Here is a 121,820-nt window from a genome sequence, read left to right as displayed (position 1 = left end):
CACCGTCATCCGGGGGAAGGGAGCCGGCGGCCGGGCGGGAGCACGGCTCAGGTGCCGGCTACGTGGTGAAGGTGGAGGCGACCAGAATCACTGGCGGACTGGACCTGTTTCCAGGCACCCAGGGTTTCTGATGGCGTGAAATACTCACCTCTAATGCTCACGGCTCCATGGGACGGGGCTTGGGGGACTGCGTCCTTCTCTCCCCACCGTCCAGGGCCTCAGATAGAAAGACCAAAGGGATGGAGGTGACTCCACCGTCCTGGGGCTGAGCCCTCAGGAGGGGGCTGGGGCTGCTGCATGGACCCCCCCGGGAGGTGGGGCCTCCTCCCAGGTGGCGCTGGGAGCAGGTGTGGTGAGAGCCAAGGGGAAGCTGCAGGGCTGGTGTCACCACCTTCTCTTGGTTACACGAGTCACTAAGGCCCAGATTCAGGGGGCGGGGAATTCAGTTCTCCTCGATGCAGTGGCAGGGTCACGCTGCACAAAGCCAGGGAGGACAGAGACGTTGTCGACCACCTTTTGAAATTCAATTTGCCGTAACCATGGGACGAGAGAGAAGAGAGGAGTCAAGGATGATTCCAAGGCTGATGGCGGTCCTTTTGAGAAACACCCCAGGCTGCCCTCCTGGGCGGGGTCTTCCAAATGGCTTCAGGCTGGTGACGCTGCAGCTTATGCTCAGCTCGCAGGAATGTGGCATGTCCTTGCTGGACCAAAGATGCAGCTGCTTCTACCGTGCTTTTTTCCATGTCCGTCCTTTTGCTTCCTGCTGTTTTGGGGGCAAGTCAACCCTCACCCCTTGGTTTCCCCGTCGGGTGACGGTCTCCCTCCCTCTTTAGCTCTCTCTGTGTGAATCCCCTCTGGTCGATGTCCAGCTCAGAGCCAGGAACTTTCCTTTGCGAGGTCAGCGTGCACGACTGTGGGGGCCACCCTCCTACGGCCTCAGTGATCCCTCCGTCTTGGTGTCCATGTCCTCGTGTGTCTCCTCCCCAACGACGCAGAGCTCGTCCAGGTGATAAGTAAAGTGTAGCAGAGATCACAGTTTGTGACTTTCGAGGTTAGATCACAAAAGGCGTTGTGTCCTCCACCTCGGCCTCTGCCGTGTTGTGAGGACACTCGATTGTCCCTTTGAGAGGAGAACAGGGCGGGGAACCAAGGCCTCTCACCAGTAGCCAAGTGAGTGCGCCATCTTGGGAGCAGAGCCTGCAGCTGCAGGCCAGCCTTTGGAGGACTGCTGCCCACCGACACCTCGACGGCATCCATACTCGAGTCCCCAGCAGGAGCACCCAGCTAAGCTGCTCTCGAATTCCTGGACCACAGAAACTGAGATAATAAGTGCTTATTGTTTTAAATCACTAAATTTTGGGATAATTTGTTATGCAGCCATAGATAACCGAGCCAATGTGCTAGCACTTCACTGTGGAATGTGGGAGTACTTAGCACCTATCACTTTAACATCTTGTTACAGGGGTCACCACCCCCAGGAAGTCTTCTCTGATCACCTCTCTACATTAGCCCACATCCTATCCCACTACCATGTTTTATTTATTTTTTTTAAATAATAGTCACTATAGGAAATAAAATAAAAAAACAAACTATAGTGTTTATTTCTGTATTCCGTTACTGGTTTATTGTCTCTCCTCTCTCCATGGAAAGTCCTGCCAAGGAAGGGGCTTGTCCATCTTCCCACCCAGGGCCTGGCGCTGTAGGGGCTCAGGGAAGGGGCTGCTGTCATTCTTGCCTCTACGCATGAATCTAACCTGGGGAGAAAGTGTGTGTGGGGGGCCCTGGGGGTTCCCCTCAAGATGGATTTGCATATTCTTGACTTTTAAAGAAACAGGGAACTGAGAGAGGCCCCAGACGCGTGAGGAGGAGGGACACGGAGCAGACCACCAGGCTCTGGCCGCCCTCCTCGGCCTCCTGCGTGGGCCGCAGCCATGCCCACCCTGTACAGGAACTCTCTGGGCAGGAATGTGCCAGGTACAGCGCTGGCCAGGCACGGCCGGGGGCGGGGGGCGGTCAGGACCCAGTTACAGCACACCCCTGGGGCTAGAGCCCAGGGCGTGAGGGACCCAGTGGGGAGCGGGCTGGGCCCTCACTGCCTTTCCTCTGGAAGGGAACAGAGACGAGGAGGAGGAGGAGGAGGATTATGAGAACATGGCGCCACCCTACAAGGACCTTCCTCCTAAGCCGGGTGAGAGGACTTCCCAGAGGCCAGTGAAGAGATGTGTGGGCTGGGGGTGGCGGGGGGGACGGCCCCCGGGGCACGGTAGAGCCATGGCCAGCTTCTGTGTGCCCGGCTCATGCCAGGCGCCGTGATGGCGGGAGTACCGGTGCCTCTGCCTGCCCTTGAGGACCTGTTAGTCTGATGGGGGAGGCAGTTCTGGGCGCTGGCTCAGGGGAGCAGGTCTGAGGGCAAGGGCCCAGGAGACTGAGGAATCCTGAGGGGAGTTGAGGGCTCTGCTGCGGTGTGGGGGCTGGGCGTCAGAGGACGGGACACTGGGGTGAGCCTTGAGGATGAGAAGGAGTTTGTTAGGAAGAGAAGCCCAGAAAGGAAGTGGTGGATACAAAGGCCCAAGACATGGAAGCCGGTGTTTCAGAAACCGCGAGTGGACCGCGGACTCCCCAGCCTCCAGGCGTCACACCCACGGCCCAGATTTGCCTTCAGGCTGGTGTGGCCCATGCCTGGCTGGGGACTCAACGAGAGTGTGATAAGTGGGGATAAAAGTGGAGGTTTTGGAGGTTTCCCTGAGTCAACCCCCACCAGGCCCCTGAGAGCTGACCAAGCTGCCCTGGTGTCCTTGGGCAGGGGCCGTTCCTTGAGGGGTAGGGCTCCACATCCCCCACTTCTGGGTCCAGACAGGGTCAACCTGGGAGGTCGCAGGGCACCCTGGGGCTCAGCATGAGGTGGGAGGTGAACCGGGCTCTGCTGTTTGGTTGCCCGTCTGCAGCTCCAACCTGGTCCCAGCCTGATCGTCAGCCCAGCCCCAAGACCAGCCCCATCCCCACTTCAGGATGGGCCGCGCCTGCCCCCAAATTAGCACCCCCATCTCCAAATGCAGCCACGTCTCCATTCCCATCTCCATTTCCCGATCCAGCGTCACCACCACGCCCCAACCCAACGACAACCCAACCTCACCTTCTTCCGCATCCCCCACGGCAGCGACAGCCCCACTCGTCATTCCCGCCACCTCTGGCATCACACCCCTGCTCCATGTTCATCACGCTCCCCAACCCGATTTCAACCCCATCCTCACCATGGTCCCATCCCCACCCCCAAACTCAACTGCGCTTTAACCTAGGGTGACCAACTGTTCCAGTTTGCCCAGGGGTGAAAGATTTCCCAGGACGCGGGACTTTCAGTTTTAAAACTGGGAAAGTCCCGGGTGATCCAGGATAGTTGGTTCCTCTGTCTTGGCCCTGTCCCGTCCCTAACCCTCCACTGCAGTCTCCATCCTGCCCCCGTCACTGCTGTCCCTCCCCTTCCCATCCTCGGACCGGCTCTAACTCTGAGCTTCTCTTCCTCAGCTTCGATGGGTCCACCACGACCTCCAAGGGCAGGTGAGCTGGGGCCGGGGGGACAGGAGACCCAGTGCCAGCTTCGCCCTGCTCTGGGCCTGAGCAACCAACCATTCCTCCCTCTTCAGGAAAGAAAACGGAGAAGCCCCCAATTCCTTGCAAACCCCCAAAGATCACAGGTGAGCACCAGGGCCGGTACCTTGCTGTGCACCTGGCTGAAGCCCTGCTCTGCGTGACTGTAGTCCTTCTGACCCCTTCCTTGCCTGGACCTTACCCCTGTCACCTTCACATCTCCTCACCTGGGTGAGCAGTGGGAGGACCCTTTAAAAATCCTGAGAGGGGCCGGCCCGGTGGCGCAGTGGTTAAGCTCGCACGTTCCGCTTCTCGCCAGCCTGGGGTTCGCGGGTTTGGATCCCGGGTGCAGACATGGTACCACTTGGCAAAAGCCATGCTGTGGTAGGCGTCCCACATATAAAGTGGAGGAAGATGGGCACGATGTTAGCTCAGGGCCAGGCTTCCTCAGCAAAAAGAGGAGGATTGGCAGTAGTCAGCTCAGGGCTAATCTTTTGCAAAAAAAAAAAAAAAAAAAAAAAAAAAGAAAGAATCCTGAGAGGCGACACTTGGAAGTCCTCCTTCTAGTCCCCTGATTCTGAGCAGAGAACAAATCAGAGGGAATGCAGGGGTTGGTCTTGGAAGACAGAGTCTTCCAGCACCTTCCGAATAACCCTCTCTCCCTCTTTCTCCCAGGCGTCGATCCGGAGCGCCCTCCGTTCCGGCCGTCCCTAGGCAGTAAGTCCTCCAGGGGGGCCCCTGTCGACCCTCCCATGTGGCCAGTGTGTCTGAGGCAGACCTTTAGCACCAGAGCGAGATCCTGGGCCAGAGAAACTTCTCCTTTGAGAAGCAACTCCTCCCTGAGTCTAGACCAGACTCCCAGGGACCCAGGTGTCTGCCCGGCTCCCTTCAGGCCCCACCACCTGCTCGCGGCAGGTGCAGGAAATGTTCTCGGTCCCGATGGAAGGTCCACACGCTTCCTTGGATGGGAAGCAGCTTGGGCAGGGGCTGCTGGAGAGTACACGGTAATACATCATCGATGTGAAGAGCAGCGCTCAGTCCCAGTCATGCATTACCTCTCTGAGCCCTCAGTTTACCTGCTTGCAAAGTGGGAATATTATTTACATCTGCATCATAGAGGTGAGGCTCCGACAAGACAGTCAGGACGTAGTGGGATGCTTGGCACAGTGGGAGCTCTGTCACCGCTCTGGGCTCACTTCCCGCGACGCCCTCTTGCTGGCCCCGTCTGGTGATATAGTCATGATCACAGAACTCTGTCCCCTGCTGTTGGAGAAAGGCTCAGGGGGCCCTTCCTCACTCTGGAGCGCCTGTGTCAGTCTCTGTCCCCATCCCGCCCCCAGCCACTCCAGTGCCCTGGCTCGGTCAGAAGCCCGGGGCCCTTGGCTGCCACCAGGAGGAGAGGCTGATGGTGTACCTGTGTCTGCTGGTGGTGGTGTCACTGCTCCTGGGCTGCACCGGTCTGGCCGTGACCCTGATCAAGTGTGAGTAGGGTGAGGGTAGGGCATGGAGGGAGCTTGGGCACGTGGCCCTGGGGGACCTGGGCTGAAGCTGGCTGGACTCCTCTTACAGACCAGGAGGTGGTGGAGGAGCTGAGGGTGCTCACCTTTCAGCAGATGGCGTGGCAAGTGAATGGTGAGCGCTTCCAATCTTCTCTTCTCTTGACCCTCAAACCAAGCTCCAAGGCCAGCCCAACCCCGTCTCTGCCGGACCCTGTGCCCGGTGCCGGGGATGGGCAGGATGGGGAGCACAGCAGATGCAGGCCGTCTCTGCGGCCCGTGCGCGCGGGCGCTGGGCCTCCACTGCCCCACCCGGGGGCGGTGGCGCGCTGCAGCTGTGGAGCCCCCGCACTGTGTGCATTCTGCACTGAGATGCGCGTAGGTGTAAAACACACCGATCCCAGAGACTCGCTGCAAAAAATGTAAAGTATCTCAGTAATAATCTTTAGTATCGATTACACCTTGAAAAGATAATATTTTGGATGTATTGGCAGAAATAAAAAAGAGCATTCAAGTTAATTTTACCTGTTTCTTTTGACTTCTAAAAACTGTGGCTACTAAAAAATTTAAAATTACCTACGTGGTTCACAATTTGTTGCTGTCGGACAGCACAGACAGACGTTTACCAAATTATCACCCAAATGAGTATAAAATGCCAAATTTTGATGAATAGCCCAAAGTAAGAGGAAGGCAATTCTATGAAAAAGTCTAATAAGGGACCTGGACCTTATCTTTGGGAGGGTCATACAGGGCTTCCCCAGGGACATGGTGCTGCAGCTGAGTGAAGAAAGAGAAGGAGTTAACCAGGTGAGGGGTTGAGGGTCTCAGGTCTGTGCAAAGGCCCTGTGGTCGGAGGCAACATCATAGGTACAAGGGAGGAGGATGGTACAGTTGGACAAATGAGAGGTAATGGTGGCTTGGATGAGGGTTGTGACCCTGGGAATGGAGAGAAGTAGTTGGAATAGAAAGTTTTAGGAGGTAAAATTGACCAGACCCCTGGGGAGGGATTGGGAATGGTGGTGAGTGGGAGGGAAGGGTGTCAAGGATAACGTATATGTGTTATCTATGTATCCATCTTATATTTCTGTCTTGTCCCACTGCAGGGCTGTCCCCTGAGGCCCCCAGGGAGTGTTGGAAGGGGGCGTGTTGGTGTGGGAGTAGTGGGAATATGCACATTAGTTGTGGAAGAGTCTTCTGGGCTGGGCTGGCCCTCACCGTGATTGCTGACGCCTGAACAGTGCTCCATTCCACCCTCCCTCACCTCAGACCCCAGACCAAGCCACTCCTCTGCTCAAAACCCATCAGTGGCTTCTCCCTGTCCAGAGTCCAAGGCCAAACCCTTGCCTTGGCATTCAAGGACTCAGACGTGGAGCCTCACCCTACTTGGAGCTCAGCTCCTCTGAGCTTCCTCTCCAGCTCTGCTGCCTTCCCCAACATGCCTGCCCCCACCATTGCTTCCAAGGCGGCCCCTGCCTAGTGTGCTTCTCCCTCCCCCTCACAGTTACAGAATCACCGTCTTCCTTTAAAACCCACCTCCTCAGGGAAGCCCACCATCCCCACTCTTCCCCAAGCCCCAGGGATCAATCGCTCCTCTGAGCCGCTCTAGGACTCCCGCTGGGTGCTGAGCCTGTCGTTCTAGAGCTCTTTGCTTCTCTCTGGTGTGTCTGCTGTCAGTGCTGGGTGGGTGGGCGGACGGGGGTCTGGGTCTCTAACGCTTCAGCCCCTCCCTGCTGACAGTGACTGGCCTGGCGGGGCTGGCTGGCCTGAAGAGGGACATTGACCGCATACGAGCCGACACCAACCAGTCCCTGGTGGAGCTTCGGGGCTTATTAGGTGAGTGGGGCCTGGGCAACTGCCCTGGGATGGGGGGCACGTGGCACAAGTCCGGGGGAGTGAGTCTCAGTGCAGTCTGTGCGAATGGTGGCCCTTGCAGCCTGAACAACTGTACATGGCACACCACGTACACAATCCTGGCTCTGGAGCCACTCTGACAGCATCCTGTCCTGTCCCCAGACTGTCCCAGGGTCACCTGCCCTGAGGGCTGGCTCCCCTTTGAGGGCAAGTGCTACTACTTCTCTCCGAGCACCAAAGCGTGGGAGGAAGCCCGGAAGTTCTGCCAGGAGAATTACTCCCACTTGCTCATCATCAGCAACTCTGCTGAGCAGGTGAGTGCTCCCTCCGAGCCCTGAGCACCAGCAGGCCACCGCCTCTCTTCCAGGATCCCTGCTCCCCTCCCTGGCCTGGGGGAGAGAAATGGGATGGCTCCTGAGGCCTGGACACTTTCAGTAGCGAGCTCTCACTGAGACAACGTCGTGAGGGCTTGTGTCCATGCAGCCTCTGCGCACCCCCACTTCCTCCCCAACGTGGAGACGGAGAGATGAATGTGTCTCAGGGAGCACGTTCTACTCTCCAGGCTGTGTTGCAAACGTCTTACGTCTTGTGTGTGTTAACACAATCCTCACAGCAACCCTATCAACTAGCATGTGAGTCAGGAGAGGCCACCGTGTGCTGGAGGAACAGACAGTCCACAGCTCAGAGGCGAAAGCACGTCACGCGGACTGTGGAAGCTTTTGTAGCTACAGAGCAAGTCTCGCGGGCTCTCCTGTGCTGTCAGGTGGCAGGGAAACGGTTCCACCTCTGCACATCTGCAGGGAGCATTGGGATGTGTAAGCAACGTTAATGATTTGGTCCCACAGTTAGGTGGTAACACCGCTTGGACACAGTACAATCATTGATTCTTCACAGATGAGGAAACTGAGGCACATTTCACCTAAGCAACTGGCCTGCGGTCGCTCACGACTAGTCAGCGGCAGCACTGGCATTTAAGCCTGGGTGACTGGTTTCAAAGTCCGTGCTCCTGACATGAGCCCCCAGCACCACTGAGCAGCGTCTGCAGGATTCAGCTTTCCCGTCCCCTCACTTTTATCCCAGTTACGGCATTTTCTTTCTTTCTTTGTTTATACTGCACATATAACATTATGCTACTTTCAGGCATGCAACATAATGATTCCATATTGTACGTATTGCTAACTGATCACCACAATAAGTCTAGTTAACGTCCACCACCCCACATAGTTACAATTTTTTTTCTTGTGCTGGGAAATTTTAAGATTTACTCTCTCAGTGACTTTCAAATATACAACACAGGATTATTAACTATAACCACCAGACTGCACATTACAGCCCCAGGACTGACTTATGTTACAGCTGGAACTTTGTCCCTTTGACCACCTTCACTCATTTTTCCCACCCTCCAACCCCCCCCACGCCTGGCGACCACCAGTCTGTTCTCTATATCTATACGGGTCATTTGTTTTTGGTTCCACATATAAGTGAGGTTATATAGTCTTGGGCTTTGTCTCTCTGACTTATTTCACTTAGCACAATGCCCTCAAAGTCTACCCATGTTGTCATGAATGGCAAGATTTCCTTCCTTTTTCATGGCTGAATAATATTCCAGTGTATAATACACCACATCTGCTTCATACAATCATCCATCGACAGGCACCGAGGTGGCTCCCAGGTCTTGGCTGTTGTAAGTAATGCTGCTGTGAACGTGGGGTGCAGATACCTTTTTGAGTTTCTATGCCATTATTTTTAAGTGAGTTTCTTGTAGACAGCATATAGTTGGGTCCTGTTTTTATTTTTTTAAAATTTAATTTGACAGCCTCTGGCTTTTAATTGGTGTTTTTAGATCATTTACACTTAATGTACTCGTTATTTGGCTGGTTTAGGTATACCTTATTATTATTTTTTCCTGTATGTCCCCTCTCTTTTTTTTATCTTTCTGTTTCATAGCACCATTTGTATGAGTAGCTAATATAGAGGAGTTTTGGGGGATTAAATTGCATAATGTAAGAGGGGCAGGTATCAATCATAGAAACACAACTTTGCTTTAAATAACTCACCGAGCTCCTCTTTTGAGCTCTCATTATTCCTGGATGGTGGACGTTTGATTTCAGTCAGTTGAGGTCACCCATTTTTCTTCTGAATGGGGACAGTTATGTGGGAGCAAGGTGGAGGCGAGTGGATGTCTAGTCCTTGATGTCTTTACTCCAAGCTGGTATCTGCTGGGACGTCCCCTGGCTGAATGGTCCTGAACAAGTTATTTAACCTTTCTGTGCCTCAGTTTTCCCACCTATAAAATGGGGATAATAATAATGCTTGATTTAGTGGGTCACAATGAGGATTAAATGAGATAATCTATGGAAACTGCATAGCTCACTTAGTAATTCGCTAATTCAGCCAACGTTTCCTGAGCGCCTACTATGTGCTAGCACTATTCTAATTTGATGGGCAAGGCAGCCTTTTTCTCTTTCTGGTTTCCTGACACCTCTCTGGTGCTTTACCCAGGAAGCAAGGCCCAGGTCTTCTCTACTTTTTGGAGGCTCCAAACCCATCTGGGGGTTTGGCCATCACGTGGGGATCATCGGGGTGAATGCAGAGCCCTGTCTGTGGCACCCACTGTGTCTACATCTTTAGAACTTCTTTCCCATTGCAGCCTCTTCTCTCCACCCTCCTGGGAAGCCTGGTCTCATATGAGGTTGGCTGAGTGAGGTATGATGAGCACGCAGTAAAACGCACAGATCCTGAGCATCCGTTCCGTGAATTTTGACATCTCTGTGCAGTGCACCCCATACCTGCCAGCCCAGTGAAGACTCAGGACATTTCCACCACCCCAGGGAGTTCCCTCCTCGCTGTCAGTTGCCTCCCACCCCACCCCAGGCTGCTGCTGACCTGGGTCCCCTCACTGTGGGCCAGTGTGCCTGGGGAGGAGTTGCTTTTAATCATGATATTTTCTTCCTAATCTTCTGTCTTTGGCCCGAAGTGTTTCTTCCAAAGGCCTGGACTTTTGAAATACAAAAGCCAGGAAGCCCCCTTTCTCTCCTTTCTTTTCCTCTTTATGTTCTTTTTCTGAAGCAATGAGTTCCTCTTCTGCCTGGTGTGGATTAGCATGCAGATGGGGAGAAGCACCAGGGCCCGCACGTCAGTTGCTGTCGTTGGCTGTTCTCCACATGTCGTGGCCCTGAGTGATAGACCGCCACGGCACTTGCTGTGCGCCGGCACGGTTTTGAGCGCTTTATGTGTTAACTCATTAAATCCTCACAATATCCCGGCGAGGAGGAAGCTTCTATTGTCCTCTCTTGTTGCAAATGAGGAAACTGAGGCACAGAGTGGTTCACAGGTCGTGTGAGAAAGTAGTGTGATCCTTCGCACCGCAGCGGAAGGAAGGTGTTGCTCCTGAAGCGCGCGCCCTCGGGACGGGGAGGGGCGTGCGGGACAGAGGAGAGCCCAGAGCCTTGCCCTGAGGGTGGTGTGGAAGAATTGATGGCTGAATGGAGTTTGTCTTTGCAGAACTTTGTGACCAAGGCTCACGGCTCTCCTCGGGTGTATTGGCTGGGGCTGAGTGACAGGGACCGCGAAGGGGACTGGAGGTGGCTGGATGGGTCGCCTGTCACTTTGAGGCAAGTATCCAGGGCTCCTGGGGTCTCTGCTCACTTTGGTCGTTGTGCAGTTCAAGCCCGGAGATTCTCTGGAGCCTCAGGCTGGGCTGGACCGGGGAGCCACAAGGCTGCTTTGTTCTAATAGGGCTTCTGGCCCCTGTACCTTTAAGGTTTCTCCTATTGCAACATCTCCACCTTTTAGCACAACTGCTCTGATGTATCAAGTCCCCAGGCCAATGTTTGGGAAAAAAGAAAGCGGGGGAGTTGCCTACAGGGCGTGAGGAAGAGGAAGATTTGATTTGCAAAAAGGATGAGCAGGATCTCCTTTTTTTCCACTCTCTCTATCTTATCCCATTTACTCAGCTTCTTAATACTCCTATAAAAAGGTACTATTATTACCTCCGTTTTAAAGATGAGGAAACTGAGGCACAGAGAAGTTAAGCAACCTACCCAAGGTCAGACAGCAAGCAGGTGGCCATGCAGCCAACCTGGCTCCACTCTCAGCCATTACATTTACTTTCTCAAGGAGTGCATGTATTCATGTTTTATTTAATTTTTTAATTTTTTTGAGGAAGGTCAGCCCTAAGCTAACTTCTGCCGCCAATCCTCCTATTTTTGCTGAGGAAGACTGGCACTGAGCTAACATCCGTGCCCGTCTTCCTCCACTTTGTATGTGGGACACCTGCCACAGCATGGCTTGATGAGTGGTGCGTAGGTGCACACCCAGGATCCGAACAGGTGAACCCCGGCCCCTGAAGTGGAACAGGCTAAGTGGGACTTAACCGCTGCACCACCAACCGCCCCTATGTATTCATATTTTAAATAAATATCAGCAAATCGTCCCTCATACTGATTGTACCAATTTATTCTCTCACCAGCCCTACTACACTGTTTTTGCCCACATGTTCATAAAACTTTGGGAATTTTGTTGGTTTAATTATAGGTGAAAAGTGGAGTCCCAGTGTAGTACTAATTTGTATTTTTATTATAAAGACTGAGACTGGATATGTTTTCATATGTCTGGTAGCTATATGTATTAACCTTTCTGAGAATTATCTATTCGTATTGTTTGTGTCTTTATTTTGGGATTCTGGTTTTTTTCTTATTGATTTCTAGGAGCTTTTTTTTTTTTTCGCTTTTTCTCCCCAAATCCCCCCTATACATAGCTGTGTATTTTACTTGTGGGTCCTTCTAGCTGTGGCATGTGGGACCCGCCTCAGCGTGGCCTGATGAGCGGTGCCATGTCCGCGCTCAGGATCCGAACCGGGGAAACCCTGGGCCGCGAAAGCGGAGCGCGCCAACTTAGCCACGGGCCACGGGGCCGGCCCTCTAGGTGCTTTTTCTATATTAGAGACGTTAGTGTGTTGTCCGAGGGTCTCATTTTTATTGACGGTTCCTGGAAGGAGGCGCAGTTCCGTCAGTGGGGATGGCGTGGCGGGGCAGGGGCGCCGCGAGGACCCCTCCCGGGCCGGTGCAGCCGTCTCCGAGCTGGGCGCGCCGGCTGCCAGCGGGTCTCAGTGACGCTTCCCGCATTCAGTGTCCTCAGCGAAACGCAGGCCCGCCCGTCTGGGTCACCCCGTCCCGCTGGGGTCAGCCCGCGGCCGGTGGCTGGCGAACAGAAGCCTGGACCCCCGTCTCAGGCCGGGGTAACCGTGCTGCTGCTCACGCTCCAGAGCTCCCGGGGGTTCGGGCTGAGGCCGGACCCCGAGCCCGCATCCTTGCTCAGCTCCGTGCTCTGCTCCGTGCTGTGTCTCACTGCCTCTCTCCTGAGAGCACCCCTGAGTGCCCTGCGCCCGAACTGCTGAGCCAGGCTCCGCTTCGGGGGAACGGGACCTAAGACGGCACAACGCCTGGGAGCCTGGGAGGACCCGGGTGTGGCCGAAGGACTCCTCGGAGGAGGAGGCAGGACCTGACCAGACGCAGGAAGCCGATCCAGGAGTCAGTAGACTGTCAGGAAGCGGGGCTCAGGGGCGAGCGGGGCTGAGGGGGTGGCGCAGCGTCCTCAGGCGGTTCTGAAAGCCTGGAGAAGCGGTTCAGACGGGAGAGAGCCGTGCTGCTGCTGTCCTGCATGCGCGTGCTGCTGTCCTCCGTGCGTGTGGTGCTGCTGTCCTGCATGCGCATGCTGCTGTCCTGCATGTGTGTGGTGCTGCTGTCCTGCGTGTGTGTGGTGCTGCTGTCCTGCATGCGTGTGGTGCTGCTGTCCTGCATGCGTGTCGTGCACTTGTTCCAGTCGGTGAACCAGTGTGGACACATTATTGGGAAGTGAGGCTCACCCTAGGGTTCGCCTTTTCTGTTGTACATTCTCTGGGTTTTGGCAAATGCACAATAGTAGTTTCCCTGCCCTGAAAATCCCCTCTGCTCCACCCACACCTCCTGTTTCCTCCATGCAGCTTCTGGGGCCCGGAGGAGCCCAACAACCTCCACGACGAGGACTGTGCCAGCATGAACCAAGGGGGCACCTGGAATGACCTCTCTTGCGACATAACTACGTACTGGATTTGTGAGCGGAAATGTTCCTGTTGAACCCCAGGGCTGAGGGTCCACACCTGAGTGCCCCTCGGCTCTTGGAGACAAGAACCACCTGCCCTCTGTGACTCATCATAGACGCGCCCTGGATGTCGTGGGTCCCCTGGGTGCAAGTGAGCCCATTTCTAGGGCGAGGGCTCGCAGGCCTGCTCAGCTGGATGGTGTCTCAGTCAGTTTGGGCTGCTAGAACAGGACACCACAGAGTGCTGGCTGCTCAATGACACATTTATTGCTGGAAGTTCTGGAAGTTAGGAGTTCAAGATCAAGGTGCGGGAGATTCTGTGTCTGGTGAGGACCTGCTTCCTGGTTCGAAGATGCTGTCTTCTCGCCGTGTCCTCACCCGCTGGAAGCGCTGAGAGCTCTCTGGGATCTCTTTATCAGGGCGCTAATCCCGTTCAAGGGGGCTCCACCCTGACAGCCTCATCACCTCCTGAAGGCTCCGCCTCCTCACCCCATCACTCTGCGGGTTAGATTTGATGTAAGACCAATTTAAAATACTAAGGTGCATGAGGGAGCTGTCCTGGTGTAAACCTGCTCTGGCCTGGATTTTGTTTTAAGCAGAGCAGCCTGACTTGCGGCCTGACAAGCACACGTTGCACATCTGCTTTAACTCGCTGTCCCAAAGCAAAGGACGCCCTCTGAGCTCCTCCCTTCCTCTGAAGTCTTCCTCTTTTGAAGAAAAGTTTCTCTTCTCAGAAACCGAGGTCGGGTCGACCTGCCCTGTACGTGCTAAACTGCAGCAGATATCTCCTGGTGACTTTGGAAAGAGCGTGTCCCTGTGGTGCCTGTTGCACGTTCTCTGTTCTGAGACGGCAGCTGATCCTGCCGCAGATGGCGGGAGCGCATTCTTCCTGTGGAGCCGGCCCACCCATCTCCAGGAAGGCTCGCCTTCTCCCTCCAGTGGTTTTTGGTTATTTGCGTTGACGTTTCTTGGCATTTTCAGCAGAATTTCAGGGAAACCCACCTGAGACCACCTGGAACCTACTTTGAGCCAGCGCTTGGCACCGGCGTGGGCCCCTGAGCCCCCCAGCTTCACGGCACTCGCCGGTGCCTCAGTGAGTTCTGAAGCCAGACCTCCTTGTTCAAGTTGTAGGTCCTTTTCCTTGAGCTGTTTTGAGTCTTAAGACTAGGTGTCTTGGGGTACACATCCTAGGTCAGAGGAACCCAGGGGGAATTTCCTAGGCTGCGGGAGCCTAAGGGCAACTTTGTAGTCAATAGGGCTGGCTAACCTCTTAATTTAGCTTCAAATTGGAAAGAATTGTGTCTATAAAGTCGGAACAAATTGTTTGCAGACTTTATAGTAAAATGAAACTAAAAAAAAAAAATGGGGAACCCATGCTTCTACAGCCGATGGGCTCCTGGCAGGCAGCCCCCGGGCCTCGAGGCTTCCTGTGCGGTGCTTGCAAACGCTTAGCAAGTGGGGACCGTGGCTGGGTCTTTAGATCAAGATCCCCTGGGATAATTTAAGGTTACAGAGGCCACTCTGGGGCCCCTTTGAACTTCTAAACTTGTCTTTCTGTGTGCTGGGTTTGAGAGCCACAGAACAGACGGAATAAATGCAATTTCTCAAGTGCCAAGCTCCCACTGTCTGGCACAACCGCTCAAAAGCTGAAGGTTCCAGAGGGTAAATGTTTACACAGAACTGCAAAATCCTACTGAGCTTGTCTCGTGTCCTGACAGCTTGACTTGGTGACCTTCAGGTTGGGGCCCAAAGATACGGATGAAGAGAGGTGCGGGTTGCACCCCATTTGCAGTCAGATGTGGTCGAACAGAAGTGCGGGTCGCTCTCTGTTCGTGGCCATGGTCCTGCCAGTCTCAGGGGTCACACTGGCCTTAGAAGGGACGTTGCAAGCAGGTAAGATCATTTGAAAAGTGCACTTAAAGGCAAAGGCTTCAAAAATTACAAAATAGTCTCACTGAAAGCAATAAAAATTGTTATAAGAGGTACCTTATAATAGAAAAATCTACTAAGTTCGGACTTCACAGACATCCATGTGATCTATTTTCGAAGGAGCGCCCAGTGTGAGACCTCCCAGAGCTAACGAGACTCAGAGATTTTCTGGGAAACTGCTGTTATTCCCTTAAGTGGTTAAGGGGAAACTAAAATTAAAAATTAATGGAATTGTTTAATACTGCCCGAAACACACTTTGTATCCAACTATTCTTTTATAAATCACTGAGTTTTGTATTGTACCTGATTCATAACAAAAATTCAAGGAAAATTATTTAAGGTCTCTGCTTGCATCTGTGTATCTAGGTGTGTCTCTATGTATCTCTATGTATCTATATATATGATGTATATGATATGATCTATATCTATATATATGATGTTTTTCTACCTTTGGATGGTGTAATTTCTAAAGGAGCTCTATTTAATTGGCTTAAAGTAAGCGCTTATTTAAATTATTTCTAAATATAATAGAAATGAACTCAAATGTCTTTCAAGTCAACATGATATAAAATAATCTTTGGTAAATGAAAGCTTATTTAAATTTGTTGGTTTGATTGAAATAAACATGTTTTCAGAGTTATCAGCATTGGATATGATACGGATGTGTTACCTCTGTTACAAAATTTGTCAGCAAGAAATAACTCATCTTATTTGTATAATGTCTCATGAAGTTTTTGTAGGCATAATCTAAATATAATTATTGGAAACAAATAAAGTAAATAGATGTGAAAAAGATAAAAGTTTTTTTTGAGAAATTTTTAACAATAATTATGTGTTATGGTGTAGATACTTAACTTCAAAACATTTTGATAAGTTGAAACCTTAGAGTTTGGCTAAATTAAGTTAAATGATAAACATTTATTGAATATCTAGGTCATTTCCACATAATATAAAATATTAGAATTAATGACTAAACATAGATTTATCTACCTTTGGCTTCTTATTTCAGAGAAACTGGACAAATACTTGGGTTTATTAGTAAACGTGCTTTGTGCCATGCTGAGAAATTTTCTATGAGAAACATGTTTCCAGACAGTCTTTGTAGGTCTGCCAATCTACAGGATGTTAGTAGAAAAAAATAAGGAGAACATCTCTGTGTGCAAGGAAAGCAAGATGCATGTTTTCAGTAAAGAAGCCACAAGGAATGGAGATATTTTTGTTTGTTTTGTTAAGAAAGATAAATTTGGCCTAAAGCACTAAGAAGGAAAGAAGGCATGGGACAAATTCTGAATGTAAAAAGACAGCGATAGAAGGTTTGTAGAAGAAAAACCCTGAGGAAAGAGTTTTGTGCGTGGTCAAGTTGGCGAAGATTGAAATGAATTAATAAGTGAACATTTTAATATCAAAAGTAAGCTGGTACAAAAATGAGATTTAGTTTTCTTTCTCTTAAGAGGATAATGTTTTTTGACTTTTAGTCTTCTCTTGATAAAGAGATTATGAAAGATTTTTCTTGACCTTAGAGTAAGTCTACCTAAAAGGCAAGGATTCTATGCTTTGCCAAAATAATTTTTTTATGTTCAGAAAGAGTATGGGTTATAAAAAAATTATGTAAAATTCCCCCAAACTGATATGTCCTTGTATAATTCTAGTCATTATCTTTTTTTCCCCTAAACCACAAGTTAAGAGTACTAGAATGGCTTTATCACGGATTTAGGGCTGTAGCAACATCAATGGTGTGTGAAATCAAATGATTCCTCTAGTCGTTATTTTAAAATGTTATAACCCAATTTCCTTGTCAGTTGCATTATAACATTAAGGCTTCTGTCATCTACAGATAGTTGTTTTACTCTGGCACTTTTGCAAACATGTTTCATCTTCAGAGAGATTCATGACAAGGATTCTGACGTTCACTCTGGAATGCAGGTTTCTGATGAGCTTTCAGATCCTAAAAATGAACTGGGTAAGAAATCACAGAACTCTAACGGAGAAACCGATGGTTTCACAGAAGTGCTAACAAACGGACGACTGAGGGGGTTTCTGGGGCTGCCTGGGTGTCTAACTTTTCACTCATTGCTCAACCTTTATATAAATTACTTAGGTTTGACCAGTCTGATTTGATTGAATGCACCTTGCTTCCAGCACCACACGAGGAAAACAACCAGGACCGCATTTTATTCACAGATTACCCTCTTACTCCTAGGAACAACGTACAAGAGACGCCCACGGATAATGCTGGTCTGATTTGGTTTACAGATGGGTCCTATTTAAAGGATGAGCAAGGACATTACTGGGCTGGATATATAGCCTGTCCAGCCTCGAGAATGCCCACTGCTCTCTGTTGACCCTGCTAACCCAGTGAGAGATTTCCTTCTACAGGCTCAAGAAATCACCACAGAAGAAAAGAAAGAAATTTGGCAACAAAAAGGGGGAACTTTTGAGCCTGCCGTGTAAATGTGATTTGGACTTGATAAAGCCTATGGTACTTGATATAAATGGATTGCACACTTGCCATTACTCTATGTACACCATTCAACTCATTGGGCACCTGAAAAGATGATTTCATAGGGAAAACAATATTTTTGGAAACTCTCTCTCACAGTGGCTCATAAAGAATATTTTTCTTTTACTCTTTGTCCTAAATATAATTCCAGGAAACCACTTTATGGGTCACAAGGCCACTTTCCCCTTCCTAAGGGACCCATTGAGCTATGACAATTGGATTTTGTTCAAATGCCACCATCTCAAGGATACAAGGATGCTTAGTAATGGTTTGTATGTTTGCACGTTGGGTTGAGGCCTTTCCTTGTAGAAGAGCAGCAGCTTAACTGTAGGTAAATTGTGTTGAAAAGGATAATTCCTGTTTGGGGAATTCCTATCAAATTACACAGTGAGCAGGGAACTCACTTCACTGGACACATAACTAAATCCATTTGTGGCATTTGCCCTGTAATACAGCACCTTGACTGTGCTCATCATCCCCAGTCCACGGGATTCGTGGAAGGAACTAACAGCACAATCAAACTCAACTGGCAAACTTGCAGAAGCATTTAGTCTCTCAGGGCCAAGAGCTCTCCCGCTGTCGCTCCTCAGTCTTAGATCTACACTCTTTGGTAAACATCCGCTGTCTGCTTTTGAAATAATAGCAGTACAGCCTGTGCAATTAGATGAGGGGATGTATGAACCAACTTAGCTCAAGGGAGATATATCGCATTGTTGTTAGGGTCTCACTGAGACGTTAAAAAGAAATAAGAAATTGGTAGCAGATTCTTTTCACAGTGGGCTCCCAGGAGATGAAGACCTTCAGAATCATAGGCTACAACCTGAATATTTTGTTTATTGGAAGAGGCATCAAACAAAATACTCTTTTTAGCGCCATTGGAAAGGCCCATACAAGGTACTCTTTTTTTTTTTTTTGAGGAAGATTAGCCCGGAGCTAACATCTGCTGCCAGTCCTCCTCTTTTTGCTGAGGAAGGCTGGCCCTGAGCTAACATCTGTGCCCATCTTCCTCTACTTTATGTGTGAGACACCTACCACAGCATGGCTTGCCAAGCCGTGCCATGTCCACACCCGGGATCCGAACCGGTGAGCCCTGGGCCGCCGAAGCAGAACGTGCAAACTTAACTGCTGCACCACTCTGCCAGCCCCACACACAAGGTACTCTTAACCGATCCATGCACTGCAAAATTAAAAGACATAGACTCATGGATTCACATTTCTCATTTAAAAAAGGCCCCTCCCCTTGAGTGGATTTCGACTCCTGTTTCTGACACACGGCTTTGACAGACCAAGACAAATACCTCCAAACCAGGATGAGAAGAAGATGGCATCTGTTGTAGACAGCTGTCCCAAGACTCTAGACCAGGCCTGTATTCCCAACCTCGTATCTCCTCATTTGAATCCTTGTAATGCTTAAACTACATGCCTACTTTATAATTGTGATTCTTTGCTCAGTGTCGTAAGACTGGCTTGCAGGCTGGAATGATGGAAACTCATTCTTCTAAACTGATCGCTTCAAGTATTAAATTTATTACCATTGTTACTATATCTGTTCTATAATGTTATGAACGGTGTAATCATAAGAAGTCATGAAAAGCACATGTACAGTGTCTGTGCAATAATTTAAAAATAATTGACGTTACATAACCTATGAAATGCTTCCCTTGTTGACATACACCTCCATGCTTGTGTGCTAAGTTTGGCTGTTTCCCCACATTGTGGATAACTGGGAAAATTAAAATAAAGCCCAGCTCTGAGGGAGATGATGGGACCAGGACAGGAAGGAACCACTCAGGCATTGAGGGACAGTATTTTGATCATCAATACGTTCTATTAAAAAATTATTGATCAAAAGGGGAACATGATGTAAGAAAAATTTAAAATACTAAGGTGCATGAGGGAGCTGTCCTGGTGTAAACCTGCTCTGGCCTGGATTTTGTTTTAAGCAGAGCAGCCTGACTTGCGGCCTGACAAGCACACGTTGCACATCTGCTTTAACTCGCTGTCCCAAAACGAAGGACGCCCTCTGAGCTCCTCCCTTCCTCTGAAGTCTTCCTCTTTTGAAGAAAAGTTTCTCTTCTCAGAAACCGAGGTCAGGTCGACCTGCTGTGTACGTGCTAAACTGCAGCAGATATCTCCTGGTGACTTTGGAAAGAGCGTGTCCCTGTGGTGCCTGTTGCATGTTCTCTGTTCTGAGACGGCAGCTGATCCTGCCACAGATGGCGGGAGCATGCTCTGCCTCATGGAGAATGCTTCTCGGTTATTTGCGTAGACAGACTTGACATATGCACTTTGGGGCACACACATGCAGTCCATAGCAGATGGTGAGCTGGAGGGTCTCCCATTTCTGGGGTCTGGAGGAAACTCAGTAAGTCCTGGATTATGGTTCTCAGGAAGGGATGATGGCCCTGGGGCCTCCAGGTCTGACACTGAGTTGGAGCTGAAAATACCATGCTCCTCTGAACCATGATGAGCTGAGGGTGGGCTCCTTTACTACCTACCGGATGTGGACCAGCCTCTGGGAAGTGGCTGGGGCAAAATGATTCTTGACAAGCAACTTTCTCGATGTCCCAGGTGAGGTTTACCCAAACTAGGTGGCAGAATCAGACATCTGCCAAGACTTGGCCCGTTGGACTTCCAGAAAGGCAGACTGGCTGACCCAGGGTGGCCAGGCCAGGCCAACACTTGGTCAGATCCTCAGGACAACAATGGAGATATATACCTGCATGTGCCTTTGAGCCGTCTGTGGTTGTAAAGACCTTAGATGAAGTAATTCACTTTACTTGTGAGTGGATCTTCTTGGCTATGGGCTCTTGCAATGTTAGAACGTCTCAAGATGCCAGTTCACCCTGTGGTCCTTGTCCACTGGGTTGGTTTGCTGGGGCTGCCGTAATAAACTCAGACTGGCTTAAACAACAAAGATTGATTGTTTCAGTTCTGGAGGCTAGAGATCAAGGTCTTGGCGTGGCTGATTTCCGGTGAGACCTCTCTCCTTGGCTTGTGGATGGCCATCTTCTCTCTGTGTCTTCACATGGTCATCCGTTTGTAACTGTGGTAACCTCCTCTTCTTGTAAGGACATTGGTCATATTGGCTTAGGTCCCACCATAATGACTTCATTTTCACTTAATTGCCTCTGTAAAGACCCTATCTGCAAGTGCAGTCTCATTCTGAGGTGCTGGGGGTTAGAACTCCAACGTATGAATTTTGAGGGACACAATTCAGCCTGTAACACCCGCTAAATGCCAGAAGTGCCCCCTGCCAGTCATTATGACAGTCAAGAACACCCCCTCAAAGGCAGGAACTACCCCTAGCTGAGTACAACTCAATGTGGCAATCCCTTTGGACAGCACCTGAATTATATGCAAGGGTGGGTGGACATTCTGCAAATCAATCAATTTATTGATCAAGTGCCCATGTCTAATAGCAGGACTGCTCCTGTTTTAACTGAGATAGAGCGATTACAGCAGGCGGCTCTGAGCAGGGGAGCAGTGCGGAGGTTGGTGTTCACTTGGCTTCCTCTTCCCTCTATTGTCTCCTCCCACCTCCACACCTGCCCCCAACTCACCAGCTCCCACGCAGCCCACACACTGCAGAGCCGGTGGACATCCTGTTCTAAGCCCTCCACCCAGGGGACTGTCGCTTCAAGCGACTGTTTTTCTAGGGTCAGGGGAAGTTCCTGTATCTCAGTAGAGGAAACTTCAGTTTCCTACAGTGTGTGTGCTGAGAAATGAGGAAGCAGGGGGCTGCAGTCATGCCTCAGAGTTGTGATGGAGGGGTCCCGGGTGGAGCCGGCCCAAACCTATCTTCCTTCCACATCTCTCGCCATCGTCTGATTTCAGGTAGAGAGATAAACATGACAGAGGCCCCTTTACCGCTTTGAGTTCAGGGGAGCAAAATTTGAGCATTCTTGGGGGGATGAAAGTAACAACAGCCACGGTTTATCAAGCACGGATTGTGTGCTAGATAGACACAGTAGCTCTCATTTAATCTTCACCACAGCTCTGTGAGGTTGGAATCATTCCCAGCCCCATGTCACAGCTGGCAAAATCGAGGCTCGGAGCGTTTTCGTGGCTCTTTCGTGGTCGTTGAGTGGATCAGCAGCAGAGCTCATATCTGGGCTCCGTCTGTACCTCTGGCGATCGACCTCTTTCTGTAGCACCCGCCACCTTCTGAGAGACTGCAAACTTGAATTACCCTCAGGACCCCGACCTTGTAGCTCTTGTTTCGGCCAATTATGGGAAAGGAACAGTGTGGTCTGGCGGGACAGACACCCTGGGCTGAGATAAAAGGCCAGGAGTTGAATTCTGGGTCTGTTGATGATAATCTGTGTGGCTGTCACAATAATGCAGGCGAGAGGTGATGGGCCCCAGCGAGCTAACTCTGAAGGTAGGAATAAGTCTGCATCTATTTTGAAAACACAGCTAATGGGATTTGCTGATGGATTGCATGTGGATTGTGAGAGGAAGAGAAGAGTGAAGAACGACCTCAGGGTTTTCAGCTGAAGCAACAGCAAAGGGGGAGCTATCATTGTTAGAGGTGGGGAAGAAAAAAGTGCTTGTAAACACAACACATTTAAATTTGGGTGGTTCCTGAACTGTCACTGAAGTTCTTAGAACTTCTCTTGGTTCAAGAATGGAATGTCATGTGTAGCAGAGTGGTCATGCCCTGCTTACATCCTCACATTTTCAGTGACTTCTAATGGCCAGCAGCTGCTACCAGAAACCAGCTGGTCTGGCACACGGCAGGTGAGAAGAGCCAGGGGGAAGATGCTTCCTGGAACAACCCTTAACGAAGCCCAGCTCTCTTGCCCCTCAGGTGAGGGGACTCTGAGATACGCGTCCATGTGATCGCCTGGAGGTCCCTGCTGGAATTAAGATCCCGTTGCCCACAGCACTGCCTGCCTTGTAGCACATCTTTGAACACATATTATACTGGCTGCCTGGGAAACTGGTGTTTCCTGGGGTCACCTCCAAAATAGACTATTTGCATTGGAATTCTTTTTCTTTTTTTTGAGGAAGATTAGCTCCAAGCTAACTGCTGCCAATCCTCCTCTTTTCGCTGAGGAAGACTGGCCCTGAGCTAACATCCATACCCATCTTCCTCTACTTTATACGTGGGACGCCTACCACTGCATGGCTTTTGCCAAGCGGTGCCATGTCCGCACCCAGGATCTGAACCGGCGAACCCCGGGCCGCAAGAAGCAGAACATGTGAGCTTAACCACTGCACCACCAGGCCGGCCCCTGCACTGGAATTCTTATCTCAGAGTTTGCTTTTGGGGGAACCCAAACAAAGACACTCTGGGCCAAGAGACGATGAGCTTGCAACATGGTTCTGGTTTGCTTGTGACCAAGAGGTCCCTGGGAGGCAGGACTGTCAGTGCCAAAGCTGGGAAAGTCCTGAGCAAATTGGGATGAACTGACCACCCTTGTAGGAGGATAGCGTGGTGTCAGGGAAGCCAAGAGGAGAGAATGCTTCAAGGAGAAAAGGGGATAATGGATGGGTAGTTCAAATCATCACGTTGCACACCTTAAATATATACGACTTTTATTTGTTAGTTTTACCTCAGTAAAACTGGAAAAAACCAAAAACACGTGATCATAAAAAAGAAGAAAAGGGGATCAACAGAGTCAAATGTGACCCGAGAGGCAAGTTAGAAAAGACTGAGGAGCAAGCAGTGGGCTCCCCGCTGAGGACCCGCTCAGCGTGGGCCGTCCTCCATGTGTTGGGGGCGCAGTCAGACTGCAGCGAGGCAAGCGGTGAGAGTGGGAGGAAGTGGGGTGGCAGGGCGTGAGCAGCTTGACTCGAAATCTCAGCTGCGAAGAGAAAGAGAGCGACAGAGTGGATGCCGCAGCCGGGAGAATTTGAGCTGCGCCAGACTGGACTGTGCTTCCTCCTGGCTCTCCCAAGCCCGTTGTTCCCATCCTAGATCTCCTTCAAGGGGCCTCAAGACTGATTTTGTTTCCCTCATGATTTTTGTTCTTGGGGCATTTTGCTTTGTGCTTTGAGATATTTCCTCCATGTGGTCTTTTTCTAAGCCCTCTTGACACCGATCATCCTCTTTAATTCATCCAGCAGAATTCCCCTTTTTTATTTATTCCCTTTTTATTTAGTTCCGTAGATCTTTATGGTGCTGTCCTTGAATCTCCTTACATTCTTATTTTTCTTTATTCTTGTTTACAGTTGTTGTCTGTCTGCTCCAGGAGAAGCCCTGTTTCTCTTGGTGTCGATCATGTCGGCATCAGTATCTTCTTTTCAGCTGCTGGGCCTCTCACAGGTTGTCGCTTTTCTTTGGGGCTCAGATCTGGGGGTTGAGAACTCTCAGCAAGGGCAGTTTCCCAAGTGATGGGAGGAGACGAATCCTTCACCCCAGGGGGTCCATGGGTGCACCAGGCAGGCATGCAGAGCTGCCTCCTTGCTCCCCAATCTCCTCATGTCCTTCTAGATTCAGGAGCGGGACTCCTCGTGGAGTTTTTAGGGGCCAGAGGGATCAGACACACACACAGGGATGATGCTCACTTTATCACAAGAGGTCCATGGCCTCCTGTGGGCCAGAATCTTCCCAGGATATATCGTGTCTGATCTTTGCCCCAGAGCATTTTCAGCTTATCTTGGGACCCTCCACCTGGTGCACAGGGGAGACGTTTCAACTTCAGATTTCCTTTTGGGGATTTCCCGAGATACCATCCTCACTCCCACCCAGCTGCCATGGGTCCTAGCAGATTTTTGGTTTAAAGAGGCAGACATATTAGGGAAGGGAGTAGAAGAGAATGGAGACAGGTACAGTGGCCATTTTTCTACAATGTGCCGTTTCTCTTCTTTAACGCTGGGGCCAGCAAACTACAGCCTGAGGGTCAAATCCTGCCTGCAGCCTGTTTTGTATGCCCACTGAGCTAGGAATGGTTTTTACTTTTATAAGACACACACATATCCCTTTACACATACATCACATATATTGTGTGTGTGTACCTCTATTTATCTTTCTCTCATCTATCTGTATCCATCACTATATATGGCCTGAAAAGTCTAAAATGTCTAAAATATTTATTATCTGACCTTTTACAGAAAAAGTTTGCTGACCCATCTTTACCATATTTAAATGCCACTGGGGAAGATCCAGGAGACAGGATGTGAGAGATGAAAGACTCAGGAGAGAGAGAAGATAATCAATGGAGAAAGTTCTGCCAAAGAGGCAGGAAGGGGTGAGATCCAAAGCACAGAGGGAGGGGTTAGCTTTAAACAGGAGGGGGGACCCCTCTGCTGCTGTGGAAGCACGGAGGAGGGGACGATGGGCATCGGTGAGGGAAGGAAGCAACAACAGGTAGGGGTGTGGGTGTACCTGTAAGGGATGTCAGAAAGTTGAGGGGGTTTCCATCAGCTGGTGTTTATTGTCTCTGTAAACTTGGAGACACAGCCTTCTCCCTCATGTAAAGGGAGATGATGAGGATTGAGGAAGGGAGTGAAAAACGGGAACTCCCCACATGGGCAAGTTGACTAGGGCAAGGAAGAGTAAGTTGTAAGTAGCATGAAGAGTCTCGTTTGGGTCAGAGAGCGCACATTTCTAATGGCTCCAGGCTGAGTGATGCTGGGATCTCGTTGCTTCGGTGGACGAGTGGAGAAGAGACATGGTTGGCTCATAAGGAAGGATGCTTTAGCTGCAAGCCACAGATTACCTGACCCAAAGTGGCCTCACAGAGGGAATTTGTGTGTCTTAATAGGAAAAAGTCCAAGGGTTGATTCAATAACTCAACAATGTCATAAAAGCCCAGATTATTTTCATCTTTCCACTCTTCCATCCTTAATATTTCCATGACATCTTCTCTCCAAGCATCATATTGTTATATGATAACAGCCAAAAATAAGAAGTCGTGTGCAGGTTCTCCTTAAATTTGTGCTTGTTTTTATCAAAGAGAAAAAGTATTCTCCAGTCTGTGTGTCTTCTATCTCATTGGCTAGACCTGGTCCAAATGCCCATCCTGAACCATTCGCTAGCATATAGGAATGAGAGCACTGTTTAGTGAGTTAATTTAGGTTGGTGTAGACAAGGGTTTCCCATCCTCAGCACTACTGATATTTGGGGATGGATGATTCTTTGTTGTGTATCTAGGGGCTGTCTTGTGCATTGTAGGATGTTTAGTGGCTTCCTGGACTCTACCAGTTAGATTCTGGTAGCATTCCCCTCGCCCCAGTCATGACAACCAGTTGAGACATTGCTAAATGTCCCTGAGGGGAGGGAGAAATCACCCCCAGCTGAGAATCATGGGATTTAGACCAGTCTCAACTCAGTCCCCTGGGTTCAGGCACGTTGCTGACTCAAATCTGAAAACAATCAAGGTTCTGTTAATAAGGCGCATGTGATGGTGGTGATGGCTGCTGAGTAGACCATCCACAGTGCCCGCCATTGTTGGATCAGTCCCGGATTGAGGTTTTCCCAGGTAGGTACGGAATCAGAAGGAGGAAGAGAATGAGAGAGTAGGGGAGACAATCATTTGACCCGGTTGATCATGAGATTTAGCCCGGATAAGAAAGGAGGTAAAGCTGATGCTTTGGGAGAGGCTGATGGCTGGAGGGACTGGATGAGTTTATAAAGCAAATTGACAATGAGTAAGGGTAAGAACTTGAGCAAAGGCCTTGAAAGAGGCCTCCTCATTAACAAAAAGTCAAGGGAGTGTTTGCAATGGTCATGATTTGGGTATCCAGAGATAAGCTTGGGTTGAACACATCATAGCAAGGAGAAATCCAATTCAACACACATTTATTGAGAACTCATTTTGCAGAACTAACACTTCAGGAAGCAAAGGTTAAACGTTTCCTCTCCAAAGATGACATGTATAATGATTTCCCTCGTCCCCAGCTTCATTCTTTGTGATGCCAACCAGACCATGGATATGACTTTGCACGTGGAGTTGAATGTTCTAGTTTTAATATTTTCTCTTCACTGGTCCTAGAAAAACATTCCCCCCAAATAGGTGTTTAGATTAAAGGTAGATGTAAGAATAAAGCAAAACAAAATAAAACAAACAAACAAACAGCAACAAAATAGAGAGAAAGAGCAGGCGTGGGTTAAAGCCAGACAGCTCCACCCAGCAGGCAAGGATGGCATGATCACCGAGCATCTTGGAATCCTAGGACAGGTGTGGCCTTCTTTAGCTTATTGTGGGAGGACTTCTCAAAAATCCAGCATGAAGAATTTTTTTGGGAAAATTTTTGGATGTAGTATCTCACTCTAGAATGTCAGTGCTCCGGATGTTGGTTTTTGTCTATGAAGAAAGGCTAGACTCTGAGTTCCATGAAGTTAAGGACTGTGTTGGTCTTGTCATTTTTTATATGTCCATTGCCTACCTTAGTGTCTGACACTTCATAAAACTCAACAAATATTCTCTTTGCCCCGTACAAGTTACAGCTTGGTTTATAAGCCCCAAGTTCCACAGGGGAACCAGTATCTTGTGAGCAGCACACGAAGCTAGGAGTTCCTGGCCGATATACATGTAAAGGTTATTGTCTGCAGGAAGGCCAAAGCTGTGCCTTCCCTCCTGGCATTTATGGTTCGTTCACAGAACTCCCTGTCCAGTCAAGTGTGGCTTTTCCTGTAAACAGTATTGCCTGGTTGCATAACTCACCTTCCAACAGTGGGAGAATCTTTTCATGGATTATGAGCTCTGGAGCCCATCCTGCTCATCTAGTGACATACTTTCTTACAGATATGTTCTCGCATTTCTCTAAGAGCAAATAAGGGACAGCTGTGGAGAGAAATCTCGGATAGTGCTGGAGGCTCACTTCTTGGTGCATTGAGCCTGAGTTAGTTCAATGGAAGAACAGACGAATACCAGCAACCGAGCTCTGGAAAGGTTCCCTTTCCACTAGGACCATTTCCTCCCCCAGGAGGGTCCCATTATTCCATGCACTCCTCCCCTGTGATTATGTAGAGCAGCCGGGGGGTCCTTCTCCTGGAGCCCCTTCCATGCTGTCCACCAGCTCCACTGGGCTCACGTCCGTGTCTATGGGACAGTGGGATTTCAGGGAATGATGACCACTCCATGTCCATGAGTCTCCCCTTGAAGGACTCTACTTTAGATGCTGGTGTTTTACTCACACTTCTTTGAGAGACAAGAATATACACAGAAGCCAGCTTAAGTACCGTCAGTGAGCAGGCAAGAGTCACCGAGGAACAATATGGTGAGAAGGAGGAATGCGAACCAGGTCATCAGGGAAAGAGCCCTTCTCCACAGCTTCCAGAAAAGGAAGCTTGTACTCGGATGTACAAGGAAGCCTGTACTAAGACGTGGAGAGGGAGCTCAGGGGGTCAAGAATGAAGCGTTAGAATAAGTCACAAGCCGTCTTACCTCACTGGGTCTTGAGTCAGGGCCAAACCTGCTGGAAAGTGTGTAAGTCTCAGACTTAGTTTTAAATTTCATGATCTCTCCAAACCACTTTCGGACCTGAAACACCAAAGGAAATATCAGGATGGTTTTTGTTAACATCAGAGAAGAGAAAAGCCACTGAGTCAGGAAGAAGATGGAGACTTTATGAAAAAAACTTCCTACAAAGTGTAGCATATACATATGATGCAATGTTATTCAACCTTAAAAAGGAATGAAATTCTGATACATGTTGCAACATTGGTGAACCTTGAAGACATGCTAAGTGAAATATGCCACATACAAAAGGACAAATATTGTATGATTCCATATATGAGATCCTTATAATAAGTAATCAAATTAATCGAGACACAGAGTAGAATCGTGGTGACCAGGGTCTTGGCAGGGGAGGACGGGGTGTTGTTCCCTAATGGGAACAGAGTTCAATTTGGGACGATGAGAAAGTTCTGGAGACGGGTGGTGGTGATGGTTGCACAATGCAAATGCACTTAAAGCCGCTGACCTGTACACTTAAACATGGCTAAAATGGTAAATTTTATCTTACATGTATTTTACCACAATATTTTTTCCCACACTACAGAATACATCTTTGTCATAGAAAATTTATGACATATGCAAATTCAAAGGAAGAAAATAGACATCACACATAATTCCTCAATCTAGGGAAAATCACGGATGATGTCTTGGTGGTATCCTTCCATATGTCTTGGTTTGTGGCCCCCAGAAGCAGACCTGAGCCGCAGGTTCAAGTGTAACGAGTTTATTTAAGGGGTGCTGCCAGGAAACACTAGTAGGTCAATGGGGAAGTGAGACAAGGAAGGGAAGGCAGCCGGTAAAGGGTGCATAATCCTTTCCACTGTGGGCAACTGAGGCTCAGTCCCATTGGGGGAGTTCTTGGACAGCACTGGACACCCCGCGGAGTCATCCCACCTCAGGGACAGAGGAGCTGGGACACTTATCCACCAGCCCTCAGCAGTCATTGGTTGATTGCTGCTCTCAAGGCCAGTACTGTCTGTAGCCACCAGCTTGCTCCATGCATGGGCCAGCCATGTCCCGTGGGCAGAAAGAAGCTCAGAGGCACGGAGTCACAGGTGTCTGCAATGAGCAACCCTGAGCAGGAAGAGATGAATGCCAAAGGGACACGAGAGGGCCATTGACAGCATCTGCTACACCAAGATTTCCCAGCCTTGGCGTTACTGACATCTTGGGTTGGGTCACGCTTTTTGCTGGGGGCCGTCCTGTGCACTGCAGGACACTGAGCAGCATCCCTGGCCTTGGCCCACGAGACGCCAGTAGTGCTCCTCTTCAAGGTGTGTCCCCAGACATTGCTGAATGTTCCCCCCGCAGGAGGGGGCAAAATGACTTGAGAACCATTGTGCTTTGCCATATACACCCATACCCACACATAAATAAATACATAACAATAACATAAACAATAACTGTTTATATACGTTATATAAACAAATAGAACGTTTCTGGAGTAATGTTTTGAAACTTGCTTTCTCACGAATATATTTTGAATGTCCTTCCAGTCATAAAATATTCTTGTGCCTGGACAAAAATCAACATCCGAACGTTCAAGGTTTTTGGTTGTCCATTGCTCTCTAGAGTGTCTGCTCTGTCAGCTCAGTTGCTTCCTTTCCCGAATCCTTGAGGAGCTCTTTTTCCTTTTCTAGTTAGGTCCTTTGGGCACATGGATGCAGAGTGAGGAAAAGACAGAAGGAAGGAGGAAGGGAGGGAAGGGGAGGGAGAAAGGGGGAGGAAGAAAGAAAGGGAAAGAAGGGGAGGAAGAGGAGGAGGAGAGGGAAGAAGAAGAAGGAGAAGGAGGAGGGGGCGGAGGACCAGGAAAGAAGGAGTGTCAGTCAGGACAGGTTTGCTGCAGGAGCAAACAAGCTCAAAGTCTTAGTGGCTGAACTCAACAAAGGTATACCCGGACTATGTGTCATCTTCAAGGCCTTTGAGAAGAACAAATAAAGAACGTGAGTAATTTTGTATTTCTTCTGGTTGCTGAATTGTGTTGTTTGGCCATTGTACCTCTTGACACGGACCATGTGGATCCCAGCTTCACTGGGGATCCAGCCTTTCACAACATTTTATTTAATGGCTGCATAGGATCCTGTTCTATAGATGTGATACGATTTAACTAAATCTAGGTAGAGGTATGTTCACGTTGTTCAGTAGTATACAGTGGGGTTGCATCTTGCCAGGGCTTCAGTTCCAGAGTCAGCAAGCAGTGCAAATGGTCCCTGAGCACCCTCAGTGAGGCGCCCTCTCAGAGGCTCACCTCAACAAGCCCAAAGCAGCCTGTGTTTCCCTGGTTTAGACCCACAACGCTCTTTCTTCTGCAGCCTGCAACACTGTTTCTTTTGTTTCAGCTGGAGACACCGTGAATTGGCTTGTATTTGCTAGCCATATTGAATGCAAAATATATATCTTGAAAAAGTGGAAGCTTGCACTATGAGATCCCTCAGGAACTGAAATGGACTGAGGGAAGAGCACACCTAAGTCTGTTTCATTGTGCTCACTCAGGTGCCACCCAGGAGAGTTGCCTACAGTTTTATTTGGCTGTACTATAAGCTACAGCTGCTATAACGAGACGGATGAACCGATGGACGTGTGGACGGGCATGTGATCCAGCACACTCAGCACAATGCTAATTACAGCATCTAGGTGATTGGTATACATGTGTTCACTGTACAATTCTTTCAACTTTTCTGTATGTTTGAAAATGTTTGTAACAAAACATTGGAAAAATTAGCTTATTATGTAACGTAATTAACACATATTAGTATGAAGACTATTCCATCACGTGGAAATGTGTTTAAGAATTCATGTTAAGTGGTGTGGTAGATGGAATTATTGATCTCCATTATTCACTATTCTGCTGTAGTTATGCCTTATGGTGGGTGGTGCATTCTTCTCCCATTGACTTTGGGCTTGACATGTGACTTTTTTTGGCTAACATGCTATTGTACTGGAGGTGGTACAAACAGAAATCACAAGACCTGAAATGGCTGTGCCCAGTAGGACTTGCTTTTTTGTGGTTTTGCCATTGTCATGAGAAGAGCTTATGTTGGGGAGCTGCTCCCCTTTCTTCCAAGCTTCAGGATGAGTCCCAAAGAGCAGGCCTAAACATCATCTGAATCCCGGAGCCAAGCCATGCGAGCCCAGCCAGGATCAGCTGAGGCCCAATCAACCTGCAGCCTCAAGAAGGAGAAAAGTAAATATGCGTGTTTAAGCCACTGAGATTTTTGAGGTTGTTTGTTACACAGCAAAAGCTCACTATTACAAATGGGAAAGCTGAAGAAAAACACATTTCCTTCATGTAACAATTATTTAATTTCTGCAAGCCTTTAATAAATTGATGTATCTTACAATCGATAGCATATTAAAGTAGAGAAAATACAAGCAGTGTTTACACACTGCTCACAAGCTCATATGAAAATTTGGAGAACATGGATTTAAATGTTCATTAACCAACATACCTCCAAATCTTTCTTAACTGTAAAACAGTTAAAAAAAGAAAGAGGTCAACATTTACCTGCTGGCTGAGGAGGCAGTACACCAGGAAGATGAAGACGCCCTGCAGGCTGTTGATGATGGTGAAGAGGTAGGCCATGACACGGGCAGCTGGACCCACCTGCAGGATTCCCAGACACCAGGTGCATCCCAAGATGAAGAGCTGAGCTGTGGCTTTAAATGTCAGCATCCTGGGGAGAGTCATAAACAAGGATATAGAAAAGCTAATGGTGGACGTGGACACCCCCGTAGCATAGTCGTTAATGGTGAGGACGCCGGAGCTAGATTGCCTGGTTTTAAACCCAAGGCAGCACTAACCAACTGTGTGACCTTGAGCCAGTACTTTATCTTCCTGTAACTCACCTACCTCATCTTGATAATACCCTATTTCACAGAGTTGCTGAGAAGACTACTTAAGACTTTAACATATGTAAAGTATTTAGGACAGCATATAGGACAAAATCAGTATCATACATAAAGCATTCTCAAACTGAGTGCTTTTTGTCTCTATCTCTACATGTCATTTATAGACGGAGGTGTCATATAATTTGTTACTCACACAGGGAGGCGCTTGAGATTAAAAGGGGTGCTAATTAATAATTACGAACGGTCAATAGGCATAAACTGGGACTGTCCCAGGCAAGCCGAGATGTAAGACCACCTTACTTATTGATCTATATATCCCTAATTTTAAAATATAATATGATATAAGTGAGAAAAGCTAGTTGAGGAACCATTTGCACAGTGTGATGCTGTTGTGGGCATGCCTGTTTGTTCTACAGAAAGTGCACAGGAAAAGGTCTGGGGAAAATATCACACATATCAGATCACACAGTTTGTTACCCCTGGCTTCCGGGGGACGTGGAAATCTCAGCAAGGGGGGAAGTTAGCCACTGACACTTTTTACTTTATATATTTAGAAAATACTAACAGATTTTTAACAAATGTGTTATTTTTATGATTAAAATAAAAGCAACAACAAATTACAACAAATTGAAAAGAATGCTGCAAAATCCAAAAGTACTCATAGCCCCAAATTCTTTGAAATAGTATTGTGCAAAATATATTTGAATCTAAATCCTTCCTATTGCATCTCATGTTGAGTGGCAGAAACTGCTGGCTTTTTCTGTCTCCTCTTCTTCCTTCTAGTGTTAGAGCCCTTCCCTTTTTGAGTTTTACCAAGGACACATAGCTACCCAGCTAGAGACTACATTTCCCAGCCTCCCTTGCAGTAGGTGTCACCATGTGACTGAGGTCTTGCCAATAGGATATGAGCAAATACGAAACGTGCAACTCCTTTTTGAGGAAGATTTGCCCTCAGCTAACATCTGTTGCCAATCTTCCTCTTTTTGTATTTGAGCCACCGCCACTGCATGGCCACTGACAGATGAGTGGTATAGGTCTGTGGCCGGGAATCGAACCCTGGCCGCCAAGGCAGAGTGCACCGATCTTAACTTCTAGGCTACCAAGGCGGCCCTGAAATGCACAACTTCTATGTCAATGCCTTCCTGTGGATGGGATGCTGGCAAAGACAACATCCTAGGGGATGGTGGAGAAAGCTGGAGCCCCTGGATCGCTGTGGGGAGAGCCTCCCCAGAACCCTGGCTGCTCACCTCTGGGCTGTGACAGGAGAGTGAAGTAAACCTCTATTTCATTCTTTTTTTGGGTCTTTTTGTTACAGCAGCAGAGCCTATACACTAGTAATACAGCTGCTCATTAACTGTGAGAATGGGAGATGGCAGTGGCCTTGCTGGTCCCTGGAGCCTGGTTGTGGAGTTTATACGTGTACGGACGCATAAGAGGTGAGCAGAGGACAAGTGGGTCAGAAGATACCATTTGCCCCATTTTACCTTATATTCTGGATGGTTGACACTTCACTGTTGAGAGAGGAAAATTTCTTTTTCAAAATCCAGAGGACCAAGAGAAAAAATACGAAATTCACCTGCAGGAATGATACAGACCATGCAGAATGCAAGTTAAAACACTGTCCCGCGTGCTCTGTGATCGCACATGACACCCGCCTCCCTGCACACGGGGCCGAACTGGCAGAAGGTGGAAAAATAAAATCACATGACTGAGAAAACGCACGCCCCCTGTACTGTCTGGTGCCCAGAGCGTCTGGCCCTGCCTCTTCGGTCAGAACACGGGAGCCAGCTTCTCACTCACACAGACAATGGCACAGACGGGGCCAAGGAAACTCCAGATCAATCCCTGGTCCAGGTGGAGCCAGCAGCTGGGAAGACGCAAAAGGAGACAGGAAGAGGGATAAGAGGAGGAACGTGATTGAACACCAAGCAACATCTTTGCCTAACAGAATGTCCAACGTCTCCTGACACTGTCAGCTGGTGACAGGGAAGCCTTTGACGTTCGCTCCATGTGTTAACACTACGTTAAACACTTTTAAGCACAGTCCTGTGGAATTTTCACACCAGCATTGTGAGGGTGGGGTCATGGGGACAACTTATCCCCATTTCACTATGGAGGGGACTGAGACTTGAGGACTTGGGGTCTCAAATTATGGGAGGGATGAAGCTGGTATCTAACTGCAAAACTGCCTCCTTCTAGAATCTTCCATGCTCTTACTGTCATCTTTCCCTGCCTCACTGGGAAAGAGGTTAGAGCTGTCACACTCCAGGGGAAAGCAGAGTGCATTTATGTGGGTATCCCAATCGTCATCATTAACACTGCCCTCAACACTGTCCACGGCACAGTGAGAGTCAAGCTCACCGATCATGTGTTCCATAAAGGTGAGGCCGGGATGCTGCAGAAATGGCCACGATCACGGCGGGGACTCCATAGCCTACCGGGAACATGAGCCACTTCATGAATCTGTTCATGTTTGAGTAGTTGACCACCGTCAGGTTGCGCGCAGTGAGGAAGAGGTTCAGGCCCTCCAGCAGCATCCAGGTGAAGGAGGCCAGGTAGAGATAGTGTAAGGCGCCCGCGATGACGGCGCACAGCACCTGGGGGAGGAGTGAGGCGTCACCAGGAGGGACTGTCGGGGTGGAGTGTGGCCCCAGGACCTCTCCCGTGCCTTGCCATTGGGGAGAAGTCTGATGCGTATGAAGGAGCGGTCAGAGAGGGTTTGTCATCTAGTTGCATCAGTCAATGTGACATTAGTCACTCACCCCCTAACCTTCCCCAGGACCCAAGATCATTTCATTAAGGCATCCAGGGCAGTGTGGCTCCATGGACCAGCACCCCCTGGGGCAGGCTGGAGGGTCCACTGGGACAGGATCAGTACCGTGATCTCTGTTCGGTCCATGGCCGTGAGGAAGAGGAGGTGGGCCAGGAAGAGGCAGAGCGAGAGCTGCAGGTGGAGCGAGGTGCTGGTGTTCTGGATGGCTCTGCACAGCAGGAAGGTGAGGGCCGCCAGGAGGAGGCACAGCAGAGAGAGGCTCAGTCCCACGTAGGTGATCACATCTAGCACGGGATCCTCCTCCTGGGACCCAGCAAAGAGGAGACCAGAGTCACCCCTTCCTGCTCCGTGGTTATGATTTCCCGCCTTGGATCAGGCCATCCCAGACACAGGCACAAAGCCAGATGACAGAGGGTGAGAAGTGTCTCTCAGACTAAGTCTTTTTTTCAGCTTTATTGAAGCGTATTTAATAGACAAAATATCGCCCATGTTGAAGGCACACACGTGATGAGTTTGGACGTGGGCATCCGTGATACCACCCCCACAATCAAGGTAGTAAACATATCCATCACCTCCAAAAGCCTTCCTGTCTCTCTCTTTCTTTTTCTTTTTGTGGTGAGAACACAACATGAGAGCCACCCTCTCACCCAGTTTTTCAGTGCACAGCACCATGCTGTGAACTGTAGGCTCTACGTCGCACGGCAGGTTCAAGCTGAAAGGCGGAGATATGCCAGACTCAGTCTTGCACCCGAGGAGCCGTACGAAGCCTGTGGAGCAGAGGCTGTTAACCCTTCTCAGGCACCTGCACCTGCCCTTTAGCTCTGCCCGTGGCTCCAGGGACCCTGCTGAGGGTGCTCCTCCTGCCACGTGAGTGAGCCCCGATATGCCCCAGCACTTCGTCACAAGTGCCAGGACGGAAATGCACCTGGAAGCTGCCCTCAGACGTTGACAGTTGGCGCCTGGTGGGCACATGTCCCAGCTGCCTCGCGCTTGTGTGGACGCCTCTGCGGCGCACGTCCTCCCGTCTCTCCCCAAAATACACAAAGGGATTAAGCCCCGGTTGCCCGTCCACGGGCTAACTTTGTCTTCAACGCATTGTTTACTGGAGGCCTTCTCTTCCCTGTGTCACTCCCCTGCTGCCCTGCTGGTGTGTCCTGGGCTCACCTCCCAGAGAAACTAGTTGCCCTCACATCCCCGCCTCGGGATTGCTTGCGGGAGACCCCAAACTGACACCCTGTGTAATCCAGCTCCTCAGAACTCATCTCATCAAAGACGGGGACCAGGGATCTGAGGAGCCACACGGACTCAGCGAGACTCACCAATGGGAAATGACAGCGCCATCCCTTATAATTATTTGGGGATTTTTGCTTATTTCACTGCCACTTTATAGAACTTTTAAATTCTTTGTTTTTTTTAACCTTAAAAAGTTGTGAAATATAAGACACACATAGAAAAGAGCATAAATGTCAATGTATGATATGATTAATAATTATTACAGAAACTCTCTGACCATGAACTAGTCTCTGGACTCTATTCCAGGAGCTCCTCCCAATTGCAAGTCACCTTCTCCCCCAGAGGAAGCCAGGATCCTCTTACGGTAACAATTCTTGCTCTTCTTTATAGCTTTACCACGTATGTATGCAACCCCTGAGAATATAGGTTAGTTGTCTTTTTCAGCTTTATATAGACGGAACAATATTCTGTTCCATACAGTCACTTAGGAACCCATAATGGCAGAGGCTTCACCAGCTTGTAGCTGAGCCCGCTGGAGGATGTTCCCTCACCATCGTGGTGGAGGATCCCACCAGGGATTTCTATGCTTCATCCCAGAAAAGTAGCATTGCATTTAATAGCACCCAACAGGAAGCAACCTGGATATCCATTAATTGTAGAATGGATAAGTAAATTATAGTACAGCCAAGCAAGGGAATATTATACATCAATGAAAATGAATTCACTAAATCAATTTCATAATTGTAATGCTGAATGAAAGAAGTGTTTTATGTTTTCAAACTTATTTTTCCTTTCCCACTGCCCTGTGCAATAGGAGAGGAAGAGATTTGCACCAAGGCTGTTCTGAGGGTACCACTTCCAACCCTGCAAGAAGGAGAGGGATGTGGGACTCCCCGTGTGCCGCCACCCAGCTCGTATCATCAGTGCATCCTCCGACCCCCACCTGGGATATGCGTCCAGGCTGCCTTCTCCCACCACCTCAACCGCTGCCACCGAATCTCTCTGCGAGTCCACTCTTGCTGCACTACCGTCTGTTCTCGACCCAGGAGCCAAGGACATAAATATGCAGCACCCCAGAGGCAGATCCTCCATTGCCTTCCCGTCGCAATTCACAGGAAATCGAAATTCCCGACCACGGTGTTTGAGGTCCGACACGTTTCCCTGCTCCCCTCTCTCCACCTGTCTCCTTCCACCTCCCCCATCTCACTCTGCTCCGGCCACGCTGCTTTCTGGAACACACCAGGCTTGCTCCTTCTTCGGGACCTTTACGTGTACATGTTTCTCTTCTTGGGATGCTTTTCCCTAAGACTTTTCCTACTGACTTTTTTAGGGGTTAAAAGGTTCAGGGACCCAATTCCAATGTTTGCATTTGTGGGTTTTTCCCGCAAGCCAACGAACATTTCTTGGACACCAGCTGGGAGTCCTACAATTCAACTCAATTCTGACCCTATTTACCTGGAGATGGTGTCAAATCCTGTGGGCTGAAGGCTCAGCTCCACAAGATTGTCCTCCGCCCCCGCCCCCTTCAGAAGCCGGCTGCAAACCCAGGTCGTCGCCTGTGCTTCTGACGGCCACAGACCGGAGGTTCCCACGACCTTCTCTCCTTGGGTTTGATTAAGTTGCTAGAGCAGCTCATAGAACTCAGTGAAATATTCCACTTACTAGATCACTGGTTTGTTAGAAAAGGACATAACCCAAGCACAGCCAGTGCAGAAGATGCACATGGAGCTACATGCCTTCTCCCAGCGTGTCACTTCCCCAGGTCTCCACACACTCCAACCTGGAAGCTCTCTGAAGGGTTTCTGTGGGGCCTTCACCACACAGGCAGGATGGACCCACTGAACGCCAGCCCCTCTCCCCTCCCCGGAGGCTGGGAGTGGGATGGAGGGTTCCAACCCTCTAATCACTGGGTCGGTTGCCCTGGCAACTTGGCCCCCACCCTTAGGGGCTTTCCCAAAGGAAATGCCAGGGTTTTAGGAGCTCTGTGCCAGAAAAGGGGAGAGGAGCAAATATATATTTCTTACTATTAATCACAGTACTGCAGACATAAAATCCAAATAATATAAAATCAATGATTTTACAGCGAACAATTCGGCGGCATTTAGTACATTCACCGTGTCGTGCAACCACCACCTCTATCTAGTTCCAAACATTTTCTTCCCCACAAAGTAAGACCCCAGGCCCGTTACGCAGGGTCTGCAGCCCCCAACTCCCCCCATTCCTTCCTCTCCCCAGCACCTGAGAATCACTGATCTGCACCTGTCTCCATGGATTTTCCCATTCTGGACGCTCCATATCAACGGAGTCACACGCTGTGTGATCTCTTGTGTCTGCTCCTCTCACTCAGCATGAGGCTTTGGGGTTCATCTGCATGGTAGCGCTACTGGCTCTTAATGTCCAGATTTCCGCTCAGTCACTTAATTCTGACGGACGCCCCCGGACCACCTTTCAGAGCAGCACGCCTTCTGCAGGCGCTCCAGCCACTCCCTCTCCTGCATTTTCTTCACAGCACTTACCGTCACCCACTAGGGGCTCAAATAGGATCAGGTGAGGTGGGTTAAACGTTACATCGTACCTGGCTGCTGACAGCCATGAGAACAGCGAAGCTGGACAGGTGGGTGGAATTGCATATGGTGTGACTTTCGTTCACTTTGTTCAGGAAACAGCCATCCGTGGACCAGCGACCCTTTGTGGTTTCCCAGTAGACACAGAAGACCTTGTTTCTGTGGTGCCTCATCTGAAAACAGAATGGGCTGGTCACGTTCTTGCTGAGGAGGGACCACTCCCGGAGTGTCGGTCCACGTGGGTGGGGGGCGAACGAGGAGACACCTGGGTTAGGAGTGACTCGGGCGATTTCTGTTTTAAGTGAAGAGGATGGCAGCCAGGACACCTGCCCCCTAGTCCCAGCTCTATTGGGATTCCACGTGACGTAGGACAAGATCATCTCCCTCTCTGGGAGGCAGAATTTTATAAGATATCCTTGGTTTCAGGACTTTCTCCTCCACTATGGGAGTCAGACAGAAAAAGAGTGTAAGGCCCACATAAATTTTTCTTCCACCTACTCTCTAAGCCAAATAACCCTTCACGTCAGTTCTGCCTCTGACCTCTTACAGCACAATAATTGCTCAGGTGATGAGAGGAGTAACCTAGGAGAGAAACGTCATCAGGAAGGACAATAAAATCAGCTTTCAACCTCTTTGTCTTTGTCCCAAGGGCTTCCAGAGCATTACTTTCTGGGGCCAAGGAGGCGAGTTGAATCTCTCCTGTTTGGGGGCTGTGTCTCCTTTCATAACTCACTGGACCATCCCCAGATTTCTTGCTCCACTCCCACTGCCCCATGCCATACATCAAAAATTCTATTTCTAGATTTTATGTATCAGGTAGAGAAAACCTACATTTACCAACCTCCCTCCACTTAACCCTTATTTAAAAAAAAAATTTAATTTAATTTATTTTTCCAAGTTTTATTGAGATAGAATTGACATAACGTTGTGTGAGTTTAAGGCACACACGCAGTGATTTGATAAATGTACATATGCAGAATAATCATCACAATAAGCCTAGTTGACATCTGTCACCTCACAGAGGTACAATGTTTGTCTTGTGGTTGGAACTGTTAAAAGCTACTGTCTTAGCAACTGTGGGATATGTTGTCAAATACCACAATACGGTGTTAATTAGAGGCACCGCGCTGTAGGTTGGTGCATCCCCAGACCTTATTCGTCTTGTCACTGGACGTTTGCACCTTCTGATCATCTTCCCCTATTTCCCACACCTCCTGTTCTTGGCGACCACCAATCGGTTCTCTGTTTCTATGTTTTGGTGTTTTAAGATTCCACATATAAACGAGATCACATAGTATTTATCTTTCTCTGTTTGACTTATTTCACTGAGCATAAGGCCCTCAAATCTCATCCATGTTGTTGCAAGTGGCAGAGTTTCCCCCAACTCTTATTTTCTTAACAGAGTGAAAGAGAGGAGAGTAAATGAATTTTATTGTGTCTATGTCTGGCTACTGACCCTCCTGCCTTCAAGAATTAAGGCAGAGAATGGGAAAAGGTAATGGGTTAAATAAAAGTCTCTTTTTTGATCAAGTTATGTAGTCTTAATAACTAATACCAGTCTTCTGTGCGAGGATGGACATTATCTCCCTGTTCAAGTTTCACAGATGTAGGAGGTGCCTGCAGCTAAAATAATTCTGTGCGCTGGAATAACTCTTCCCAAGAGAAATATCACGCGAGCTGCTTATGTGATCTGAAATTTCCTACCAGCCATGTTAAAAAAGGTAAACAGGTCGAATTAATTTTAATAATATATTTTATTTAAAATAGTTTATATTTCATATTCAAAATAGTATCTTTTAATATGTCAATATAAATCAATACATATAATTAGTATAAAAATTATGAAGGAGATATTTTACACTCCTTTTTTTCTTACTAAGTATTCAAAATCTGGAAATGTTACATCTAAATCCAGAAACACTAAGTCTTCAAGATCTCAGTTCACTTGACAAAGGAGCTGAGGGCCTACAATGGAGAAAAGAAAGTCTTTTCAACAAATGGTGCTGGGAAAACTGGACAGCAACATGTAAAAGAATGAAAATTGACCATTCTTTTTCACCATTCACCAAAATAAACTCAAAATGATTCAAAGACCTAAAGCTGAGACCTGAAACCATAAGGCTTCTAGAAGAAAACGTAGGCAGTACAATCTTTGACATCAGTGTTAAAAGGATCTTTTCAGACACCATGTCTTCTCAGACAAGGGAAACAACAGAAAGAATAAACAAATGGGACTTCATCAGACTAAAGAGCTTCTTCAAGGCAAATGAAAACAGGATTGAAACAAAAAAAACAACCCACTAACTGGGAAAAAATATTTGCAAGTCATAGATCCAACAAAGGCTTAATATCCATAATATATAAAGAACTCACACAACTCAACAACAAAAAATCAAATAACCTGATCAAAAAATGGGCAGGAGACATGAACAGACATTTCTCCAAAGAAGATATATGGATGGCCAATAGACACATGAAAAGATGTTCATCATCGCTGATTACCAGGGAAATGTAAATAAAAACTACTCTAAGATATCACCTTACACCCATTAGAATGACAAAACTAACTAAAACAAATAGTAACAAATGTTGGAGAGGTTGTGGAGAAAAAGGAACCCTCATACACTGCTGGTGGGAATGCAAACTGGTGCAGCCACTATGGAAAACAGTATGGAGATTCCTCAAAAAATTAAAAATAGAACTTCCATACAACCCAGCTATCCCACTACTGGGTAGCTATCCAAAGAGCTTGAAGTCAGCAATTCCAAAAGTCCCATGCACCCCAATGTTCATTGCAGCATTATTTACAATGGCCAAGACGTGGAAGCAACCTAAATGCCCATCAACAGATAAGTGGATAAAGAAGTTGTGGTATATATATACAATGGAATACTACTCAGCCATAAAAAAGAACAAAGTCGTCCCATTTGCAACAACATAGATGGACCTTGAGGGAATTATGTTAAGTGAAATAAACCAGATAGAGGACAATCTCTGTATGACTCCACTCATATGAGGAATTTAAAAATGTAGACAAAGAGAACAGATTAGTGGCTACCAGGGGAAAGATGGGGTGGGGGGTGGGCACAAAGGGTGAAGGGGTGCACCTACAACACAAGTGACAAACAATAATGTACAATTGAAATTTCACAAGATTGTAACCTATCATTAACTCAATAAAAATTAAAAAAAAAAAAAAATCTCGGTTCAGATCTGCCACATTTCTAATGCTCAATAGCTACAGGTGGCTCCTGGCTACCATATTGGATGACACAGGTCCACAACCACTGACAAGAGGAGAATCAAGTTGTGCAGTCTACCTGCACGAAACCTAAGCGAGTTCAACTGCAGCTTTGACCCACCTCCACGTGCTGAAAACTCAGAGTCAGAGGATTGGAGAGGGAGATGTTCCTCTTGGGTCCAATACCAGCACTCACTACGTGAGAGTTCAGGCGAATTTGATGCGTCTCATTCTTCTCTTCAAAAAAAGTTGCATTTATGATGTTTCCGAGAGAGGAGTATGAAACGAAGGCGACCGCGCTGGGACCTGAGGAAACAGAAAAACGGAGTCTTACAAAGTGCCACCATTCCTCCTGTCCCTCTTCCCCACCTCACAGCTGCTATGCTCCCATGATCTCCACACCTGCACAGGTGTGCCCAGGAAGCTCGTTCTTCCTCTCATGCTCTTCCTACCCAAATGTAACTCATCCTCAAAGACTCAGTTCAAACCCAGCCTCTGGCTCAAGAAGTCTTCTCCAGCAGCTTATGGTGCTTCTTTCTCTGTACTCGTGTTCCAAAAAAGCTGTTGCTACACAGGTGAGAATTCAACTCTCCTCTCATTATTTCACGTAGATTGAATCCTATTTTCCCAACAGGCACTAAACTTCTTGAGTGACTATACAGGATGTTTTATTTGGAAACCACAGGGCCCCCTGCACAGTGCCAAGCATGTGGTAAATGCTGAATTCTTTTAAAATATCTTCTTCAGTTCCTAAAAAAGTTTAATTTATATTTCAAACATCCAGAAAAGTATTTAAAAGGACACAACTGACAACTACATCCAGAGTTAACATATACTATCAATTTTCCATAAAACTTCAAAGTTATTTTTTAAGGAAATAAAATGTTTTACATTACTAATTACTAGGGAAATGCAAATTAAAACCACAATGAAATATCATCTAACGCCAATCAGAATGGCTATTATTAAAAAGACCAGAAATAACAAGTGTTGGAGGGATGTGGGGAAGAGGGAACCCTCATACACTGCTGGGGGGAATGTAAATTGGGAAACAGTATGGCGATTTCTCAAAAAATTAAGACTAGAAATACAATGTGATCCAGCTATTCCACTTGTGAGTATTTATCCAAAGAACATGAAAACAATAATTTGAAAAGATATATTCACCCCTATGTTCATTGCAGCACTATTCACAATAGCCAACACTTGGGAACAACTTAAGTCCCCATCAAAGGATGAATGGATAAAGAAGATGTGGTGTATATAGATAATGGAATACGACTCAGCCACAAAAAGATGAAAACTTGCCATTTGTGACAACACGGATGGACCTTGAGGGTATTATGCTAAGTGAAATAAGTCAGAGGGAGAAAGACAAATACAGTACGATTTCACTCGTATGTAGACAATATAAAACAAACACATAGACATGGAGAACAGATTGGTGGTTACACAGGGGAAGGGGTGGAAGGAGGGTGGAAAGGAAGATGGGGCACATGTGTGTGGCGATGAATGGCACCTGGACTTTTGGTGGTCAGTACAATGTATCTATGTAGAAGATGAACTATAATGATGTCCACTGGAAATTTGTGTAATATTTTAAGCCAACGTTACCTCAATAAAAAAAAGTGAAAAAAAGAAAGTGTTTTAGATATAGCTAAACCTCCCACTATTTCATGCTTTCTTCCTCTCCAGAAATAATCACAGACTTGAAGTGCAGCCTTCCGTGAGTGTTTTTGTGACTTACTATGTATGCGTTTCTATAACAATATATAGTGTTGTTTCCTGTGTTTAAAAACTCACATAAATGGTATCCAACTTTGGATATTTTTTTCCAACTTTCTTTTGTGGTTCCAGTTAATATTTTCAAGGTTTAGTCCTACTAGTACATGTATATTTGGTTAATTTTTTTACTTAACGTAGTGTATCACATTATTTGATACACCACAATTTCTGTGTTGTAAGAGTAAATGATACAATTTTGACGAGGAGAAACAGAAAACGAAATACAATCCATACAAAATTCCACTACTCAGAGATAATCACTGTTGGAGTTCTAGATTTTTTCTAGGCATCTATTTGTGCATCCAAATATACACGCATGTCCAAAAGTTGTTAATGGGCGAAAGCTATGACCGGATTTCCTTCCAGTGGAAAGCTGCCTACTGGGGATTATCTGGTTCTTTGGGGGTGCTGCATCTTTTATTGACTTTCTATTGCCAAGCAATTTCACAACTCTGTTAGATGGAGAGGGCATAGAAGATAACATGTAGAAACTGATAATAGCACAAATGGTTCTTTCTGGTAAACAAATGGCAAGCAAGAGGATATATTGGAGCATATGAGGAAGCCATAATTCAGCCTGACCTTGTTTTTCCAGAAGGGTCTGGTGTGGCCATTGAGCATGCATTGTACATCTGCTTTAAGCATTTGCTACGTCCCAAAGACAAGAACAAATGCCCTTAAGATAAAGGTGCAACTTCCCCCCACATTGACATTTCCTTAAGGATAAGCATCTCTCCCTAGACTAGGAACCAATTGCTGTGCCCACCTGTGACCACCCAACTCGAGACAGCAGACCTGCTACCTGCTGTGTCCATCAATTGCTGTGTGGACAGAACAGTCTCATGACTATTGTAAAAGGGACATTCCAATCATATGCGATGCATGCTCTTTGTTCCAAGACGGTGTGTGACCACTCTGTGAACTCAGCTTCTTTGGTTCCCTTCCTTCCTTGGGGAAGGAAGCCTCTGGGCTACACTAGTCCTCAGATCTGGTTCAGAATAAACTCACCCTAATTTCATTTATAGATTGGTTATGGATTATTTTTATCCACATTTCTTGGTGTAGTCATGGCAGGATTTTAGAGAAACCCACCAGAGACTACCTGGAATGTACACTGAACCAGCATTTGGTACCAATAGGGGCCCATTGAACCCCCCGGCTCACTGCATTCTTCAGGTGACCCTGGCAAGTTCTGAAACCTTGATCTCTTATTTTTTTAAACTTTTTTTTTTTTTAAAGATTTTATTTTTTCCTTTTTCTCCCCAAAGCCCCCCGGTACATAGTTGTGTATTCTTCGTTGTGGGTTCCTCTAGTTGTGGCATGTGGGACGCTGCCTCAGCGTGGTCTGACGAGCAGTGCCATGTCCGCGCCCAGGATTCGAACCGACGAAACACTGGGCCGCCTGCAGCGGAGCGCGCGAACTTAACCACTCGGCCACGGGGCCAGCCCCCCTTGATCTCTTATTTTAAGTTGATGGTCCAAGAGTTTGTAAGAGCTGTTTCAAAGCTTAAGCCTCGGTGTCTTAAGGGGGTACTGTACATACCCTCGGTAAGAGGAACCTAGGGGGAATTCCTAGGCCAGGGGAGCCTAGAAGGAACTTTGGAGTGGGTGGGGCAGGCTGACATTTTAATTTGGCTTTAAATTGTAAAGAATTGTGTTTATAAAGTCTGAACAAACTGCTTGATAGAGAAATGAGAGGCTGAACGTGTTCAGCTCTGAAGAAGAGGGGCACTGCTCCTTCTGGCCAAAAGACCTTCTCAGGGGACTGAGCACTTCACGGGGAGTGTCAGAGGATCAATAATTGTGATCTGTAGCAGTCCCATAGGGAACTCAACCATCATTCACATTAATTAATTACGACTCGTCTGGGGAAGCTCACGTAGTGTTGATCACCTGCACTCTGAGCCCCCACAGCAGTTTTAGACTGCCAGTGGGAGAAACCGAGGCACGTAAGAGAGTGTTCACAATCTTTCTTTAGGAAGTAACACTCACAAGCAGCACACTTCTGACCCATTGCACTGTCCCTAGGAATTTTTCCTACTTTGTAGCAAAATAAAATTAAAAGGAAAGTGGGAAATCGAGCTTCTAAAAAAGCCTGACCAGTTCCTGAATGAACAGCCTCTCCTCTGAACTCTGGCTGGCTTCATGCTGTGACCTGCAAGTCCTTAACAAGAGGGGAATATTGCTGTCCCAGATTCCTAAGACTGAAAGAAAGATTTTCTAAGAAAAATCTTTGTTGTATCTGTCAGTTGTTTATGTGCATGTCTATATATCTATGTTACAAAGGTATGGCATTTTACCTCTGGATGGTATAATTTCTAAAGAGCTTTATTCAAATAACTTAGAGTAAGTGCTTACAAAGACTTTTCTAAATGCAGCTAACTCAAATGCCTTTCAAGTTAACATGAGATGAAATAATCTTCGGTAATAAAATCTTGTTTAAGTTTGCTGGTTTGATTAAAACAGGCATGTCCTCTGAGTTCTCAGCGTTGGATACGATGCGGACGTGCGGCCTTTATTCTGCGTTTGTTGGTCAGATAAGCTGATGTTCTCTCTACCACAAAACTGGTTAACAAAAGTAATAACTTAAAATGATGGCTGATTTTGCCTAATGTCTCATGAAGTCTTGTAGGCAATCTACATAACTATTGGAAACAAGTAATTAGATAGATGTGAACAAGGTGAGTGTTGTGTGAACTTTTAACAATAATTGTGTGATATGCTGTATGTACTTAGAATAGCTTCCAAAATCTCTTTGGTAACTTCAAACCTTGAAATTTTGCTAGGTTAATTTAAATGATAAAAATTCATTGAATATCTAGGTCATCTCTAAATAAGATAAAATATTAGACATTAATTATTAAATATAAGTTTATCTGCTCTTGGCTTCTTATCACAGAAAAACTAAAAGGTTTTTAAGCGTATTAGTTAACATGTCTTATATTTTGTTAAAAGATTGTGTTATGAAGTAAAATGCTTTTAGAAATTATAAAAGGTATTTGTAAATTTTCCAATCCACAAAATGCTAACATAAAACAATTTGTAATTACTTACTTAGTTTTCATTAAAAATTAAGGTTTCTAAGGGTTAAAAAAATTCTAATATGTCATTAAGCCTACCAATAATTAAGGAAAATACATTTGTATTCAAGGAAACATGGATGTTTTCAGGAAAAAAAGTATAAAGAATGGAAATATTTTGTTTGTTTGGTTAAGAAAGATAAATTTGTCCAAAGTTCTAGAAGGGAGGAAAAAAGGAAAGGCATGGGACAAATTCTGAATGTAAAAGAGAGCGGCAGAACGTTGGCGAAAGTAAAACCCTGAGGGGTTTTATACGTGGTCAAGTTGGCAAAGATCGAAATGAATCTAAAGAAGTAAATGGGTTTGAATATAAAAAGTAAGCTGGTACAAAAATTATAATTTGACTTTCTCTCTTAAAAAGGGATAATTTTCTTAAACTCTTAGCCTACTTTTGATAAAGAGGTTATAAAAGGTTTTTCTTTATTTTTGAGTAAGTTTACCTAAAAGACAGAAGATCTATGTTTCGTTAAAAGAATTTCCTATGTTCAAAAAGACTGAGGTCTCTCTATCAAGGTACCAGCCCCCCATAATTCATATCCTAAATGAAGTCTTTATTTTGACCTTCTTCTTTGAGAATTTTCAGAGGGCCCCTGGGACTTCTCAAAGAAATTTGTTCTCTCTTCCCATAAAGGAGGGATAATAATTAGGCTTGTTGGTTATGCTAAATTGCATGGGAAGCACTGGCAAGTAAATGATGATAAACCTTCTTAGGTTATATTGTGCAGGTAAATAGCATTCACTATTTTAACCCTGCTACCATGCTTCCAACATCACAAGGGGAAAAGACCACGACTGAATTCTAGTATTTAATTTGGTTTACAGATAGGTCTTACTTAAATGATAAGCAAGGATGTTATCAAGCTGGATATGCTGCCCAGCCTCAAGAATGCCTGCTACTTTCTTTTACCTCTGCTAATCCAGTAAAAGATTTCCTTCTATATGTTCAATAAATTGCCATGGAAGAAGAGAAAGAGATATGGCAGTCAAAAGCGGGAATTTTTGACACCCCCTCACAGGTGTGGTTCAGGCCCAATAAGAAACCCATAGTACCTATTGGAGCACAATTGCAACTTCTCCAGTATATACACCGATTAACCCATTGGGCACCTAAAAAGATATTTTAGGGGGAAAACAACGCTTTTGGAAACTTTCTCCCACAGTGGCTCATAAAGCCTATACTTGTGCTATATGCCCAAAGTATACTCTAGGGAAATTATTTCATGAGTCACAAGGCCGCTTTCCCCTTCCTAAGGGACTCTTTGGGCTAAGTCTAAGGGACTTTGTCCAAATGCCATCATCTCAAGGATATAAATATATTTTATAATAATCTGTATGTTCTCATGTTGTATTGAGGGCTTTCCTTCAGAAGAGCAATGGTCTTAGGTAAATTATTTTTGAAAAGGATAATTCCTGTTTGACGCATTCCTACCGAGTTACACAGTGACTGGGGAACTCATTAAATCTATTTTTTTTTTTTGAGGAAGATTAGATCTGAGCTAGCATCAACTGCCAAACACAGCGAGGAGGCCCGCATGGCTGGAGCAGAGTGAGAGAGGGGTAGAAAGCAAGGAGGGAGGTCCAGGGGAGGACGGGGCAGATCTCAGAGGACCTTACAGGTTTGGGAAGGACTTTTGCTATTATTTTAAGCTGCTGGAAAGCCACTGAAGGGATTTAAGCAAGGGAATGCCATAATTTGACTTGAACAGGCTAAAAATGTATACGTACTTGGTATACTTATACCATATATCTATAATTTTATTATATGTTAGTGGGGCATACCCATGACATATATCAATAGGACAGTGTTATGGGCTGCATTGTATCCCCCCGTAAATTCGTATGTTGAAGTCCTAACCCCCCAGGACTTCAGAGTGTGACTGTTTGGAGACAGGGCCTTTAAAGAGGTGATTAAGTTAAAGAGGCCGTTAGGATGCGCCCTAATCCGTAACTGGAGCCCTTATAAGAAGAAGATATTTGGGCACACAAAGAGGAGGCACACCCCCAGAGGAAAGACCACGTGAAGACACAGCGAGAGGGTGGCCGCCTGTGAGTCAGGAGAGAGGCCTCAGGAGAAACCAGCCCTGCCGACACCTGGATCTCTGACCTCCAGCCTCCAGGAGACAATAAATTTCTCTTGTTTAAGCCCCTCAGTCTGGCACCTTGTTACAGCAGCCTTAGCAATCTATGCATACATATGTATGCATATATACGTCTTATATGTTACGAACATAATCCCATGTCAGTAAGCATTCATTATTCTTTGTAGCTGCCAAGAAGTCCACATGGCAAAGAGGCCACACACAGTGAGCAGCTGAGAGGGTGGGGGCAGGAACTAGTTTCTAGAATCAAATCCTGGTTTTGCCGCTCGCTAGCTGCACAGCTCATCCCCTTGGAACAGACCCCTCTGCGGGTTTCTCTAACCAGGTTCTCTGGCCTTGGCTGAGGGGTCAGAAGTGGAGATTCCCTTCTGTTTCTGACCTCATGGCAGTTTCCATTCCTCAGAAGGAAACGGCAGTGGGTGGTCGGAAAACAGGTGATAAACCACCTGTTCCGATGGTGAGACATCACTCAGTTTTGAGCTGAAATATTCTGGTGTAGGAGCAAAATCGCAAGCAGGGAAGAGTGGCCGGAGAGGTCTCCAAGGCTGGTGTCTGCGCTTGGGTTTATCCTCTGAGGTGTTTCCCCGGAGGGGCTCACGTGAGGGTAAGTCTCGGGTTCCCTAGGACTGACCCAGTTCACACCTGGTGTCCCGGTGTAGTTTATTTATTATTATTAATTTATTTATTTTTAAGTATACTTTAAAGGATTTATTTATTTTATTGAGGTATAACGTCATAAACCAATGTTACCAGTGTAATTTAATAGCATCCCCTTCCAATCTTAAAATTATCGCCATTTGGAGATAAATGACAAGGTCGCTGTAGACCAGCGGCTCTCAACTTGGGGCGATTCTGTCCCCCCAGGGGACCTGGGGCAACATCTGGAGGTGTTTTTGTCTGTTGTAAGCAGGAGATTGCTACTGGTGTCCAGTGGATAAATGCCAGGGGTGCTGCTCAGCATGCTACAGGGCACAGGGTGGCCCCAAAGCAAAGAATGTCCTGGCCCTATTCACAACCTGAAGGACAGAGAAACGTCCCTCTATGAGCTTGTCATGAGCCCGCCAATGGGTTCTTTTCTCTCATCGGGAATGTCGAGGCCTTAATCTAAATGTGGATTTAATTCAATGAACATTGGCCGCTGTTCTCCAGGTACTGTGCCCATAATGGTGTCTATAGAGAGAAGGAATTCAGGGTTTCCACCCTTAAGGGGATTCCAGTCTGCTGGGAGAGACAGGGACATGTTGGTCAATAGAAACAACACTACACCTTAGATGCCAGGATAAGGTAGGTTCAAGATGCTGAGGGAGCACAGAGGAGGCAGGGCCTGACTGGAAATCTGTTGGAAGCAGGCACTCCTGGGAGGCAGCATGGAGGAGGTGACAGTTGAGTCGTGTTGAACAAAGAGTAAAGTTCACCCAGAGGAGTGGTGGTTGGCATTCCGGTAGAGGAACAGCGCAAGAAAATGGCCAGATGTGAGGCCCAGGGCCTGTTAGGGTGGTGACTAGTCTGCTGCTGGGCGTCTATGCTGGAGGGGCCTTGAGCACATGTAACCACATGATGATGCCCGTCACTCACTTATATGATTCGGCAGAGACAGTTATTATCATGGGCTGAGCTGTGTCCTCCCTGATTCACATCTTGAAACCCTCACCCCCGGTTTCTCAGAACGTGACCAGGGAGCACACTGCGCTGCAGACATTTTTGTTTGGCCTGCACTGTGAAGACTTGCACACTCTCTGCAAATTGTGAGCAACAGGGGAAGTGTGAAACCGTGTGGTTGGAGGTTAGCTTTCATCCTCCGCCTGGCCCGTCCTCAACCGGAGGCACATTCAAGCTCTTATCTTCTCGGCGGTGGGGAGAGGGGGATGGGAAATAACCGCCTCATGAGACTTTCTGAGTTCAGCTCTTGACTCTGGGGCTTTGAGTGACAGTCCAGACCAGCTGTACCCCACATGTAACATGATTGGATTTTAAGACCCCATTGATCATGCCAGAGCCGTTATAGCTATATGGCAGTTATAGTGAAAGTATTTTGTGAAGTTTAAAAATTGGAGGCATTCATGCAAACAACCCAAGTTTTGGTGTCTCTTGGAGGATCAGGAGGTCTGGCAACACGGGGACAATTCATAGTAACAATCCATTCCTTTCTATGGGCTATGTAGCGGATACTGCAGGCTCCCTGACTTTACCCTCTTGGCATTCCTTGTTTCTTCATTTGCCTGTGGACGAATTCTACTGCAAGCAGCTGTGACTCTGCCTGGGGGCTTTCCCCAGAGCGAGTGTGTGTGGTCTGTACACGGGACTGACTGGAAGGGCCCCGGACCCTCGATGGATCAGAGCAGGCATCCCCCTCCTTGAACGGGATGACGGGTGAGACTGAGCCCGTTCCCACCAGTAGAAACTTGCTCCCTAACCTCACAATTCCTGTCCTGCTGCCTCCTGTTCCCTGTCTCACTGCCTGTCTCCCCTGCTGGGGTGGTTAATTTTACACGTCAACGTGGCGACCCCGCGATGCCCAGATATTTGGTCAAACACCAGTCTGGATGTTGCTGTGAAGGGTTTTTTTTAGGTGCGATTAGCATTTAGATCAGTAGACTTTGAGTCATGCAGATTATCTTCCCCCAGATAATGGGGGTGGGCTTCTTGCAATCAGTGGAAAGTCTTAAGAAAAAGACTGACTTCCTCCAAGGAAGAGATTACCTTCAGACTCGAGCTGAGACATCAGCTCCTCCCTGGGGTCTCCAGCCTGCTGGCCAGAGTTTAGACTTGCCACCCTCCACAATCGCATGAGTTACTTCCTCAGAATGTCTGTCTCTCTCTCCACACACATCCTATTGGTTCTGCTTCTCTGGAGAATCCTGACTAATATGGCTACTGCTGCGTCCTGTGGTCAACCTCCAAATAAACTCCTCGTACTTGAACTCCTTATGCACTTGTCCCAGGGGCTGCTTCTGTGTGAACCCAAACTGCAGCCTGGACAGCACAGCCCTGGGTGGCAAAGAAGTGTCTTCCGAGCCAGAGAACAGAAAGCCTCCACTTGAGGAAGATGTCTCTCTCTCTCTCTCTCTTTTTTTTTAAAGACTCAAGTGACACAGTCTTAGGGTAACAGACCCATTTGGGGGGAGCCTATTCGGGGTGTTTCCTCACGGCTCACAGTGACATCTTAGGGGTTCTGAATGCAGCTGCCACACGTACCTTGTATGTTTCCCTGGACAACGTCAGCGCAGAGGATGTCCACTGAGTTCTTTTGTGCGTTCAAGGTGAAGACCTTTCTTTCCTCGGAGCAATTGTCTGTGACAACTCGAGTTTCAACAGCTGATAAGAAAAGCAATGGGCAAGCTTACTGTTATTATGAGGTTTAAAAATGTACGTAGCTCCAAGAACAGCTCTGAGCTGAATAAAAAGCAGAGCAAACAGCATTTCTGGAGGCCAACATAGTCATGTGTATTAAAAATCTATAAAATGTTTTTTTCCCCTTGACCTAATGACTCCTCTTCAATGAATTTATCCTAATAAAATATTGAACAAGTACACACAGATACATTTTCAATGGTCTTTATCACAGAGTTGTTTGGTGAAAACGCACATTTCTCAGAAGAGGGAAATAAATAAATTACAGCACACCCATGCAATGCAATGCTGTAAACCACAGAAGACAATAACATAGGTGATGGTGATGTAGACAGTAACACAGGTGATGATGTAGACAGTAACACAGGCGATGATGGTGTAGACAGTAACACAGGTGATGATGTAGACAGTAACACAGGCGATGATGGTGTAGACAGTAACACAGGTGATGATGTAGACAGTAACACAGGCAATGATGGTGTAGACAGTAACACAGGTGATGACATAGACAGTAACACAGGTGATGGTGTAGACAGTAACACAGGTGATGATGTAGACAGTAACACAGACGATGATGGTGTAGACAGTAACACAGGTGATGATGTAGACAGTAACACAGGCGATGATGGTGTAGACAGTAACACAGACGATGATGTAGACAGTAACACAGACGATGATGTAGACAGTAACACAGGCGATGATGTAGACAGTAACACAGGTGATGATGTAGACAGTAACACAGACGATGATGTAGACAGTAACACAGACGATGATGTAGACAGTAACACAGGTGATGATGATGTAGACAGTAACACAGACGATGATGATGTAGACAGTAACACAGACAATGATGTAGACAGTAACACAGGTGATGATGTAGACAGTAACACAGGCGATGATGTAGACAGTAACACAGGTGATGATGATGTAGACAGTAACACAGACGATGATGATGTAGACAGTAACACAGACAATGATGTAGACAGTAACACAGACGATGATGTAGACAGTAACACAGACGATGATGATGTAGACAGTAACACAGACAATGATGTAGACAGTAACACAGGTGATGATGTAGACAGTAACACAGGTGATGATGATGTAGACAGTAACACAGACGATGATGTAGACAGTAACACAGACAATGATGTAGACAGTAACACAGGTGATGATGTAGACAGTAACACAGATGATGATGTAGACAGTAACACAGGTGATGATGATGTAGACAGTAACACAGGTGATGATGTAGACAGTAACACAGGTGATGATGTAGACAGTAACACAGGCGATGATGATGTAGACAATTTACATGGAGAGCGGTTCAGAAGCAGGTTGCGGAACTGCATGTAAAATACACACAGCAGAGATGTGCCCCTTCATCAGACACGCGCCCACAGAGGTATAGGATTGGAAGACTGGATGTGGGCAGATGTGGCTGGTCTAAATTTAGTTTTGTTTACGTTTTTTTCTAATGTTTAAAAAAATTAATATTTGGTTTTGCTATGGTATTTTATTTATTTACTGTTATCTCTAAAAATAAAAATTGTATATATTTAAGGTGTGCGGTATGATGACGGCACACTGATACATGGTGAAATGATTACCACGGTCAAGATAATTAACGTATTATCTCCTCACATGGTTAAGTAATGAATATGTATGACAAGTGTAATGAAAGTACTTTTATTTTCAAATATATAGGAAGACTTTCCTTGCAGGGTGGCTGAAATAGCTCCACTGTGACATGTGCTTAAGTTATGAAGTCACTGGATTAAAAAAAACAAAAAAACTACCTTTAATCCAGAATCCCAGACCCAGGATTGGAAACTGTTGATGGTTTTTAACAGCTCTGTGGCGGTGTAACTGATGGGCAAGAAGCCGCACACGTGAAAGTATGTGATCTGATGGGTCGTAGGGGTGACACCAGCACCGCAGTGGAGCTGGCGAACGTTTCCATCCCCCACAGTCTCCTAACATTTTCTCATCCCCTTTTTCCGCCCTCCCCGATTCCTCCATCGCTATAGACTAGTTTGCATTTTGTAGAGTTTTATACAGGCAGACCTCATTTTATTGTGCTTCGCAGACACTGTGATTTTTACGCGTTGAAAGTTTGTGGCAGCCCTGTGTTGAGCAAATCTCTTGGCGCCATTTTTCCAACAGCATTTGCTCACTTCGTGTCTCTGTGCCACATTTCGGTAATTTTCACAGTATTTCAAACTTCTGCATTATCATTATATTTGTTATGGCGACCTGTGATCTGTGAACTTTGATGTTACTATTGTAATTGCTTTGGGGCTCCAAAAACAGCACCCAAGTAAGATGGCGAGCTTAGTCAATAAATGTTGTGTGTGTTCTGACTGCCCCATCCCCTGGCAATTCTTCCCTTGTCTCTCTCCCTCTCCTCAGGCCTCCCTACTCCCTGAGACACAATAATATTGAAATTAGGCCAATTAATAACCTACAACGGCCTCTAAGTGTTCAAGTGAAAGGAAGAGTCACACAGCTTTCACTTTAAACCAAAAGCTAGAAGTGACTAAGCTTAGTGACGAAGGCACGTTGAAAGCCAAGATGGGCTGAGAGCGAGGCCAGTTGTGCCAAACAGTTAGCCAAGTTGTGAACGTAAAGGAAAACTTCTTGGAGGAAATGAAAAGCACTGCTCCAGTGAACACAGGGATGATAAGAAAGTGAAACAGCCTTATTGCCGAAATGGAGGAAGTGTTAGTGGGCTGGGTAGAAGATCAAACCGGCCACAACAGTCCTTTAAACCAAAGCCTAATCCAGAGCCAGGCCCTCACTCTCTTCAATTCTGTGAAGACTGAGAGAGCGGAGGAAGCTGCAGAAGAAAAGTTTGAAGCTGGCAGAGCTTGGTTCATGAGGTTTAAGGAAAGAAGCCGCCTCCCTAACATCAAAGTGCACATGAAGCAGCAGGTGCTGATGGAGAAGCTGCTGCAAGTTCTCCAGAAGATCCAGCTGAGATCATCAATGAAGGGGCTGCACCAAACAACAGATCTTCAGTGTAGACAAAACAGCCTTCTATTGGAAGAAGACGTCATCTAGGACTTTCATAGCCAGAGAGAAGTCAATGTCTGGCTTCAAAGCTTCAGAGGACAGGCTGACTCTCTTGTCAGGTGCTCATGCAGCTGGTGACTCTGAGCTGAAGCCAGTGCTCGTTTACCGTCAGAAAATCCCAGGGCCCTTAAGAATTGTGCTAAGTCTACTCTGCCTGTGCTCTACAAATGGAATAACAAAGGCTGCACGACAGCACATGTGTTTACAACATGGTTGGCTGAATATTTTAAGCCCACTGTTGAGACCTACTGCTCAGAAAAAGATTCCCTTCAAAATATCACTGCTCATTGACGGTGCACCTCGTCCCCCAGGAGCCCTGGTGGAGATGTGCAGTGAGATTAACGTTGCCTGCTGACACAGCATCCATTCTGCAGCCCGTGGATCAAGGAGCAATTTTGACTTTCAAGTCTTATGATTAAAGAAATACACTTCATAAGGCTATTCCTGCCTTAGATTGTGATTCCTCTGACAGATCTGGGCAAAGTAAATTGGAAACCTCTGGAAAGGATTCACCTTTCTAGACGCCATCAAGAACACTCGTGATTCAGGGAAGAGGTCAAAATGTCAACATTGATAGGAATTCAGAAGAAGTTGGTTCCAACCCTCATGGATGACTTTGAGGGGTTCAAGACTTCAGTGGAGGAAGGAACTGCAGGTGTGATGGAGACAGCAAGAGAGCTGGAATTAGAGTGGAGCCTGCAGATGTGCCTGGACTGCTGCAGTCTCACGAGAAACCTTTAACAGGTGAGGAGCTGCTTCTACGGATGAGCAAAGAAAGTGGTTTCCTGAGATGGAATCTACTCCTGGTGAAGATGCCGTGAAGCTTATTGAAATGACAACAAAGGATTTAGAATATGACATATACTTAGTTGACAAAGCAGTGGCAGGGTCTGAGAGGGCTGACTCCAATTTTGAAAGAAGTTCTGCTGTGGGTAAAATGCCACCAAACAGCATCACAGGCTACAGAGAAATCGCTCGTGAAAAGATGAGTCAACTGACGTGGCGACTTCATTGCGTCTTATTCTAAGAAGTTGCCCCAGCTGCCCCAGCCTTCTGCAGCCACCGCCCTGACCAGTGAACACCGAGGCGAGACCTCCACCAGCAACAAAGTTGTGACTCACTGAGGACTCAGACGATGGTTGGCATGTTTTAGCAATAAAATATTTTTAAATCAAGGTCTGCACATTTTTCTTAGACATAATGCTGTTGCACACTTAACAGACTACAGTATAGTGTAAACATAACTTTCATGTGCGCTGGCAAACCAAAAAATTCGTGTGACTTCCTTTATTGTGGTGGTTTGGAAACGAACCCACAATATCTCTGAGGCGTGCCTGTATAAATGGACTCACGCAGCGCGTTTACTTATTTTTCTAATTGCTGAATCCAGCCCCAGCCAGAAACCAGCCCCAGGCACCACGCCTTGCTCTCTTCTTACCCACAGTACTAGTTTGACCTCGCTGGTTGTTTTGGTTTGGGGTTTTCAAGGCAGTTTTTAGAACATTCGACTCCGTCTCCTGGAGAATATTTGTGGCCCAGGATGGGACATCTCTCTTCTCTTCCCATAGAGTCTTATTGCTGAGAAGTGATTCGACTTTGTCAACAATCTGTTGCACCTTGGAAGATATAAAGAATTTAAGGAAATCCAACCCAATAGGTCCCACACCCCGAGGGACGGTAGAAAGCACGAGAAAGCAGGTTCTGGAGCCAGAGGACCTAGTTCGAATCCCACCTCCGTAATTCACTGGTTCTACGACCTTGGGAAAGTCACTCAATTGATCAGTGCCTCAGTTTCCTCATCTTAGGATGGGAGCAGTAATAGGAGCCCACAGCCTTTTGGGGAGATTAAATGAGAAAAGAGATGCTGCATTTTTAGAACAGCGTCTGTACCCGGTAAACACCAGGTAAGGGTTAGTTACCAGGAACATCTTTTACCAACAGGGAAGTGGTAAGCTTGCTCAAAACAGACCTGTGGTTTTCACTGGGGAAGATTTTGACCCCGAGGGGACATTTGGAAATGTCTGAGACGTTTATGACTGTCACCACTGAGGGACGCTTCTGGTATCTAATGGGTGGAGGCCAGACGTGGTGCTCAGCACACGATAACGCACAGGACAAGCCCCACAGCAGAGAATGCCAGTCTCGAATATTTTAACGTTATAATATTACACGTTATACAAAGCTGAGAAAGGCTGAAGTAGAGTTATAGATCGAAAGTCACTCTGTGCGGCCTTTGTAAATCAAGAAATTTGTCTGTGAAGGATAGCAAAGAGACGGACCCATGGCCGGAGAATAATGAAAGGCCAGGGGAAGTTGAAAAATGGTCATCCAGGGGGCTGGCCCGTGGCCGAGGGGTTAAGTTCGTGCGCTCCGCTGCAGGCAGCCCAGTGTTTCGTTGGTTTGAATCCTGCGTGCGGACATGGCACTGCTCATCAAACCACGCTGAGGCAGCATCCCACATGCCACAACTAGAAGGACCCACAACCAAGAATATACAACTATGTACCTGGGGGCTTTGGGGAGAAAAAGGAAAAAAAAAAAAAGGGTAGTCCAGGTTCTTTGAAAGACCATTTCTGTGCGGACGCCCACGTCCTGGTGCTCTGAGGTGGCTCGTGGACCCGCAATAGGGCCGTTAGGAAGGTAGGCTCCTGGCGCCCTGAAGCCCAATCTGCATTAGCCCTGGCCCCGGGGGGCTCGTGGGCACATTGAAGCACCAGACAGGACGTCTCGTCAGGATGGCGACTTTGGCTTGTTCACAGCTGCTTCCCAGCACCTGGAACGGTCCTTGGCAAGTAGTTAGTGCTCAGTGAGCGTCCCCGGGCTGAACGAATGCTCCTAAACAGAAAATGCTATCACACCAGCGTGTTACAAGTGGCTCTTAAAGAGCCCTGGAGGGACGTTCAGGACCAGGGTTCAAACAGACATTTTCAGTGTTCTTCTCACTCAACCTAATGAGTCTTTGTGGAAATTCTGAGCTGCGGTTTCTAGTTTGGGAGCCCCCTCCTACCCTGCTTGCCTGACGTAGAAAATTTCTCTCTCCTCCAAATGACCACTGAAATCGTTTTGGTTTTAAACCCATATGTACAGAGTAGACACCACAGTATTTGCCATTCAGAATTGTTATCGTGGTGTCGGATCCAGCATGATGACTTTGCACCTATCTTTTTCCAGCAATGCATTTTTTTATTGGGGTGAAATCCACACAACATAAAATTCATTTCTTTTTCTTTCTTCTTTTTTTTTTTCCCCAAAGCCCCCCAGTACATAGTTGTATGTTCTAGTTGTGGGTCCTTCTAGTTGTGGCATGTGGGACGCCGCCTCAGCCTGGCCTGATGAGTGGTGCTATGTCCACACCCAGGATCCGAACTGGCAAAACCCTGGGCTCCCGAAATGGGGCATGCAGACTTAACCATGGGCCATGGGGCAGCCCCCAAAATTCACTTTTTTAAAGTGTACCATTCAGTGGCAAATTAGTATATTCATGATGTGCAACCATAACCTCTGTGTAGTTCCAAAGTATCTTTATCACTGCAAAATAAAACTTCCTACCCATTAATCAATTACTCTCCATTTTTCTCCCCCCAAGTGGCTGACGCCCGCTAAACTGCATCGGTCTCTCTGGACCTGCCTGTTCTGGACATTTCCTATCAGTGGAATCACACATTCTGTGACTTTTTGTGTCTCTCTTCTTTCACTGAGCATCACGTTTTCAAGGCTCATCCCTATTGTTGTATGAATCAGGACTTTATTCATTTTTATGGCTGAATAATATGCCACTGGATGCCTAGACCACATTTTGTTTATCCATTCATCTGTGGTGGACATATGGGCTGTTTTTCCCGTTTGGTAGTTGTGAATAGTGCTGCTACAAACACAGGTGTGCAGGTACCTGAGTCCCTGTCCTCGGTTCTCTTGGTTGTGTTCCTAGGAGTGGAATTTCTGGGTCATATGGCAATTCTATTTTTAACTTTTTGAGGAAACTGGCAATGAAATTTTATAATGAAACATTCCTGTCGATCACATGATTATTTGTTCATTACTTCAGTGAACACTTGTTGAGCTCCCCGTGTGGGCCTGGTCTGATTCCTGCCCTCAAGAAGTGCACGTCTATGGGGCGATGACACATCACATAGATATTGTCAGTCTGCCAGAGGACATTGTGGATGGGGGCGTGCTCTGGACCAGGCACCGTGCTAAGTGCTCCACATATGTTATTGCATCTGAGCTTCCATCCACCCAAGGAGGGAGGTGCCATCATCACCCCCATCTTACACACGCGTAATCAGTCTTGGAAAGTGTGATGGTTAATTTTGTGTGTCAACGTGACTGGGTCATGGGGTGCCCAGATAGTCGGTCAAGCATCATTCCAGGTGTGTCTGTGAGGGTGTTTTCTGGATGAGATTAACATTTGAATGGGCAGATGGGGTCACGCAGACTGCCCGCCCTGATGTGGGTGGGCCTCCTCCAGTCGCTGGGGGCCTGAGTAGAACCATAAATCTCAGTGAGAGGGGATTTCTCCTGCCTGACTCCCTGACTCCCTGGAACTGGTTTTTTCCTTTAGACTTGAACTGAAACATCAGCTCTGGCTGGGTCTCCGGCCTCTGGATGCAAGCTGGAACCACACTATTGGGTCACCAGCTCGCCACCCGCAGATCTTGGGACCCGTCAGCCTCCCTAATCACCTGAGCCAATTCCTTACAAGAGATCTGTTTGTATCTGCACCTGTCCCTCCTGCTAGTTCTGTCTCTCCGGAGAACTCTGGCGAATACAGAGAGGTTGTCATTTTACCCTGTCTCTTGCCCCTGTGGGGCCAGGATCCGAGCCCATCTACACTTCTAGCCTCCACATCCTCCCACCACAGGGACGTGATATTAACTCAGAGGGAGGCGGTTTAGGGAGGCCATCCAGGAGGACGTGCCGCCTGAATTGAGTCTTGAGCAAAGAAGACTGGAGGAAGCCAGCCAGGTGAGGGATCGGGAAAAGAAGGTCAGGTGGAGAGAGCAGTACGTACCCGGAGGCCTGGAGCTCGGGAGGTCAAGGCGTGAGCAATCCCTCTGGAGTGGGGCAGGGTGAGGGTGGGGAGTGAGGGGAGGACGGATGAGCTCATTCTGCTGGTCTGCACGTTCTCAGAGACACGGATCATTTTTTTAATTAAAATTCAGAGTTGGTATGGACACTCAGTGATTACTACCCAGCAGGCACTATCTCAGCGTCTCTCTCTTTTAACTGTCCTATGATATCCATTTCCCCCTCTTCCTTTGAATAATTGAATGAATTCCTCAACATCTATCCAGGTCATGCTGCCCAGCTACAGACCATGTTGTCCCAGCCTCCCCTGCCGCTAGGTTTGGCCATGACATGTGCAACTTCTGGGCTGTCACTTTATGACATGTCTCCAAGGAAATTATCACAGTCTTACTAGCCTATCACATAGTGAGTACATGCATCTCTTCTCTCCTCTCTCCCCTCTTCACCCTGCACTCGAGACCACTTGCCCTGAACTCCTTCTCCTCTCTCCCCACTGGTACGAATGCAACATTGCAGCAAACCAGCTTTGACTGCAGTTGAGGACAAGATGCCAGGGGGTGGTGGAGCCACAGCATGGAAAGAACATGGGGCCTTTAATGGCCTCATGGAGTGGGATCCCTTTGCCAGCCTGGACTGCTCGCCTCTGGACTGTTAATTCAGAAAGTAATAAAGTCCATCTTTACAAAGCCATTGGATATGTGGGTCTTTTTCTCCCAGAAGCTCAGCCTTCCTTGATACAGTCTTGCTTAGTCTGTCTTTCTTGGCCTGGGACAGATCCTGACTTTAGGTGGCAGAACACACATGTGGGAACACACACACCCGTATGTGGAAACACTGTATCTATCTTTCTCTATGTGAGATATATGATGATACACATATAGCGATAAACATAGTCATGGATATGTATGCATCACAGGTATATGTAAAACATAACATTATAGGGGCCAGCCTGGTGGTGCAGCGGTTAAGTGAGCACGTTCTGCTTTGGTGGCCCAGGGTTCACCAGTTCGGATCCCAGGTGTGGACATGGCAGTGCTTGACAAGCCATGCTGTGGTGGGCATCCCACATATAAAGTAGAGGAAGATGGGCACGGATGTTAGCTCAGGGCCAGTCTTCCTCAGCAAAAAGAGGAAAATTGGCAGCAGTTAGCTCAGGGCTAATCTTCCTCAAAAAAAAAAAAATTCTAACACTGTGATATTATATTATAATTAACATACAATGTATTAAAATATATCGTACTGTTACATAATATGTGATATATCACATATATGACACCACATATATGATATATGAACATATAATATATAGTACCCATGTAACATATAGTATCTACCCCTACCTGCTAATTTGGGCTTTGCAAACATTTGTTACCTGGCTGGGTTCCAGAGCTCAGCTTCCACTCACCTCTTTCCTGTACGTGGTGGTTGCTGCGGTGGTGGTTGCTGTGGTGGTGGTCGCTGTGGTTGTGGTCGCTGTGGTGGTGGTTGCTGCGGTGGTGGTCGCTGCGGTGGTGGTCGCTGCGGTGGTGGTCGCTGTGGTTGTGGTTGCTGCGGTGGTGGTCGCTGTGGTGGTGGTTGCTGCGGTGGTGGTCGCTGCGGTGGTGGTCGCTGCAAAAGATATTGCGGGAGGTTACTGTCAGAACCGAGGGAGAGGGAGGAGAGGCGGGCGTGCGAGCGGGTGACTGCGTCTGGAGGGTCTGAACTCTTCGTGTTTACTGACGGGTTGCTCGCTCTTTTCGGGGATCAGAACCTGAGTTCCCTGTCATGGTGTGGAGCGGCATTTTTCGACTGGGGGTGATTTTGCCCCCAGAGGACATTGGTAATGGCTGGAGACACTTTTGGTGGTGACAGCTTGGGGTGGGGACGTGGGTGGCATCTAGTGGGTGGAGGCCTGGGGTACTGTCAACACCCTACAATGCATGACCACAAGACTGATCAGACCCCAGATGTCAGCGTTGCCGCGGTGGAGATACCTGGCACAGAGGCAGCAGAAAAGGGTGAGCTCCAAATTTTTAAATTTGGTCTTGGGTGGACATTAAAACTGAAATGGCCGAGGAAACAGAAAATTAGATGCCTCAGATTTTTAAGTTCAGCCTGGCTGAGAACGACAAGTGAAACAGGAGGGTCAGTTTTGGGTTATCAGCTGTGAATGAGACCTTTGTGTGTCGCTTCTCATGCTTCACCATCAGGTTGAGGCTAAATCTGTACCTCCTGTATCTCGGTTTTCAGCTGAGTCTATTTACTAAAAAGGACAAAGGGCTTTCTTGTAATATTGAGGGTTTTGCCTTAAGAGTTCAAGCACTTTGACCTACAACCCTGAGTCTAGAATATGTCTGTTATTGGAAACCACATTCATTGTAGAAATTGCACTTTTGGCTGAAAGCTGCACGCTTTCCCACAGGGGCTTTGTTGGACCTACCAAACCTGGTGATAACTAACCCCAGATGGATTCAATCCATATAACAGGGCTGTGAGGAGCTCTTAAAATTAGCAAAATAATCAAGGGCATTTTTCTGCCTTGTAAAATAAAGTGAGTTTAACAGACGCATCAGAAGCCAGGTACAATCTCAGTCTGTGGGTACATTGTCAAGAGAAGTGTCAGTCAGCTGTCAATGTGCCCTCAGATCCTACTTTTTCCATGCTCTGTTCCATTACATGGACAACTCCACCTGCCAGGGTCCCTTGCCTGGTGGCTTCCTGGCAGGTTCAGCCAGTGGGAGATGCTGGTGGAACGTGGGAGCAGAGGAAAGGAGGAGCCAGGGTGTTTCTCCCCCCTTTCTCTACCTCTTGTGGCATCTCCAGCTTTGGCTGTCTCTCTTCCAAGTTCCCAACTCTGATTAGACGGACGCAGCTCTTAAGCCCTGGTAGTATCACTTCCTCCCCTGCCCCTCTGGGTGCAGAACGGCTGCAGATTTCTGCTGTTGCTAATCTCTGGGTTGCCTCACGATCCCTCTTTTGACTTCTCAGCTCTTCCCTCACCAGTACCTACTCTCGATATGGAATTCCTGATGTTTGAAAGATGTGGTGTGTCTTATATTTTCCAGACTGGATCTTGACTTATAAAGAGGGATAACTTATTTTTTTGCACCAGAATAAGAGTGCTTTGTCCCTTTTATGCCTTCTCTGAGTCCCACGTTGCAGCATAGCGAGTGGCTAAGAGTGTGGACTCTCAGTGTAAGCTGACCCAAGTTAAAAACCTGCTTATTAGCTGGCTGACCTTGGGCAAGTTACTTAACTTTTGGACATCTCAATTTCTTTATCTGCAATAACAGTGCTTACCTCACATGGTTATGGTAAATGTAAATCACTTATGGAGTACCTGGCACATAGCACAAGCGAAACAAATACTAGCTATTAGTATTATTGTTTCTCCACCAACAGCATCCTAGGATTTAGCTTTAAAGACTCTCTCTCTTCTGATATCAACTGTAGCCAGCACCTCATGGATAGCCTGCCTAGTCCCACATTCCTTGTGTGTAGACTTGCCCCATCTATACGGTTTCCACGAGACTGGTCATTCTTATACAACATAGCGCCTCCCCCTCAACACAGATCCAAAGGTAGGCACATGACTCAAACTGGGCAATTTTGTACATTTCCAAAAAAAAATTTGCAATTAGGTTCAAAAGAGAGACAATTGATCTCTCTTTGGGTGGTTGGGTCAATAACGACGGTAAGATTTGGAGCTGTTGGTGGCCGTATTTCTGGTCCTGTGGACTAGGGAGCAGAGAAAACCACTTTGCAAGGAAAGTGGAGAAAGGAGCAGGCCCAGAGAACATCAGAGACTGGAGCGCTCCGATAGCGTTGACTCTCCAGTTTCAGTTCATGCCAGAAGCCCCGCTGTATTCTTGTCCTTGAGTTCCAAGACATATCCATGCATCCTTATCATAAACTCATCTTTTCTGCTTGTGTTAGCCTGAGCGGGTTTTTCTTCTTTGCCATCCAGAGACTCTAGTCTAGTGACTACCCCATCATCTCTGTCTCCAAAGCCCACTTGCCTTCTTCACCCCGTTATTTCTATGAACTTCCCTCTTTCTTTTTTTCTCCTCTTTCCAGCATCCATTTACCTCCAGAAAATACAAACACATCCTGGCCCCACTACAGAAAGTATCTTTTCTGGTGTTGGACTCAATGAAAAATGAGGGGCACAAGAAGACAAGAATTTTCTTACTCTGACAAGTGTTCTCATTAGAATTGTTGAATCGTGTCCCCCCAGAGAGGAGTTCATATCCAGAGTCACAGTGACAGTCGAAACTTCCTATGACATTCCGACACTTAGCGTTTGCTCCACAATATCTACTATAGGGTGGTTCACATTCGTCAATATCTGGAACACAAAGGAGAAATTTGGCCATTCATTTGACAAAGATTTACTGAGCATCTCATATGTGCCAGAGGCTGTACCCTTCCCGCCAGGGTCTATCCTGGCTTTCCAAGACAACTCCATTAAGGCAATGGTTGTCTTCATTCTTTCCTTTCCTCCTTGCCTTTGTTGGGTTCTCCAAGAAGCGGACATTGAGACGAAGATTCAAGTGCAAGTGTTTTACTTGGGAGATGATCCCGGAAAACACGGGAGGGGAAGTGGTTAAACGAGACAGGGAATGGAAGGCAGAAAACAAAGCAAACATTATCAAGTGAGTTTTCCCTGTGGGCACCTGGGGGTCAATTCCTCTGGGAACCTCGAGAGGCAGCGTGAATGCACACTTCAGAGCGGCCCACCTGAGGGGTGAGGGAGCTGGGGTGTCTATCCACCCAACCTCCTCATTTATTGGTGAAGGAATGCTCCCGGGGACTGTTAACCCCCCAGCACTGCCACCTGTCCTGAGCACGGGCTACATAGTCTCAGAGAACGCCTCAGGCTGGGTGTGCAAAGGAATGGCGAATGCTGAGGGCACATAAGTGGGATACTGACCTTGTCTGCGGTTATGGACTGAACATTTGTAGCCTCTCGATTGATATGCTGAAGCCCTAACCCTTCAGTGAGGCTCTATTTGGAGATGGGGACACTAAGGAGGCAACTGAGGTTAAATGAGGTCATAAGAATGAGGCTCTGAGCTGATGGGATTAGTATCCCCACAAGAATGGAGCTCCCCACCGCCCCTGCCACTGCGTGCACACAGCGAGGAAAGCCCGCTTGAAGAGAGAGCGAGATGGCAGGCGTCTACAAGCCAGGGGGAGAGGCCTTGCCGGAAACAACCTGCCAGCACCTTGATCGTGGACTGCCCACCCTCCAGACCGTGAGAAAATAAGCGCCTGTTGTCTAAGCCGCCTAGTCTGCGATATTGGGTGACAGCAGCTGGAGCGGACTAATGCGCCTGCTGAACTAACTAATTTAGCCAGAATGTCTTCATTAAGTCAACATGTCCCCCGTCCTGAGGTCACTGTAGCCCTTTTGCAATGACGTCAAGTAGGTAGTGAAAATGTGTGACTTTCCTGTTTGGTACAGAAAACACGAAATTTGGGATTTTCAGAGTGTGACACAGTCGGCAGACACTGTTGCCCACTCAATAGCCATTCTCCGTTTGGGAGGCCAGATACGGCAACCTTGTTCTCCTTTTTCAGGTGCCCTCTTTCCCAGCCTCCCTTTCCACCAGGGCGGTCATGGGATACTCCCCCAGCCAGTGAAAAGTAAAGACAGTCTTCTGGAGGCTTTTGGGAAAAGCCTTACAAAATGTGAGACAGAAAGAAGTTACAACTCACTTAAAGGAATGAGACTCGAATTGGTATTGGGATCCCTGTCTGCAACCATGTGAGCGTCGGGACAGTTTCTGTGATTCCTGGGGTACGCAGCAACGGATTACTGCGACAAGAGGACTGAACTAAAAACCCCTGCCAAGGCAAGATAGAACCTACTCGCTGGAATGAAAGAAACATGAGATTATGCAATAATTGGGAGAGATATTACCCATGTGCCCAATTTGAAGAAAACATGACAGAAAGCACTCTAGGCAAACAGTTAATTGAGTATGAAATTAGCAAGTCGAGAAACCTCAATTTGGGGGAAGATGAAGGGAAGAGGAAGCAGGGGTGAGCAATGAACCTTGAGATAAAATGAACATTCATGAGGGGATGGGAGGGGCACGGGGAGAGGGGAGGAGTAAAATAAGAGTGTTTTACAGATCTCATGTCTTTACTGGGAGACGGGAAGTAGGGTGAAATGACGCATCTTGGTGGGGAAAATAATTGGTGAGTTTTTAGAATAACAATCGAGAAGCGTGTTTGGTTATAAAATTCAGAAAAGAGAAGGTAACTGCTAACAGGATGGAAAAGTTTAGTAGACCATCCGAATAAACAAAGGGAAAAATTGAATCAACAGCTACTTGATCAAACAAACACAAATACAAAAAGACAAATGAAGAAATGATACTATAAAATTAATTAATGGAAGGTAAGATGAAAGGAGTAACTATCAGTCATTACACTAAATGTAATAGACTAATATACACTAAATATAAACAGAATTCTTCCATTAAATAGATACTAGCGGATCGGGCGTGGCAGTTTTGAAACACGGCCTCCAATTATTTGACGCTCTTTTCACTGAGATGCGGGCTCGTGGCTGCCTTGGTCGACAGACTGCTGCAGAAGTGGCAATGTGGGACACTGAGGCGAGGTCAGACACCTTAGTGTCTGAGCGGGCTCGTGGCTGCCTTGGTCGACAGACTGCTGCAGAAGTGGCAATGTGGGACACTGAGGCGAGGTCAGAGAACCGTGCAACCCTGTCCGGGCCTCCAGGCAGCCTCTCTCTCTGTAAGCTCCGTGCTGGGACGTCCCTCTCAGAACTCAGCCATCAGCTGTGAGAGGTGGAAGCGCCATGGAGGGACCTGAGATAGGAGCCCCAGCTGAGAATTCCAGATGATTCCAGTTTTTGAGTCATCCCAGCCCAGGCACCAGGCACGTGAGTGAAGATGCCTCAGTAGAATTCCAGCCCTCAGCCACTGGAGTCACCACCTGCCGGGTGAGACTTCTGCCCGAGCCTAAGACAGTGTGGGGCAGAGAAGAGCCATCTGCTGTGTCTTGTCTGAATTCCTGGCCCAGAGAATCCAAGAGCACAATAAAATGGTTGTTTTATGTCAACAATTTTGGGGTTTATTATGCAGCAATAGATAACCAGAACATTGTGCTGAAAAATCACACTCAGCTATATGCTGTTTTCAGGAGACTGACAATTTTCAAAATAAAGGGTTGCACAAAAAGATACTAGGAGAATTAAAATAGAAATAAAACAGAATGTGTAATATTAATATCAGATTCAGTGGAATGTAAGGTTCAAAGCTCTAAACAAGGTAAAGTGGGACACTATGTATTAATCCTTAACGCATTTTTTCTTTCTTTCTTTCTTTTTTTTGTTGAGGAAGATTGGCCCTGAGGTAACATCCATGTCCTTCTTCCTCTATTTTATATGTGGGACACCTGCCACAGCATGGCTTGACAAACGGGGCATAGATCCACGCCTGGGATCCAAACCAGTGAACCCCGGGCTACCAAAGTGGAGTGTGTGAACCTGACCACTATGCCATTGGGCTGGCCCCAATACTTAACACATTTTATGAAGGAAATTATATCCTGGTCATAAATATGTATGCGCCAAGCAACATAGATAAATACAGAAAGCAAAAACAAGTAGAAATGCAAGAAGCAAGAACAAATAAAAATACAATTGTACTGGGATATTCAATATACTTCTCTCAGAAATACCAGATAAAAAATAAATAAGGAATTGGATATCACAATCAGTAAGCATGCACAAACAGAGGAAGGACCTAGTAGACAGAAAATAGTTAAGGATATGGAGAAATTGATGAATAAATAAAAGCAATAAATACACATATATAGAGAATCAGAAAGACCGACAAAGACAGATACACACACAGAGGCAGAAAGAGACAGAGATAGAGATGGGAGGAGACAGAGACCTACACAGAGAGAGAATCTTACTTTCCTTGAGTGGAAAATATATATTTTCTTTTATAAAATCAATCCTATGCTTCCACAAACAAACCTCAAATAAAAATGTAAAAAAGTAGAGATTTTCAGCCATTATTAAAAAAATCCCTAATAAGTTTTTTAAAATTAGAAACGATTCTGTCATTATCTAATAGAATTAGGAATTTATAACACAAAAATGAACAATTGTAAGAAACAATTGTTTCTTAGATGTAACATCAAAAGCAAGAAGAATAAAAGAGAAGATAGATACACTGGACTTCATCAAAATTAAAAACTTTTGTGCTTCGAAGAACACTATCAAGAAAGTGAAAAGACAGCCCACAGATAGAAGAAAATATTTGCCAATCAGATATCTGATAAGTGACTAGTATCCAGAGTATATAAAGAACTCCTACAACTCAACAACAAAAATACAGATAACCCAATTAAAAAATGGGTAAATAATTTGATAGACTTTTCTCCAAGGCAGATATACAAATGGCCAATTAGGACAAGAAAAGATTCTCAACATTATTAGTCACTGGGGGAATGCAACTCAAAACTACAATGTAATACCATTTCATACCCGCTAGAATGGCTATAATAAAAAAGACAGACAACAACAAATTTTGGCAAGGATGTGGGGAAATTAGAACTCTCATACATTGCTGGTGGGAATGTAAAATGGTGCAACCACTTTGGAAAACAGTTCTGAAATTTAAAAAAAATTAAACACGGGGTTATCCTATGACTCACCAATTCTACCCCTGCATGTCCACCCCAGAGAACTGAAAATAGTGCTCAAACTAAAACTCGTACATGATGTTTTACGAATAATGTACATAATACTTGTACACAATGTATCATGAATAATGTAGCAGCATTATTCATAATGGCCAAAAAGTGGAAACAACCCAAATGTCCATCACTTGATGAACAGATAACAAAATGTGGTCCATCCACACAATGGAATATTATTCATCCATAAAAAGGAACAAAGTACAGACACACGCTGCAGTGTGGATGAACTTTGAAAACATTATGCTGAGTGAAAGCAGCCAGACACAAAAGGCCACATATTATGTGATTCCATTTATAGGAAATGTCCAGAGTAGGCAAATCCATAGGGATGAAAAGCAGAGTAGACGTTTCCAGGGGCTGGAGTGAGGGGGTAACAGGGAGGGACGGCTAATGGGTATTGGGTTTCTTTTGGGGGTGATGGAATGTTCTGGAATTAGATAGCGGTGATGGTGCATCACTTTGGAATATACTGAAATACACTAAACTCTGCACTTTAGCAGGTGGATTTTGTGGTACATGAATTATATCTCAATAAACAAGGATGCTGGTGGCTTCACGAGATTGGTTCTCAGCTCTGTCTCCAGCCAGTGTCTCCATCACTTGCCAGGCTGTGGACAGACTGATTTCATTTTGTTTTTATTGAACCAACTAGACACCTCCCGATGGGAGGATCTTTGTACTTGTGATTGCCTTTGCCAAGTATGCTCAAATGTCACCCCCATTTTCCACAGAGTAATCTTTTAAAGTGCACACGGTGAGGCCATACTTTGACATTAACCTGTCATAGTAACAGTTGTCAAACTAGAAGTTTCAGCAGTGGCACCAAATGGAATAGACACCACAGTCCAAGTAAGGAACGAGCCAAGACGCAACAGTTGCAGAGGAGGAGGAGTCTGGGATCTGGTCATATGATTCTTTCACTCTCCACTCGCATCAAAGGTTTAGCAGAGTCAGGAACCGGCAGGTAAGAGAGGGGGTTTGCTTGGAGAGAGCGGACGCTGTGCTGTGGTCCCTCCCCTCCCACCCAAGAGGAGAAACGTGTGCAAGTGCTTTCCTCTTGATTTCTCTCCCAGAGAGCAGGATTTTAAGGCGTTCCTTCAGCTAGTTACACCTTCCCCGCATTTTGTGGGGACGCAGTTGATTGATGCCTATTTCCCCGTGAAAAATCTAAAGGGTGCGTCACTGGCTTGCACAGGGGCAAAGAAGAGGTACCTATGCACCTGCACATCCCAAGTTTCTTGGGCAAAAGGTGTGTGAACACTTCCCGAGAACAAGAAGTGGGTCACGTGCGAGAGATTTCTGCTGCGGGGTTGCTCAGGTTCTGGCCTCCTGGAGTGGCAAACGGGCTCTACCACCGAGAAGCTGGAGGAGACGCAGGATTCCTCCGGCATGAGGAAGGTGTGGCGAGGAATTTGCTGTTATCAGGGGAATTTCAGGGGAGTGATTGGCGAGAGGGGCACTGTCTTCAAGAACCGTGGAGGCTCTTGTGACAGGAAGTGCAGCAAGTCAGGAACACAGAAGCTGAGGGTGCATACTTTCCTGCTGCTCTTTCCTCCTCTGCCTACTGGGTTCCAACCCCAGCAAGACTGGGTGAGGAAGAGCAGCGTGTTAGGTGGGGAAAGAGGAGAGAAGCCAATTATACCCCCTACTCCTGATGGCAAGCTTCTAACTAGGAGCGAGCTTGAGCTAGGGGAGGGGAAAACCCGATATTATTAACAGAAATAAAACAGAATGTGTAACATCAATAGCAGACCCAGCAGAATATAAGGTTCAAAGCTCTAAACAAGGTAAAGTGGGATATTACGTATTGATATTTACATCTTATGAAGAAAATTATATCACAGTCATAAATATGTATGCACCAAACAACATAGATAAATACAGAAAGTAAAAATAGTAACTCAACAAAATATTAACTCAAGGCTGCAGTATTTATTCTTGCATAGGATTGGACATTTAAATTACTGAACTGAGACTGCATTTTGCATCTTAGATGACCATAGGGTTTTATATTAGAAGTTTCTGCCCTAGCTTATGTTCTCTCCTTGCCCTAACTTCAGTGCATATTCTTCTCCTTAACTTAAAAAAAATATAATTCAAGAAGTACTGCCACATTTGTTGCCTGACTCAATCCTCCGCCCCCCTCATGAAGTCGGCATCATCACCCGCAGGTTACGGAGGAGGAAACGGAGGAGGAAACGGAGGTTCCGGAGGAGCCCTCTTTTCTGACATCATGAAAGCATTTCTTTCCCGCCGAGGCTGAGTCGGCAGAGGGTTCAGTGTCGCACACTCTTGTGCCCTCGCCTCCCACAGTTTTTGCGCTGCCTCCCGCCTCTCGCACAACTAGGTGATGTGAGAATGGCTGGTTTACCTGTACATGTCCCGGAGGAGGGCTTGAGGTATTCCTGCCCAGATGCAGACGTGTATCCCATTTTGCACCTACAGTGAGTCATGTTGAAATACTCAGAATTCTGGGGGCAGAAATGCGCGGAGCCTGTGGGGTGAAGAGGTAGGTCAGACGTCACTTGGGCCACCCTCACTTTTTCCTTTGTGAGATATCACTGTATTAAAAAATTAGGGATGCCAAGTGCAAGTTGCAGAAATAAGTGGGATTCCTGTGCACGATAAAGGACTGGAGTTGGCATTAAACAAATTAATTTTAACATGAAATTTTGATTCAATATAATTATGCTATTCTCAAGATCATTGCAGAATTTATAAAAGAGGAGTGAGTTGGTTTAGACCTTGGACCCTGGGTTGGATTCTGGCTCCGAGACTTACTAGCTGTGTGTCTTAAGCTCTCTGTGTCTCAATTCTTTCATCTGTAAAATGGGTTACTGTGAGAAGCAAATTAATATAGTAAAGTGCTGTGGGGTGTGCCTGCGCAAAATCAATGTCAGCTATGATTACAAAAATTTGCACCTGTGGGGTACCACAGAAGGTCTATTCTGATAAGGCACATGTTATCTTTGTAACCCTATATGTCACTTCATTTGGACAGGGTTACGCTGAAGATCTTAATCTGAGGCTCCTTGAGAAAGAACGGGAATCATGGATGAACGAAGGGTCCAGTGGAGGGATCTGCACAGTGCCGGGCCTGGTGGAACTGGGACGGGACAGGATGGGGGCACAGTGCGGAGCCTCGGCCCTCAATGCACCCCCCCCAGGCAGCTGCCTGGAAACACAGAGTCTCAGGCCCCGCCCTAGACCTGCCGAATCAGCGTCTAGTGAGATCTCTAAGGGGTTAATCTGAAACAATCTCGTTCGTTCCTTGTTGACTTGCTTATAATCAGAACGAAATGGTTGCCACCGTCCTCTGTCATGCCCCATAGAATATTTGCTTCATGAGACTTTGTTTCACCCACTGTTCTATTTCTGCATCAGGCACATTGTGGTTAGTAAAAGCAAACAAACAGACAAAAGTAAAATAAAAAGATAAATTTAAAGATATCCAAAATTGATGACATGATCAATTAAAATGAATTGGGGAGCGACCCTCCCAGGTTCCAGCCCAGCACAGGCCCATCTCTCTAGCCCGTCACAGACCCGCGTGGTCCTGGCGCCCTCGGTCTGCACCCTCCCTGGTCTCTGGCTGCGGACAGGTCAGGCTTTGAATGCTCACCTGAGATCTGAGCCACGACTGCCGACACGCTCAGCAGAAAGCAGAGTCCTGAAACAGGGAAGCAGAAGAGAGAGACACGAATGACTGAGGAGAGAGTCCAGGGAACTCGCCACGGGCTGTGTGTCAGTTATCTGCTGCTGTGTAACAAACCACTGTAAAAGGTAGGGGCTTAAAATAAAGTTCACTCTATTATCTCCTGTGGTTTCTGGGGTTCTGGCCTCTGGGGAGGCTCAGCCGGGGGGCTCCGGCCTGGGTGCGCACGCAGTTGCAGTTGGGCAGTGGCTGGGGTGGGGCAGCTGGGATGGCTGGCACTGCTGTCCCTTCGTGTGGTCTCAGGGTTTGGGGTGGTCTGGGCTCCCTCCCAGCACGGCGACCTCCTTCAGGCAGCTTCTACGGCACTTCAGAGCTCCAAGCTGAGTGTTCCAGCAAAAAACGGTGCATCTCCTTTTAAGATCCAGCCCTGGGAGTCACGCAGCTCCCCTTTCAGCACAGTCTCCTGGTTACACGCAAGTGACGGCCCAATGCCAAGACCCCTAACTTCACCTGTACCTGCAAAGGCCCTTTGACACGTGAAGGAGTTCAGGACATGAGACCCCAAAACGTGCTGCTTTGGCTTATTGGCCGTTTTAAGCTGAAGGCGTTCGAGAGACAGCAGAGGCAGGACGGGGTTTCTGGCCTGCCTTTTCCACCTGAAGGCAGGCCAGAAAATTTCCCATGAGGAAGACGCTTTCCCAGTACCGCCATGTGTTTTGGTCAACGGCAGGCCACATAGACGACAGTGGTCCCACGAGGTCAGCACCACGCAGCCTGGGAGTGGGGTGGCTGTGCCTGCTAGGTGTGCATGAGTGCCCTCTCTGATGTGCGCCCGGGGACACTGCAGCGGACTTACAGACACGCTCACGAAGACAACCCTCATCTTCCACTACTTCCCTCCCAGATAGCTCCTAGCCTCTTCCCCACAATTTGCTGCTCCTGTCCCAAATCCCTTTGTCTTGTCATTTCTTCCTAAATTCATCATTTCTTTGTCTAAAAGGTGTAAAAGCTCTGTGCTCTGGTCGCTTCCCGGCTCCTCATCCTCTTGGGAGGGCTCCGAGGTTCACGCCACAATTTAACTAGACTCTACGCTTCCCTCCTGTGAATCTGTCTTATGTCAGTTTAATTCTTATTCCTACACGGAGACCCCAAGAGGTGGAGGAGGGCTTTTTCCTCCCCCACACGTGTGAGGTGAATACTCGCAGGTTTACAGGATTAGGACGTTGACATCTTTGGGGGGCTGTCATTTCTCCTCCCTCGGCCCCCACAGGAGACACCAGGCCTATCTCATGATCAGTTACTGTTGCGACTGCCTTCACGGAGCCTCATGAACACGTTGGTTGTCTAATGAATATATTCTCAGCTGGGCTGTGAACTGCTTAATGGCAGGGTCCCGGCGTATTCCCTGATAAATTTAAATTTCCTTTCCTCCTTCTTTTGTACAACAGTTGATTTGCAGCAGCCACATTCACACTGTACCTACCGCGTGGGGACTGCAGCTCGCGGCCGGACCAGCAAGGCGCGCGGCTGGAGAATGTCTCCCTGTTCCTCAAGCCCAGGCCGTCTGGGCACCGCCATGTTTGCTCAGGGCTGGTCCCCAGGGTCTGCAGCCAGGCCAGCAGCCCCATGCTCCATAATGTGTGCACGCGTCTTAAATTAGAGTCGCCAAAGAGCCCCCGGCCTCCCGGAGTCCTCGAGTTCCAAGAGACTTTAGAAATCACTCGATGACCTTTTGTCGATGAGGAAACAGGTCCCCAGAGGTTGGGTGGCTCGGACATCAGCTGTGAAAATTTGGACAACACACTTAACTTCTCTAAGTTTCCTTACATGAAACAAGGTGATAGCATCGCCTGCCTCCCGTGGTTGGGACAGCGACATGAATGAGGAAATTCGTGAGGCGCAGTGTCTGGCAGAAACCACTCCACACATGCTGGCTGGCTCTATGACCATTTTATTTGCACTAGAATCCTATTCTAACCCCTGACCTGGTGCTCATCCTACGACACTGCTCGTCCCACCCAGTAACGGGCAGAGGTCATGGAGAACCGAAACACAGACAATCCGTCTCAGAAGGTCCAGGAGCCTGCCTCCAGCTGCCACAAAGCAGGAAACATCTTGTTTGAGCTTCTCTCGTTTAGATTTTTTCCACTTTATTGAGGTATAACGTATATGCAAAAAAATTGCACACTCTCTCACTTAAATTTGACCCCGCAGGCGCGTCCTGGATGCCTCCCGCACATGAACTGCTGAGGGAGGTCTGCAAAGGAAGGGATGCGGCTTTGCCTTCAAGTAGCTCGCATTACCTCCACAGACTTTATGCTCCGTCACCTGCCTTTGCCACTAAACAACCGTGAGACTTGGAGCAAGTCACATAAGCTCGGACGCCATGTCGCATCTGTAAGGTGGAGATGCTGTGCCGTGACGGAAGTAAAACAGTGTTAGCCTGACGCCAGGCTAAGGCAGGTGCTCGGTAAATGTAAGCTTTGGTTGATGGTGTGGCTACTGGTATTGTCGCTGGATCTGAAGCCAGAGGATGGATGGGATTCAGAGTTGGGGAACCATCTGCACAGAGGTGGCGGTTGGAGCCACAGGATCACGATCCTCTAGAGAGAGGGAGTAGGGAAAAAGAAGAAGACCCCAGGCAGAATCCTGTGGGAGGAGCATCGCAGCAAAGAGCTAGAGACAGGTGGCTTCGGTTGAATCCTGGCTCTGCCATTTATGAGCTGTGTGCATTTGGACAAGTAACATAACCTCTCTGTGCCCCAGTTTTTTCATCTGTAATATGAAGATAATAATAGTACCCACCTCATGAACCTATTGTGAGGATTAAATATGTTGATACACATAAGGTGCATAGTGAGTGCTAAAAAATATTCGCTGTCATTATTATTAATATTCTTGGTACGGGAAATGGAAACATGAGGAGGAGGAAAGAAGAGCAAGAGAGACAGAGGAGAAGTCAGGCCGTGCTAGGTCACGGGAGTTACCAAGGGGGAGAGGGTGTCAACCAGAAAACAAACCTGTGAGGAGGGAGATGAACAACTCGTCGGACCGGACTGTAAGGAAAAGGTTAGGGATATTTGAGGCCAGAGCTTGAGCAGGGTGGCGAGGAAGGAAACCATAATCCAAGAGAGAAAGAGAGGGTCCCCAGCAGAGCAAAGAGGAGAAGGTCACACAGCGGACTGCGGAGCCTGCAGCTCCTGAGTGGGTCGGCTGGGGGGCAGCCGTCGTTGGGGTGCACCTACCTGGAAGGAGTGACGGCCCCGGCATGGCTGCGTGGGGACCCTTGCCAGCAGGCTCCCGAAGGTCCCTGCCGTGCTTTAGGCCCGTCGCTTTTCTGTCTCCAGGAAACTTGGTGAGAATTGACACTTGTATCTTAGATCAGTTGCCTTAGGAAACTGCTCTCAGAAAAGAGAACTTCTCATCTTTCATCATCAGACCGATGGTTCTGCTTTTGACTTGTTTTCTGTAGCTTTGCTGCATGTATTTTCGCCTGCTTCCTTGGTCGCAGGTCTTTCCAGCTGTTGTTGGTTGCCTTTGGGATGACAGAAGCCCTTGACCCCAGGAAAGGAACGCCCTTTCGTTACACAGTCTTGTCTGAGAGGCACGAAGTGACTTTGGAGTCAAAACAAACCCTCCATAGCCCTTTACTTTTGAGCCAAGCAGGCCAGGATTTAGGGTGTCTCTGTTGGTGTCTAAAGTTTGTGGAGGAGTCATTTTCACAAATCTTGGGACTTTTTCCCCTGGAGATGGCACTCACCAGATCTCAAAGTCTGGTAGAAGGCGATGTATTGTTTCGTCACTTGGGGCGACGCAGACCAATAGCAGCATTTGGGAGAAAAGGCCTGTAAGTCATTTCCTCCTTCGGGAAATATTTACGAAGACAAATACTGTTAAGTGACAGGATCTGCACTACCTTACGGGGTGCCGCTGTGCACACGGCTAACACAACCTGTCCTGTGCAGCGCTGAGGGTCTGCTGGGGAAGCCCCATGGTGGGACTGAGCTTCTTCGTAGCCCTGTGGTGGCAGGCGGTGCCTCTTTGAATGCCCAGCAATCCGAGAAACCCAAGATCCAAGCAGCAAACAAAAAGCCGCTGCTAAAGTGCCTCGAACATGCAGACAGGGTATTCCACTCGTGACACACGGAAAATGTCTTCAAGTCGTTTCTCCTGGTTTCTGCCGTGAGAAAGCCACCCCCTGATGCCTTTTCTCGTTGCTCTCTGAGTTGTGTTGGAGAGGGGTTTGGAGGAGGTTCAAGTCACAGAAGGTTTTTAAAGCAGATGTGGGGATGTGGTTGGCTCTGTTTTGGGGGAGTGTTTGGGTGCTTTGTGGATGGGAGACGGCAGGAGAGGGTGTGGGGTCCGGGTGGACAATGATCTGGGCAGAGCTAACATCTAGATGGTCTCTCTGCTTCCTTTCTCCCTCTGCTCGAGAACACCCCCAACCAAGCAGCCAGAGTTCTCTCTCAAATCAAATCACGCTCTACCACTCCTCTGCTTAAAACCCTTCTAAGGCTCCCCATTGCACTCGGGATAAAACCCAGACATCCTGCTATGGCCTATAAGGCCCTCCGTGATCTTTCCTCATCTACATCTTAAATTCATTTGCTATGAGTCTCCCCTCTGTCCCTATGCATCAGCCACAGGGGTCTCTTCTGTTCCTTGGGCACATCAAGTTCTCCTCTACCTCAGGGCCTTTGCACATGCTTTCACACTGCCTAGATTGCTTTCTACCTTTATAGTCTTGTGTCTCAGCCCACAACTCATTTCTTCAGACTGGCTTTCTGTGACCACCTCACTGAAAGAAGTCCTGCCAAATTGCCCTCAATCACCCAGTTTATTTCTGTAATTGTATTATCCAAACCTGTGATTATCTTATTTGTTTCTGATCTGTCTCTCCCATCTAGAATGTAAACCCACAAAGTTTTCTTGTCTATCTTGCTTCCCATGACATCATTGCTGAATAAATGACTTGATGGGTCGACTGGAAAAAAATTAAAAAGAGTCTGTGGGACTTGGAAGTGGGCAGGGGAAAGGTACATGAGAGGGACGAGTTAACTCCTAGTTGTTGTTGTTTTTGTTCAGGCATCTGGGTGGATGGCAGTGCCACTTTTCTATAGAGAAAGGAAACATTGGGGGAAAAGCAGATTTTTGGGGAGAAATAGATTTCAGTTTGGGATAGGTCAATTTTGAGGTGCTGTGATTTCAATATACAATGTATATATGGTATGGATTACAGAGACAGGGCTCCCCCCAGCCAATAGATGATAGTAAAAGTCATGGTAATGGGTTAAATCATTCAGGGAGAGAGTGTAGAGTGGGAACAGAGCCCTGAGTAAGTATTTAATAATCAAGTAGTGCAGGAGTGGCTAATAGAAGAGGCAGGGCGAGTGGACACAGAATTGAGGGAAATGAGGAGAGTATGGTGTCATGGAGGGCAAGAGACCGGACTGAATTAGGATTAAAAAATACTCACAAGACAGAGGAGGTCGTTGGTATTCTTAGCAACAGCAGTTCTGGTGGTGAGGATGATGGTGGCGATGGTGACGGTGGTGATGGTGAAGACAGTGGAGGTGGCGGTGGTGATGGTGACAGTGGTGATGATGGTGGTGAAAATAGTGGAGGTGTTGGTGGAGGTGATGGTGATGGGGACAGTTGTGCTGGGGGTGCTGGCACTGATAAAGGTGGTGGTGGTGGCGATGGCGACAGTGGCAGTGATGGCAGTGGTGATGATGGTAGTGAAAATGGTGCAGGTGGGGGCAGTGAGGGTGGTGGTGAAGGTGATGAGAGCAGTCATGATAATGGCGAAAGTGTTGGTGGTGATGTGATGTGGTGGTGGAGGTGATGATCGTGGTGGTGAAGGTGGTGGAGGTGGTAGTGATGATGCAGGTAGTGGTAATGATGATGGTGGAAGCCAGAACGGAGTAGATTGAGGAAAAAATGGTAGGTGACGAAGAAGAGAGACAAATGCGGTCAACTCCAGAAACAGTTGGAGACAAGTCTGAGAGAGAGGGAAGGTGAACAGAGGGCCTTCCTTGGACGGTTGGAGCATGGTGGAACTCGCTGGCCTTTGGGCATGTCAAGGCCATCAGTGCTGTGTGGTAAGTGTGTGGGGCTCCCCACATCTCACTGGGCCAGCAGGCATGCAGCGAGTCTTCCTGTTCTCTCTCCCTGGGGTCCTCTGCGGGTGGGATGATAGTTGGAGGAAAGAGTTGATCAAGAAAGACGGGTGGTGTCACCTAGTGGTCAGGCCAATGCTGTTACAGACTGTTGGCTCAGAGCTAGACTGTCTGGGTTCAAGTCTGGGCCCTGCCACTTCTGAGCTGTGTGACTTTGGGAAAGTGATTTAACTTCTCTGTCTCTCAGGCAACTCTGATGTGGGGTAACTTCGATAGTCTCCTGATTGGTGTCCTCCTGCCCCACCCTCCGCTGTGCAGCTGAGAGAGCTTTTCTCAAACACGAATCTGAGACCATCGCATGCTTGCCTTGCAGCCCCACCGATACTCTGCCGGCGAAATGTGCTTGGTAGGCACACAAAGTACACCTGGTCTGGCCCCAGTCCACCTCCCCAGCCTCATCTCCCGGTTTTCTCCCTCAGGCTGCCCACCCACCCTGACCTGCTTGCCCAGGCGTTCCTGAACACCACGTGATCTTTCCAGCCTCCAGGCCTTTGCATGTGTGGTCACCTCCACCTGGAATTGCCCTTTTCCCTCCACCGCTCTGCCCCTGGCCAAGTCCTTCAAGTGTGCACGGTTTTGTACATCCTTCCTTGACCTCCAAGGTAGACCCCACACAGCCCCGCTCTGCCCCCTTCCCCACCCCCAAGGTGGAGTTAAGCTCTCCCTCCTCCGTGCACGCCACACTTAATCAAATCTAAGGCATCGTGAACTTTAAGGTTCACCATTATTTTACATACCACCAAACCTAGGAACTCAACTGTGACACAATGCCTTCTTGTTTTTAGAATTTTCCTTTTATTCTTATTGAGTGAACTATTGTAAATTTATTTAGAAATGGATGCATGGATGAAAAGGAAATAGAAGTGGAAAATAAGCTGGTTAAGATATTCTTGACATTTCTTTACTTTAAAGTAAAATTACTTTAAACACAGAGCTATCAATGTTTTGATGTCCATGTTTCTCTACGTCAGTAGCTCTCAACATATGGTCCTGGGACCAGCGACACTGGCATCACCTGGGAATTTGTCAGACATTCAGATTCTCGGGGCCTGCCCCAGACTTGATGAATCAGAAACTCAGGAGTGGGCCCAGCAGTTTGTGTATGACAGCTGCTCCAGGTGAGTCTGATGCTCGCTCACGTTTGAGCACCCAGCTCTGCACGGTATTCTCCTCTGGTCCATCAAGAGTGTGGCGATGTGATATTTACCAAAAGTACCCAGAAAGGAACCAGAAGCCACTGCTGACTCTCTACTACCCTCACACTGTTTATAGTACAGCACCCAAGTATAAACCAAATGTCCCTAGCCTTTCACTTGTGATGACAAAATGAGGTTAGAATTCCTTTTTGTAACCAAATTATTACACCATAAAACTCCAAGGGCTTTCTTGTTGAAAATCAGACTCTCTAAAAGTGTCTTCTCAGTTATTTCTGAGAGTTTTCTGCAGTCCACCTCATAGATGCCCTTTCCATTCATCCACCCACCCACCCACCCATCCACCCATCCATTCATCCACCCATCTACTCACCCACCCACCCATCCATCCACCCATCCACCCATCCATTCATCACTCCCCCTCTCCCCCACCCATCATTCCATCCTTCCATCCACTCATCCATCCATCTTACCTTTCCATCAATCCATTCACCCACCCACCTTTCCATCCATCTACCATCCGTCCATCCATCCCAGACTTTTCCCTTACTGCCAGACATCTGTCTTTGCTATTGTTGACCTCTGCAAGCAGTCTGTTCACTCACATGTGCTGGTTCCTCTCCCTGACACTCTTACAGTGGACTCAGGTTGGAAATGCTGCTCTCTCTGCTTCCTCCCAGCACATCTCGACTGGGCTGTGATGTTTAACAAGGCTTTACTGAGGTCGGAGGTAGTCTGATCCTGTTAAATATAAGTCAGACCCTGTTCCTCTTCTGCTGAGAGCCCCCATGACTTCCATCTCACTCAGAGTAAAACCTGAAGTCCTCACTGTGGCCTGTAAGGCCCCACATAGTCTGCCCCTCTCATCTCCTTGCCCTCAACTCCTTCCAGTCTCCCCCTCCTTTTCTCTCATTCAGCCACACTTACTCCTTGTCTTTCTTTAAACATGCCGGGCACACCCCTACCTCTGGGCCTTTGCATTTGCTGTTGCCTCCACTTAACTGCTTTTTCCCCAGATACCTGCAAGTGACCACACGGCTTGCTCTCTCACTTCAAGTCATTGCTCACACGTCCTGTTCTCTGTGAGGCCTTTCCTCACACACACACACACACACCACACATGTCCCATCCTCTTTGTCCAGTTATTTCATTCATCGTACCCATCACCTTCTAACATACAAAACAATTTGCTTATCTACTTTCTTTATTTTGTTTCCTGTCTCTCTGTATTGCTGGAATGCCAGCTCCGTGGGGCAAGGATTTTGGTTTGGTTTATTCATTGCTATAGTTCCTGGAACTCACACAGGCTCTCGCATACAGCAGGTGCTCCATAAATATTCACTTAAGTGAATGAATGGGCACAGAGAGTAGTTCTCCACTGCTTTTAGAAGTGTCGCCCCTTGGTGACGTCCAGCTCCTGACTGGCTCTGGAGGCCCCCGGGTGGTGGGAGCCAGCAGCTCGGCGCTGACAATGGGAATCTCTGGCATCTGCACCCCTGAGTCCAGGCTCAACCTCCACCCTCACCTCAGAGGGGCTGCTCTGTCTTCGGTGGTTCGAAGGACAAAAGAGCAACAGAACGGGCAAAAATCCCCGTTCTCACGGAGTCTTCTTTCTTTTTCAGGCTCTGTTCCTTCTACCTGGAATTCCCTTTCTCTCTGTAACCCTAGGATCCCTGTCAATTCCTCGACACCAAGAGGGAACACTTCCACCAGAAAACCTTCATAATAGTCCCAAAGGGAGCCGATAATAATTGATAGAAATTTCTTCATAGTGCGGCTGTCTTGGGACAGTTGCCTACAAGAAGATCTGAGGGAGGAATTGGGATGTCTATGATTTGTTGGGGGATCAGGGTTGGGATGTACTTGATTTGCTAGAGGGATAAATGTTGGGATGCACATCATTTTGGGGACGAAGGTTTGGGATGCAAACGACCTGTTGCTGGGCAGTAAGTGTTGGGATGCACATGAGTTGCTGGGGGGTAAGTGCTGGGATGCACACGAGTTGCTGGGGGGTAAGTGCTGGGATGCACATGAGTTGCTGGGGGGGTAAGTGTTGGGTGACTTACTGGGGGGTAAGTGTTGGGATGCGCCTGAGTTTCTGGGGGGGTAAGTGCTGGGATGCACACGAGTTGCTGGGGGGTAAGTGCTGGGATGCGCATGAGTTGCTGGGGGGGTAAGTGTTGGGTGACTTACTGGGGGGTAAGTGTTGGGATGCGCCTGAGTTTCTGGGGGGGTAAGTGCTGGGATGCACACGAGTTGCTGGGGGGTAAGTGCTGGGATGCACATGAGTTGCTGGGGGGTAAGTGTTGGGATGCGCATGACTTACTGGGGGGGGTAACAGTCAGGAGAAGGGTTCTGAGGAAGCAGGATAGGGATGGGAGTGAGCTAAATAAGGATGTGGGCTCAGCAGGAGAGTAGCCTCATCTTAATTCCATGGGGGAGCCCAGGAGTATGCGCCGTGGAGTTGACCCATCTTGAGGTGCGGCCTTTGATCCCCCTGTGTCAGTCAGTCATCTGCTGTGGGAAGTCCCTGGTGGTGGGGTGGGGACATGACATAACCTGTGGGCTGTCCCGGGGGTGGGGTGGGGACATAACCTGTGCGCTGTCCTGGGGGCTGGGGGTGGGGACACAGCCTGAGAGGGAAAGTGATGGATGGGTCCGGGCAGAGCACCGGGCGTGTCCACTACAGTGATCAACCCTTTTTCTGCGTTATGTTTACCCACTACCTCAATTGTGGCTACACAGAATGTGAATGTCATGTCCTCTTCATTTCAGTGTTCAAAATAACAAGGATTTCCCCTAAGCCAAGTTGCATCATCACATGATAAACTTGGAGGTGAGCAGCTTCCACAAGATTCTTAATTCTTACAGCCTTGAGGATCATTGTGGCAGCCAGTTTGTCAGTTAGGATAAATTCATCTAAGTGTTGGTGTCAATCTCTAAAGAGGATGTCATTGGTGCCTCACCCAGATCCCATTTTCTGGACTATTTCCTAGAACCATTTCCATGAAAATGTACTTTTTAAAAAAACATGGAAAATATCAAATTTTGTTAATTCCATGAAAGTATTTCCCCCTAAAGAACAAGTGGATTTTCCTGTATGGACTCATGCCCCAGCTGTTGTGGCTTGGTTACCACTCACATCTGCCCCTTCCTCTAGCGAATTGCCCTCCGCTGGGCAGGGGCTGCCTTCGGAGGCTGTCGTCCTTATCCTTAGGAGGAATCCTGCAGCCAATGACAGTCTGAGCCGGGAGTACCAAAGGCCAGCCCCTTGTCTCAAAGTGGGAGCAACTCTATGGTGTCACTCATGCTCCAGGGTCCCCGTGGGGTCAGGATGATGTTGAATCCAGCTGAACCCACATCTTTGTCCAACGCCTCCATCTGCCTTACCCTGCCTTCCTCACTCCCTCTCTCCCAGGGGCACCCCCAGTAAGTCACGAGCGCCCACACCTGGCTAGGGAGCCTGCCTAACACAGTCCTTCCTGGTTGGGTTACGTCACTGAACTAGGAAAACATAATTCAGTTTCCAACTTTGGTTTTATTCTGAGACAAGATTTAGAAGTACTATACTTAGATTAACGCAAGGCACAAATAGGATCCCTATGAGCAATAACTGTATTGATGACGATGATGGTTGAAGCCTGTTTGGACCCAGATGCAGAGGACTTAGCTCTTACACCATACTGCCATCTTCTGGGAAAACTAGAGAATAAGAAGTTCAAAGTCGCTTCAAATGCAGGGCTTAAGCAGGACTGAGCCATGGATGAAGGTCTAAATTTTTAGGGCATGAGGAACCGATGCATGTCCTACAGAGATATTAAGTACTTCTTTCTAATATCATCTTACATCTATTATCACGTTCTTATTGCACTTGAAAATTCAGGTTCGGTGATGCTAAGTTAATAAGCTAAACGTAGTAGTGAGGGCCTGGAAATGGGAATCAGGAACCGAGCCCTCACATTTACCCATCCACCCATCCATCTGTCCACCCATCCAGCAAATGTTTAAGATACGACTTCTCTGTTCTTGCTGATTTCATGTCAGGTTGATTCATTTTACTCAATCTTAATTTTCTCACATTTAATATGGGGTTAAGTTTGATGATCCATTTACTCTTTAGGGGAAATACATTCATGGCATTAACAAAATTTGATCTTCTTTTCATTTATTTATGGAAAAAATACATTTTCATGGACATAGTTTTAGGGAACAAAATCAGGTATTGGGGCAGAGCAAGCTTGGGAACAGACAAACATCAGGGGAGAAGAATAAGGATGTCGCTGTGTAATTAACTCACAGCGCTGACAGAGTCTGAGCAGCTATCGTAAAATATACATTACTTCAACCTTAATGACTTCACCACACCGCACTATATGGAATTATTTATGAGGCCCCTACTGATGGACGCTTAGGCTGCTTCCTGCCTCACCTCGTAAACAAAGGCTGCTGCGTGAGCATCCACATGTGTTAACACTGAGATTCTGCGCAAATATTTCCTTAGAGCAATTTGCTGGATCTGGGCCAAAGGGTAAACACATGAACAATTCTGATTTATTCTGGCCAAATGGTGCTTTAAAAAGATTCATGATTTATATGCGCTCTTGTATGGATCGCCTCCTCTTCTCTTCGGTAAGGGAGGGGCTCACGCCTGAGGGCTATGGGGATGGTTGAACACATGACACCCGACAATGGACAGATGGTACCGACAGCCACGTTTTCTCACAGCCCAGGGAAAGAGGACACCATGAGCCATGCAGGGCTGTGCGGGTGCACTCAGGCACCGGGTGGAGAGCGGGCGCTGCCTGGAAAAGAGGGTGAGGTGCCTCCTGGTTCCCATGGGAGGATGTGATCGGCTTGAGCAACTCTGAAGGCTGCCAGGGCACTGGAGCCTGCTGCTTTGGGATGAGCAGGAACTGTGCCTGGTCCCCACGAAAAGACGACTGTTTGGCTTGGGGATCATTTCTGTGGGAGTAGAGTGGGGAGCCATTCAAAGTTATCCTGGTTTTCCCCAGATGCCAAGGCAGCACATAATAGTGGACCTTAATTTTAGGCCTTCTACCATACCTCTGAAACAATACAGTCGAGTCCAAAGAAATAATAACGACTCATACAAAAGCTCACCTCCTAGACACAGGCAGGATTCATACTGAGACTTCCATTTATCCTCATCTGCGTACATGCAGAGAGGAGGGTGGCAGACCAGATCGACTGTGGGGAATATCTGTCCTTCTGTTTTGACCGCCCAGCTCATCGCCTCACTTCCCGTGATTCTCACTGTAGAAGTCAGATCCTGTCTTTCCTTGGCTCCCGTGTCGCACGGGTCTAGGCTCTACCAAGCAGATGCCCCATCACTTGGATCCCAATCTAGCAATGCCGAGAGCGAGAATTTTGTGGGAACAATGCTGGTGAGGGTAGCAGCAGCTACACAAGGTTTCCTGGGGTAGCAGTGCCAGAGGATGGAGAGTTAGCAGCCAGTGCCCAGGGCTGGCCACATCAGTGCCTAGGCTGCGGGGTCTGTGCCTGTCACGTGGAAAATTACCTTAATGCCACTACACCAGGCGAGCCATGTTGGGGGGTCACAGAATAGAGAGGCTCAAACTGAAGTGCTTGAATCACAGGGTTTGCTAAATAAAGTTATAACACACAGTGATAAGAAGAGGAGAGATGGAGTCAATTAACACACTCAGGGCAAGCGGACAGACCATGCTGAGTCCTGGGTAGATGATGTTCAGATGTCTTTCTCCCTCTTTCTGCCATATCAGGCTTTCCTGCTGCTGACGTGGGCATGAGGACAGAGCTGAGGTTTGAGCAAAGGGTCCTCAGGCAGAGGTGCCCTGGATCAATGACACATGCCTGCTCTGTCGAGTGTATGTCAGACGACAGATGCAGCCTGCAGACCTATGGAGACACACTGGAGACACAGGCGACAGCACACCTGGCCACAGCTATAGCTCGCCAAGTAGCCTGCAGAGTGGCCATGGCACTTCTTGGGCGAAGACACGTGGGGCCAAAATCAGCGTCCCCAGTGGGCGGCCAACGCAGCCCTCATGAACACCGAGTGCTTCATATGCCTGTGTATACATAGAGAATTGTGACTATCGGGCGCCTCTCGGTCCTTCTTTCTAGGTTAAGAAAAGAGAGAAATTTGCTTACTGGTGACCTATCTATACTGACAGCTTATGAGTCTCCTCCATCCCATCTGTCTTGCTCTCTGTAGCAGAACTGAAGTCTTGGACAACACACGCGAGCCCCAGTGCCCAGCAGTGCCGACAGGGTTTTCTCTGCATCAGTCTGCAGCGTGATTTGGGACCCTAATCTGGGTTGCATAAACTCCTGAAGAGTCTTTGAGCGACTTCATATTCAATGATAGATTCATGTTCAGCCTAAAGTACTCACAGTTGGTTTCTATTTTTTGGAACTAAGAACCCTCATTGACATAGAAAGTAGTACAGAGTGGTTGCAGGCCACAGATTCTCAAAGAAACGGTAATTTGGGATTGGCGAGTGGTCTGGTTGGGGCTGAAGGCAGTGAAAATCCAGCTAGTATTAAGGGGTGGGGCGCTGGTAGGGGTGAAAAAGTTAAATAATGACCTCTGGTCATTTGGAACGAATGTCCATTGAAAGCTTTGGGGCAAATGGCCACTGGCATTGACGAGTAAGGAGCACGTGAGGAAAGTGAGCACCGCAGGGCAGCTGGTCGTTTCTATGTGTGGTGTGGAGCTTAAAACAAAAGATCGACAAGCCCAGAGTGCCCAAGTCTCTGTCAGGGAATCAGGAACTTCATATTACTTTACTAAAAGAATCTCTTATTTCTTATTGCCTCAGGCTGAAATACTCTAAAAGTAACCTCAAAGTCTTATCTTGCAGGTAGCAGCATTACACCCTCAGTGGAGTCCCAACTATGATAGTGTCAGTGTCAGGGAGCTCCCATAACTGTCCTAAAATAATCTCCAAGAACAAAGAGATCTCTTAAAAATACTTCTAATTTGTATCTTCAAAACCATGAAACAAGCATAGTTGCAATAAAAAAGGAAACTTCAGAAAGTAAAGAAGAGTTTTAAGAAATTAAAATTATGGTAGCCAACATGAAAATTCAACAGAAGGATTAGACATAAAGTGGTGACAATCTGCAAGAAAGGAGACCAAAAAAAATAAAGAGTTTGAGGAGTTTCAGAAAAAAGAAAAAGAAAAGAAAAAAGGAGAAAAGAGGCTATTATCCAAGAAAATAATATAAAACAATTTCTCAAAGCTGAAAGACATGAGTTTCTACATTAAACAGGCATACTGAGTAGACCATAGTGAAATTTTGGAACATGTAGAATACAAAGAAATTATTTTCCTATTACTTTATGTTTTTCCATACTTTACAATATTTTTATAAGCAACTGGGATGATTTTAGTAATAAAAAACCAAAATAAAGGCAAAAAAGAAAATAATTGACAATTGGGAAACAATACCAAATAATCCTAAATTAATTTTGACCACACCTTATACCTCTTTAAATTAACATATGAGAGAAAAGTAGGAGCAAGTTGAGAACAAGAGTAAAGAGACCTGGCTCAATCAACATACAACAAATAAACATTATAAATAGAAAACGTAGGATAAACTTAAAAATAAGGTGGCAGAAATACATTAAACACACCAATAATCACACTAAAGGTAAGTGGGTTAAATTTCTGTTTTAGAAGAAAGTTACTTTCAGACTTTGTTAAAAAAACAAGACCCACCTATGTACTATTTATAAAAAACATCACTTAAGACAAAATGGCAAAGAGGCTGAAGAGACACATCAGACAAATATAACAACAACAGCAGCAAGAAGAAGAAGAAGCTGGCATGGGAAATATTAGAAACAGACTAAATAAGACTCAAGCCAAATTTAAAGTGAGAAGTGGGGGAGATTTTACGTTGATATAAGGATACTTCTTCAGAACTATAATGATAAAAGCCAGTATTTATTGAGAATTTACTACATGTCAGACACTATGATAATTGCTTGCATACAGGCATTACATCAGACAGTCCTCAGTACGATCCCATTACTGCCCCCATCAAGGGGGGACAGGAAACTGAGGCACAGAGAAGCTAGAGAGGCCACAGGCTGGCCACTAAGCACCAAGATCCAGGACATATAACCATTGTGTGCTATGCAACTAATATCAAACCTTTGAAAAATATAAAGCAAAATCCATTAGGAATATTCCTATATTTTCTTGTAATATCTTAAAGTTCTTTTTTATGTTTGAATCAATCTATCAGGAATTAATTTTTTTTAAAGATTTTATTTTTTTCCTTTTTCTCCCCAAAGCCCCCTGGTACATAGTTGTATATTCTTCGTTGTGGGTCCTTCTAGTTGTGGTATGTGGGACGCTGCCTCAGCGTGGTTTGGTGAGCAGTGCCATGTCCGCGCCCAGGATTCGAACCAACGAAACACTGGGCCGCCTGCAGCGGAGCGCGCGAACTTAACCACTCGGCTACGGGGTCAGCCCCAATCTATCAGGAATTAATTTTTGTGAATGATGTGAAATGGTGGTCTGACAACTCAATCCTTTGGCCAATTGTCCCAACAGCTTCCTTTCCCCATGGACTTGAAACACTCTAACACATACTAAATGTCCATATATGCTTGAGTCTGCTTCTGAGCTGCTTTGTGTCTTTGACCTATTTGTCTATTCCTATGGCAATAACACAGACATACCCTGAATCTTTAGCCATAACTCCTTACCCACTGTTCCAGATCATGAGTTTCCCCCATGCCTGTTTTCGCTCCCACGATACCCCCAGCTTGCAGTGCTTCCCTCTCAGTGCACTAACCAGGCACCGCGCTTGATATTCATCCTTCAAGACTCACTTTCCAACCAACTATGCCAAATTTCTCGGCTTTTCTTCCATATATCCTTATCAGTTTTAAGAAAACAAATATTCTGCTAATATATCACATACAAAATGCGGTGTTAACTTTATTGGAAAGGATCACCTGCATCTCCCTCTCCACGTCTCCCCTCCAGTCCTCCACTTGAAGTGCCCTTGCAGGAAGGGGCTTTGTACACTAGTATGTAGCAATCAACTGATGTTCTATAGGTATTTATTGAAAGAAATAATACACACATGTGCTTTATATAGAAACAATATCAGGGAACTGGTTACTGTGGTTGTTTCTGGGGAGGAAAATACAGATGGAGTGAGACCGCCCCTTGGGACTTTTCCTATGTGTATGTATCATCTATTTTCAAAAAGAACAGTGAGATCTTTCATCCATTGTCTTGAACAAATTTTCACATCTTATTTTTAGTGTGAGACAAATTGTAGAAGAAATAAAATATATAACCTTATTTTTAGAATTAGAAATTCTGAAAAAAAAAATCTTCCGCATGGGTATGTTGTGGTAGGGGATTGGATTAAGCCAAGGCAGAAAGGCAGAGGCGAGGAAAGGGAAGAGAGACAAGGCAGCTAGCTAGACATCGAGCATCCCAACCCGCCAGTGAGGCCCCGCCCCTCAAGCCAGGGCCCCGCCCCGCCCACCGGGCACAGGCCCCGCCCCTCACCCCATTCTCGGGGTCCAGTCCGACACCACCCCCAGTCTCACCCGCCCCTCTCCCTCGGTTAAGGAAATTAGAATTTCTCCCCGGAGGCTGGACCCAGAACGGCTCCACCTCGCCGCCGCCGCCGCCGCCGGAGCCGCCTCGGGCCCCGAAAGCCTGAGCCCAGGCCACTTCCGCTTCCGGAAGCGGAAGTGCTGGGCGGCTGCGGCCCGCGGCGGGCGTTCGGGCGGTGCGGTATGAGGTGCGTCTCCGGCGGGTCTGCGGCGCGGCCTGGCCCGTGGGGGCCGGGGTCCTTCCTTCCTTCTTTCACCCGAAAGCGCTTCACTGTGTGGCTTTCGCTCGGGCCGCGGGCGGCAGTCTTGCGTCGCTGCGCGGTGAGGGCGTCTGAGGAGGAGCGGCCTCTGGCGCTGCCGCAGTCCCCTCGTCCTTCCCCGCCGGCGCCCGCCTCAGCCCGGCCTGTGCGTCACCCTGAAGCTTCCAGACGGGCGGGCCTCAGAAAGAGGTGACGTGAGCTCTGTTCCCTACTGAGAATTGAAAGTGAGTTGGCCCTAAATGGGATTTATTTTTTTTAAATAATAGGGTTAAAGCTCACTTCTGCCGAGAAATGAGGAAAAAATTAATTCCGGAAGGAAAATTAAACGCCAGATTTCACTTTAATGAGTGAGGTGTTTGTTTTCAAACAGAAGATTTGTCCTACCTTGTCATTTTGGGAAGAATTAGCGTGTCTTAGAGACATCTGAAGTCTAGTGTGGATTTGGGTTCCGTGAACGGACGTTTGAAGTCGTTTTCGTGGCGTCAGAGCGCGTGTGCGCGTGCGCAGGCCCGTGCCCTCGGGGTCGGCTCTGCGGAGGTGTTCTGGGGGCGCGGGGGGAGGTTGGCAGGTCTTCGTCGGGGGCCCTCGGGGAACTGGGCCCTGGACTGGGGGACTCGTGCGGCCGATCAGAGCGTAGCGCTGGCCCCATGGGCGTTTTCCTCCAGCCAGGAAGACGTTTCGGATGAACGGTGACGGGGGCGACTTGGGAACGTGCGGCAGGGAACTGGCGCGGGAGGTCAGGAAGAACATCCCAAAAGGGGCAGATGTCTGAACCTGGAGGAGGAGTTGATGTAGCAGACGAGGGCTCAGGCCGCGGAGCAGGGGCGAGGAGGAGACTGGAGAGGCCGTCCCAGGCGCGCCGTCCGGCAGGCCGTGCAAGGCTGGTGCGCTCCAGGAGCCGAGGACAGACGGGGAGGCTGAGGCACAGGGGACGCTGCGGGGAGGGCGGGGCCCCGAGGTCGCGGGAGACTCGGAACGAGAGTTTTAAGGAGGAGAGCGACATGAGTTAGTTTGTGACTTGGGTAGAACTTCAGCTCCTGGATTCGGCCTGGACTTGAGGATGCACAAGGCTGGACGCAGGGTCCATGGATGCAGAGGAAGTGGGATAAGGTCAGGACTCAGTGATGGCGTCGGGGCCTGATGATTGTGCAGCTGGAAAAGGTGGGATGTTTGAGACGCACGTAGGAGGCAGAATCGAGAGAATTCGGTGACTGACGGTTTCTCTCCACCACGCGATGATGTGGAGCAGGGCTTGGCCGACCGCGGCGGGGGGCCAAATCTGTGGCCCAGTCTGACCCACCGCCAGTTTCTATAAATAAGTAAATTCCCTGTAAGGGTTTTCGCTCGGCCTCCGGGCTGGTCCGCCAAGACGGAATTTCCTGGGCCAACCCTCCCCGCCCTGCTCAGGGCTCACCTGCGCCCCCTCCTCTTTTGACCTCAGGGCTCACCTGCGCCCCCTCCTCCTTTGTCCAGGTCTCTCTTCCTGCAGAGCGGTCACCTGCTGAGACGTCACCCCTGGCACTGGGGTCGGGGTGAGGGGCTTGGGAAAACCAGGATGGTTGCAGGGGAGTGAGAGTGAGTCTGTGCTCTGGGCCCTGTCCCCTCTGCCTGTCCCCTAACTGAGGAGGAAAGGGGCAGGGACTTGTGGGGCCTCTTCAGCCTGGCCCCAGGGGCCTGGGGACCTCTTCCAGTGCATGTCTCTGGGGAAGCTGGCTTGGGAGGAGGGTCCCCACAGCGACCCTGGGCTCTCGGTCCACTTCCCAAGTCTGACTGCAGAGCTCCTCCAGGGCCATCCCTGGTGTCCCATGGAAGACCTACCGAAAGAACAGGTGGCTATATAAATTAAAATGAAAATGAATCAAAATCCAGTAAAATAAAAAACTCAGTTTCTCAGTTGCCTGAGCCACATTTCCCAGGTGCTCGGTAGCCACCTGTGCTGCTGGCCACCTTTTTGGGAGGTGCAGACGTAGAACCTTCCACCATCACAGAGAGCTTTACTGGACATTGCTGCTCTGGAGAATTCTGAAGTTAGAAGGCCATACATTTTCTCCGATTTTAACAGGCATAGAAGACTACTGAATGGTTATATAAGTCTTGGGAGGGGTCCTAGGGACCTCATAAAAATTAAGAGATCAAACCCAAACTTTTGATGCCTTACATAAGGAGTTTAGGAAAAACTCTCTACAGCTGAGAAGTACAGGCTGTCACTGGTCAGTGAAGTGACAAAGAGAGCCAAAGCTTATCCTTTCGGATTTGTCCAAATATTAAAAGAAAGTAAATATTTTCTGCCTGGTGGGGCATATCATCTCTGTCACCGCAACTGTTTGGGCACAAAATCAGCCCTGGAGGTAGGTGAACAAATGGACGTGGCTGTGTGCCAATAAAACTTAACGAAAGCAGGCGGCGGGGTTTGCCTGGCCCTCGTGTGGAGGGAGCTCCCTGTCGCACGTTCTTGCCGGGGTCTGCCTTCCCGGTGACAACCAGATGGCCTGCCCAATGCGGGCGGGCCTTGCTGCGCCGGACGTGTGCTGTCTCGGGAGTCGGCCTCCTCCGAGGGCCTGGTGGCCTTGTGGCTTGGTGGCGGGCTCACCCAGGAGCAGCCACACAGGACCCGGGCGACTGCAGGGCCTGCCCCGGGCTCGGGCACGGGCACGCCGGCCGCCCCGCCGGGCTGTCCTGTGTCTGCAAAGACGCGCCAGGGCCCCGCGGCTGCGCGTCCCCCGCCCGGCGTGCTGACCGCCTTCTCTGCGCTCAGCTCTGCGCTCAGCTCTGCGCTCAGCACTGCGCTCAGCACGCGCGGTCCCCTCCTGGGTCCGGCTTCAGGACCTCGAGGGCGGGGCAGGGAGGGGCTGTGCTTGGGGGCAGGGCTGCGTCTGTGCTCCGCCTCCCTCCCTGCTGGCCTTTCCCTGAGCTGTGGCGGGGGTCTGGGGCTGGGGCGAGCGCCCAGGGGCCAGCTCTCGGAACCACCCGGACGAGGGGCACTGGGAAGTGTCCGTCTGAGAATGTTTGAAAGGCCCCTTATCCTGAGGGGAATTAAGGCCTTTTGGGGTGAGCTTTCTCAAATAACTTGTTGAGCTTTTCTTCTGTTTTCACATTCTAGCTCTCCTCTCCTGTTTGTCTTGGGTCTCAGAAAAAGATCTGTTCCAATTTCTCTTTTTTTTAAAAAATTGAGATATTTACATACCATAAAATTCACTCTTTTGTTTTATTTTTTTCCTTGGTGAGGAAGATTGGCTTTGAGCTAACATCTGTTACCAATCTTCCTCTTTTTTTTTCTTTTTTAAATTCCCCAAAGCCCCAGTACATAGTTGTATGTCCTAGTCGTAAATCGTTCTGGTTCTTCTATGTGGGATGTCGCCACAGCATGGCTTGTTGAGTCGTGTGTATGTCTGTGCCCAGGATCCAACTGGGTGAACCCCAGCAGAGTGTGCAAACTTAACCACTTGGCCATGGGGCCAGCCCCTCACCCTTTTAAAGTCCAATTCACTGGTTTTTAGTACATTCATAAAGTTGTGCAGCCTCACCACTCCCTAAGTCCAGAACATTTCCATCGCCTGCAGAGGAAACCTGGCTGTGAGCAGTCACGCCCCGCCCTGGCACCGCTGATCCAATTTCTGTCTCTGGAGTTGCCTGTTGTGGACATATCACATCGAGGGAATCACATATCCACACTCGGCCTTTTGTATCTGTCTTCTTTCACTCAGGATGATGTTTTCGAGGTTCATCCATGTGTGAATCAGGGCTTCAGTCCTCTTTAAGGCTGAATAATATCCCACTGTGTGGTTGGACCACCTTTTATTGATCATCAGTTGACGGACACTTGGGTGGTTTCCACTTTTTGGCCATTGTGAATGATGCTGTTGTGAACATTCGTGTGCAGGATTTTGTGTGGACGTGTTTCCAGTTCTCTCAGGTTTATACCAAGGAGTGGAGTTGCTGGGTCACATGGTAACTGTGTGTTTAAGTTTTTGAGGAGCTGCCAAACTGCTTTCTAAAACTGTTTTACGTTCCCACCGGCAGTGGATGAGGGTTCCGATTTCTCTACCTCCTCACCCACACGTATCATCAGATTCCTCTTTAACTTGAACATTTCTGCGTCTGTTCCTGTCACTGCTGCTTTCTGGTTTCTCCGACAACACTCTGGCAGCGTCGGTCTCCCTCCCTGCTGAATTCTTTGCTGGGAAGCAGCCCCGCCTTTCCGCCTCAGTTCCACACGCAGCCCTACTCTTGAGAGTCTCGCTGTGCTCGCTGATGCCTTCTTCCCTTTCAGCACCTTCCCAAGCATAGGGTCAAAATTAAAAAAAAATGCCTATATATTTTTTGTGTGTTAGTTTCACACGACTTTTTTTCTGAAAGAAGTTAATTTTTTTCCAATTAATTTTAGACTGTGAATCTCAACTTGAATCCAAAGCATCTACTCCTGAGCAGGCTATTTTGGAGGAAAATTCACCCCATGATTCGCAAACGGTAAGATTCCGGGGGCATGTCCTCCGCCCCCTCTCTTAGGAGAAGTTGAGGAATCTGTGAGCTGGAGGCGCACACCGGGGCCAGGGAGGCGGCTGAGCTGGGGCGTCTCAGGGACACTCATGTCCGCCGGGAGGGTCCCTGACGCGGGAATTTGGGCCAACCCCACCTGTCACTCAAGACTCTTCTTACTAGAAGGTTCCTCCACGTAAACGTTTCCATCCATGAGAGTCGGATGCGGACTGTGTGCAGTACCATTTCCGCTTCAACACTTGTCAGGACCTCGCCGCCTGGTGGAGAAGCCCCCGAGAGTCCCAGAGGCGAGGGAGCCTTGTGGCGGAGCCCGCAGCGTCCTCAGAGAGCGGGCCTGTCCCAAAGCGCAGCCCTGAAAACGCCGACAGCGTCCTCTGCCGGGCATCCCCGGGCGCGGCACGGATGTCGGCGAGCTTCTCCTTGCTCGCCCGGCCAGGAGCGCGCTCCAGCTGGAGAGACGGCTCCCGGTGGCTTAACTGCGGCAGGAGAGGCCTCTGGAGGAAGCGCCTGCATCTGGACGAGAGGGCCGCTCTGACTGAAGAACGTGGGAAAGTTGTCGGGGCCCCTCACCCCTTAGGAGACAAGTTGAGACCCCCCCCCCCCGGGAGCCAAGCTCTGTGCAGGGCCGGGAAGAGCCTGGAGCGCCGCGTCCCGTGCACGGAAGGTGTGTGCCGAGCTGTGGCCTGAGCGCCTGCCTCTGCGGACTTCGGCCCGGCCCTTCCCTTCCGGGGCGGCCCTCCTGGGGCCGGGGTCTGGAAGGCGGGGCTTCGCGTTTGGAGTCCGGGGACGCGCAGAGCCGCGCTTCCCGCCGAGGTTGGGCCCGTTTGTCATAAGCCACGGCGCCCCCTGGGCTCCCTCAGTCTGCGCCCCTGCGCCTGCGTCCTGGGTGGTGCTGGCTCCGCGTCAGACTCCCGCCCGGTGGGCGGGGCGCGTCCGGCCCGTGCGGCCTGGGGTGCTGCGGGGCCGCCGAGACTCTCCTCGCGGCCCGCGGCCCCTTCGTCCTCAGTTGACGCTCATGTTTCGGGAACAGATGTCCTCCAGGACCTGCGGGAGGGGTGCGAGGTTTGAGACCGCAGGGTCTGAAAGGGCCTTATCGGAGCTGCTGGGTCCCCGGGCCTCGGCGGACGGAGCGGTGCGCTGACCCCGTTTCAGGGCGCTCTGCGTCGCTCGGGAGCCGCAGGGAATGCTCGCTGCGGGCGGGTCGGACGGCAGCTGGAAGGCGTCCCAGGCCCCCTTCCCCGCGTGTGAGCAGCGGCTGGACCACGTGAGCGAGGGAGACGGGATGACCTCCGAGGGACTCTGGTCTCTGTGGGCCCTTCCTCTCAGCACGAGGTTTTAGCGCATTCCACAGGACTCCATTCCCGGCTCAGGGGCGAGCACCGAGTGCAGGGGAGGGGAGGGCTTCTGCTGCTGCCTCCGAGGTCCAGGGAACCGGCGGCCACGGGGTGTTCCGAGCCGGCCGAGGAGGGCTGCTTCTGGCCACGTGTGCAGAGAAGCCGGGCGGTCATCTCTGAGGACGCACGGCCCCGAAGTGCCAGAGGCGGAACCGCAGCTCGAATCCGGGCTGACTTCGGGGGGGCCCCCGTCGTGGCCGCCAGGACCTGCTGCCTGAGGTCACACCACCCGTGCCTAGGGCCACGGCGCCGACACTTCCACCAGCCCTCCGGTCCGTGCCGGCCGTCCCTGGCCTCGTCTCCACCGTCGGGCCCCGAGAGGCAGCTCCGAGGCCTCCCCGTCACGTGGGGATAGTGCTGGTGGTTAGGACAGACCCAGGCCCCGCGGCCTCCCAGCGCCAGCAAGGCCAGGGGCGGGGGGCCTCCCAGAGGGCGCAGAGCTGCTCCCAGGAGAGCCTACGCCTCTGCCGCGGCCGGGCTCCGGCGCCGCCTCACCCAGCCCCCGGCGCCGCCCCTCCCTCTCCCCCTCTGCGGTCTCCGCAGTGCTCACACCGCAGTGCTCAGTAAGGAGGAGACGAGCAGATCCGTCGAACTCCTGGAAACCTTGTCTTCAAGGAGAGCCATCTGTGTCACGATTGTTCGGCTGATGGGGCCAGCCACCGGGCGAGGGGTTGGGTTCCCACGCTCTGCTGCGGCAGCCCAGGGTTTCACCAGTTGGGATCCTGGGTGCGAACATGGCACCGCTCATCAGGCCACGCTGAGGCGCATCCCACAGGCCACAACAAGAAGGACCCACAACTAGAACATACAACTATGTACTGGGGGGCTTTGAGGACAGAAAAAGAAGGAAAAAAAAAAAAGATTGGCAACAGTTGTTAGCTCAGGTGCCAATCTTTAAAAAAAAAAAGATTGTTCTGATGAGAATACTTGTCTCAACATGGTACCTGCGGGTTTTAATTTATGGCTTGACTGGGCGGCGACACGGAGAGGCCAGTGTCCGAAAGAAGACTTTCATGGCTTACATTCTTGAGAGCAGAGGGGTCGCCGCTCGGACAGGGCCACGCGGGGCACCAGGTCCCACCGGGGTCGACTGGAGCGAGCACAGAGTCTGGGCCGGCGGGCCTTGGGTTCCTGCAGGAAGGGCAGGCCGGGACAGGGCCGACACCGTCGGAGTGGGTGTGAGTAGCCCTGGCCACGGTGGGGGGGCGGGGGCTGGTCCTGGTCCTGGCCGTGTGAGTCCTGGCGTGGGGATGGGCCTGGAGTGTGAGAGCCGGATAGCGGAGGGGTTCAGAGTGCGGCTCTGGCTCCAAGCGAGGTGTAAGCAACTGTGGCCAGTGGTCTGGCCCTGTGATTGACAGCTGGCAAATAAACAAGTACAGAATCCAGAAGAACACAGAACAGCGTTCACGTTCAGAACCAAGGGCCCCCGGGCTTTATGTAGTGAAAAGTTTGCAGCATCTCTGAGCGCTCGCGGCCTAATCTCCAGCCAGGGCCCCAGACCCAGGGGGCGGGGCTCGTCCCCGCATCTCCGGGTGATCAGTCCTCGGAGCCTGCAGAGGAGGGGCGGCACCAGGGCTGAAACCGCCAGACCTGCCTGCCGACTTCGGACGGCTCTGCCCGAAACCCAGGATCTCTGAGGCTCAGCACAACCTCAGTGTCACCTCCGTCCTGCTCATGTTTCCTCCACGCCTTTTCCCAGGAGCTGGGGCTGGACCCGAGGATGCAGATCAGGCCCGGGATGGGAGAGAGGGAGACCCCTTCGGTTCCAGAGGACCAGCCAGCTCTCTGGGAGTCGCCTTGGACTTCAGGATACACAGTGAGCCTGCGAGTGGGTTGCTGGGAGGGCGCTAGCCCCAGCCAGGAAGCCTGGGGGTCGGCATTTCTGTAAACGGGGAGGCAGGTGGGGAGGGAGGAATATGGGGCCAAACGTTGGGAACTGGGGACCCACTGGAGGCCGAGGTAAGAGCTGCTGAGCAGGCCCTAGAGTTCCTACATGGAAGGAGAGACCTTCAGGGTGGTGTCAGCCCAGAGCCTCCTGGGGGAGGGGCTAGCGTCCGGGTCCCTGCCTCTCCTGGTCCCACCTTTCCTCCTCCAGTCCCTCCACCCTCACTCCCACCCCGTCCATGACCGGGAACCCACAGGAACGAGCAAGTCCTAGGATCCAAGGGCTGGGTGAAGGGGCCAGGCTGGTGAAGCCCACGTGGCTCGGGGCCCTGCCTTTCCATCCTGAGGCGGAGAGAGCATCAGAGGACCCTTTCCAGCGTGCTCTGGGCCTGCCCTGAGAAGGCCCCTCACCTGCCCCTGTCCATCCCCTGCCTTGAGGGACCCGCCCTGTTTACTTCCCATCTGCCACCAAGTCTCTGAGGTTTTTCTCCAAACTGTGACCTGCCTCTGACTGCTCCCCTTGTCCCTGTTGCCACCACCCTGCCCAGAGCTGCCCTTAGTACTCCTGGACCCCGGGGCACTGCTCCTGACAGGCTCCTGCTTCCGCTGGCCCCGCCCCAGATGTGGAGGCCAGAGGCATTGCTTAGAAATGAAGTCCGGCAGACACTTTTTCCTAGGGGGTGGCCGCCGCAGAGGAGGGTTGAGATCCTTTCCCCACAGCAGGGCTTCCTTCTGGAATCACTTAGTCTCCCCACATGCACGGGGCCACCCCCATATCCTCCCAACGCCCGTCAATCTGCTGCCCAGCCGCTGCCCTCTGCTCCAGCGTTTCTCTCACAGCGGAAGGCTGCTTCCCCCACCCGGGCCCCTCTCTCCATCCCGTTTTGGAGTTGAAATTGTATCACAGTGATGGGCTTTGATTGAAGAATTGGGTAAACCTGGGTGAGCTAAACGGGCGATCCCTCCTTTTATGGTGTGCTCCCCAAGGCAGGGCCAGTCCCGCAGCTTCAGTCAGGGTGAAGAGCCGTGAGTGGATCCCGTCGACTGGGTGGCTCTAATGTGTTCCTCTCACTCTGTCCAGGAGCTGAAGGCGGCTGTGCAGATTCAGAGGGCGGCCATGCCTGTGCCTGCGCTGGGCCTCCCCAACTGGTGGGGGGCCGGTGGTTCTGGTGAGTGAGGCTGGGGGACTCCACAGCAGAGGCCCCCTGGGCTGGGTTTCTGGGAGCTTGCGCCTTCTGCCTCACCTCTGCCTGCAGGTGCTGTGAGGAGAGAATATGGGAAGTCGTCTCACGGTTTATGTGTTCCGGGGAGAGGTGTGTTCTCAGGATGGTGGGCTGGGAGTCGTGGGTTTTTTTTGGTCTTAGGTCTTTCTCTTAAGAGCGAGCAGGCCCCACTCAGCTGTGGCAAAGGGCAGACCTCTCCTCGGGCATGGTTAAATTCTTGAATACACATCACGTCAGTGCTGAAAACTAGAATTGAATTTACTGTAAATGGCAGATGTTTTAACTGAGCTTTTAGAAAATGAGATTAAAAGCTACATCTCCTGAGAAGTGGGGGAAAAAATTAATTCTGGAGGACAAATAACATCTTAGCTCTAATTACAAGGCATTTGTTTCCTTCCATCTTGCCTCCTAGTAAGATAATAAAGTTCGTTTCTTAACATCATCTTGCATTAGGGATCTGTATTGTATCACTGACAGGAAGCAATTGCTAGATTTATGCTGTGTATTGCTCTTCATGTATTTTTGGTAAGCCTTCTGGGCAAGGTTCTGCCTTGAAGTACTCTTGCAGTACTCAGAGTACTCTGTGCTCTTGAAGTACTCTTGAAGTGCTCTATGATTGTCCTCCCTTGGGCACTGGGAAACAATTGCAGACAGACCCCTGACCCCCTCCCCCACGGAGCTCACAGTCTGGCAGTCAGATTTTTAAATAAAGACCAGAATATAACGGAAGCATGTAATCTGATGACTTAGCTTGGGAGGGGGCTGGAGAAGAGTTCTGGGAAATTTAAGCTTGGGCCAGGGTTTTCCAGCCGTAGCATTACTGACATCGGGCCAGATCCTCCTCTGTGGTGGGGCGTCCTGTGCACTGTAGGATGTTGACCAGCATCCCTGGCCTCATTGGCCTTAGTTTGCTTGGGCACTATGGCACAGTGTCACAGACTGAGTGGCTTCAACCACAACAGTTTGTTTTCTCACCCAGAAGTCCAGGATCAAGGTGTTGGCAGGGTTGCTTTCTTCTGAGGGCCGTGATCTGTTCCAGGCGTCTCTCTGCTTGTAGATGGCCGTCTTCTTTCTGTGTCTTCTCTTTGTATGTGTCTTGTGTCCAGATTCCTTTTCTTATGAGGACACCAGTCATGTTGGCTTAGGGCCTGCCCTATGACCTGGTTTACTTTACCTACCTCTAAAGACCCTGTGTCCAAATACAGTTATGTCCTGAGATGCTGGGGGTTAGGACTTCAGCGTATGAATTCCCAGAGGGACACAGTCAGCTTACAATACCCCCTAGTCTTGACAACCGACAATATCTCCAGACTGCCCCCAATCCTGTGTTGAAGCTCTCACCCCCTGTGTGTATTGGAGACCAGGCCTTTAAGGAGGTGGTTCTGGTTAACTGAGGTCATAAGGGTGGAGCCCTGATTCTGTAGAACTTGTGCCCTTCAAAGAAGAGGAGGAGATGCTGGAGTGCTCTCTGCCCTGTGAGGACACAGAGAGAAGGTGGCCGTCCATGAGCCAGGAAGAGAGCTCTCAGGAGAATCCGACCCTGCTGGTTGACCCACTTGATCACCCAGCAGCAAGCTGTGACAGCACGTGTGAAGCGTTGTCTACCAGGGAGGCTCCTTAGAGACTCAGTGCCCAGCGTTTCCGCCGGGGGCTGGTCACATAGGTGCCCTCTGCCTGGCACAGACCTCAGTTCCAGGCTCCTGGAGGGAAGGCAGGTGTTGAGCATAAACTGCATCGTTTGTACAGTTGAAGCAGAGTGAGCCCCTCTTATTAGTTAAGGTGCTAGGAACCCTCCCCAAATCCAAATTCCTAGACACCAGCCCAGGGCTAGACTTGCCAGCAGGCCTTGCTATGGAGGGCAGTCAGGCCTGCTGTGTTAACTCTGGTCTGCACAGTGGGGAAGCATGGAATGATTTCAGACATCTGCAGGAGGTGGAGCCAGACAATTTGCTGAGCTGTGTATGCATTCATTTACCAGATGATGCATTTGCTGAGCCATGTACCAATTCATTTACCAATGTGTTTGCTGAGCCATGCACGTGTTCATTTATCAGACGATCCATTTGCTGTGTCATTCACCAATTCTTTTACCAGACGACGTGTTTGCTGAGCGATGCACGCGTTCACTTACTGGACGACGTGTTTGCTGAGCGATGCACGCGTTCACTTACTGGACGGGGTGTTTGCTGAGCCACGTACGCGTTCACTTACCGGACGACATGTTTGCTGAGCGAGGCACACGTTCACTTACTGGACAACGTGTTTGCTGAGCCATGCACGCAGTCACTTACCGGACGACGTGTTTGCTGAGCCAGGCACGCGTTCACTTACCAGACGGTGCATTTGCTGAGCCATGTACACATTCATTTGCCAGATAATCCAGAGCCTTATGTGCCATGCACGGTGTGGGGGATGTGGCCGTGAAAGGAAAAAGGACCCAGGCTGTTGAAGCTTCCTGTCCACTGAGGATGGTAAAAAGCAGACACATAGGAAGCAAATCAACATCTGGTTACAAATATGTAAGGGCTGTGAAGCAAGGGGGAAAAGGGTACTGGGGAGGAGATGTCAGGAAGGAGCTCCCTGAGGGAGTGACATTCAAGTGGGTCCAGAGCAGAAAGGTATGATGTGGTGTTAGCTGCAGCAGGCTGGGGGAGGGGGGAAGGCATGGGCCGGGGTGGGGGCTCCAGGTAGAGGTGTCAGGCTAGTTCATTTTGAGTAATTGTTGGGGTCTGTGGAGTGCCGGGTGAGATTTCTCGGCTGAGGCAGGGATGTCACTTCCTGAGATCAGGACCGTGGAGGAAGAAGAGGCTTTGAGAAGAAGGTGACGAGTGCAGTTTTTGGAGGGGGTGCATGAATCAAGTTTCTCCTCACCGTTGTGAAGCCAGAAGTCTGAGATGAAGGTGCCGGCAGGCCAGGCTCCCTGTGCAGCCTGTGGGGGAGAATCCTTCCTTGCCTCCGTCCTGGCGTCAGGTGGTGCTGCCATCCTGCTGCTCCTTGGCTTGTAGAGGCCTCGCTCCTGTCTCTGCCCGCATCCTCAAGCGGCCCTCTGCCCTGTGTCCCTTCTCCTCTTGTAGGGGCATCTGTCACATGGGATTAAGGGCCCATGCTGCTCCACTGTAACTTCTGAACTGCTTACATCTGCAGAAACATGCTTCCAAATAAGGTCACATTCTGAGGGACTGGGGTTAGCACTTCAGAATTTTTTAGGGGACAGTTCAACCCATAAAAGCCTGCCCTCTGGCTCCCCAAAATTCATATCCTCTGCACATGGAAAATACATTCGCATGGTCCCAACATCCCCAGAGGTTTTACCCATTCCAGCATCCACTCTAAGGCCTAAATCTCATCTAAATATTATCAACTCACAATGTCCCAAGTCAGGTCATACAAATCATCTGCAGCAGGCATGGGTGGGACTGGGCGTGCGATCCATCCTGAGGCAAAATCCCTCTCTACTTGTGGACCTGTCAGACCAGAAGACAAATCCTCTGCTTCCAAAATGCAGTGATGGGACAGGCACAGGGTAGATGGCTCCTCCCAAAGGCAGAGGACAGAGGGGTCACGGCTCCTGAGCAAGCACAGCCCAGAAGGGCAGGTTTGAGGCCTGAGGATAATGCTCTGTGGCTCGAGGCTCTGTCCTCCGGCTGCTGGCCCGTGGCACCATCCTTAGCTTGCTTTGGGTAAGTCCGTTTGCGTTCCTCCGACAGGTGGTGGAGATGCTGGAGCTGACGGTTGGGTACCTGGGTCTGGGGTTCGGGTGACAGTTCCGCTGGGGATTTGGGCATCATCAGGTGGAGTTGGGAATTGACACCCAGAGTGGGCGAGGCTGCCTACAGAGGCAGAGAGCACTGAGGAAGGTGAGGAGGGTCTGTGACCTGGGGACACCAGCGTTGTGATGGGAGAGGAACTTTAGCGAGACTGAGAAGAAGGAGGGGTGCGGACACTGGAGCCCAGGGAGTGTGGGCTTCTGGCTGGAGGAACTGGGTGACCGAACGTCCTGGCTGGATCCCCACCATGGATGAAGGTCACTGGTGATCCTGGTGAGGTGCTGGTTCTTGGAGTGGTGCTGATGGGAAGTGAGTGGGAGGTGAGGAAATGGACACAGAGAGGGTCAATTGTCTGTAATAGGACAAGCAAGAGGTAGGACAGCAGTCTGAGGGAAAAGTGGAGCGTTATGGCCTGAATTGTGGCCCCTCAAAACATATGTTGAAATCCCAACCCCAGGACCCTTGAACGTGACCTTACTTGGAACTAGGGTCTTTGCAGCTGCTGTCAAGTTAAGATGAGGTCACGAGGGTGGGCCGTGATGCAGTATGCTTGTGTCCTCCTAAGAAGCAGAAAACGCCAGGTGAAGGCAGGTAGGCACAAGGGAGAGGATGGCCATGTGACGACCAAAGCAGACAATGGGGGGTCGCAGCTGCAAACCAAGGAATGCCCAGGGTCGACAGCCACCCCCAGACGCCAGGAGGGGTCTACCCAGGGTCTCAGGGAGCATGGCCCTGCTGACACCTGATCTCAGACATCTGGCCTCCAGACCGGGAGAGTACAAGGCCTGTGGTTTGAAGGCCTCAGTTTGTGGTCTGTCACGGCAGCTTCAGGACGCTAATGGGTGGGCTGGGGATTGGCTGCGGTTCAGGGTTACTCACTGAGGGACGGTCCCGTGGGGAGCGAGGCGAGGGTGGAGTGGCAGGGCTGGTCGGGCGGCACTTGCTCACCTGGAAGAGTCTGGAGTGAAGAGGCCGGTGCGGGAGAGAGGAGGTCCCTGTCTGAGGGCACTGAGGGGCGGATGTGTCCTCTTGGGCAGACTCGCGGGGTGTGGTGGCATCTGCCCCTGCCTGTGGTATGTCCTGGTGGTGCTGGCCAAGCAGAGCGGGCAGGGGGAGGGGCTGGGCAGCAGGGAAGCTGCCGGGCTGTCACGGGGGCGCAGGCGCTGCGGAGACTCCAGGCTGCTGGCGATTTGAGGCTGGGGCTCCGGAGACTGGGCATGGAGGAAACGTGTGTGTGCGTGTGCACACGCATGTATGTGCATGTGTGTGTATATTTCTGTGTGTGCTCACCTGTGTGTGTATGCGAGGTGTGTCTGTGTGTACGTATTTGTATGAGCGTATGCATGTGTGCATACTCGTGTGTGAGTGTGCATAAGCACATGTGAGTGTGTGCAAGCATGTGCATGTGTGTCTCTACAGTTCCGGGGTGTGTCCCCGTGAGTGTGTACACTTGTGGTGACTCACAGTCAGGGTGTGACCTTGGTCCTGCCAGAGTGCTCACTGGGCCACTTGCTGGCCCTCACGGCGCCCATCTTCCCCTCCAGCTCTGCCTGCCCAGGACCCCATGCGGCACCAGGAGGCCAGTGCAGAGGAAGCAGCCATGACTCCTGGGGTGCTGACCGCCTGCCCACAGGTCAGTAGGAAATCCCCATTGCTCTTCTTCCTTGCTTTGCCCTCTTGTCCGCTTCCTGTGGCCTTTTGCTTCTCGACCCCACAGGGTTGGTCTCCAGGCTTCAGGCATGGGGCCTCTGGCAGGGGTGGGCAGCGACCCCACCCCTCAGTCAGACCTGCCACAGGCTGTCTGTGCTGTGTTCCACTGAGTGTCAGGAAGGGAAGCAGAGTGAGGAGGTGAGCTCTTCTGGTCTCATAGTCGTCATGGTCTCCTGGAGCAAAAATTGCCATCCCTCAGATGTTTCTCTCCTGTCTGCAACAGGCAGGTCTGCTGGACTCGAGCTGGCGGGAACCAGTCTGCAGGGGCTTCCTGGCTGCTTGTCCACAGCTGAGCCTGTCATGAGGCCGAGGGCCTTCGCTGCCACAGTCCTGGATGTTCTCACTCAGGGAGGGAAGAGGAGAGAGAGAAGTTACAGCTCTGAGGCCTGAGCTGAGGGGTGATGTTCAGAGACCTCAGGACCCTGTCTAGAAATCCTCTGCGTGGGGTCTCCTTTCGCCAGGCCGCCAGCCCCCAGCATCCTCTTGAGTGTTGGTGGCAGTGGCCTCTGGCTTAGCTGTGCTCCATGTGCGTTTAGGAACTGGTCACCTTCGCAGATGTGGCCGTGCTGTTCACTCCAGAAGAGTGGCTGTTTCTAGACTCTGCTCAGAGGAGCCTGTACAGAGACGTGATGCTGGAGAACTATAGGAACCTGGCCTCCGTGGGTAAGGCTGCCCCACGTTCTCGTGCAGGCTCTGTGTTCCCAGAACTGTGCTGGGTGGGCAGTGGAGAGGTGGGGACAGGCAGCCCTGCCCCGTGGTGCTTGCAGTCTAGTGGCTTCCCCAAGGAGATGAGGATCTCTGCCGCTCTGTTTCTCCATGGCTAAAAGCTCTGGGCTTCTCAAGTTGTCCCTGGGCTGGGCCCTGGGTTTTGGGGACCAGAGAGTCCCAGTGTCCTCAGGGACCTGGTGAAGGAGCTCATATTTTGGTTCCTCAGTGAGAGAGCTTCACGTGTCCGTCAGAACTTACGCTCACCCCTTGCTATTTCAGTCCCCAGTGCCCTAAGATGCGGATCAGTGGCCCCGGTTTCATGGCAGGCGCAGTCTGCCCACACTCTGCGTCTTTTCCCATGAGCAGGAGATCAGCTGTGCACACCCAGCACCTTTGTTCATTTGGAGCAAAGAGAGGAGCCGTGGACCACCGAGAGAGGACTGTGCCCAGGAGCCCGTCCAGGTGAGCACCAGGTGGACTGGGTGGGCACCAGCTCTGCCCGGCAGGGTGAGCGTTGGCTCTGGAACTTGTCCGTAAGGGGACACTGTGGCGCCCTTGATGGAGAAGGCTGTCTGGCTGAGCATCCTCAGTGAGCCCCTCGTTCTTTTTTGTCTCTAATGCTTTACTCTGGTTTCGTAGAGAGACTTGTTCTACCTCCTCTCACATTTAGTTATTCCGTGCGTCTATTTCATCCCGTTCTTCCCCACTCTGTGTTCTTGCTAATCCTTTCTCTAACATCAGTCCCGATCTTCATGGAACCCTTTCTTAGTAAGTTATCCTCTGTTTCCATCCCTTGTTCCTATGATTACATAACTCCTCACAAAGCCCAATGTCAAAAAGCTTTCCTTTACTGTGATATATTCTTCACAATTTCTTCCCATATTTAGGATCAGTAGTAAAAAACAACCCACACGTGCCTTGCTTGCGTTTTGGATCACTTTGATCCTACTTTCCTTCTCTGCACACTTAATTTTCTTTCCCCTAATTCATTTCAGAATCTCAACTTCAACCGCAAGATTCACTTGCTAACCACGATATTTCTGTGGAGATTCCATCCATTGGCGCGCAGAGGGTAAGGCACACAGGGATGGCTCTTGGTGCTCTGGGGCTGCTGTAGGTTGGGACGCAGTGTGAGAGCGCTGGAGAGGCTCGGGCGGGCGGTGGCCCGCCCGGAGGAAGCAGCTTCCCGGGAGGGGCCTGGGAGGGTCCTGAACTGGGGGAAAACTGGAGGTAGGTCAGATGCGTCTGCACAGAGGTCCTGCCAGTAGCCGTTTGCGCAAGTGTGAACAGATGCTAAGTGTTCAGACTTAGTTTAGCCTTAAGCCATCGGGACCCTGCCTCTGCGGAGCACCTGGGAGTGAGGGGCGCGGGCTCCTGGGGCAGCACTTGCCCTGGAGAGGGCTCAGGGCGCCCGGGGCCGGCGGTCGCGGCCGCAGCTGGGAGGCCGTCCCCGCGCCGGTTCGCTGGGGGAGCCGCCCTCCGAGCGCATTTCAGCCTTCCTCCCGTGTCTTCCTTACTCGTAGGCGCGGGCTGTGGCTGGAGAGCAGCTTCATAAACACGCCGAACTTGGGGCACCCCTTCCCGTCGAGCCGCTCTGTCCGTCCCAGAGGATTCCTGCCGGCGGGGACCCGTGCGGATGCCGTGGGCGTGGCGAGGCCTTCCTCCAGATGGGCCTCATGGCGCCGGAGAAGGCGGGGGGCGGGGACAAGGCCCTCGCCTGCGGCCAGTGTGCCAAGTCCTTTCGGTACAGCTCGGACCTCGCCCGGCACGCGCGCACGCACAGCGCGGAGAGGGGCTTCGCGTGCCGCGAGTGCGGGCGTGCCTTCAAGTGCCCGTCCAACCTGCGGCGCCATGCGCGCGCGCACACCGGCGAGAAGCCCTTCGCGTGCGCCCAGTGCGGCAAGGCCTTCACGAGGAACTTCAACCTGCTGCTGCACCGCAGGAGCCACACGGGCGAGAAGCCCTATGCGTGCCCGGCCTGCGGGAAGACCTTCAACCAGCCGTCGTCCCTGCGCAGCCATGCGCGCACGCACACGGGCGAGAAGCCATTCGCGTGTGCCCACTGTGGCAAGGCCTTCCGCGAGCCCTCGTCGCTGAAGACGCACCTGCGCACGCACACCAGGGAGAAGCCGTACGCGTGTGAGCAGTGCGGCAAGCCCTTCCGCACCAGCACGCACCTGAGCGTGCACCGGCGGGTCCACACGGGCGAGAAGCCCTACGGCTGCGCCACATGCGGGCAGGTCCTGAGCCGCCTCTCCACGCTCCGGAGCCACATGCGGACGCACACTGGGGAGAAGCCGTACGCGTGCCAGCAATGCGGGCGCGCCTTCAGTGAGCCCTCGTCCCTCCGGAAGCACGTGCGCACCCACACGGGCCACAAGCCCTATGCGTGCCAGCAGTGCGGGCGCGCCTTCGGCCAGTCCTCACACCTGACGGTGCACGGGAGGACGCACACCACGGGCAGACCCTATGCGTGCACGCAGTGTGAGAAGGCCTTCCGGCACAGCTCCTCGCTGGCCGTGCACAGACGGGCTCACGCCGCCGCCAAGAAGACGTGAGCAGCGGGCCTGCCTGCCAGCGCCCCATCCATGCGTGCCCCTCGCCGTTAACTTCCAGTTTGTGAAAACAGAAGCATTCGTCTCTCAGTGTTCGTTTAGCTACATCGTATGTTTCCATGTCTAATATTTTCAGTTTGACTTAGTTCTAAATATTGTCTTAGTTTCTATTATCACTTATTCTGTGACCCATGAGTTATTTGTAATTAAATTTTGTTTTATTTTATCATTCTTTTTGCTGAGGAAGAGTTGCCCTGAGCTAACATCTGTGCCAGTTCTCCTCTCTTCTTTTCACGTGGGAGCCTCCACAGTGTGCGGAGTGGAGAAGGTCTGCGCCTGGGATCCGAACCTGCGAACCTGGGTCCCTGAAGCGGAGTGGGTGGAACTTTAACCACCTGATCATGGGGCCGGGCCCTGTAATTAGATTTTAAAATAATAGCACATGGGTGTATTTTTATGAGGTGTAATTGCTTCTAGTAATATGCATAGATCCCATGTGTACAGTCGGATGAGTTTGACAGGTATATACACACTGTAACCAAGACCCCATTCAAGATACAGAGCATTTCTGTCATTCTGGAAAGTTCCTGCATGTGCATGGCTGTTTTTTAGTTGCCTTTTCATTGTTGGTTTCCAGTTTAATTACATTGTGAGCAGAGCACGTGTTCTTTATGTTAATGAATCTTAGGTGTCTGGAGGTTTGCTTGTAGGGCAAGTGTGGCTGGGCTGCCAGCTGCCTACCAAGACCGTGCCCTCTGCCTTACAGACGCGCGGGTGTTTGTTCAGATGGCAACGTGCTCGATTAAGCGGTCTCCCAGCCCTTCTTACAGTCAGGGGGGCCACGTGCCCTGTGTGGGTACAGGGTCACTGGATGTGCTCCTGGGAAAGGCGTGGCCAAGGAGCAGTTAGCCACATCCCTCCACGTCTTTGTGTGAGCAGGCACGGTGTCCAGACCACGGGAGCCGGGCTGTAGTCACACGTCACAACCATCCTGGTGCCCCGCTGGGGCCTGCGGCTGCACCAGCCTGAACTCTTTGTTTCTGGACAACCTGTTAAGTGAGCAAGAAGACTTCCACTGGTAATGACATTGTCCTTTTTGGGTGGGGGAGAGAGGGTGGGGATGGTTGTTAGGGCTGGATGCAGTCTCTAACGCAGGTTATGGTCGGTTTTATAAAGGCTTCATGGGTGGGTGAAATCCACGTATTGTGTTCTCCATCCACCAGATCGAGTGTATGATTTGTGTTTAGAAATCTACAGGTTTATAAATATTGGTCTTTGTCTTTGGTTGCTATCACAAATACCATAGATGGGGTGGCTTGTAAGCAACGGAAATTTATTTCTCCCAGCCCTGGAGGCTGGAAGTCCAAGATCAAGGCACCTGCAGATCCCGTGTCTGGTGAGAGCCGCTTCCTGGTTCACAGACGGCCGTCTCATCGCTGTGTCTTCACATGGAAGGGGCGAGGGCGCTCTCTGGGGTCTCTTATAAGGCCGCTAATCCCATTCACGAGGGCTCCACCCTCATGATCCCATCACCTACCAAGTCTCGCCAGCACTCAGGTTGGGCCTCAGCATAGGAAATTTTGGGACACATTCAGTCCACAGCATCTCTGATCTGTTATTTACTGACAGGACACTCCCACCATGATTGTGCATTGTTGAATAAATCTTGTAATTCTGTCAATTTTTAAATTTATATATTATAAAGTAATGGAATTAAATGAAAAGATTTTGACTTTTATAAGTTTACAGCAAATTGTTCCTTTTATCTTTGTGGTGGCCATCTTTCTCCCTAGTGATGAATATTCAACTGTTCATCATCCTCATATCAAGTAATGATTTAGAGCTCACTATGCATAGGTACTAGGTTCTGTCTAAGCTCTGCGTCTCATGAGGGACTTAGTCCTCTAGGTGATACCTGTGGGTGGGCCCTGTTGTCATCCCCAGTTCATGATGATGAAACTGGGGCCCAGAAGGTCGAGGTGCGTTGACCAAGGTCGTGCTGGTGGTGAGTGGAGGAATCTGGCTCCACGGTCCGTGCTCTCTCCACAGGGCTTCCCCCAGGGGCTGCTCTCCATTTCCACCTGTGCTCACAAGCTTCTGTTTTGTGTTAAAATTCTTCCAACTGAGATGGAACTTGTAAAAGTTCATAAATCTTAGTGCACAGCTTGGAGAATTTTATATATATCTTTACCACCCAGATCAAGACATAAAGTAAGTGATCTCCCCAGAAGGGTCTTTTGGGCCCTTCCCCAGTCAGTCAGCCACATCCCTGGAGGCAGCCAGGATCATAACTTCTGTCACTGTAGATGTGTTTGTCCTGTCCATGGACAGGGAAGCACAGGATGCCCTCTGGTGTCTTTTTTTCACTTAATGTAGTGTTCATGAAATTTCTCTTTGTTGCATTATCCGTAGTTTATTCTTTTTAAAGATTGCTGTGTAATCCTCCGTCGTCTGCATACACCGCAGTTAAAGAATTCCGTCCTGTTGGTGGACACTTGGGTTCTTTCCAGGTTTTGCTGTTATGAGCAAAGCTGCTGTGCATGTTCTTGTGCAGGTCCGACTGTGGACATGTGTTCTCGTTTCTCCTGGAGTGGAGCTGCTGGGTCGCGGGCAGGCATGTCTGTAGCTTCAGGAGATATTGGCAAACACTTCCAGAGTGGTTGAAACAATTTGTGTTACCCTCATCAAGGAACGCAAGTTTCATTGGCTTCACATCCTCAACCATACATGCTTCTGTCCGTCAGTTTCATTTTCGCTATGTTAGTGGTGAGTGAGGGGTTTCTTGGGTTTGTGTGCGTGTCTTGGTGAGTAATGGCATGGTAGATGGTTGCCACAGTGACTTCTGCCAGCCCTCCATGTACATCTCTTTTCCATGTGCCTTTGCTGCTCCTCCTATCAAGAGGTGGAGCTTATTTCTCTACACCTTGAAGATGAGCTTGACCAGGGGACTTGCTCTGGCTGGTGGAACGTTGTCAAACATGATGGAAACAGAGGCTTGAAAAACCTCCTTGGGCACCGGCGTTGGCCCTCTTGTAGCTGTGGTTAGATTCCTGAGAGCCGAGCCTGGAGAAGCCCGGGTGAGCCTCCTCCAGGACGCCAGACCTCGCTACCCACGCCAGACTGGGGGTGAGGCGGCCATAGGCCATCTGCCCCAGGCTAGCCACCAGGTGGCTGGACCACGTGAGCGGCCCCAGGTGAGACCACCGGCAGAACCGCGCGGCTGGGAGCGGCTCAGATCCCGGCTCAGCATCATGAGGTGGTCACGCCAGCAGTGGGTAACTGACAGGTCAGGGTCGGAGACAGGATGCTGCTGGGACAAGAACCCGAAATGTGGCCTTGATGTTGGAACTCGGCGGCAAGACAGCGGCTGAAAGGGGTGAGGAGACCTCAAGGTGGGAGGAGGTGCTACCGCAGGTTGGAGACAGGCTGTGTGGTCATGTGGTCGGGGCGCCATGGGCACAAGTGTCTGCGGCGACTCGGAGCATGGAACGTGTCCTCTGTGCTCACTCATCTGGAGGAGGGGGCTCCCTTCGCCGCCTCTGCCCCCGCCTTCCCCATGGGCGCCTCTGGTGGTCCGTGAAGAGTCCTCTGCCGCGGCTCCCGGGTCGCCTCCCCTCCACCAGCCCAACGCGGCCTTCGGCACCCGGGTGAGCATTTCAGCAGAAACCTCGCGCCCCGCAGGGCAGCCTGTGCTCCTGTGCGTCTCTTCCCAGGTTTCAGGCTCTCGGGTGCCTGTGACCTCGGCTTTCTGATGGCTTCAAGAAAATGACGTTTTTGTCAGTTATTCAGCCTTTCCTGGATGTGAGCCCTACCAGGTCTCTACGTCCAAGGCAGAAGCCAGAGACGGGGTTCTTTACTCCCTAAATCACACTGCTTTTGGGAATCGCTTATTGGGTTTTATCTTCTCTTTTCTGTAAGCTCCTGAGATGAGAGACCACGCAGAGCCCCTTCCTTTAAGCCTAACTTAGAGCTGGGCAGAAAATACGCTTTCAGCGCGCGTGTCCAGTTTAGACGCCTTCCTATGGAGCAAGTGTCTCCGGGAGGAGGGCGCGGCCCCGCCTTCCTGCCTGGCACATGCCCCAGGAGGAGCGCGCGGCCCCGCATTCCTACCGGGCACGTGTCCCCAGGAGGAGCGTGCGGCCTCTGAGCCGCGAGGCTGCAGGTCCTGCGGGCGGGCCCTCCCAGCACGAGTCGAAGCCACGGCCTTGAAATGCGTGCCGCCTTGCGGTCCACAGAGGGAGGAGCGCGCAGTGCGTGGCCCTCACGGGAACGTCGTCAGGGGCGGTTCCTGGGCGTCCACATGCGTCTGAGGCTGTGCTCAGACTCGACAGGACAGAAGGAGTGTGTGAGGATCAACGATTCCCGGAGAGGGCTGACCCACCCGCCACACCTTCACAGGACACCCTTCCCGAGAAGGGGGATTCTGGAACCTGGGCTGGAGACGGTGGGCACTCTGGAGGGGCAGGCGAGGGGAGCAGGGCTTCAGGGAACGCTGGAGGCCCCCTTTGCTCTATTGTGTGGATTCCTTTTTCTTTTTGCAGTGACTCTTCTGTCAGAAAAAGCCGCTGGTGGGCCACGTTGTTAGATGAGATGTTGCCGGCTGAGAGCATCTTCCTTTGGTGAAGCGCCGGGCCCTGGCGCGGATCCCCTGAAGCGGGCGGCAGAGGGCGGTGGAGGCAGGACTGCAGGCGGCAGACGTGCTCCTCATGGACTTTCATGCTCCGATTGGGAGTCCTGCGTTTCCCACAAGGGAGGCCTGAGGAAGACCATGCCCTTCCCTGGAAGAACGTGGGTTGCAGGCTCAGTCTGCTCCAGGCTTTGCTTCCTGCTCTCTCAGTGTCCTTTGGTCACATGACCACTTCACATTTATATTTTTTCCTCTCCACCTTTTGACTCCTCTTGTCCCGATTTCCCAAACACCAGATCCTGGATGACCATCTTCTCTGCCCAGCAACACTGGGCACCCAGCTAGGCTCTCTACCCAAGTTGTTTTGTGTTTCATTTTCTGCTTTTCTTTGCATCTGCTCTGGTTATACTAATTAAACAAGAGAGTGATTTAGTAGAAGGAGCACAGGCTTTTCCAGTAGAGAGCCCAGAAGCTAATTCTTGGCCCTGTCAGTTAATAGTTTTGTGATAGGAGACAAGTTTCTTCATTGATGTTCAATTTAGAGAGTTGTAGGAACCCTTTGGTGAGCTAGTCATGAAGCTTCCTTTCGGGGGCACAGTCCCATCCCATGCTTCCTTGTCAATAGGAAGCCTGAGCCACCACCCAGTAGGCTGGCTGTACGTCCCCGGTGAGGCCAAGAGTGAAAGCAGAACTGGGGGTGTGTTAATCACAGGAGAGGGAGAAAGCATCTGTGCTGGCTGTTTCCTGTGTCAGTTACCGAGGGAGCCCGCACGTGAGAATTCTCATGTGCTTTGTTTGAACAGGAAATATTTTTTACTTAACATCAAAGACAGAAATTCTCCACAGCTGAGCTTGATCGCCTCTGCACTGTGAGAAGTTATTGACCATTTCTCCCAGGTAGGTGGAATCATAACTTTGTGTATGGCCCATTTCAAGACATTTGGGAATGTTGAAGAACAGGAAAAACTAACCGATGGTGGGAGAAGTCGGGGTAGTGGCCACCGTGGGGGGTTGTCGACTAGGTAGATGGAGGGGACTTTCTGAGGGCCTGGAAGTGTTTTATGTCTTGATTTCTTGGTTATGTGGGTTTACACACGTGAAAAGACTTCACTGGGCTGGGAATTCATGATCTGTGCGCGTCACACGCCTCACTGAAGGTGGTGACCCCCCGCCCCCCGACGGTGTGGGAAGTATTTATCCAGTTTGAGAATCTTTTCTATTATTTTTGCTTTTTTCCTGACTTGTTTTTGCATTATCTTAAAATAAAGGGGAAAATAAAGACGACTTTATTTTTATCAGCATCTCAGAGAGAAGAGGCTGCTGCTTGGGTCCAGGGAAAGACTTGGAACTTATATGGAAATTTTTCATTTTTTCACCCATGTAATTGTTGCTCATAGGATCAAACCCCATAAATCTATGGCCTCTCCCTTCCCAAATGTGTTAAGAAAGGTCTGATGGGGTGAGTCTGTCAGCTCTTTGTGGGCTGTGGGTAATTCGACAGACAATAGTGTAAAATTGAGGAGCTCTTCCTTGAGATGTCAACCTGGGTTTCTATATTCTTCCTTTTCCGCTGGTGCCTGGCGGAGTAGCTAGCACACAGCTGGTGTTCAATTAATGCTTTCTAATTTGTTTCCTGATTGTGAGGAAACATTTGTCCCTTAGGTGGCCTCAGTTATTATTGGCCTGCTATGGGGAAGGCAGTCTGAGTAGTGGCCATGTTTGCTGTGCAGCTGCTGTGTGTGAAGCATTGACCCGTACACTGTGGAGATGGGAACAGGATGGAGGCAAATCGAGTGCCTTTGCAGAACTAAAAAGTGAGATGTTTACAGAGGGTACACTCAGGAGTCCATGATGCAAGCAATACGTAAAATCACATAGCATATATTATGCCAGAACTCATTTATTTCCTATGCTCGGGGTCACATTTTAGGAAAGAGCTTAATGAGAAAAGGGAAATGAAATTGCTTGAGGAGTTTAGAATTTCAGTCTCAAAAGAAAATTTGGAATAGATCATTGGAAACACATTCAGTCATAACAGATTTCATTCATAGTTGAAAAGAAGCGGATTTCAAACCATAATACTAATCTTAGCGTGTGAATACTCCTCCTAAGAGTCGTTAACACTTACTGAGATAGACCACACGAGAGTCACTCAATGGAGCAGATTAAGACCGTGCCCCACTCAGCACACGATGGCCCTGCTGTATGAGCGTGCCCCCCTCAGCCCACACGATGGCCTCGCTGTGTGAGCGTGCCCCCCTCGGCCCACATGACGGCCCCCCTGTGTGAGCGTGCCCCCCTCGGCCCTCACGACGGCCCTGCTGTATGAGCGTGCACCCCTTGGCCCACACGACAGCCCTGGTGTATGAGCGGCCCCCCTCGGCCCACATGAGGGTTCTGCTGTATGAGCGTGCCCCCCCCAGCCCACCCAACGGCCCAGGTGGGAGCTGCTGTTATTGTCCTAATTTTATGGATGAGGAAGCTGAGGCACAGAAAGGCTCAGGAAGTTTCTAAAGACACACATATAGTAAGTGATGGAACAGGATTCCCAACCAGGGAGCCTGGCTCCAGAGCCTGTGTCCTGGATTCCAATCCAAGTTACAGGTTGGATATGTTTCCTGTTGCTGATGTAGCAAATCGTGGCGAACTTGGCGGCTTAGAACAGCAGAAGCGATGGGGGCATCTTCTCTCGCAGCTCTGGAGGCCAGAGTGCAAAGGCTCCGAGAGCTCTGGGGGAGAATCCCTCATCGCCGCTCCCACCCTTAGTGGCCCCAGATGTCCCTTGGCCTGTGGCCGCATCACCCCAGGTTCTGCCTCTCTCTTCCCTTGGCCATCTTCCCCTCCATGAGTCTCACGCTGTCCTCTCCTCTCATAGGGACGGCAGTCCCTGGATTAGGGCCGCCTGCTCAACCTGGGCTGGCCTCATCCTGAGATCCTTAACTAATTACACTTGCAAAGACACGTTTTCAAATAAGGTCACATTCTGAGGCTCTTGGCAGACATGAATTTTTTGAGGATCCTATTTTTTTATGCTTCTCCTGCAAGCCAAGGAGAAGCTCTCGCCAGAAACCAGCCCTGCCAGCACGTTGATCTTGGACTTCCACGCTCCAGAACTGTGAGAAAAGAGATTCCTGTTGTTAAAGCCACACAGTCTGTGGTGTTTTGTTATGGCCGCCCCAGCAGATTCGTACACTGCTCAACCCACTACACAGGTGATCTGCAGTCGGGGCAAGCACAGACTGAGTTAGCCATACTGTCGCTCTTCACTCATCTTTTCTTTTCTCTCTATCCCACAGGGAACCCACCCCAACTGGGTGACCTTAGGGCCCTTGCACAGGCGGCTCCAGCACCACCTGCTGGCTGGGACTGGGGAGGGCTGAGAAGAGTGGGCTTTCAGATCTGTCAAAGAGTTTTCTTTGTGGAAGAGCTGACATTTAGGCCTGGCTTAGAAAGGATGGTTTCTTAGCTGGGGTTGGGGCCTCCTGGAGGCAGGAACAGTGTGAAATAAGTCCTGGCCTTCCCACACTCAGGTGTGAGTGGAGCACAGTCTGGTAGGGAGGGGAAGATGAGGCTGAGGGGGTAATTTAGAGCCTCACCAAGGAGAATTCTGGTACGGGGTGTACTGGTTATTAATGGCTGCCTTACCAATTTCCCCCAAACTCAGCAGCTTAAAACGGCACTTATTTATCATATGGCTTTCTCTGTGCCACGAGTGTGGGAGTGGCTTAGCTGTGTCCCCTGCTCTGAGTCCCTCACCAGGCTTCAGTCAAGCCACCTGCCGGGGCTGCCGTCTCATCTAAAGGCTTGACTGGCGAGGATCCACTTCCAGGCCCGCCCTCGTGATCGCTGGCAGGCGTTGTCTCGGTCCAGCCTGTTGACAGCAAGTGACTCTGTTGTCTGGGAAGCCCTGAGGCCCTCACCTGGGCCACACTGCTTGTGGCAGCCCCACACTCTCCCTGGATGGTGCCAGTGTTGTGACTGGTTCACCCCTCGCGTCTCTTATTGTGACTGCAGGACACACTTCAGCAGGAAACCCTCAGGGAACTTTGAGGAACAAGATTCATTACTCACAGGTCCTGGAGGATGCACGGCACGCCCGAGGCTGCCCGGTGAGTTCTGGGGTAGACGGAGAGTGCACACGGAACTGGGGCGCTGCCTTGATTAGGGCCCAGGACCGGGGTGTCTGGGGTTTTCAGGGTTCACTCTTTTTTGGCTAATTTAAAGCATAAGAGTGGGAATTAGAGTGTGGGAAGGGAGAAGTGGGGTCCCTCAAATGGTCAGTTATCTGGGTCACCCAGGGCTTTCTGAAAGAGGGGCCTTCATGGGTGGGGGCAGCCTAATTCCTCGTCTGGTGGTTTGGCTGGCGGCTGTGCCACACGGCTGCCAATATGCTTATTCAAGATGCATGTCTTTTAAAATGGATACCTTGGGTCAAAAGCTTAATGTCAGGCTCTTACACCAGCGTGGACTTCAGTTCCCTGCTGGCTGTTGGCTGGAGGTGTCTGTCAGTTCTTTTTTTAAAATTTTTTGGAATAGCTTGAAAAGGATAGGTGTTAAATCCTCTCTGAAAGTTTGGTAGAATTTCCCAGGAAAGCCATCTGGTCCTGGGGTTTTATTCTTTGGGATGCTTTTGGTTGCTGTTTCAATCTCTTTCCTTGTGATTGGTCTGTTCAGATTGCCTGGTTCTTCTTGACTAAGCTTTGGGAGGGAGGTTGTAAGAGTATAAGAATTTATCCATTTCCTCTAGGTTATCCATTTTGTCAGCATATAGTTTTTCATAGTATTCTCTTATAATCTGTTGTATTTCTGTAGTGTCTGTTGTTATTTCTCCTCTTTCATTTCTGATTTTGTTTATTTGAGCTTTCTCCCTTTTTTTCTTTGTAAGTCTGGCTAGGGGTTTGTCAATTCTATTTATCTTCTCAAAGAACCAGCTCTTTGTTTCATTGATCCTTTCTACTGCCTTTTTTGTTTCAATAGCATTTATTTCTGCTCTGATTTTTATTATTTGTCTCCTTTTGCTGACTTTGGGCTTTGTTTATTCTTCTTTCTCTAATTCAGTTAGGTGTAGTTTAAGATTGCTGATTTGGGATTTTTCTTGTTTGTTAAGATGTGCTTGTATTGTGATGAATTTCCCTCTTAATACAGCTTTTGCTGTATCCCTCATAAGTTGGTATGGCATGTTATCATTTTCATTTGTCTCCAGATATATTTTGATTTCTTCTTTAATTTCTTCACTGATCCATTGCTTGTTCAATAGCGTATTGTTTAGTCTCCACATCTTTGTCCCTTTCCCAGCTTTTTTCTTGTAATTAATTTCTAGCTTTATAGCATTATGATCAGAGAAGATGCTTGTTGTTATTTCAATTTTTTAAAATTTATAGAGGCTTGCCTTGTTTCCCAACATATGGTCTATCTTTGAGAATGTTCCATGCACATTTGAGAAGAACATGTATTCTGATGTTTTTGGATGGAGTGTTCCATATGTGGCTATTAAGTCCAACTGGTTTAGCTTTTTGTTAATTCCACTGTTTCCTTGTTGATTTTCTGTCTGGATGATCTATCCAATGATGTGAGTGGGGTGTTGAGGTCCCCTACTATTATTGTGTCATTTTTGATATCTTCTTTTAGGTTTGTTAATACTTGCTTTATGAACTTTGGTGCTCCTGTGTTGGATCCATAGATGTTTATAAGCGTTATTTCTTCTTGATGGAGTGTCCCTTTGATCATTATGTACTGCCCCTCTTTGTCTCTCTTTACCTGCCTTACCTTGAAGTCTACTTTGTCTGATATGAGTATTGTGACACCTGCTTTCTTTTGTTTGCCATTAGCTTGGAGTATCGTCTTCCACCCCTCACAGGCTCATGCCTGTATTTGTCATTGGAGCTGAGATGTGTTTCCTGGAAGCAAAAATTGTTGCATCTTGTTCTTTAATCCATCTTGCCACTCTGTGTCTTTTTATTGGAGAGTTCAATCCGTTTACATTGAGGGTGATTATTGATGTATGAGAGTTTAATGCTGTCATTCTGTCGCTCGTTTTCTGGTTTTCCTGCATTTCCTTTGTTTCTCATCCTATGTGTTTTGGTCTACCCATTGATTTCTGAAGTTCCTTATGCTGGGTTTCTTAGATTTTTCCTTATTTATTTTTTGTGTCTCTGTTCTGCTTTTTTGTTTAGTGGCTACCCTGAAGTTTGTATTCAGAATCTTGTGCATAACATTGTCCATTTTCTGATGGCCTCTTATTTCCTTAGTCTAAACTGATTCTGTCCCTTTCCTCCTCCCCTCCTAAGTTATTATTCTCATATCTCATTCCAACTTGTGTAGTGAGTTTGTGGTTAAAGTGACAAGATCATCTTTGTTTTTGTTGTTTTCCTTCCCTTTATCCTAATGCTATAGTTGAATATTTGCTATCCTATTCTGATTCTATCTATGTGTCTCTTTACTCTGTGTTTTGTGACCCGTTTCTCCCTTTTTTCAGGTATGAGGGCCTTCTTGAGGATTTCTTGTAGAGGGGGGTCTCATGGCTATGAAGTCCCTTAGCTTTTGTTTGTCTGGGGAAGATTAATTTCTCCCTCATATCTGAAGGCTATTTTTGCTGGATAGAGTATTCTTGGCTGGAGATTTTTATCTTTTAAAGATTTGAATATGTCATTCGATTCTCTCCTAGCTTCTAAGGTTTCTGCAGAGAAATCTGCTGGAAGTCTGATAGGGGGTTCCTTTCTAGGTTATTTTCTTCTGCCTTGCTGCCCTGAGTATTCTTTCTTTGCCATTCATTTTTGCCAGTTTTACTACTATATGCCTTGCAGTAGGTCTTTTTACATTGACAAATCTAGGAGATCTGGAAGCTTCCTTCACACACATTTCCCTCTCATTCCCTAGATTTGGGAAGTTCTCTGCTATTATTTCTTTGAGCATGTTTTCTGCTCCATTCTCCTTCTTGGATACCTATATTCTTATGCTGCATTTCCTGACTGAGTCGGATATTTCTCCAAAGCTTTCTTCACTTATTTTTAGTCTTAGTTCTCTCTCCTCCTCTGTCTGGAGCAATTCAACATGTCTATCTTCGATTATGCTGATTTGCTCCTCTATGGGGTCCACACGAGTATTCATGGAATCTGTATTTTGTTTTATCTCTTTCATCTCTAGTATTTTGATTGATTCTTCTTTATAGTTTCAATCTCTTTTGTGAAGTAGCTCCTGAACTGGTTGAATTGTTTCTCTATATTCTCTGTTACCTCATTGAGTTTTTTGATGATAGCTATTCTGAATTCATTGCCATTTAGTTTACTTATTTCTGAGTCCTCAGGACAGAATTCTGGGTATTTATTGTTTTCCCTCCGGTCTGGAGATTTGATGAACTTCTTGATGCTGAAACTACGTGTTTTCCCCATTGTGATGTTATTCAGTTGCAGTTACAGCCTATCGCCACTGGATGGGGGTCAGGAGCCACATAACTGAGCCCTCCGCCTTCAGCAGAGATGGGCCAGTGGGTTCGGGTCAGGGGAAGGGCGCTTTCTCCTGCATGCAGACCCAGTTTCCCAATCAGCTCTCACTATCTGGTCTCCTGGGATCTTGGCTTGGTGAGGTCACCCCATGTGAAAGCTTTCACCCCATTAGAGGGCTTCCCTCTAGGCTTCAAGGCCACAAGGGAGTCCTGGGTGATCCCAGGATGCGAGGCCCCTCTACCACTCCGTCCCTCTCTGAGCTTCCTGTGGCAGTGATCCCAGTCTCTAGGGGAGGGAGCAAAGTTCTCTCTTACCCCGTTCCAGCTCCTCCGAGGGGGGCTCCAGCCTCTCTGCCCTCCGTGCTTTGGCTGCTGTGGGTCTCCGAGGAGTCCTGTGCTATTAGGATATTTTCTGTTGGAATATGGTTGCTCCTTCTTGTTGTATGTTGGAGGGGAGAGAGTCCTGGGTGAGCTCACTCCAGCATGACGCTGATGTCACTCCCCACCAGTTCTTGCCACACGGGCCTCTCTGTGGGAAAGCTGACTTCCCTCAGAGTGGGCGAGGGAGCAAAGAGGATGGAGGCTACCTTCTTGTAACCTGGTCTCAGGGATGACGTCCCATCATTTTTTGCCATATTCTGTTGGTCGGAAGTGAGTCACTGGGTCCTGCCCACTCCAGTGAGAGGGGATGATGCAGAGCACAATGACCAGGAGGCAAGCATCACTGAGAATGGGGCAGCTTAGAGGTTTTGGAGCTGTTTGGGGCAGTGGCTTTCAAAGTGTGGTGCTCCCACCTCAGGGGTCATGCAAGTCAACTCATGAGGGTACAGGAAGAAATTGTTATAACTTCTATTTAAATTTATTTTGATCTAAAAATTAATAAATGAGATATTACTAATTTCCCATATATGGATTGACACTACAAATATATAACCTATAAATGAATATTTGCTGTCGATCCATGCTCTCAAGATGTTTAGTAGTGTGTGTGCGCACCACAGATGTAGGGCAATGAGCTCTGTGCCCGGATCACCACCAAGCACCAAGTTATGAGATTAAAAAATGGATTCATCTTCTGCTTCTGACCCTGGACACCACATCCTCATCCTGCTGGCTCTTAGGAATATTTTTAAGGAATGATCAATCTTGAGTAGGTTTGTGAGTTTCAGGGATCTTAGATGTGGGATTAAGGTTATTTCCTTCCATATTTACTCATTTTTTCCCTAATTTTAAAATAATGAATATATACTACTTTGTGAATAAAATAGTAAAGTTCCACAAGAGAAGAGTAATAATGAGGATAATTTATAGGAGCTGCACTGTTGTGTTTGATAATAAAAGGACTCAGACAGGGTATAACAAAAGCCTAACATTTACTCACTGTGTGCCAGGTCCTCCTCTCTACGTCTACTGTCATGGACTCACCTTATGAGTAGAGGCTCTTGAAATTCCCATTTTGCAGATCAGGAAACTGAGGCTTGCCTGACATCACAGTTAAGAAGTGTCCAAGTCAGAGGCTGAACTCAGGCAGCCTTGCTGTGAAACCCCCACTGGGACATCGTGCGGTGCCTCGCAGGGGAGGGCAGGAGCATCCTGCGCAGAGTGGGAACCAGGAAAAAGGAAGGGACCTGGTCCTTGGGAGAGCCTGGCCAACACAGTCCTTGACAGCCGGTCCGTGAGTGTGACTCATGGTTTGTCTCTGGTCAGGAAACAGTTGTAGAGAAAAAGGGGAAGGACTGGTTTTTCCTTTTCCTTTTAGCTGGCACTTTCATTTAACATCTCAGTCTCGGCAGCATCCTTGTCTAATAACGGCAGTCTGTTTTCACTTTTATTATACTCATTTTACAGTTGTGCACACTGAGATTCCAAAAGGTAGAGCAACTCGTCTAAAGTCGAGTCAGAAGGGGAGGCGCTGGGACTCAAATCTTGGGCTGTCTGACTCTAAAACCCCCTTTCCACTTGATGTCCTGGGGCAGGGAGACGCAGAATCCTGGGGAGAAACCATCGAAGAGAAAGCAGATTTCTGCCATGGTCTGGGTCTGGGCAAAGGCACACTGACCTGAGGACTTGCTCCTTTAAGACTTGCCCCCTCCTTTGGGAGACATTGGAGTTGCTGTCTCCCTGCCATCAGCTGTGCGTGTATATTCTGTGCCCTCACCTGTAGCACCTGAGGTTCCACGAGGACTGTGGCTGTCGGTGACTGATTCCTCGGGAGCCCCAGGAGATGGAGGGAGAGGCTGAGCCCACGACTACATGCACAATGCAGGAGTTTGTGTGAGGGGCCCCCGGCCCCGGCTGGAAGGTGGCGGGCTGTAGACCAGAGCCACTGAGTGGGGAGGCGGTGGCCATGCGGACACGGGGTGGGATTTAGAGCTTGACTCTCCTTTCTGCCATGGCTCTTTCTGCCCCCAGGTGCTCTGTGCTGCTGTTGCCACTGAGAGCCACAGCCCTTGAGCCCTGGAGGTGACCCTGCCCAGCCAGCCCCATTAGTGACGGGAACTGGGAG

The 121,820-nt window shown here is 49.0% G+C and overlaps 3 protein-coding genes across 18 annotated transcripts; 2 read left to right on the top strand and 1 right to left on the bottom strand.

Moving 5' to 3' along the window:
* The first annotated feature begins 1,833 nt into the window (after window positions 1–1,833).
* On the top strand, window positions 1,834–15,742 carry CLEC17A (C-type lectin domain containing 17A). 6 transcript variants are annotated; one of them, XR_011541420.1, is made up of 12 exons: window positions 1,853–1,974; window positions 2,111–2,188; window positions 3,523–3,555; window positions 3,642–3,692; window positions 4,261–4,302; window positions 4,926–5,066; window positions 5,155–5,217; window positions 6,819–6,914; window positions 7,095–7,246; window positions 7,546–7,747; window positions 10,437–10,546; window positions 12,916–15,730. XR_011541420.1 is itself a non-coding variant. In XM_070625236.1 (11 exons), the coding sequence occupies exons 1-11, from the start codon at window positions 1,932–1,934 to the stop codon at window positions 13,046–13,048; spliced, it is 942 nt and encodes a 313-aa protein (XP_070481337.1). In that variant the 5' UTR covers window positions 1,853–1,931; the 3' UTR covers window positions 13,049–15,742. The 6 variants fall into 6 exon arrangements, 5 of the variants coding, with proteins under 5 accessions (XP_070481340.1, XP_070481337.1, XP_070481339.1 ...); XM_070625236.1 differs by lacking the exon at window positions 7,546–7,747 and having other exon boundaries at window positions 12,916–15,742; XM_070625239.1 differs by lacking the exons at window positions 2,111–2,188; window positions 7,546–7,747 and having other exon boundaries at window positions 1,834–1,974.
* A 10,435-nt stretch (window positions 15,743–26,177) lies between these two features.
* Window positions 26,178–90,019, bottom strand: ADGRE3 (adhesion G protein-coupled receptor E3). 4 transcript variants are annotated; one of them, XM_070625210.1, is made up of 16 exons: window positions 89,893–90,009; window positions 72,285–72,332; window positions 71,034–71,156; window positions 64,104–64,259; window positions 61,338–61,540; window positions 56,343–56,520; window positions 51,674–51,793; window positions 41,636–41,820; window positions 38,285–38,446; window positions 34,582–34,779; window positions 34,065–34,300; window positions 33,504–33,570; window positions 33,188–33,279; window positions 31,360–31,528; window positions 27,783–27,878; window positions 26,178–26,383 (listed from the first exon to the last, which is right to left on the bottom strand). In XM_070625210.1, the coding sequence occupies exons 3-16, from the start codon at window positions 71,113–71,115 to the stop codon at window positions 26,375–26,377; spliced, it is 1,953 nt and encodes a 650-aa protein (XP_070481311.1). In that variant the 5' UTR covers window positions 71,116–71,156; window positions 72,285–72,332; window positions 89,893–90,009; the 3' UTR covers window positions 26,178–26,374. The 4 variants fall into 4 exon arrangements, with proteins under 4 accessions (XP_070481311.1, XP_070481310.1, XP_070481313.1 ...); XM_070625209.1 differs by lacking the exon at window positions 89,893–90,009 and adding an exon at window positions 75,563–75,747; XM_070625212.1 differs by lacking the exon at window positions 64,104–64,259 and having other exon boundaries at window positions 89,893–90,019.
* Window positions 89,162–108,987, top strand: ZNF333 (zinc finger protein 333). 8 transcript variants are annotated; one of them, XM_070625213.1, is made up of 10 exons: window positions 89,197–89,732; window positions 93,893–93,975; window positions 94,252–96,577; window positions 97,099–97,215; window positions 98,365–98,452; window positions 103,818–103,906; window positions 104,520–104,646; window positions 105,058–105,153; window positions 105,687–105,763; window positions 106,215–108,987. In XM_070625213.1, the coding sequence occupies exons 3-10, from the start codon at window positions 96,317–96,319 to the stop codon at window positions 107,247–107,249; spliced, it is 1,890 nt and encodes a 629-aa protein (XP_070481314.1). In that variant the 5' UTR covers window positions 89,197–89,732; window positions 93,893–93,975; window positions 94,252–96,316; the 3' UTR covers window positions 107,250–108,987. The 8 variants fall into 8 exon arrangements, with proteins under 8 accessions (XP_070481321.1, XP_070481314.1, XP_008540011.2 ...); XM_070625218.1 differs by having other exon boundaries at window positions 89,202–89,436; window positions 94,252–94,669; XM_070625215.1 differs by having other exon boundaries at window positions 89,232–89,732; window positions 94,252–94,669.
* The last annotated feature ends 12,833 nt before the right edge of the window (window positions 108,988–121,820 follow it).

The sequence above is a fragment of the Equus przewalskii genome, chromosome 6 (assembly GCF_037783145.1).
Source record: "Equus przewalskii isolate Varuska chromosome 6, EquPr2, whole genome shotgun sequence".
NCBI classification, from domain to species: domain Eukaryota; kingdom Metazoa; phylum Chordata; class Mammalia; order Perissodactyla; family Equidae; genus Equus; species Equus przewalskii.
Note: the sequence above shows the minus strand (reverse complement) of the source record. Positions and strands in the feature narration are given on the sequence as shown.

Bases quoted from the DNA above. Each gene is read 5' to 3' on its own strand.
- CLEC17A (XM_070625236.1), top strand. From the start codon at position 1,932: ATGCCCACCCTGTACAGGAACTCTCTGGGCAGGAATGTGCCAG. The intron at 4,303-4,925 runs GTAAGTCCTCCA...TCCCGCCCCCAG, and splicing joins GTTCCGGCCGTCCCTAGGCA to CCACTCCAGTGCCCTGGCTC. The intron at 7,247-10,436 runs GTGAGTGCTCCC...TTGTCTTTGCAG, and splicing joins TCAGCAACTCTGCTGAGCAG to AACTTTGTGACCAAGGCTCA.
- ADGRE3 (XM_070625209.1), bottom strand. From the start codon at position 75,587: ATGCCGGGGCCGTCACTCCTTCCAG. The intron at 72,333-75,562 runs GTAGGTGCACCC...TCCCTGTTTCAG, and splicing joins GGGGCCGTCACTCCTTCCAG to GACTCTGCTTTCTGCTGAGC. The intron at 34,301-34,581 runs GTACTGATCCTG...CTCCTCCCCCAG, and splicing joins TGGACCGAACAGAGATCACG to GTGCTGTGCGCCGTCATCGC.
- ZNF333 (XM_070625213.1), top strand. From the start codon at position 96,317: ATGAGAATACTTGTCTCAACATGGTACCTGCGGGTTTTAATTTATGGC. The intron at 97,216-98,364 runs GTGAGCCTGCGA...CACTCTGTCCAG, and splicing joins CTTGGACTTCAGGATACACA to GAGCTGAAGGCGGCTGTGCA. The intron at 104,647-105,057 runs GTAAGGCTGCCC...TCCCATGAGCAG, and splicing joins TAGGAACCTGGCCTCCGTGG to GAGATCAGCTGTGCACACCC.